Consider the following 144,179-nt stretch of genomic DNA (forward strand, 5'->3'; position numbering starts at 1 on the left):
CGACCAATTCAAAACACAGAACCCAGTGACACTTCATCCAGGCAACCTAAACATTCCACATGTCAGAGCCTGGAGTGCAGCAAACATTAACCCAGCACAGTGTTAGTCATTCAAGCCTAAAGAACTATTGAGAGAGTATAACACTCCCCCTCACCCTTCCAAGTTGGAGGCGAGGATTCTCCGATTGGATCCTAAGAGGGCGATTAGTTTCTATCTGGATAGAATGAAGGACTTGCAACAGGACAATCAGCTCTTTGTGGGCTATGTTGAACACATCTAGGGCAAGGCGGTGCACAAGTGCACTCTATCCAGGTGGATCATCTTGTGCATCAAGATCTGCTACGCTCTGGCTGGTAAGGAGCCTCCTGAAGACATTAGAGATCACTCCACCAGGGCTTAACCATCTGCTACTAACTTGTTTCGAGGTGTTCCTGTGTTGGACATCTGTAAGGCCGCAACTTATGCCTCCCTTCACATTTTCACAAAGCATTACTGCTAGGCCTGGGCAGTAAATTCCGTTCCGCTTGCGGAATGTGGGTAATTTTGCATTCCGTGGAGAACGCAAAATTGCCCAAAATTCTGTGTTACACGACTTCGCGAAAATTCTTGCTTGTTCGCGTTCTCAAATGCGTGTTCGCGAGATATTATCCCCCGAGCACGCAAATAGCGATTGCGAACTGTAAAAAAGCTTCTGATAGATACATCTGCCAGTGGATTCCTCACCTTGTGAATATCCCTTGCGTCAGCAACATTCGGAAATTCTTTTTGTAGCTTCGCGCCGACGTGGCTGACGTCATAGAGGCACAGCACTGCGCGCGACTCCGCTGACGTCACCGACACCATAATAGGCCCAGCCGGCGTGATGACATCAGTTCCCTTTTTTCTGCATCGTCGACGCTAACGGTTTTCAAGGGATCGTCTGTAGCTGTTACAGTAACTTTGTTACTCTGTGATTTTTATCTGTGTTTTATTGTCTTCTGTCGAGATGTCATCGAAGAAGATCGGATTTAAGGCTTGCGGTGAATGTGGCAAGACAATGTCAATCACTGACCCGCATGAGTGCTGCGTCTGGTGTCTGAGCTCCGACCATGACGTTGAGGAGTGCCAATCTTGCAAGAAAATGACACCAAAGGCCCTTCGAGAGAGGGAGACGAAGCTCCTCGTTGCAAAATTCAAAAGTAAGAAGGAGAAGAAAACTTCGAAGTCGCGAACTAGGTGTTCGAGGTCAAGATTTCGTTCGAGGTCACGATCGGAGTCGTCCTCTGCTCATGCTTCGAGGTCCTCGAGGAAGAAACACAAGAAGAGGAGCCATGAGTCAAGACATCATTCTGGAAAGGAGTCGAGTTCGAGATCGAAGTCGCAGGTTAAGCTGCTTCGGAAGGAGGTGGTGTCTTCGGCTTTGGAAGCACAGGTCTCTGAGGGTGAGGCTTCTTGTGTGGATTCGCCTGGCTCACCTAAGCAGGTAGTGAATCCATCTCCGGTTCCGTCCCATCCTTCAGGCCAGGAGGATGAAGGTGAAGTGGAGGAAGTTGGTGAAGTCAAGGCTCAATTGCCTGCGGGTCAGTCGACTCCGGTGCACCAGCCTGAAGAGGAGGTCGGGGCTCATATCCTGCATTTCCCGCTCCAGGTCAGGATCCGACGCAATTCCTCAATGCCATGTTCGGGGTCTACTCCAGGTTAATGTACCCATCTGGTGCACCTGTTGGTCCCACGGGTTCTATGGCGTTTAGTCTGGGTGTTCCCCAGGCTTATGCCCCTGCACCCTTCATGCCTTTCATGCCGGCTCCAGCACCGCATTGGCATTTTCCGACGCCGGCGAAGCCTTCGACGCCGAAGCCGTTGACGCCGAATCCATCAATGCCGATTCCTTCGACGCCGGTACTCTCGACTCCTATGCTGAATCCGGTTCGATCTCGAGTTAAACCGCCTCGCCCGACTTCAGGTACGACGCCGGCGCCGACTCCGGTGGAGTCGTTCATGGATCCGTCGGCTTCGTTTGTGAAGGAGAGGTCAAAGCGTGAGGCACAGAAGCTTCTGGAGGAACAGAGGTATCAGGATGAAGACGTGGAGGAAGGTGAGCTTCAGGAGTCTGAGGATCCTTTTGATGACCTGAGGGAGGCTAGTGGCCGGGAACTGTCTCCTGAGTGGGATTTGGCCTCTACATCTGATACACCTTCTAGAGATGTGACTCCTTACCATGTGGTAATAAAGAAGGTGGCAGATGTAGGTGAGTAGGGTCTGCTTTCCTATGGTCACCCCACTTTTTGCTTTTTGCTTCACTGGTTGTTGGATTAATGTGGCTGTGGGCCTGCTAATCAGACCCACAGCCCAGCTGTTCTCTCTCTAAATTCACTACAATGAACTTTAGGTACATTACCAATTGGATACTGGGTCACCTTATGAGCCCCTGTACAGTGTGCCATAGGTAACCATGGCATAGGTGCATCCAAGGCCTACCAGGGGCTGCAGCATATCTTTTGCCACTTCTGGCTGGCCACGCAAATCGACACAACTGGCTGATCACTCAGCTGGGGCAAGGTGGTGTAATCACCCCTTGCTTAGATATAGTATACCTATATCTAACCTTATGTCTGGACACATATACACCTATAAGTCACTCATATGGCAGGCCTTAACAATCCTGAAGGCAGAGTGCTTGGTTTTATGTGAGATGGTGCTCTAGCATGAGCTGAGCCTGTCTGCAGCTTTTGGAACCATGTCCTTTAGCTGTTCTAGGATATTGCCATGCCATATACTCTTAAGTGCATTATAATCCTGGCGGTTAGATGCTAACTATGGTTTGGCTTTATCGAAACATGTCGAGTAAGGTGTCATACGATTTGGAATACTACCCCCTCACCAGTCCTGGCGACGTGGGTAGCATTCCCCCTTCTAGAGGGAGAAGACATGTTGTTCTAACTATTCCTGGTTAAAGTTAACCAGAGCCTCAGCATCACAAAATGGATGCTGCTGCCACAGACACAAGTCTGACCTCCTGCTGCTGGGAGTCCTTCCAGTGAGGGAGGCTTGGACAATAGGTTTCCTGCCTTGGGAGGTACTAGCACCACCCCAGACAGGATTTTGTGTATTGGGACAGGGAGGGCTCAAAGGATTGAGACATGCCTGGGGCACACAAGGTGTCCCATGCATAGTCCAGTTCAAACCGGTGCTGGGGCTTTCCTGCCCCAGCTCTGGCGCAAAACTGGGAAGGGGTGTAACCGCCCCCTTCCCTGGTCCCATCCATAGGAGGGACCTAGCAGGTAATCCAGCCCCTCAGATCAGTATATAGGTAGGAGCTGAGTCACTAGGACTTTAGATTATCCTGACTGAAACTTTGAAACAAAACTCTGGACCTTCATCACTCTACTTTGGAAGAAGACGACTGAAGAATCTCCCTTGTGGTCAAGGAGTGACCACCCTGCACAAGCAGGCACCATCCAGTGATCGATGACTTGTTTTGCTGCCGCCTCCCGCCGGAGCTCAAGCCCAGAGCCTGACAAGAACTGGATTCCCAGATATACAACAGCCCGATCCACAGTCCCTGCAAAGCTGAGAGCTGTGGAGGCGACGTGAGACGTGGGACCGGCCATCTTGAAAAGTCTACGACCTGCTAACTGTGCACCCCGAGGTCCCCTCAAACCTGTGCATTGGGGTTTGAGAAGCCCCAGCCCGAGCAGCATCTGCACCAAAGATCAACCCTGCACACTCCACGGGTTCTGCGTGGGGCCCTTTTGCATTTTCCTGCTTGATGTGTCTGCCTGGTCACTTGCCCGTTAGCTAGTGGCCATCTTGGCGACGATCCCGAGAAACTATACCACTGGTCTGGTTGCTCCAGGTTGGCCCTTGCTTCCCTGAAAAGAAGCAGCCCCTCAGACCTTGCTGGTCTGAGTAAGAAGCCTACATTGATTCCTGCGTAGGTTGACTTTGCAAAGGCTTGTTCCCACCAGTCTTGAAGCCGACACCGCCGACAGTGAGAGTCTTTGTGGGACAGCTCGTGACTCCATCCTGGTTGTCGTCGATGACTCCTGGACCGTGTGGCTGCAGAGACAAGCTTCCCATCAGCAACTGATCGCATCCCGACTTCGCCTGGTCGATCCTGGTTCCACGCTGGTCACTGGCTAATGACCCAGACTCTGTCCCCTCTGCTTTCAGGTCCTCTACATCTTCGATCCACCCTTGGATCCACCCAGACTCTTCTCTTCTGGCCACCTGCAGCATCTTCACTCCAAGGCTCCATAGATCACCACGATGAAACCCGACACACTTTTAAAACTGTGCACCCGCTTCCTGTGGGTTAGGTAACGCGAGTACTACGGTGCTCCTGTAGAGGTTTACATCCCTAGTGTCCTAGTTTCAAGTGGTTACGTTCTATTCCAGTCGGAAGGCTCCTAAATATTTAACTTTATAACTTTTACGCACCCATTGACTTCAATGTGTACACTCGTGTGCTTTTAGACACTGCACACTCCTCCCATGGGCCTCCTGCTCCCTAACTATTGTTAGCTTAGTGTAGCCCCAGCGATTCCCAAGGCCCTAGGCCTTACCCTTGTTCATGTCATGGTACTTATACCACTTTTTTAATATATGGTTTGACGGGCCACCCCGCCCTATCCATAATTGTGCAACTTTTGTCTATTCTATTAAGTTACTTGTTTTTCGCTTGTGCTTCTGTGCTCATAAAGAGTTCAGGGGGTCGTTTAGAAATAAATACATATATATTTTCAATATATATCCTGTGTGGTGTCCTTTCATTTGGTATTAAAGGGATTTCATATGGTAAAACAGCTGGCTTCACATGCCCTCTTGAGTTTAGCCTAAGACTGCTTTGTCCATGCTACCCCTAGGCTAGCTGGTCTATTAGGTTGACTTTACAACCATCACCATAAGGGTTGTTTGGACTGGTGCAACGTGCTCACTAGAATAGTGAACATCATATACCAGGCCAACTTCTCACAGCAGACTTGTTAAAAATCACTCTGCCTACTGCTGAGTACGAGTCAAATATTCTGACGGAGGTCCTCCATTCACCTTCCTCTGTAATTGAACCAATGCTGCCATTCAATGATGCTTTGGCTGAACCAATCTATGAGGTGTGGAAGAAACCTCTGTCAGCCCCTACCATTTAAAGGGCAGATGCGAGGATATATAGGGTGGCTTCTAATGACCCTGACTTTTTATCTACACACCCCCTGCCTGAAAGTTTAGTTGTGCAGGCTGCCTGCTCTAAGAAGTCTGCGGGGGCTTTTCCGCAGGTTCCTGGAGAGAAAGAATCAAGAAAGCAGGAGCAGGCAGCTAAGAAAGTCTTATCCTCAGCCAGCATGGCATTAAAATCTACTAATGCGACTTGCCTGATGGGACGTTACGTACATGTCCTGATGGATTCTGTAAAACAGTAAGTGCCCAAGATTCCTAAAGGGGATAGAAAGGACTTTCAGGAGGTTATATCGGACACTCAGGGTGCAGCAAGGCAGGTAATCCAGAGTAGGCTCGATACAGCAGATTCGGTGGCGAGAGTCATGGGCTCTTCGGTGACCACTAAGAGAGCTGCGTGGTTAAAGTCGTCAGAGTTCTCTGCAGATGTACAGTCTGCCTTGATGGATTTGCCCTTTGATGGGTCTGGGCTGTTTGGGAAGAAGGCTGACGCTGCTTTGGAGCGTTTTAAAGACAGCAGAGCGACAGCAAAGTCGTTGGGCCTTCAGACAAGAGGCACATTTGGGAAGCGCTTCAGAGGATTTGGAAGGTCTTCCTATCGAGCCTACAACTAATCTCAACAACCACAGCAGCAGCAAAATACGCTGTACAAGTCTTATAGGGGCAGACAAAGAGCTCGTTCCAGAGGTCGTCAAGCCTCCTCCTCCTCTTCCTCTTCCCCTTCCCAGCCCCCTGCCAAAGCAGCAAAGCAGCCCTAGATCTGCCATTCCGGATCATGTGGGCCCAGTGGGGGGTCGGCTTACCTATTTCCTATGAGATTGGGAATTGATTACATCAGATCTTTGGGTTCTCAATCTCGTGGAAAATGGGTATGCTCTTCCTTTTCATGAGTTTCCCCCAAATGACCCTCCTTGCCAGGGTTTTTGTTCGGAGGACCACCTGCTTCTCCTGCTGTAAGAATTCCTGGCACTGTTCAGAAAAGGTGCGATAGAGGTGGTTTCGGAGCAGTGGAGGGGTCAGGGATGCTACTCCCGGTATTTCCTGATTCCCAAGAAGGATGGCAGACTTCGTCCGATCATGGACCTCAGGATTTTGAACCTCTATCTCAAACAGGAGATTGCGCAGGTTCTTCAGGCGCTGCTGGAAGAAGACTGGATGGTGTCGATCGATTTACAGGATGCGTATTTTCATATTCCTATCCTGAAGTCGCTCAGGAAGTATCTCTGTTTCACGGTTGGGTCGCAACACTACCAGTTTGCGGTCCTTCCGTTTGGTCTTACTACTGCGCCTCCAGTCTTCACCAAGGTGATGGCAGTAGTGGCTGCAAATCTCAGAAGGTCGGGGATACCTGTATTTCCGTATCTGGACGATTGGCTGATCAAGGCAGAATCTCCAGAGATAGTGCTCCATCATCTGCAAGAGACAACTCAGTTTTTGCACAGGTTGGGTTTTTCGATAAATGTACCCAAGTCTCACCTGGTGCCCTCCCAGCGCAACCTGTTCATAGGTGCGGTATTGGACACTACTGTGTGTTGTGCATTCCCTCCTCCTCAAAGGATTCACGACATACAGGAAATGAATGATTCCTTTATTTCACAGTGGAGCAGTTGTTCCGGACCTGAAGGTCCTTCGTCTGCTCGGTCTGATGGCTTCTTGCATTCTGTTGGTCAACCGTGCACGCTGGCACATGTGGGCGCTCCAGTGGTGCCTCCGCAGGCAGTGGTATCAGCACGATGGAGATCTTATGGAGTCAGTTAAGATCTCCAGGGAAACTGTGGCGAATCTTTCTTGGTGGAGCGTGGAAGGCAATCTGTCACAAGGAAAGCCTTTTCAACTACCTCCATCGGTGGCCACAGTGATAACAGATGCATCCACTCTAGGGTGGGGTGCTCATCTGGGGGATCTAGAGGTCAAGGGTCTTTGGTCTCCAGAGGAAAGGTTGCTCACATCAACCTTCTAGAGTTGTGGGCCATACTTTTAACGCTCAAGGCCTTCCTCCCTTCCCTTCATGGTCGGACAGTTCAAGTCCTGACGGACAACACCACCGCGATGTGGTATGTCAACAAGCAGGGATAAGTAGGGTCGCAGTGTCTCTGCAGAGAGGCTCTGCGTCTCTGGTCCTGGGTTCAGGACCATCAGATTTGTCTGAACGTACTTGCAGACAGTCTCAGTCGGCAGTTCTCGGCCGACCACAAGTGGAGGCTTCTCCCAGAGTTGGTTCGTTACGTCTTCCGGACGTGGGGAACACCTCAGGTGGACCTGTTTGCCCCTCACGAGAATGCCCACTGCCCGTCATTCTGCAGTCTCCAGTTTCCGATGCAAGGAGCACTGGGGGACGCGTTTCAGTTGAGTTAGGACTCGCAACTCCTTTATGCGCCAAGACTGGGCCCAAGTTATATTGATCGCCCCGGATTGACCAAGAAGGGTGTGGTACACAGATCTTCTCCACCTCTCCTCGTGCTTGCCGCTCCGTCTCCCTCACAGGGCAGATCTCCTCTCCCAGACAGAGGGGCAGGTTCTACACCTCCACCTCCAGGCCTTACACCTTCATGCCTGGAGATTGAAGGGGGCAATCTTAGTTCCTTTTCTCTTCCACACGATGTGGTGGATGTCATTTTGTCGGCCAGGCGTGACTCCACTAAGTCTATCTATTCTTATAGATGGTCTAAATTTGTTGCTCGGTGTGGGGAGAAGTCCATTGACCCTTTAAGGGCTTGTTTGTCCAATATACTTCAATTTGCACTTTCTTTGTTTTGCGGTGGCAACTATCAAAGGTTATTTATCAGCCTTATCAGCTTTCCTTTGTTTGCCGGACCAGCCCTATTTTTTTAAATCTCCTATTGTATTACGATTCATCAAGGGCCTTACGAATAAATTTCCTTCAACACCTTTTATTGTTCCTCAATGGGATTTGAACCTTGTGCTTACGTTTTTGATGGGTTCGCCTTTCGAACCATTGCACAAGTGTCCCATGAGACTTTTGTCTTTCAAGACTGTTTTTCTGGTGGCAATTACCTCGGCAAGGAGGGTAAGTGAACTTCATGCTCTTAGTTCAAAGCCCCTGTTTTTGTCCATTCATGCTGATCGAATGGTTCTCAGGACCAGGGCTGCTTTTCTGCCGAAGGTGGTAACTCCATTTCATCTGGGGCAGTCCCTTACCCTTCCTACCTTCTATACATCCCTCACCCTCCAAGGAGGAGGAAAGGCTTCACCGCTTGGACCCTAAGAGGGCGGTGATTTTTCTACCTGGACAGGACGAGTTCAGGTCGGATGACTAGCTGTTCGTTGATTTTGCTGGCTGCAAGAAGGGGAAGGCGGTGCACAAGCGCACGCTCTCGAAATGGATTGTTTTATGCATCAAGATCTGCTACTCCCTGGCGGGTAAGGAACCTCCAGAGGGTATAAGGGCTCATTCTACTAGAGCTAAGTCTTCAACATCTGCTCTTTCCAGAGGTGTACCTGTTGAGGATATTTGTAGAGCCGCGACTTGGGCCTCCCTCCGCACTTTCGCGAAGCATTACTGCTTGGATACCGAGGTGAGGAGGGACGGCCACTTTGCGCGCTCTGCTCTCCAAGATTTCCTGGAATAGGCGAGTGTACACCCTTCTCCGGGAGTGGGGACTGCTGTGGGACTCTATTCACAAAGTGAAGAATCCACTAGCAGATGTATCTATCAGAAGAACAAGTTACTTACCTTCGGTAATGCTTTTTCCGGTAGATACAGTATCTGCCTGTGGATTCCTCACTGACCCACCCGCCTTCCCGTTGTCCACTCTTCTATACCTGAGTTTATTGTCAAGGACAATAGTGGAGAAGTGTGGCTCAGTGGTTAGAGGCGGCAGACCCGGAAGCTGAGAGCGGCCGTGGACCAGGGTTCGATTCCCGACGCGGCAGGGTCTCGGGCTCAAAATTCCACGGACTCGATAATTCTCGCGCCGGTGCCTACTCAACTCACGGGGTCACACTCTGCGACTCTGGGCAATAGCTTGCTTAATCTCCACTACGGCCCCTCGCGGCGGGATGCCTGGCTTTCACCTTGTGGATACCCTGCAGGGGTATCTCACAGGGGAATACCAGGACGGGTTCCCTAAGCAAGCGCCCTGAGACCTTCGGGTGATTTGTGCGCTATATAAAATCAATTACATTACATTACATTACATTACATTACATTACATTACATTACATGTTTTATTTTAATTCCATTTCTGCATTTGCTTCACACTGTGTGTGTTATCTTGACATTTGTGTACTGTGTATATTGTGTATATATCTACTGTCATCGGTCCGTCCGTGTGCCTCGAAGGCACGGAAAAAAGGGGGGAACTGATGTATTCACGCCGGCGTGGGCCTATTATGGTGTCGGTGACGTCAGCAGAGTCGCGCGCGATGCCGTGCCTCTATGACGTCATCCACGTCGGCGCGAAGCTACAAATAGAATTTCCGAATGTTGCTGACGCAAGGGGATATTCACAAGGTGAGGAATCCACAGGCAGATACTGTATCTGCCAGAAAAAAGCGTTACCGAAGGTAAGTAACTTGTTCAACGCGAACAAGCAATTCCGCATGTTCACGGAATTTCTGCGTGCTTGCAGAGAATTTTTACCGTTTCGCTGAGATTTGCGTAACACGATTACGCAAATTCCGCCCACCCCTAATAACTGCTTAGATTCTGAAGTGTGGCAGGACAGCCATTTTGCACGTTTCTCTTTTGCATGACTTTTTGGTATAGCAGTGTGGACACCCTCCTCCGGGAGTGGGACTGCGGTGGGATTCTATTCATAGGGTGAGGAATGCACAGGCAGATGTATTCATCAGAAGAACAAGTTACTTACCTTCGGTAACGCTTTTTCTGGTGGATACAGTATCTGCCTGTGGATTCCTCACTGACCCACCCTCCTCCCGTTGTCCACCCTTTTATACCTTAAAAGAGGTATTGGTTAATATGGTTATTTCATATTGTCATTTTGTATTGCCCCTATTTGCCTTTGTGTAGGCTTTAAGGAAATGCTTGTTGTCTTTTGATTTCCTATTTCACTTTACACTGTGTGTATTTGTGTGAATACTGTGTACTCTGTATACATTGTCTCTATGGTCTGTCCGCCCGTTTGCCTCGGTGGCACGGAAAAAATTGGTGGAACTGACATCATCACACCAACATGGTCTTTCTATGGCTCCTGTGACGTCATGCCGAGCCTTATGCGGAGTCATGGCAGTGTGACGACCTTGTCGGCTTGGAGAGCTGGGGAAAAAAAGCAAACTTTTATAAAAAATAATTTTCCCCACAGCCTGCCTGTCATAGTGCCACATAGAATTTGAATTTTGGCAGGCAATTGTTGAAATTTTGGACTGGTGTAATTAATTGATGCAACTACAACAGTGTTTTGTCTTTGTTTTTGATTATAATATGTTTTTGTAAAATGTTTTTCATACAATTTTGATTCGCACAATATACTGAATGAAATATGTATTCCTCCTATGCATCAAGAGTAATGAGCAGTTGTTTGAAATGAAGCTGAATCAATACAAATATGAAAGTAAAGTACAAAGATTGTTTGCGTTGTATTTCGAATCTGCAGTATTAATTAGCAGTACTGAAATTGGTGGCCTGGTACCCCTTGTTTGAAAAAATGTATTAGACGTCCTGCCTGGCTACCAGAACGGATGAAACCCCTTTGGTTTAAACTTCCTGCTTAAGGTGGTCACTCCTTTCCATCTAGGGCAGTATATGACCTTATCTGCCTTCTATCCATCCCCTCACCCTTCCTAGGAGGAGGAGAGACTTCACCATCTGGAACCTAGGAGGGCTGTAAGCTTCTACCTGGACATAACCAGGGACCTAAGATTGGATGATCAGTAACCTCAGGTGTAGTGTGCATAGCGGGGCTACGCAGAGGTCCACAGAGTTGCAAATAAACTCCGTGGAGCTCCGCTCTGCTATGCTACGCCGCACGCCTCCACCCCCTATTAGGAAATAAGTTAACCTTAATTAAAAAGAAACTTAAAACCACTTACCTGTGTACCGCAGCGTCTCCGGCTGCCCTCCTCCTCTTCCTCGCCGTACCAGTAATGCTCGAAAAAACTGTGCAGGTGCGCACGCACCCGCTTGTGTATTTCTTGACAGATAATGCTTTTTCTGGTGGATACAGTATCTGCTTGTGGATTCCTCACTGACGCACCCTCCTTCCCGGTGTCTACTTGCTCATACCGAAAAACTTCTGACTGTTTGACATTGTTATTTTTCATACGGCATTTATATATCATACAGTTTGTTGCTAGGAAATGCTTTACTTTTTGGCTCTTCTTTTTTATGAATATATATATATATATGCAGGGTGGGCCCGCTTCAAGAAACAGGCGGAGGTCTCTCGGGGAAATTTCAGGCAATCTTTATTAAATCAGCTCAGCATAATGCATTTCGGCTACTCGCCTTCCTCAGATGCCGCTGAATGCAGGGAAATACTTCCACTCCCCGCTTTTGAATCGTCCAGCTTTGTTCCCATTGGCGGTAGTCCGCTTGACCGCAGGTCACGTGTAAGCAACTCCCTGCAGCCTGAAGACAAACTGCAGATCCCAGAATGCAGTATACCAGGTGTGTGTTGCAGGGAACGGAATGGCACTGTGGGTAAGCATTCCACTGGAAAAGCGGGGACTTTGGTGATCAGGAAGTCCTGCGAAAATTAAAACGGAGATGTCCTTCAGGTCCCCCTGATACGTTCTCCCCAACACAGCCAGTGTCCGTCGGGTCATGAGACAGCAAGGACAGTGCTTCTGTCCCTTCGTTCAGTAACGAACTGCACAGCAGAAACTCGAGCAGGACGTGCAGTGTCAGGTGGGCTCAGAAGCAATTCGATACCTCGAAGCAGGAAGCTGCGCCAACAGCGTGTGCCAGGAATGCTTCAGCCACTTGGTAGAACGGGGCCTCCAACGCGCCTCTGGCCAGCGCGAAATAATGCAGGGTGGGCCCGCTTCAAGAAACAGGCGGAGGTCTCTCGGGGAAATTTCAGGCAATCTTTATTAAATCAGCTCAGCAAATGCATTTCGCTACTCGCCTTCCTCAGATGCCGCTGAATGCAGGGAAATACTTCCACTCCCCGCTTTTGAATCGTCCAGCTTTGTTCCCATTGGCGGTAGTCCGCTTGACCGCAGGTCACGTGTAAGCAACTCCCTGCAGCCTGAAGACAAACTGCAGATCCCAGAATGCAGTATACCAGGTGTGTGTTGCAGGGAACGGAATGGCACTGTGGGTAAGCATTCCACTGGAAAAGCGGGGACTTTGGTGATCAGGAAGTCCTGCGAAAATTAAAACGGAGATGTCCTTCAGGTCCCCCTGATACGTTCTCCCCAACACAGCCAGTGTCCGTCGGGTCATGATATATATATATATATACTATATTTATTTTATTTGTGTATATATTTTGTATACTTGTATTATGTTGTCCATCCCCCCCATTAGTCTTGAGGGTCCACGCCGACGAGTTCTTCTTATGGCTCCGGTGACGTCATACAGAGTCATGATCGGAGCCATGCTATTGTTACGTTGTCGTCGACCTGGGAGAGCTAAAAATATAATTTCCGTGGAATGCTGCGCAGGGGTAATTCAAAAGGTGAGGAATCCACAGCCAGATACTGTATACACCAGAAAAAGTATTCCCGAAGGTAAGAAACCTTTTCTTCTCATCCTGAATCCACTTTTGGGTTCCACCGGACTCTTTCACATTCCTCACCAGCGGCATCTTCCTGAAATCCTCCACTGAGTTTGATGGCGGTTTCTGGCCTACTTCGCACCTATGCACCCGGCTTCCCTGCTGTAGGTATCCTGTTTCCTAGGGTATCCACTGGGGGGTGGCTCTCCAACCTTCTGTCTTCAATGGAGTTATTTCAGGGTCCACTGGGAAAGGTCCTTCTTCTTTAAAATTGCAACCACAATTTACCCTTTGACTTGAATTCAGCATGCGGTTGTGCTTCTACTCTGCATACTGCCTCCTTGAGGTTCCTAGGTACTTAAGTCAGGTAGTTCCTTGGGTCCTAAGCACTTCTACATCTTCTGGGTACAGTCTTGACTTGAGTTGTGGTTTGCAACCCACTATTTCAGTTTATGGTTTGGTCTCCCCTGGAAACCATTGTATTTATATCTCATGGTATGAGATAGTTTTATGTTAATGAGTGTCTTATAATAAATACATCTTTTTATAAATACACTCTGTGGTTCCTTTTCACTTGATCTATAAGATTACTTTCTGATAAAACAAGCTGCTTTTCACTCCTTCTGGACTAAGCCTGAAGACTGCTATTCACTACTACCACTTGGAGAGCTTTCTAAGGCTTTCTAAGGCTGTCTAAGACCACTAAAATCAACATAAGGGTTGTCTGGATTAGTGCAGGGTGCTACACTTACATAAGTGAGCACCATATACTAAGCCAGCCTCCTACAAAGAGGTTCTGTCTTTGCTACAGAAAGGTGGGATAGAGGTTTTTCTGAAGCAGAAAGGTGGTCAGGAATCTACTCCTGATATTTTCTGATCCCCAAACAGGACGGGCAGTGGGGCCAATCCTAGACCTCAGGACCTTGAATACCTCAAGCAAGAGAAATTCAAGATATCTGATAGAGACTCCTATCTGCAGATTCCTTTCCTTTGAATTTCCCAGGCGTCATGCTGGATCCGGTAACTTTTGCTGAGCAATACCCCTTGTGTGCGACGTCGGGCTGCTCAGTTGGGCTCCAACTGAAATCGCCTGCATCATTGTAGGAGAGTAAGATCTGCTTCTTATAGTTACCCCCACATTTGCTGATGTTTCACTGTTTTTCGACTTTAGTCTGGCTAGGGACCAGTTATCGAGGACCCCAGCCGAGCTACTTCCTCTCTAAAATGATTTCATGTACTTTAGGTACACTCCAGTTTGGTTACTGGGGTACCCTTATGAGTCCCTAGTATATGGTACACTAGGTACCAAGGGCATCGGTACCCAAAAGGCCTACCAGGGGCTGAAGCATGTATTTTGCCACCCCTGGGCAGCCTTTCAAGATGACACCACAGGTCTGCTACAGCAGCATGTGTATGGTGGTGTATGCACCCCTTACTTAGATATAGGTTCCCTATATCTACCTGAAATCACTGCACATATAAACCTATCGGTCACCCCTGTGGCAAGCCTTATCAATCCTGAAGGCAGGGTGCTCGGTTTTGTGTGAGAGGGTGCCCAATCATGAGCAGGGCTCCTCTGCAGCCTTCGGAAGCTGTTCTCCTGGGTTGTTCTGTGATGCAGCCAGACCATATACTCTTAAGTGCATTATAACCTCACAGTAAATGGTAACTTTGGAATGCCTGCAAGGAAATATGTTGTGTTTGGTTTAAAACACCTTGGAATCATAACCCTCCCTTTAGTCCTGGCGGCGGAGGTTTGATTCCACCCTTTTAGAGGGAGAAACATGGCCTCACTGATACACCCGGTACCAGCTTAACAGAACCCTGGCATCTCAAAATGGATGCTGCAGCAACAGACATGAGTCTAGTCTGCTGCTGCTGGACAAAACTCCGGTAGGGGAGGCCTGGACAATAGGTTTCCTATCAAAGTGAGGTGTCACCACCTCCCAGACAGGCTTTAGTGTATTCAGGCTGGGTGGGTGCACTTTAAGAGTGATTTGAAGTCGGCATTGGGGGCACATTTCGTGTCCCTGTGCATAGCCCAGTTCAAACCGGTTACAGGGTCTACCAGCCCCTGCTCTGGCGTGAAACTGGACAAAGGAAATGGGCGTGGCCACCCCTCTTTCCAAACCCTCCCATAGGTGGGTCACCCAGAGTTTGTCCCACAACTTCCTTGGGTATAAAGTAGGAGCCCCTGACTACAGGACTTTAGAGTTACCTGGAAAAAACTCTGATACTAAATCCTGAAACTTCGACGATCTACAAGGCGCTAGATGACTGAAGGATCTCCCTTGGAGTAAAGGAGTTACTCCCCTGCGTGGCTGGCACCAAAGACGCAGCTGGCCGGTTTGCATCTCCGAAGCTCCGTCTGGACTCCTTAGAATTTGCAACACAGGAGGTGGATTCCCAGACTTCCCAGAGGCCGACCCGAGTTTTCAGCAAAGCTGAGACCTGTAGCCCTTGTGGGTACCGTGGAACCCGAACCCCTGGACACGATGCACATTTGCAAGGGCACATGCTTCTCGTTGATCTTTGAGGCTGTGCATTGGGTTACTTGTATCCCAGACCCCGAGCAGCATTTCCACCGAAGATTGCCGGCCTACACTCCATGAGTGTTCTATGAGCCAGCCCTTTGTCTTTTCTCTTGAGGTACTTTTGCGATCCCTGTTCCATCGACTGGTGGGTCCTTGAGAAGGCAACTTTAATTTTCCTGGGGCTTCCCCGGTTGCACCAGATGTGCTCTGACTCTCCATCTCTTGGGGAGTCCCCTGGCCCTGGCTGGTTCACACAGAAGCATCTTTTCTCTTGCTGCGTGGGTTGCTGTTGCCAAGGCTTGTTGTGTTCAATCTGAGCACTCAACTTCCTTCGTGGGACAGCTCGAATCCAGCTCCTGGTTGTCTTTGACGCCTCCTGGTCCTTGTGGCTGCAGAGTGAAGCTTCACCTCTTCACACTTGAAGTACCTGACATCAGTGAGCATTCGTCTAACGTGCCCATGGTGACTGGCAAGTGACCCAGACTCTGTCCCCTCTGCTTTCAGGTTCTTCACATCTACGATCTAGGCTTGGATCACACCGGACACTTTTCTTCTCCACGGCAATAGCATTTTGCAACAGATCGCCATTGAAATCAACGACGAATCCCGACATCATTTGACACCTATGCATCCAGGAAGTCTCTGAGGCGAATTCGGACTGGTATGTGGAGCTTGGGGAGGCCAGTGGACTGGATACTTCTCCAGATACTGGCATGCTCTCTCCGCCAACAATGGCTACGGAGGAGGGGGCATCCTATGCCATGGTGGTCAAGAGTAAAATAAACAAAAACAAGTGCCAGTACTGAACACTATTTCCTTCTTACTAAATTACCAATGCAAGTCTGTCACAGGTTCCATGCAAAATCAATTTCAACAAGACTTTTTATTTTAAATTCTTTAGCTTATTTTACAATAAATATTTCCACATACAGATGAATAATCAATTAAACGAATACAATGAATACAAAAAAACTATTACTTCAGAGTTGCAAAACTACTCAAAAGACACCACAATCACTCAATTTACTCGTCCGCAGTGCCACGTCCCACAAAGGATTGTTGCAGAATCCTTTGCGGGACGTGACACTGTGGACGAGTTCGGTTAGCTATTTCCTATGCCGAACGCTGATTTATGAAGTGGACTCCCTCACGTTTGCCAAATTCATGTCAATAATTAGGGAAGTTGTTGGGATGCCTTCCAAACAACTGGATGCCACATTTTGAGATCGTAATTATTGATGGATATCATCGGAATTGTCATCGAATTTATTTCATAATTCATGCCGAAGTCGCAAGGATGATTAACTACACTAAAATACACATTTAGGATTGATCTACAAATTGAGCAGTCTTTCACTTTTTTTTCACAACCATTTTTATTGAAAGTCAGGCAAGCATAGATACAGTTCTCCACAATCAGGAGGACACTGTCCACAATAGACAAATAATAGAATGGCCAGAAGCCCTAAACTTTGAATCACCCCCCTCCCCATCCCCTGTCCCACCAACCCCCAATAAACATACCCCAACTCCCTGCCCCGGCTACCCACCCCTTATCCCACCCTAGCCCTGTGCACGTGTTCACAGTGTACCAAATACATAGGTAAGGCAATGCAGGCGTCAGACATCGACCTAGGTCCCAAGGTCCCCATCTGGAGGTAGCACATCATCTACGTCAACTGGGGGAGCCAGATCCAGCCCCCTGTAGTCTGCCCACCGCTTCCAGATTTTGTAATGTTTCCGGGGGCACCCCCTGGCCTCAAACACAGGTAATTCCAGCCCCATAAGAAAATCTAATCCCGCCTTCCAGGCACTGAGTGGGGGGGCACGGACACTCTTCCAGGCTCTCGCCAGATCCCGTTTAGCTACAGCCAACCCCAACCCCAGTAACAGGAGGTGGCGTTTGTAGATGTTGCCTCCCACGTTCTCCAGGACATGGAGGAGGCCAGCCTAGGCGTACGAGGAAGGTCCCACCCCAGCACTTCCGACAGACAGTTCCACACACCATTCCAAATCGGGTCAGACCCCCACAAGACCACACTGTATATAGTAGCGTTCCTCTTTCAACCCCACAACGCAAGCACTCCGGTGCGGCGATGAGACCCGCCCTCCACAACCTCTCCCTAGTGTAGTATGCCCTATGCAGGTATTTAAACTGTATAAATCTGAGGCGTACAGCTATAGCAGCCCCACGGGGGGACTCAAGGGCCTCCCTCCAATCATCCTCATCCAAGGGGCCGATATCAGTCTCCCAGGAGGCCTTCAGTGAAAGGCAAGAAGAAGAGCAGTGCGTAACCAGCGTTCTATATATTTGGGAAACTTTCTTATCACCCAGGTCACCCATGAAAAGTTTGGCCTCAACGGGGCTGAATTCGGGAAGCTGGTCCATCCCCACTAGGCTCGGGGCGAGTGCATGGCGGAACTGGTGGTATCTGAAAAATTGGGTCTTGGGCATATTAAATTCGGAGCTGAGGTCTTGGAAGGATTTGAGTGTAGTCCCGGTGAGGACATGGCCGAGTGAGGAGATCCCGATGGCATCCCAACCGCCAAAGCCCGACAGGGAGGCCAGTGCTGGAAGCTGTCCTTTATTCCACAGCGGAGTCTCAGCTGTCAGCCTGCCCCACCAACCCATGCGGCGCAGTGCCTGTCTCCATATCGCGAAGACCACCTGGGTGACCCGCGGCAGCACCCTCCGCCGCCTGGCCGAGTACAGTAGCGTATGTAGCGTGGCATCCCCCATCAGAAAGTGTTCTAATGCGTATGCCGGGTCACTGCGGTCACCATACCACCACTCATTGAGCACCAGGAGATGAGAGGCCTGGTAATAGGACAGAAGGTCAGAGGTAGCCAGACCTCCACAGTATGTAGATAGAAAGCATGTCCGCAGTGCCACCCTAGAGGCACTCCCAGCCCACAGAAAGCGGCCAAGTACTGAATTTACACGACGGAACCATTGCGGGTCGACCCTGTGCGGGTGGTTCTGTAGCTGGTAGAGGAGCCGTGGCAGGGCGACCATCTTAAAGATGGCAGATCTGCCATAGAAATTAAGGGGCATGCGTGACCAGGTCGTAACGTCCAACTGGACCTTATCCCACACCGGCAGCACGTTACATTCCCACGCCACCGTAGCAGAGTCCGACAGGAAGACGCCTAGGTATTTCAGACCACCGACTGCCACTTGTAGAGCCGAGGCCCATGGGTATGTCTCCGGCTCCTCACCCATACCCACAGGATCGATTTGCGTGGATTGAGGAAGAGTCCCGAAACCTCGCCAAACCCCTGCATCATGTCCAGTATGCGAGGGTCAGAGCGGGGGAGGTCGGTCATAAAGAAAAGGACATCATCCGCATACAAGGCAATGCGGTCTGAGAGCTCTGCCCCCCACACAAAGCCCCGATACTGTGCATCTTGGCGCACTCGTACGGCCAACGGCTCCATGGCCAGTGCGAAGAGGTAGGGGGAAATGGGGCACCCCTGACGGGTACCCCTGGCAATTGGGAACTTCTCAGAGATCGCTCCAGAGACTCGCACCGAAGCGGTGATGCCCGTATACAGCAGCTTCACATAGGAGATGAATACCGGCCCCAAGTTGAGGAGCAGCAGGAGGGCAAAGAGATAGGTCCAGCTGACCGAGTCAAACGCCCTGTCGATATCTGCGAGCAGCAACGCTGCCCGATCTCCGGTCGCCCCCACAGCGTCCATCGCAGCCTGTGCACGCCGAATGTTGTGTCTCGTCGCCCAGTGCGGCATAAAGCCCGCCTGATCCGGGTGGACCAGGTCTGCAATATGCGTGAGCAGGCGGTTCGCCAGTACCTTGGCCAGGAGTTTGTCCTCGAAGTTGATCAAGGAAATTGGGCGATAGGACTCATGGCGGTCGGGAGGCCTACCCGGTTTTTGGAAGACCACAATTTCGGCCTGACGCCAGTCTGATGGCAGGCTACCGCGTTCCCGCGCCAACTCCAACGCCCGCCTATAGTGCGGCCCAAGCTGCAAGTGGAATTTCTTATAGAACTCGCTGGGGAACCCGCTCGGTCCCGGCGCTTTGCCTACGTTAAGCTGACCCAGTGCATCACCCAGTTCCTCCGCTATCAAGGGGAGGTCCAAGGCCTCCCGCACTTCGTCCGAGACTGCGCGAGGGGGAACATCCGCGAGGAACCCATCGATTGCTTCGGGTGGAAGGCATTCCCGAGAGGCGTACTGCTCCGCATAATAGCGTGCAAAACTCACCGCAAGAGTCGCAGGGTCTGTTATCACGGTCCCCTCCCCGTCCGTGAGACCTGGTAGGGTGATCGGTTGCAGCGTTTGCTGACAGAGCCTATGGAGCATGGTGCAGGACTTGTCCCCCCATTGGTATACCCTGCTCCGCGTAGCCAGCCATGCTTGACGAGCCTCGTCCATCAACACCGAGGTGTAGGATTGCTGCGCCTGTAGAAGTAGTCGCAGCGCCATGTAATCACCCTCGCCCCGGCATCGTGTCTCTAGCACGTCCGCAGCTGTAACAATGCTCTCCTGTCGAGTACAACGGGCAGCAGCGCACCATGCAATGTCAATGCCTCTTATTGTGGGCTTCATGGCTTCCCACACCGTCACCGCGTCAACCCCTCCCGCCAAGTTGTCCTGCCAATAGTGGGCAATCGCACTGCGCACATGCTGGGTGTAGGCAGGTTGCTGTAAGTGCCATGAAGACATCCGCCACCGAAATGGCTGGCGCGCCTCGCGCAGGTCAATCTGTACCGTTACTGGGGAGTGATCAGACAGCCCCCCAAGGCCGGATCTCCGCCCGTTTCACCCTGTCAAGGAAGGCCCCCGGTACGAACACACAATCCAACCGTGAGAAGGAACCATGAACCGCTGACACATACGTGTATTCCCGTGCCCTGGCATGCAGATGTCTCCATGCATCCTCCCATCCTAGCCCATCAATCATCGCCTTCAGCCGCGTAGGAGAGGCCGCAGCCGCAACCCCCTGCGATCTCTGCCTGTCCAGACTCACATCACTACATCATTCCATTCTCCTCCAATCACCGCCATGAGCAGGGGATCTCGGTCCATAAGTCAAACAGTTTCTCCGCCAGGGACCATTGCAGCGGGGGGGGGCATACACACTGCCAAACACTACTGGTTCTGCTCCCATCCTCCCCTTCACAAACACAAACCGACCCTGAGGATCAAGCCATTGACGCTCGTGAGTATATGACAGCCGTCTGTGGACAAGAATGGCCACCCCCCTCGAGCCCCTGGAAAACCCTGCATGGAATACCCGGTGGAAGCCAAATCGCTGCAGACTCAACGCCTTAGTACCCAACATATGCGTTTCCTGGAGGAGCATCACATCAGCCAATTCCCTTTTACCCCAGCGCAGCACGGCCCCGCGCTTAATCTAGTCCAACATCCCCCGGACATTCCAGCTCACAATTCGCAAAGAGTCACTAGCAAGTACTGGTCCCGGGGTGTCAACCATGGTCTCGATGAACAAGTCTCTGCGACCTCCAGGGCCCGGCCCAGGTCTCCGACACCTCACAAGCAAAAATAGCAAGAATCACGTGCACCCCTTTCAGAACACCCACGTCCCCCCCTGCCCCCAGCAACCAGCCCTGGTCCCCCAACAGCCAAACTCCCAAGTCTCACCCCCCACCCCTATACCTCATGAAACACTGAAGTACCTGTCGCGGCATGGGGAGCTTCAGGCCCAGAACAGAGCGCCTAAAACCAGCCATACCAATGGATCCCAACTACTCCCCCCCAACCAACAGGGCACACCCTCAGAACCACCCCCCAACTCATGGAGGACCAGGCGGCCCACAAACAGTACCCCGAACCCCATTATATCAAGTATCAGGTTCACAAGGAGGGCGCAGCAGGCGGGCGCCAGCCCACCGAGGGCCCCCAATCCCCACCAAAACCCAGGTCATACTGCACCAGTCATCGTCCGCTCCATCACCAGAGCTGGGTACTCCATAGGGTCCATCAATAGACCAGGGTTAATTAACAGGAGCCAGAGCCATATGGTGGTCAGTTTTCTTTGCCAGATTGATCAGTGTCGGGCTGTGTGTCACCCAAAAGGGGATCTCGGGACAGGGACCTCCGTCTTGAGCGGGACTTCCGATGTCTTTTCCCTTTGCCGGCGGGGTCGTTCCTCTCCTGGGATGAACCACGTGAAGGTCCCGAGCTCAACCCCGGTTGGGCGTTCGGTCGGATCCTGATCGTCTCATCCGTCCACTTGAAGACGTCCTCTGGAGAGTCGAAGAAGTGGGTTTTGGAGTTGAAAATAACCCGGAGACGGGCCGGATACAGCAGTGAATACTGGAGTTTCAAGCCGCGCAATTTGGCCTTAGCCGCCAGGAAGGAGTGACGCTGCTGCTGGACCTGCTTGGTGTAGTCCGGGAAGATCATGATCCTGTGATTGTCAAATAGCAATGTCTCTTTGAGCCTTGCTTCCCGGAGTATGACATCCCTGTCATGAAAGTTCAGGATTTTGGCGATGACCGGGCGAGGCCGTTCCCCCATCGGTGGTTTCTGCGTCAGGGCTCTATGAGCGCGCCCCACTACGAAGCAGCGCGACAGGGTGTCCAGGGGAAGCCAGCTCTCCAACCACTGCATCATAAAGGCATCCATGGGTCCCTTGTCGCAATCCTCCGGAAAGCCGACGAAGCGCAGGTTATTTCGTCGCACTCGCCCTTCCGCGTCCTCCACACGAAGAGCCAGTCCCTTCTGGATCCTCTCCATTTCCGCCACTTTCTTTTTAAAGGCGCCAACGTCTCCCTCCACCTCCGCAACTCTGGTCTGGGTCTCCGTGATGCGGGTGACTGCGTTGCGGAGATCTTGGCGCAGTAGCATTACATCGGCACCCACCGCGCCAAACTTTGCATCCAACATGTCTCTGGACTGCGTGATGGCCGCCATCAGAGCCACGTTGTCCGGTCCGGCATTCTGGCCACCCCCGGCCGTCCCCGAGCCTCCACCCGGTCCGGTGAACTTATCGATGGGCCCCTGCTTGGCAGCACCCGTGCCACCCCCGCCTCTGGTCATGTCCTGGCAGTTGCGGCGGGTCGACTCACGTCTGTAATAGGCTGCTTAACACTGTACTCCGAGAGTAGCCGCCACTCGGGGTAGGCCTGGGGTATCGGAGTCCTGCCGGGCCCTGCGCCGCACCCACTCGCCACCACCACGTCAAACACCAGCAATCAAGTGCACCGGATGGTACACCGGGCCCCAGCAGCAAATGTAGCGGCTAGCTCAGCACCCTACCGTCACGGGGCCCTGCCGGTCCGCGCCAGCCACCTCCGCCATCCACAATCCACCGGGCACTTCACCGCCGCACAACGGCAGGCACAACTGGACCCCGGGGCCGTGGCAACTAGGCAAAGCCGCCCCCCCGGGCTGCACCAGCCACCAATTATGGCCCCAGAGGCAGGGGGGCGAGAAAGGCGCCAATGGGCCGCAGTCCGCTTCGCCGGCTCGGCGGGAACAGAAGGCCCAGGCAGTCCACTGGACCGGCTCCCCTCAGGGCCACAGCACAAGGCTCATTCCTGTCCACAGACCAGATGGGGTGCTCTCCTCCTCGCGCCGGTAACCCAGCGCCGGCTCCGCCACCACACTGTTCCCAGCAGTCCCGGGGGACCCAGCCGCCTCAGGGTTCGCGGAGTCCTCCCGCAGAGCCGCCTCCCCGCGGCCCCCAGCAATGTCCTCGGGTCCGCAAGCGGCAGGGGACTCCCTCGCTCCTCCTCCGGCGGCCTGGAACCAGCCGTCCAGGACCCGAGGGGCCCACCAGCAATCAGGCCGCCCGGCGCCCAGAGCCAGCAGGCAGGGCCAGGCAGAAATTGAGGCCCCGGCTCACCACGCGGCGAACAGGCCCGGCGGGCGCCGCCACCAACAGCTGCTCCAACCTGCGATCACGAGCCTCAGACACCGCACCAGAGGGTGACCCCCGCCTCCAGCAGTCCCCGCCGTCGCCGTACGGTGGATGAAGGGTTCGGGGCAAGGATAAATCAAGCCGTTAAGTTGCGGGCCGGCGGGAGCTCTACAGAGCCACGTCCTCCATCGTCGCCCTCGAAGCCACGCCCCCCCAGTCTTTCACTTTTGAAAAAGATTGTGATGGTCCTGAGGAGAACCCTGCCATTCATAAGGGTTCGAAACGCGTTGACCTAGCGATTTGTTTAGTCAAACAAACATATCTCAAATTAAGCTGTTATGCACTTTATGCTTTGGTAACTTTGTGGATGTTGTTGTGTATCCCTTTCCTCAATCCGGTAGTAAAGTGCGTTATTGTTTCGCTATGTGCATAGTGTTGCTCTTTGGGTTTTGCCTTTCTAAAAAACTGTGAATGAACAAGGCTTAACCCTCTGGTGTACTTGGTAAGTCTGTGAAGTGGGTTATGTGTCAGGAATGAATGTTGAAGGGATAAAAGAGTACATTGAGTGATTGTGGTGTCTTTTGAGTAGTTTCGCAACTGTGAAGTAATGTTTTTTTTGTATTCATTGTATTTGTTTAATTGATTATTCATCTGTATGTGGAAATATTTATTGTAAAATAAGCTAAAGAATTTAAAATAAAAAGTCTTGTTGAAATTGATTTTGCATGGAACCTGCATGGAACCTGTGACAGACTTGCACTAGTACAAGTAATTTAGTAAGAAGGAAATAGTGTTCAATACTGGCACTTGTTTTTGTTTATTCTATATTGACTCAGCCTTACAGAGTAGAGTCAAGGTCCTTAATTGTTCCTTGATGGTGGTTAAGAAGGCAGCTGAGGTCTTTGGACTGGATCTGCCCTCGGTACAGGTGAGGACTAATCTCAGGACTGAGGTGTTTCAACCTGGCGCTTCCACTTTAGAACCCTTGTTGCCCTTTAATGAAGCATTTATTAATGTCCTTCTGGGAACATGGGCCAAACCTGGCACAAGGGCTCCTGTGAATAGGACAATTGCACGCTGCCATCACCCAGCATGGGGCGACCCTAAGTTTCTCAGCCAACAACCAACCCCAGAGCGTCTGGTGGTGAAGGCCTCTACGTCCCAAGGTGCATTTCCTTCTGCCCCTCCGGACAGGGAATGCAAGAGGTTGGATGCATTTGGGAAGAAGTTTTTTTCTCCCTCCAACCTTGTTATGTTCTGTAATGTACCCAAATATAGGCCTGGGTAGTCACCTAATCCTTCACCTACATTTCCCTGCCATTTTATTATGTAACGGTTTTTGGTATTGACCTTTCACCTAGTTACGGTGCTGCATAACTGTTGTGGAGTTTTCTAAGAAAACCAGCATCATTTATTACGCATGAGGATTCTCAGAATCACAGCAGGATTACCATCTTCTGCATAATGACTATGTATAAGGGTCATCCCTTTTGTCATCCTTGGCCAACATGACACAACAAGGTAGAGCCCTTAACGGTTCCTTCTGGGTAAATATATACCGTATCTTTACTGAAGCAGGCAGAGGAGAAGGACTTCCATGCTGACACACTGACGCGAGACACTGAGGTTCCTGCACGCAGACACTTCACTTTGTAGTGGTCTGACATCCCTCGCAGAGTGTCCACCTCAAGACCAAGATGGGGCCACAGAGTCTCTCCCTTCAGGTAATAGGGCTGGTCTCAGCCTATGGGGATTCTTGGCTTTATAGTTACATACATACTAGGTACCTTTAGGTACATCTAGTTAAGGTTGCATTGTAGGAGTACACATTATTACTGTCATGAATTTATATGCCTGCCTGTATTAATTGTTTTAGCACTATGGTAGGAATCTACCATCTATTTACTCTATTGTTGCTTATAATCATTTATATCTGTTTCTGTCTTGTGGTTGTTTCATCACATCTATTTCTGATGGATACATTTGCCTGTGGATTCGTCACCTTTTAAATTACCCCTGTGCCAGCATTCCACCAAAAGTTTTTTCCTAGCTCTCTTACTTCGACGAGGACGTCACAATGACACGGCTCCGCTCGCGACTCCGTCTGACGTCATCGGAGCCACAAATAGACCTCGTCGGCGTACTGACGTCAGTTCCCTTTTTTCCGCGTCAACAATGCATAATAGTTTTCTGAGATGCTCCATTTTAACTTCATTAGTTACTTTGTTTTTGTTGTTTCCTTTGGAGTGGCAATGCGATGGCATAGAAGAAGTTGGGGTTTAAACCTTGTAGAGAATGCGGGGGTCATATGTCAATCCTGGACCCCGTTGAAGACTGTGGTGCCTCCCTACAAACCATGACATCGATGGTTGTACTAGCTGGCCAGCTGTCGAAAGATGAACCCAAAGGCCTTGAAAGAGCATGAGGCCAAGTTGTTCATGGCCAAGGCAACGAAGAAAAGAGGTAAAAAAAGATCGAAGTCGAAGTCGTTGACTTTTCATGCTTCAAAGTCGAAGAAGCACAAGAAGAAGAGGAGGCATGGTTCTCGACATCATTCGTCGAAAGGTAGGGCTTCGAGATCACCCTCACTGGCTCTGGACATCGTTCAAGAGATATCATGTGTGAGGCATATGAGCTGCAGATAGTACACTTTGCATAGATCGCGATCTGGTGTTGGGCTCTGATTCTTGCACCTTGTTGTTGTCTTGGAAGAAGTATTTTGTAGTCACAAGATAGGTCACAACACAAGATAGGTGACTCCTCCCTTGGATGATAGTGCGCATGGGCATCGATTCCATCTTCAGATTATTTTTTTCTGCCATCTGGTTCGGATGTAACTTCTGCGCACCAGTTCGGCAACATATTCTCCAAACCTTTTTGACACGCAAAACCGTCTTAGAATCGACGGTATTGTTTTCGAGCATGTGAGCTTTGACATGCTCCTCAAATATATTCGATTCTGGTTGTCGACGCTGGCCGCTGGGCCTATCAATGCCGTTCGGGCCTAGGCTCATGGAAAGGACGCCATTTAAAAAATCCCCCCAGTGTGGAGCAAAATTCTCACACAGTGAACACCACAAGGTCTGTAACCTGTGTCTCTCGCCTGAGCAGGGCGAGAACAATTGCCTGGCCTGCACCTCCTTTAGATCTAAAAAGACCATCCGTGATCGCCGGGTCCGACGACACATCATAAGGCAGTGAGCAGCTCCGGCACTGGTGGACATCTTCGATGAAGGCCCTGATGTTCCGGAAGAGGACTCTGAGGATCTGCTAATCATGTCCGAAGCAGACGACTCCGACTCAGACCATCCCATCACTCCAGGTCAACGAGTGAGTACTACTGCCCCTGCCCCAAGCCCTCCTTCAAAAAAGCTTTGCCTGCTGGCCCCAGTCGTGACGAAAAACAAGCTTCAAAAGCCCCACCCTTGGGTTCGGCTCCGAAGACAAAAGACAAGCCTTCCGGTAGCTTGGGACTGAGGAAATTGCATATTACTGTCCCACAGGCGCCTTCGGCACCGAAGCACGGAGCGCAACTTACTCCCAAAAAGACCTCGGCACCGACCACTCCCGTGCTAAAGGAAAAGGCATCGGATACGAAACCCAATCATTCGGAACCAAAAAAGATTTTGTCCTCCACATCAAAGCCGAAGGACCCAAAAACACCCTCCAAGACTCTGAAGCAGAAATCCAAACCTCGGTCGGACCCGAAAAAAATGACGCCTAAAGTGCCTACAGAAGAGGAAGAACTTTTTCGACCGGATCCTATGGATCCAAAGCAAAAAATACTCCATATAGACCCTAAAACAGGACCTGTGTCTACACAACAAAGGGAAATTGGACACCCCAGGCATTCCTGCAATGCCTGTAAAGAAGAAGGACTGTGCTACTTCACCTTTGCAACCCTCCTGTTCTTCCTGCTAAGCCTGTCTCTCCTCCCCACTCTCCTATGCTTCCACCAAACTCACTACTACCACCCGGTGATGATGATTTTGGGGATGGGGGACACAACACTGACCCTTTTGATAACCCTGATAATGATACAAACATACCACAGGATGATTGGGACAATTATGGTGACCCAGTAGATCCTCCAGACCTCCCTAATCCTCATGCATACCCAACAAAGCCATCTCCCCCAGATGACAATATTGGTTTGAACCAGCTGGTAAATAGGACAGCTCAATACCATGGTGTCCCTATGCATTCATACCCTGAAGAGGAGAATTTTCTACTAGGCACCATTGAACAGTCACGTAAGACTGCACAAACAGTGCCAATGTTAAAAGGTGTCATTAAACATGCCCCTGACATATTCAAAGACCCTGTTAGGACTAGAATCATAAATCCCAGGATTGACAAAAAATATAAACCCGCTCCCAGTGATCCCGCCTACATCAAAGGTCAGTTCCCTTTAAATTCCATAGTGGTAAATAACACTAGAAAACGTGCCAACTCTCAAACCTCCGGTACACGCAGCACCTCTGGACAAGAAGTCCAAATTATTAGATGCTTCTGGCAAATGAATAGCTGCCCAAGCTGCTAATAACTGGTGAATAGCCAACACACAAGCATTACTTGCTGGGTATGATAGGGCTCACTATGACCAACTAGAAACCCTATTGCAACATTTACCTGATCAATATCAGACAAAGGCTAATGATTTAATTCAGGTGGGGAAGTTAATAACTAATGCATCAATCAAATGTGCCCTTGATATAGGAGACACCACCTTTAGGGCCATTAACACTAGCGTGTTACTCAGACGACATGCATGGTTACGCATCTCTAGCTTCAAGCAGGAGGTACAAACAACTATCCTCAATCAGCAACAGCCTTTTGGAACGGCTGTAGACACCGCTCTTGAGAAAATGAAAAAGAACACAAAGACTGCTAAATCCATGGGAGCATTGCCGTCTCCATCCCCACGTGGTTCCTGTCTAAGCTCCTTCTATAGGGGAGCATCCAAAAACATCAATACAGACACTGCTTCATACAACAACACCACACAAACATCCCCCAACAGAGGATATTTTAGAGGTGGATACAGGGGAAACAACAACAAGGGAAGAGGTCGAGATAATAACAACACTTGCACCTCCCCTAGTTATAAGCAATGACGTACCTCCACTCCCTCCAGACCATTCCAATCCGGTCGGGGGCTGACTATCACAGTTCCTACCTGTCTGGAATTACATCACTACAGACAGATGGGTAAGACAAATTATCCAATGTGGTTACTGCCTGGAACCTACTGCTACTCCACCCAACATACCACCCAAAAAGCGCTCAATGTGCGAGGAACATCTAACACTCCTCAAACAAGAGGTTCTTTTACTGTTTCAAAAACATGCAATAGAACCTGTTCCCATACAACATCAGGGAACAGGGGTTTACTCCAAGGAATTTGCTAATCCCCAAAAAGGCCAATACTGGACCTCAGACCTCTCAATTTGTACATACAATCCGATCATTTTCACAAGATCACTCTTCAGCAGGTTCTTCCACTGCTTCAATAAGGCAACTTCCTTGCCATACTAGATCCCAACAACGCCTACTTCTACATTCCCATATACCCTGCTCACAAAAAATACCTCAGGTTCACAGTGGGCGGCCAGCACTATCAGTTCACGGTCCTTCCATTTGGGGTGACCACACCACCCAGCGTGTTCACAAAGTGCCTTGAAGTAGTAGCAGCACATTTGAGAAGACAGCAAATTCATGTGTTTCCAGACCTAGATGATTGGCTGATAAAAACCATCTCATACAACCAGTGTGTTCACCACACTTATCAAACAATTTAACTGTTACACAACTTGGGGTTCACACTGAACTACACCACGTCACACCTTCAACCCTCCCACATACATCAGTATCTAGGAGCCACAATAGACACTTGCAAAGATCTAGCATGTCCTAATCCAGCCAGGATAGCCAACATGCAAACCCTCATCAGCAAGTTTCAGCCCCAACACTCTCTCCCAGCACGGGTGTTTATACAGCTCATAGGAATGATTGCCTCTTGCATTTTCATCGTACCTCACGCACCCTTTACAAGATGTTTGGCACATCAGTGGAACCAGGCTCAAGGACAACTTACAGATCTGGTGTTGCTGGACAGCCGCACACATCACTCTCTGCAGTGGTGGAACACACAAAACCTGTCCAAAGGGCGGCAGTTCCTAGAGCCGGTTCCACAGATGGTACTAACAACAGACGCATCACTCACCGGCTGTGGCACCATCTCCTAAACCATACAATTCAGGGCAGGTGGACCACCCAACAAAAACTGCTCCACATCAATTACCTAGAACTACTAGCAATATTTCTAGCCTTAAAGTCATTCCAAGTACATCTTCTCAACAAGACTGTCTTAGTCCAGGCAGACAATATGAAAGCAATGTATTACATACAAAAGAATGGAGGAACACATTCTCTGCAACTCTCTCGCCTAGCGAAAAGCATATGCAGATGGGCTATTGCGCAAAACATTTATCTTCTGGCAGGACATCTCCCAGGAGTAAACAATCAGATAGCGGATCTGTTAAGTTGGCAGACTCAACAAATACAGGAATGGGAACCTTTATCCACAAGTTTTTCAACCTTTCTTCCAAATGTGGGGCCAACCAGACATAGATCTATTTGCCACACATGCAAAAGCAAAATGCCCAATCTTCGCCACCAGGTTCCCACACCCGCTCTCCAAGGGCAATGCAATATGGATGAGCTGGTCAGGCAGATATGCTTACGCTTTTTGGCCACTCCCACTCATTCCACTAGTAGTACGCAAACTCAAACAACAGTCTCCCAAAATTCTCCTAGTTGCTCCCATATGGGCACGGCAACCATGGTTCACAACACTACTCGAACTATCATTAGTCCCTCCTCAAAAATTACGGTTCTCTCCAAAGCTGCTGACGCAGAACCATGGAGAAATAAGACACCCAGATCCAAAAGCAACTGATCTAGCAATCTGGCTCCTGAAGTCTTAGAGTTCGGTTACCTGAACCTCACACCGAACTGTATGAATATAATTAAGGAAGCCAGACGCCCCACTACTAGAGCTTGCTATGCAGCCAAATGGAAAAGATTTGTTATTTACTAAAAAAACAACAACATTGACCCATTAGATGCTTCAATACAAAACATTATTTGCTATTTGCTCTATCTACAAAGATGCAATCTTGCATACGCATCAGTTAGATTACATCTGGCTGCCCTTGCCGCCTACCTACGAAACAGACAACATAGTTTCAAGTAACTGGTATCAAATCCTTCATGGAAGGCCTTAAAAGGATAATTCCACCCATACTTCCACCATCTCCGGTGTGGAACCTGAAAATTGTTCTTACTAGACTCATGGGTCCCCCATTTGAGCCTTTACATAAAGTCAAATTTCAATTCCTTACATGGAAAGTAGCGTTCCTTGTTGCAATCACATCTCTTAGGAGAGTAAGTGAGATCCAGGCTTTAACCATACAAGAACCATTTTAACAAATACATCCCAAAAAAGTGGTTCTTAGAACAAATCCAAAATTTCTTTCAAAAGTAATTTCTGCTTTGCATCTTAATCAATCAATAGAGTTACCTGTGTTTTTCCAAAACCCTGATTGAGTAGCAGAAAGAGCTCTTCACAAGCTCAACGTCAAAAGAGCTTCACTTTATTACATAGACAGAACTAAACCCTTTATGAAAACAAAACAACTGTTTGTATCTTTCTCTCCACCTCACAACAGCAAACCCCATCTCCAAAACAGGAAATGCCAGGTGGATAGTCAAATGTATTCAAATTTGCTACCAAAAAGTAAAACGCACTTTAACAATTCCCCCAGAGCACATTCAACATGCAAACAAGGGGCTTCCATGACATTCTTAGGGAACATTCCCCTTGATCACATTTGTAAGGCAACAATTTGATCTACTACACACACCTTCACCAAACACTAATGTGTTGACGTGCAGGCCAAGCAACAAGCTTCTGTGTGGCAAGCTGTTTGTAAAATACTTTTTCAAACTACTGCAACAAATACAGGTGACCACCGCTAGGGGAGCTACTGCTGTACAGTCTATGCAAAGTGTACTATCTGCAGCTCATATGCCTCGAACGGAAAATGCTACTTACCAGTATGCATCTGTTCTTGGCATGCAGAGCTGCAGAGTAGTACACGCCCACCCTCCTCCCCGGGACCTGTATTTGTTCCAGTTTTTATCTTAATTAAATACACTTACATGGACATCCATTCTATTTCTTGCAAACTCCGGGGCAGATTTACAAGCCCCTTGCGGCACTTTTGCATCACTTTTAACATGGGAAAAGTGACGCAAAAGTGGCCCCAGGGGCTTGAAAATCTGCCCCTCCATCTTTTCCCTTCATGGTGAAAAACAATCTGAAGATGGAGTCGATGCCCATGTGCACTATCTTCCAAGGGAGGAGTCACCTATCTCGTGACCACAAAAGACTTCTTCCAAGACAATACCAAGGTGCAAGCATCCGAGCCCAACATCAGATGGCGATCTATGCAAAGTGTACTACTCTGAAGCTCTACATGCCAAGAAAAGATGCATACTGGTAAGTAGCATTTTTCTTCTCTCTCGCCTTTTCCTTCTCCTCCAGTGACTCCGGCTCATTCTCTGATGCTGACAGGTTCTCTGCCGCGTTCACCAACACTGAAGGATATTACTGGACTGAGCTCTTCACTGGCGCCAAGGGATTCTATTGAACCGGTACCAGTGACTTCTCCTGTCTTGGGTCTGACGTCACCAGCACCTTCATGGCCTCAAGGGGGTTTAGGATGTGGCTCCTTACCCATCCTTTCCTGGGCCTGGTACGGATCCATTGTAGTTCCTCAACGCGGCTCGGCAAAGCAGTTAATTACTAAGCTGCCAGAGAATGATAGTGATTCAGAAAAGGGGGTGGTGATGAACAGAGTGTCTGAATTAAGCAGACCACTCTTACCCAGTCCAAAGATCAGGGCTTGATCCATCACCGTTTTTTAGCTCACTGCACCATCCCAGCTCAGAACTTGGCTATATGCAAATTAGTCTGACCCTGGCTCAGTGCATCATGGGAACAGGGCAGACCAAACTACCAAGCCAATTCTTATACTGGGAAGGAAACAAGCTACCGGGGACCGGTTTCTGGCATTTCAGCCGTCTTCGGCCCGGCTTGCTTGAATCCTGATGGTGCAATGAGCTAGGGACTCACATCTGAGTATACCCTTCCACGCTTATGGTGGACAAAAATGATTCAGAAAAGGGGGTGGTGATGAACAGAGTGTCTGAATTAAGCAGACCACTCTTACCCAGTCCAAAGATCAGGGCTTGATCCATGACCGTTTTTTAGCTCACTGCACCATCCCAGCTCAGAACTTGGCTATATGCAAATTAGTCTGACCCTGGCCCAGTGCATCATGGGAACAGGGCAGACCAAAATACCAAGCCAATTCTTATACTGGGAAGGAAACAAGCTACCGGGGACCGGTTTCTGGCATTTCAGCCGTCTTCGGCCCGGCTTGCTTGAATCCTGATGGTGCAATGAGCTAGGGACTCACATCTGAGTACACCCTTCCACGCTTATGGTGGACAAAAATGATTCAGAAAAGGGGGTGGTGATGAACAGAGTGTCTGAATTAAGCAGACCACTCTTACCCAGTCCAAAGATCAGGGCTTGATCCATCACCGTTTTTTAGCTCACTGCACCATCCCAGCTCAGAACTTGGCTATATGCAAATTAGTCTGACCCTGGCCCAGTGCATCATGGGAACAGGGCAGACCAAACTACCAAGCCAATTCTTATACTGGGAAGGAAACAAGCTACCGGGGACCGGTTTCTGGCATTTCAGCCGTCTTCGGCCCGGCTTGCTTGAATCCTGATGGTGCAATGAGCTAGGGACTCACATCTGAGTATACCCTTCCACGCTTATGGTGGACAAAAATGATTCAGAAAAGGGGGTGGTGATGAACAGAGTGTCTGAATTAAGCAGACCACTCTTACCCAGTCCAAAGATCAGGGCTTGATCGATCACCGTTTTTTAGCTCACTGCACCATCCCAGCTCAGAACTTGGCTATATGCAAATTAGTCTGACCCTGGCCCAGTGCATCATGGGAACAGGGCAGACCAAACTACCAAGCCAATTCTTATACTGGGAAGGAAACAAGCTACCGGGGACCGGTTTCTGGCATTTCAGCCGTCTTCGGCCCGGCTTGCTTGAATCCTGATGGTGCAATGAGCTAGGGACTCACATCTGAGTATACCCTTCCACGCTTATGGTGGACAAAAATGATTCAGAAAAGGGAGTGGTGATGAACAGAGTGTCTGAATTAAGCAGACCACTCTTACCCAGTCCAAAGATCAGGGCTTGATCCATCACCGTTTTTTAGCTCACTGCACCATCCCAGCTCAGAACTTGGCTATATGCAAATTAGTCTGACCCTGGCCCAGTGCATCATGGGAACAGGGCAGGCCAAACTACCAAGCCAATTCTTATACTGGGAAGGAAACAAGCTACCGGGGACCGGTTTCTGGCATTTCAGCCGTCTTCGGCCCGGCTTGCTTGAATCCTGATGGTGCAATGAGCTAGGGACTCACATCTGAGTATACCCTTCCACGCTTATGGTGGACAAAAATGATTCAGAAAAGGGGGTGGTGATGAACAGAGTGTCTGAATTAAGCAGACCACTCTTACCCAGTACAAAGATCAGGGCTTGATCCATCACCGTTTTTTAGCTCACTGCACCATCCCAGCTCAGAACTTGGCTATATGCAAATTAGTCTGACCCTGGCCCAGTGCATCATGGGAACAGGGCAGACCAAACTACCAAGCCAATTCTTATACTGGGAAGGAAACAAGCTACCGGGGACCGGTTTCTGGCATTTCAGCCGTCTTCGGTCCGGCTTGCTTGAATCCTGATGGTGTAATGAGCTAGGGACTCACATCTGAGTATACCCTTCCACGCTTATGGTGGACAAAAATTATTCAGAAAAGGGGGTGGTGATGACCAGAGTGTCTGAATTAAGCAGACCACTCTTACCCAGTCCAAAGATCAGGGCTTGATCCATCACCGTTTTTTAGCTCACTGCACCATCCCAGCTCAGAACTTGGCTATATGCAAATTAGTCTGACCCTGGCCCAGTGCATCATGGGAACAGGGCAGACCAAACTACCAAGCCAATTCTTATACTGGGAAGGAAACAAGCTACCGGAGTCCCTTTCTCACTGCACCATCAGGATTCAAGCAAGCCTGGCCGAAGACGGCTGAAATGCCAGAAACCGGTCCCCGGTAGCTTGTCTCCTTTCTGGTGAAGAATTGGCTTGGTAGTTTAGTCTGCCCTGTTCCCATGATGCACTGGGCCAGGGACAGACTGATTTGCATATAGCCAGGTTCTGAGCTGGGATGGTGCAGTGAGATAAATAACTGTGATGGATCAAGCCCTGATCTTTGGACTGGGTAAGAGTGGTCTGCTTAATTCAGACACTCTGTTCATCACCACCCCCTTTTCTGAATCGTTTTTGGCCACTATAGGTGTGGCAGGGTATACTCAGACATGAGTCCCTTTCTCACTGCACCATCAGGATTCAAGCAAGCCTGGCCGAAGACGGCTGAAATGCCAGAAACCGATCCCCGGTAGCTTGTCTCCTTTCTGGTGAAGAATTGGCTTGGTAGTTTAGTCTGCCCTGTTCCCATGATGCACTGGGCCAGGGACAGACTGATTTGCATATAGCCAGGTTCTGAGCTGGGATGGTGCAGTGAGATAAATAACGGTGATGGATCAAGCCCTGATCTTTGGACTGGGTAAGAGTGGCCTGCTTAATTCAGACACTCTGTTCATCACCACCCCCTTTTCTGAGCCAGAGAATGATAGGATATCTTTTCAGGGGTATACAACGTTTAGCACACATTTTTTACAACGCACTACCATTACAACGCAGGCATTACCACGCATACCATTACAACGCATTGCGCTGGGGGGCGCTCTAGGATAGGGAATAAGTTTAATTTTATATCCAACACCTTCCCTAGTGTCCACGGGGACTGGAGTTGGAATATAAAATTATATTTACCACTATTCAGCACCTCAAAGCGCTATGCGTTGTAACGGTATTCGTTGTAAATACCGCGTTGTAAAGGTATGCGTGGTAATAGTATGCGTGCTAACGTCATACATCCCTTTTCAGGAGATTGTGGCGGATACCCAAGCAGCAGCTCGTCAGGTTATATAGTGTGGATTGGACACTGATGATTCAGTGGCAATAGTGATGGGCTCTTCTGTTGCTACAAGAAGGCATGACTGGCTTAGGTCCTCAGGTTTCTCTCCTAAAATTCAAACTACTCTTCTTGATCTGCCCTTTGATGGTTCAAGGCTATTTCGGGGATTCAAGGCTGATTCTGCACTGCAGAGGTTTAGGTACAGTAGAGCCATGACTAAATCTTTAGGAATCCAATCCCAATCTAGAGGATTTGGTTGTAAAAGGTATTGTGGCTTTGGCAGGATGTCTTCCATTTGAGGCCTTCAATAAACCTCAGTTACAGCAGCAGCAGAACCTCCAGTACAAAACTTACAGAGGGAAGAACAGAGGTTGTTTGTGGGGTGCAGCCCGTGAACTCTCCTCCTCTTCCTCTTCTGCCTCTGCCACTAGTGTCTCTGGAAAGCAACTCTAGATCCTCCATCTTGGAGCATGCTGGTCCTGTAGGGGTCGGGTGTCCCATTTTCTACAAGATTGAAAATCTATACAATCAGACCTTTGGGTTATGAATCTTGTGGAAAATGGGTACGCCTTCTGGGAGTTTCCCCCTCCTTGCCCTTCTTACCAGGGCGGGTGTTCAGAGAACCATTTGTTGCTTCTACAGCAAGAGGTTCTTGAGGTATTGCAAAAAGGTGCGATAGCGGTGGTCCCGGAGAAGAAAAGAAGTCAGGGATGCTGCTCCCGGTATTTTCTGATTCTCAAAAAGGATGGCAGGTTAAGGCCTACTCTAGACCTCAGGGTCTTGAATTTTTACCTCAGACAAGAGAAATTCAAGATGTTGACCCTAGCTCAGGTTCTTTTGGCATTGCAGCAAGAAGACTAGATGGTGTTGATCTCTTTGCAGAATGCGTATTTTCACATCCCCATTCTGAAGTCGCATCGAAAGTATCTCTGTTTCACGGTAGGGTCTCAACACTACCAGTTTGCCTTCCTCCTGTTTGCACTTACTTCCGCACCGAAGTCTTCACGAATGTGATGGCGGTGGTGGCAGCTCATCTCAGAAATTCAGCACTTCCTGTTTTCCCTTACCTGGACGACTGGCTGCTCAAAGCAAAGTCACCGGAGATAGTGCTTAATCATTTGCAGATAACGTTTTGGGTTTTCGATAAATGGACCCGTCTCACCTGGTCCCCTCACAGCACAACCTGTTCATGGGGGCATTACTGGATACTACAGTGTGTCGACCAATTCCACCTCTGCAGAGGATTCTCGACATTCAGGAAATGACCCTTGTTTCACAATGAAGCGGTTGTTCCAGTCCTGAAAGTCCTAAGCCTGCTCGGTCTGTTCATTTCCTGCAATCTGTTGGCCAACCATGCACGCTGGCACATGAGGGCGCGCCAGTGGTGTCTCCGCCGGCAGTGGTATCAGCACAACAGGGATCTCAGGAAGTCAGTCAAGATCTCCAGAGACAAAGCAGCGGATCTGCCTTGGTGGAGTGTTCAAGGCAACCTGTCTGGAGGGAAGCCCTTTCCACTTCCTCCACCGATGGCCACAGTGATTATGGATGCCTCTACTCTAGGGTGAAGTGCTCATCTGGAGGATCTGACGGTCTAAGGTCTTTGGTCTCAAGAGGAAAGGTTGCTTCACGTTATCCTTCTGGAATTGCAGGCGATTCTTTTTAGCACTAAAAGCTTTCCTTCCATCCCTTTGCAGTCAGTCAGTTCAGATCCTGACAGACAACACTACTGCGATGTGGTACATCAACAAACAGGGAGGCGTAGGGTCGTATTGTCTCTGCAGAGAGATTCTGCGACTCTGGCCCTTAGTTCAGGGCCATCAGATTTGTGTGATTGCAAATAATCTGGCCGGTGTGCTGAATGTACGTGTGGACTGTCTCAGTTGGCCTTACTCGGCCGATCACGAGTGGTGGCTTCATCCAGATGTGGGGATTTCTTCGGTAAGACCTCTTTGCCGCTCACAAGAACGTGCACTGTCCATCGTTCTGCAGTCTCCAGTTTCCAATGCAGGGAGCTTTGGGGGACGTATTTCAGTTGGAATGGGGCTCACAGCTCCTTTACGCAGTTCCTTCTTTACCATTGATTGCTCGAGTTCTGAGGAAAATTCGCCAAGACCGGTCCCAAGTCATATAGATCACTCCGGATTAATCAAGAAGGGTGTGGTACAGAGATCTTTCTGATGGATACATCTGCCAGTGGATTCCTCACCTTGTGAATATCCCCCTGCGTCAGCAACATTCGGAAATTCTTTTGTAGCTCTACACGCATCGGTGCCTACTCCGACCAGGGATCACACTCGGCAACTCTGGGCATTAGCTTGCCTCATCTCCACAACGGCCCCACACAAACGCCGGGGATGCCTGGTTTCACCTTGGAGACCCCCAGGAGGGACTATCTCACAGGGAAAGCCAGGACGGGTTCCCCAGCGGTCTATAGCGCTACGAGGCCTCCGGGTAGCAGTGCGCTTTACAAGACACAACAATTTACAATTTACACGCCGATGTGGACGACGTCCCAGAAGCACGGAATCGCGCGCAGCTCTGCTGACGTCACCGACTCCATATTAGGCCTACGTCGGCGTGATGACATCAGTTCCCTTTTTACCGCGTCGTCGACGCTAATGGTTTTTCTAGGGATCCTCGGTAGCTCGTTTGTTACTCTGTTACTGTAGAGTATTTCCAGTGTTTTCTTGTATCATTTCAAGATGTCTTAGAAGAAAACTGGTTTCAAGCCCTGTGGAGAATGCGGAAAGATGATGTCTATTACTGATCCGCATGAAGATTGTGTGTGGTGCCTCTCATCTGACCACGACGTCCAAGGCTGTCCCATTTTCAAGAAGATGAACCCCAAGGCATTGCGAGAAAGGGAGGCAAAGCTTCTTGTGGCAAAGTTGAAAGGCAAGAAGGAGAAGAAAAGGTCATAGTCCCGTTCCAGATGTTCGAGGTACCAGTTGAGGTCGGCTTTGAGGTCGTCTTCGGGGCATGCTTCTCGATCCAAGAAGAAGCATAAGAAAAGGAAACACAGGTCTCGACGTCATTCAGAGAGAGAGTCGGATCCAAAGTCGAAGTCTCCAGGTCGTCGACATCGGAAGGATTATGTTTCTCCTTCTCCTGTACCGGAGCCGGAAGGTGAGCAATCGCCTGTTGGTTCACCGAAGCAGTCTCCGGCTCGAGAGTCAAATCCGTCCGCGATGTCGATTCATTCTCCACAGGAAGAGAAGGAAGAGGCTCCTTTGCCTAAGGTTTCTGTGACTCCGGTCCATCGTCCTGAAGTTCCAGTTGACCCGAATCCGGTGCCTCCTCAGGAGCAGACTGTGGGTTTGTACCCTCCTTTTCCAGGCCTGGGGAAAGACCCAACGCATTACTTAAATGCTATGTACGGGGTATTTTCAAGAGCCATGTACCCCTCTGGAGCACCGGTTGGTCCCATGGGTCCGATGGCTTTTAATCTGGTGTATGCTCCGGCGCCGTTCATGCCCTTTATGCCGGCACCGGCTTCATCTTGGCTTCTCTCGGCGCCGCCTTAGTCATCAACGCCGATTCCATCTTCTCCGGCGCTGGTTCCAATTCAATCTCGTACACTCCAGCCTGCTCCTTCGGCTCCGAGCTCGACGCCGGCACCGGCTCCATCGGAGTCGATTGTGGATCCACCGACTCCGAACCCGAAGATGAGGTCGAGAAGGGAAGCTCAGTGGCTTCTGGAGAAAGAGAGATATAGAGAAGATGAACTGCAGGAATCTGAAGATTTCTTTGATGATCTTAAGGAGGCTAGTGGTTTAGAACTACCTCCAGATTGGGAGATTTCCTCTGCTCCAGATGTTCCATCAAAAGATGTAGCACCATATCATTTAGTCATTAAAAAGGCGGCTGAGCTTTTAAATTTAAATCTGCCCACTGCGGAATTTAAATCAAACATTTTAATAGAAGTGCTTCACTCTCCCTTTACAGTAGTAGAACCTATGCTTCCTTTTAATGATGAATTAACAGAGCCAATCTTGGAGGTGTAAGCCTTTTTCGGCTCCAGCAGTTTCAAGGGCTGTCACAAGGAGATATAGGGTGGCTCCTGGAGGTCCGGACTTCTTTTCTTCCCATCCTTCTCCTGAAATCTTGGTGGTACAGGTGGCCTGCTCCAAAAAATCTACTGGTGCTCTCCCTCAAGTGCCTGGTGACAAAGAGTCTAAGAAACTAGATCATTCGGCTATAAAGCTTTTCTCTTCAGCAAGCATGGCTCTTAAGTCAACAAACGCCACTTGCCTTTTTGGCATTACATTCATGCTCTAATGGACTCTGTGAAACAGTTGGTTCCTAAGATTGCTCCATCATCTGCAGATTACAACACAGTTGTTGTACAGGTTGGGTTTCTCGATAAACGTGCACAAATCTCACCTGGTGCCCTCTCAGTGCAACCTGTTCATAGGTGTGTTGCTGGATACCACTGTGTGTCGGGCATTCCCTCCTCCACATGATTTTTCACATACAGGAAATGATTCCTTCAATTTACAACGGAGCAGTCGTTCCAGTCCTGAAGGTCCTTCGCCTGCTCGGTCTGATGGCTTCCTGCATACTGTTGGTCAATCATGCACGCTGGCACATGAGGGCACTCCATAGGCAGTGGTATCAGCAAAAAGGAGATCTCAGGGAGTCAATCAGGATCTCCAGAGAAACTGCAGCAGATCTGTCTTGGTGGAGCGTGGAATGCAATCCGTCTCAAGGAAAGCCTTTTCATTTGCCTCCGTTGGTAGCCACAGTGATAACAGATGCATCCACTCTAAGGTGGGGTGCTCATCTGGGGGATCTGGAGATCAAGGGTCTTTGGTCTCCAGATGAAAGGTTACTTCACATAAATCTTTTGGAGTTGCGGGCGATACGTTTGGCACTCAAGGCCTTCCTCCCTTCCCTTCGCGGTCAGTCGTTTCAAGTCCTAACAGACAACATGACCGTAATGTGGTATGTCAACAAGCAGGGAGGAGTGGAGTCGCATTGTCTTTGCAAAGAGGCTCTGCGACTTTGGTCCTGGGTTCAGGTCCATCAAATTTGTCTGATGGCAAATCATCTGGCCGGACTTCTGAACGTGCGGCCGATCACAAGTGGAGGCTTCATCCAGAGGTAGTTCTTCACGTCTTTCGGAAGTGGGGTTCTCCTCGGGTGGACTTGGTTGCCACTCACGCGAATGCTCACTGCCCGTCATTCTGAAGTCTCCAGTATCCGATGCAGGGGGCCTTGAGGGACGCATTTCAGATTAGTTGGGGCTCACAACTCCTTTATGCGTTTCCTCCCAAACCCCTGATTCCTCGGATTCTGAGGAAAATCCACCAAGACCGGGCCCAAGTCATATTGATCGTCCCGGATTGGCCAAGAAGGGTGTGGTACACAGATCTTCTCCACCTCTCCTCTTGCCCGCCGCTCTGTCTCCCTCTCAGGGCAGACCTCCTGTCTCAGATGGAGGGGCAAGTTCTACACCCCCACCTCCAGACCTTACACCTTCATGCTTGGAGATTGAACTGGGCAACCTGAATTCTTTTTCTCTCCCACATGAGTGGTGGATGTCATCTTATCAGCCAGGCGTAATTCCACCAAATCTATCTACTCTTATAGGTGGTCCAAATTTGTCTCTTGGTGTGGGGAGAAATCTATTGACCCTTTGAAGGCTCGGTTGTCTGACATTCTTCAGTTTGCGCTTTCTTTGGCTCAACGGTTATCTGTCGTTCTAATTTAAGTCTCCAATTGTTTTAAGGTTTTTAAAAGGCCTTACAAATAAATTTCCTCCAACCACTTTTATTGTACCTCAATGGGACTTAAACCTTGTCCTTACTTTCTTGATGGGATCACCTTTTGAGCCTTTTCACAGGTGTCCCTTGAAGTTGTTATCTTTTAAGATGGTCTTTCTGATTGCAATTACCTCGGCAAGGAGGGTAAGTGAGCTTCAAGCTCTGTGTTCGAAACCCCCATTCTTGGCCATTCATGCTGAAAGAATGGAACTCAGGACCAGGGCTGCTTTTCTGCCTTAGGTGGTGACTCCTTTCCATCTGGGGCAGTTTATTACCCTCCCTACCTTCTATCCTCCCCCTCACCCTTCCAAGGAGGAGGAGAGACTTCACCGTCTGGAGCCAAAGAGGGAGGTGAGCTTTTACCTGGACAGAACTAGAGAGTTCAGGATTGATGACCAACTCTTCGTGGGTTTCGTTGGCGCCAGAAGAGGCAAAGCAGTGCACAAGCGCACGCTGTCAAGATGGATTGTCTTTTGTATCAAGATATGCTACTCTCTGGCCGGTAAGGAACCTCCAGAGGGTTTGAGGGCTCATTCCACTAGAGCAAAGTCTACTAATTCTGCTTTGTCTAGAAGTGTTTCTGCAGAGGAAATTTGTAGAGCGGCAACTTGGGGCTCCCTCCACACTTACGCGAAGCATTACTGCTTGGATTCCGAGGTGAGGAGGGATGGTCATTTTGTGCGCTGTGTCCTTCAGCATTTCTTGGTATAGAAGGGTGGACACCCTCCTCTGGGAGTGTGGACTGCTGTGGGAATCTGTTCACAAGGTGAGGAATCCATCAGAAGAACAAGTTACTTACCTTCGGTAATGCTTTTTCTGGTGGATACAGTATCTGCCTGTGGGTTCCTCACATGCCCACCCGCCTCCCCGTTGTCCTCCCTTGTATACCTACGATAATGGCAATGTTATAATTTATATATGTTACTGTCAAAAGCAGTATGTTATTCTATTTGCTTAACTACATTGTCTTCACACTGTGTGTGTTACTTTGATTATTTGGTACTGTGTACACTGTGTGTATATCTACTGTTGTCGGTCCGTCCGTGTGCCTCGAAGGCACGGTAAAAAGGGCGGAACTGATGTCATCACGCCGACGTAGGCCTAATATGGAGTCGGTGACGTCAGCGTAGCCGCACGCGATGTTGTGCTTCTGTGACGTCGTCCACATCGGCGTGTAGAGCTACAAAAGAATTTCTGAATGTTGCTGACGCAGGGGGATAATCACAAGGTGGGGAATCCACAGGCAAATACTGTATCCACCAGAAAAAGCGTTATCGAAGGTAAGTAACATGTTCACTTCACCTCTCATTGCACCCTGCGCTCTGTCTCCCTCTCAGGGCAGACCTCCTCTTGCAGTTGCAGAGGCAGATTCTACACCCCCACCTCTAGAGCTTGCACCTTCATGCCTGGAGATTGAACGGGGCGAACTTAATTCTTTCTCTCTCCCACTGGATGTGGTGGATGTTATTCTATCATCCAGGAGCCTATCCATCAAATCTGTTTATTCCTCTAGGTGGTCCAGATTTGTTAGATGGTGTGGAGAGAGGTCTATTGATCCTATGAGCCTTTGAAAGCCCATTTGTCTAACATTCTAGAGTTTCCTCTTTCTATGGCCCAGTATAGGGATATTTGTCACCTTTGTCTGCTTTTCTGATTGCAGGATCAGTCGCCTTTATTTAAGTCCCCCATTGTTCTGAGGTTCATTGAGGGCCTTACTAATAGGTTTCCTCCCACTCCTTTCATTATGCCTCAGTGGGATTTAATTCTTGTTCTTAGATGCTTGATGGTTTTTCCTTTAAACCTCTTCATAGTTGTCCATTGAGGATTTTTTCTTTCAAAACAGTCTTTCAGATCGCTAGTACCTCGGATAGGAGGGTACGTGAGCTTCAGGCACTTAGTTTCAAACCTCTGTTTTTGACCATTCATGCAGAAAAGTTAGTTCCCGGGACCAGGGCTGCTTTCCTGTCTAAGGTGGTTACCCCTTTCCATCTTGGGCAATCCATTATCTTACCTACCTTCTATCCTCCCCCTCACCCTTTCAAGGAGGAAGAGAGACTTCATCGCTTGTATCCTAATAGGGCTATCTGAAAGAGACACGTTAGTGATAGATTCCTTACCTTAGAATATCCCCAGGCGTCAGACTGGATCCGGAATTTATTTAGCGCAGCAATACCCCTGCGCGTCGGTAGGCGTTGTCTGCGGCTCCGCGTCCGTCGTTGGCGTCGTTAGCGCTGGAATGACGTCGTTGGAGTACTTAGATGCCGCCCATGCGCGCTGATATCAGTTCTTCTTTTTTCTGCGCCAGCTAGCGCAGATCCGGAGAAGCTCTACCCCTAGTCATTTTTAGACTGAACTTTTTGATCTTTTTGATCATTTCTTTCCTTGAGTCCTCGACTCCATCGGTGCCGTTAGGGATGCCCGGGTTCAAACCCTGTTAGAAGTGCGACGACTGATGTCGGTTACGGACCCCCATCGCCGGTGCCTGAAGTGTTTAGGCCTCGACCACGACGACCGCACCTGCTCCGACTGCCGGGCCCTGACGTCTAAGGCTCGGCGGGAGCGGTCCCGCAAGCGGCTCGAGCTCTGGCAGTCGGCCCCGCACCGCTCCAGGTCCTTGTCCCGGTCCCACGGGAGGTCGAGGGACCGGTCGCAGGGTCGGAGTCATCGCAGCTCCGGGAGTGGACACTGGTCGTCGGCATCCAAGTCCTCAGGTAAGAGGCATGAGAGGTCGGAGAGACGTCATCGTTCCTCCGATCCACCCCGACGCTCGCACGATGCGGCCGGGGGCTCGGGCGACACCGCCCACGCGGCTCTGCGGGAGTCGCAAGCGTCGCCGCCTGCCCCACACCTTCGGGTCCCTGGGCACGGCGTGACGCCGGAGGAGATCGAGCGGCACCTCATGGCTATGAGATCCCTCACTCCTCATTCGGGTTCCGTGGCGCCTCCGGGCCCAACGGTCCCGGCTGGAGGCCCTAGCGGGTTGGGTGCTTCGGCCCAGACGCCGTCGGGTGCCTCGGCCCCGACGCCGCCGGCGACTTCGGTCCCGGCGCCGCAGGACCTCACCGGATCCGCTTCCGGATCCGGGTCATCGCCGGTCGACCTCACGAACTCACCGGCGCTGGCCCCACGGGTGTCGCCCCCGGCGCCCACTGTGGATGCCATACCCAATGTTCCCTACGGTCCTACTCTGGCGCCGGAACGGCGCCGCTGGGCGCCGCATCCGACGGCCTTTGGAGATTTTTATTTCCATGAGAAGGCCCCGTCTGTTGGACGCCCGGCCCCGGGCGACCCTTGCTTTTTGTCCACCCATCCCACCCCCGAGAGCCTGGTCATCCAGGCCTCCAATTCCCAGACCGCGTTCCTGTCGGCCCCGCCGGACCGGGAATCCAAGAGATATGTTGTTTAGAAAACAAGGGACCTCTATAGTTAAGCTAGCTATTACATAGGGAAATGAACCAGTGAGAGAAAGTTATAGCTAGAATTCGTTTTCTTAAAGACTTTGTTTCTAACTAAATACCCTTAAATGTCATAGATATAGACATATATTGAACAGACACTCTAACATATCATGATAGACGAAAAATACTTATATTGATCAAATTATTTATTTATTTATTTTATATAAAAACAGTTTCTTTTGCTTTTTTTACTTTTTTCAAAATTTTATAAATTTGTTATTAAAGTGAATCAGACATTGATTTGATTGTGTATTGAGATTCCAAATAATTCTTGCATATGAGTGAATTCAATTACAGACATAAACATATACAAATCCTCTGTGATAGACGAGAAACGTTGACTCAGGCAGTATGGCAGATGTCTACAACGCGTGTTTCGGCAAACATGCCTTCATCAGGTAGCCGTCCACTAATCTACAAAATACATAATATCAATATAACTTATACTGTAAGATTGCCTGTCAGTTTTAAACGGAAATGATACATACGGGTATTTCAATTGAAACCAATGTACTCTATACATATACTTATAACATACGTAACCTGATACATTACAGTATGGAGTCATCTTTTTGATAAACATTTCACTTGATAATATGAAGCTTCACATATAGATTAGTTAAAGGGAATTGGGGAAAGAGACAAATTCCTTACAAAAATATATACATCTATATATATACATAGTAGAAAAATACAAAAATACTAAAATATATATGATTATATATACATATTTACAGCAGAATCATAATTAAAAAATCTAGATATAATTGATTAATTTGTGTCTCATTCTACATAGAGGCCAGTAGGGAAATCAACATGACATTTCTAATTAATGAATACACCTATGGACTAAACAACTTGATTCGACCATGCACAAGTCTTTCTGAATAAGAGGCATTCTTACCAAGAACAGGATGAGGATTAAAGATATACTGTGGTTTCTGCTCCGTCAAGGTGTCACAATATGTATGACATATTCAATTTAAAAAACCAGGTCCCATTTGAGCCTTTGCTGTCACAGATCATCAGTTATTTCCACGTTACAAAACTTGGATTCGATTTTGTTTTTACCCCTCTTTTTTCTTCTCTTATCAGTTTAGTATTAATGAGGTACCTGCCAGTCTAGCAATTGTTTTTCTGTTATTTGTTTTTTAGGCAGTATTCCCTTCAGCCACATCTACAAATAAGGTTTTCTTCCCTACAGACAATAGCTTCTGGTTTTTAAATTTGAATATGTCATACATATTGTGACACCTTGACTGAGCAGAAACCACAGTATATCTTTACTCGCCTCAGACAGTCGTCAGCCACCTCCAGACTACGGCTGACCTCCTGCATTTGCTGGGGTTCTCCATCAACGTGCCGAAGTCGTACCTGTGTCCCTCTCAGAAGCTCCTCTTCATCGGAGCGGTTCTCGACTCGGCGCAGTTTCGGTTTTACCCTCCCGAACAGCGGGTTCGGGATAGACAGGCTCTGATTCCCATCTTTAAGACTTTATTCCGAGTCTCGTCAGGTTGACGCTGCGGCTTCTGGGGCTGATGGCCTCCTGCATCCTTCTGGTGCATCACGCTCGGTGGCGGATGCGGGCTCTGCAGTGGGTCCTGAAGTTTCAATGGGCTCAGAATCAGGGCAACCTGTCCGATCATGTCTTGATCTCGGAGGGCACTGCGAGATAACTGCAGTGGTGGCTCACGGACCTCGATTGGGTCAGTGGCAGATCCCTCTCCCTACCCCACCCGGAGCACGTGGTTGTGACGGATGCATCCCTCCAGGGCTGGGAAGGCCACATGGGAGAGGCGGAGATCAGAGGCCTCTGGTCTCCGGCGGAGTCCCGGCTCCATATCAACCTTTTGGAGCTGCAGGCGATTCGTCTAGCACTGAAGGCATTCCTCCCGTCTGATCGGGGGAGTGTAGTGCAGGTGTTCACGGACAACACCACCGCCATGTGGTACTGCAACAAACAGGGCGGGGTGGGGTCGTGGACCCTATGCAAGGAGGCTCTGCACCTCAGGCAGTGGCTGGAACATCAAGGCGTGACCCTGGTGGTTCAACACCTGGCAGGCTCTCTGAATGCCAGGGCGGACAAACTCAGCCGTCGGTGCATGATGGATCACGAATGGCGTCTGAACTCGGACGTGGTGCAAGGCCTCTTTCAGCAATGGGGAGAGCCTTGTTTAGATCTATTCGCCACAGAAGAGAACGCGCAATGTCATCAGTTCTGCGCGTTGGAATTTCCAAGGCGGCACTCGCTTGGAGCCGCTTTTCGTCGCGAGTGGAGTTGCGGTCTGTTATACGCCTTTCCGCCTATACCACTTCTGCCCAGAGTGCTGAAGAAGATCAGGCGCGACCGAGCCCAGGTTATCCTTGTGGCTCCGCACTGGGCACGAAGATTGTGGTATCCCGAGCTACTCAGCATGTCATTCGATCCCCCGATTCGTCTGCCTCTTTGGGAGGACCTTCTGTCGCAGCAGCAGGGGACAGTTCTGCACCCGAACCTGTCCAGTCTCCACCTACAAGCTTGGAGATTCAGCGGCGGCAGTTGAGGCCATTTGACTTGCCTCCCGAAGTCTCTGATATTATTCTGGCAGCCAGGCGTCCCTCCACAAAGTCGGTATATGCCTGCAGGTGGAACAGATTTGTGGCATGGTACACAGCAAAGGCTGTGGACCCACTCTCTGCACCCCTTTCTGAGGTTCTCCTCTTTCTTCTTTCCCTTGCCCAGCAGGGCTCTGCTCTGGGCACTCTTTCCGCCTTCTTACGGCTTCCTGATCAGCCTTCCTTATTCAAGTCCCCCATTGTAAATAGGTTTCTGAAGGGCATCACACACATGTTCCCTCCTGCTCCCTTCGTGATGCCCCAGTGGGACTTGAATCTTGTACTTACTTTCCTAATGTGTGCTCCCTGTGAGCCGCTCCATAACTGTCCTCTCCGTCTTCTTACTCTGAAGACTGCTTTCCTGGTTGCCATCACCTCTGCCAGGAGAGTGAGTGAGCTTCAGGCTCTTTCTTCTACTCCTCCTTTCCTCTCTGTTCATCCGGACAAGGTTGTGTTGTGGACAAGACCTTCCTTTCTGCCCAAGGTTGTCACGGCCTTCCACATCGGGCAGTCCATTACCTTGCCCACCTTCTTTCCGCCTCCGCATCCCTCAAAAGAGGAAGAGAGGCTCCACGGTCTGGACCCAAAATGTGCGCTCTCTTATTACCTAGATCGCACACGCCAGTTCCGGGTGGATGACCAACTCTTTGTTGGTTACTTGGGCGCGAAGAAGGGAAAGGCGGTACACAAGAGGACCATCTCGCGGTGGATCATCTTGTGTATCCAGGCATGTTACTCCATGGCCAAAAAGGAGCCCCCTGCTGGATTGCGGGCTCATTCCACTCGAGTCACGGCAACAACAACTGCCCTGGGCTGAGGAGTGCCCTTGCAGGACATTTGCCAGGCAGCTACGTGGGCCTCGCTGCACACGTTTGCAAGACACTACTGCCTGGACAGTCAAGTCCGGAGGGATGGCTTATTTGGCCGTTCCGTCCTTCAGGACTTTCTGGTGTGATTATTGGTTCGCAGACCCACCACCGGGGTTGGTATTGCTGGGGTATCAATTCTAAGGTAAGGAATCTATCACTAACGTGTCTCTTTCAGATGCACAAGTTACTACTTGTGTAACGATATATCTGTAAGAGACATTAGTTAGTGATGGATTCCTTACCGACCCACCCATCCTCCCCGTTCTGCGAACCGATATCTAGGGTTAAGGTCATCCCCTTTCAGGGCCCTAGTTTCATGGCACCAGTGTTGGTTCTATCATGGCTCTGCGTATCTGGCGCGGAAAAGCTGTGTATCAGTACTGACGTCAGCGCCCATGGGCGGCGTCTAAGTACTCCGACGATGTCATTTCGGCGCTAACGACACCGACGACGGACGCTGAGCCGCAGACGACGCCTACCGATGCGCAGGGGTATTGCTACGCAAAAAATATCCGGATCCAGTCTGACGCCTGGGGATATACTAAGGTAAGGAATCTATCACTAACTAATGTCTCTTACAGATATATCATTACACAAGTAGTAACTTGTGCGTCAGTTTCTATCTGGACAGAACCAAGGATCTGAGGCTGGACGATCAGCTCTTCATGGGCTACATTGGGAGAATGAAAGGCACGGCTGTGCACAAGCAGACTCTCTCCATGTGGATCATCTTGTGCATCAAGATCTGCTACGCCTTGGCCAAGAAGGAACCGCCTGAAGGTATCAGAGTTCATTCCACCAGAGCTAAGTCTTCTTCTTCTGCTTTGGTTAGAGGTGTTCCTGTTGTTGATATTTATAAGGCAGCAACATGGGCCTTCCTCCAAACCTTAGCAAAGCATTACTGCTTGGATTCTGAGGTTAAGAGGGACAGCCATTTTGCACGCTCTCTGCTTCAGGATTTTTTAGTATAGGTTGATGGACACCCTCCTCTAGGAGTGGGACTGTTGTGGGACTCAATTCAAAAGATGAGGAATCCACAGGCAGATGTATCCATCAGAAGAGCAAGTTACTTACCTTTGGTAACACTGTTGCTGGTTGATACAGTATCTGCCTGTGGATTCCTCACTGACCCACCCTCCTCCCCGTTATCCACCTTTGTAAACCAAAGGTTTTTTTACAATTATTTAACATGGTTGTTTTCCTGTGTACTTTAAATGCCTTTTTTCGTTTATAGGAAATGCTTAGTTTTTTTTGCTTTTCCTATGATTATTTATACTGTGTGTATTTTTATTATGTTGTATACTGTGTATACTTCAATTATGATGATGGTCCACCCGTTCGCCTCGGAGCCACAGAACAAATGGGTGGAACTGACGTCAGTACGCCAACAAGGTCTTTTTGTGGCTCTGATGACGTCCGGCGGATTTGCGAGTGGAGCTGTGTCTATGTGACATCCTCATTGACGTGGAAGAGCTAGTAAAAATGTTTCATTGGAATGCTGGCACAGGGGTAATTCAAAAGGTGAGGAATCCACAGGTAGATACTATATCCTCCAGAAAATGAATTACCAAAGGTAAGTAACTATTTCTTTAAACCAGAATGATGCTGGTTCAATAAATGCATATTGAAAACGTCTCCACCGTTTATTCTGTGTATTCCTCTGACACAAAGTGAGCACAAGTGACTGAGCGAAAAGTACTGTACTGTTTCCATGATCCCTGATGGGACAGAGTTGTCATGTTGGATAGTTGCCAGGAACTATTCTCTCCTTGGTAAGAGGAGTTTACAGTGGCACTGTGAGCTAGCTTGCATACAGGCGAACATACCTGGTGGGGGAGTCTGGAATCAGTCTGGACACCAATCCCACAGTCTATGTTGTGTAAACGTGCAGATCCTAAATAGGTTTATAGGAACTACACGACATGGTGCCACCAATGTTGGTTTGGTACTTATTTAATGGTCAAATCTGAGTAGTTCAGTCGTGCTTTTCTCAGAGACCCCTACTCACATTTAACCAGAGACGTCTGGAGTGGGAAGGGAAAGCTGAGTAGGCATATCCTATGTATTGGCTATAGTTTTATTCATGCTTGAAGGACAAATAGTTCCTATTGTGCATAAAACCTTATCTCAGTTTCCTTGAAACTTTTTCAACAATGGCTGACTAAGACATTGCTGTGCCAGCCACACAAGGACATTGAAGTTCTGCTCACCTACCAGGAGCACATAAACTGGTTTAAAGGCGCCCTCCTACACACAACAGAAAAAGTAAGACTCGGTCTGCTTGGTAGAGACGGAGTGACTTAGCCAGTTCTAGCAGCTTACACACCGCATCAAGACATTCACACTATGCCGGTGACAGACTTGTATCCACTACACAAAGAAATAATAAAACTTTACAGAAACCTGACACGGTTTGTGATGAGAACAGTCAGACTTCGGCCCACAAGGGCTACACCAGCAGGACAAATTCAGGGGTCTGCAACTAAAATTACTCCACAAACGCTAAATACAGTTATGGGTAAAATGCCCACTAGCAGTGAGCAAATGCCATTCTAGATAGCTCAGAAAATAACACAGTTAGAGGCAGTGTTTCCACACACAAACCTTAAAGAAAAGCACAGAATGCTAACAATCTGCTTGCCAATGGGGATAGCTCCCCAGATAGAGGACTGTACCTTTTCGGGTACAGTTTTTGCTGCCATACATACCAGAACTCATGGTATCCCTTCAATAGCAGTAATACTAGATGTAGTAAGACAACTACAAAATAAGTATAAAGCAGGACCTGGTCTGAACTTAGCGATTAAATTGTTAAGAAATTTTGCCCAGGTATCAACTATTACATTAGCAAACATAAAAGGGGAGGCAGCAGCAGTGGCAATTCGCCTACATCTGAGGGATTTCACTCCCTTACAACAGGAGCGTGAATTACCTAAACTTATCGAAGATACATATGCCAAATTAGGTAGAGATATTTTGGGAGCTAGAGCATCAAAACCTCAACTCATGGGTGAACCTGAAAAGGATAACACCAAGCAAGCACTGTATTCTTCCAAGAAGAAATGGGATAGTAAAAAACAAAAGAATAGTGAGAATAGGTCACAATCAAGGAGTGGGTCTCCTCAACAGGAGCCCTCTGAAAGGAGGTGCAACCTTAGGAATCAGGATAACATTAAGAAACCTGACAGGTATCAGGATACTGATACTCGTTCCTCTCGTTCCTTTCAGGGTACATCAAAAAACTCTGAGAGGGAAGGATGGTCAGAACGCAGATAAGAAGAACGGACAAAGTCCAGAGACACACATCGTACTTCGGATTACAATATCTAAAAAGAAGATAAACCAAAATCAAAACCTCATTTTAAAAAGAAGAAGGTAGCAGGTCTTAAAGTTAGACATGCCAAGGATACTGAAGGCTCAACGTCTGAACGGGGAATGGGTTCTGAGGGTGCTGGACAGTAAGAAGAAGTAACAATATCTCCCCAGAACCTGATGGAATTTCCGGTGACAGCGTAGTTGAATGAATATATCAGGATAAGACACCTGATACTAGGGTAAGTGTCCCGCACCCGTTATATGAAATAACTCCCCAAATAGAGGGGACAAACCCAGAAAATGTAAAGGTCTCTTTTTGTAGAACCTGACTTATGGCTAGGACATCCTTTTGACTGAAAACGATTGGCCATCTGAGATTGTTATAGATTGCCCAAAGGGAGAAATGGTAATTTTACCAGCTTTTCCCAACCTTGTTCCAGTATACTTAAAACATGTATACGCGCAGGAGTGGACGGTAGAACTTTCTCCAGCATTATATCAAAACCACGTTGGGTGGGATGCTGAGTCACCTCACCATGTAATCCCAGAAAAAATGACTCAAACTCCACAGAGACAGTACCCTACTAGACAAGAAAACGAAAAAACAAGAAATGGATATCTTAGATCAACATGAATATCAAGGTGTAATAGGGAATCGGACCTCTTCAATGAACAGTCCTTTGTTTCCCGTAATGAAGCCTGACAATTCATACAGTCTAGACTACAGACATCTAAACACATGCACAAAAACATTTGCAGTACAGAACCAATCATGGGCGAATTTTGCGAATCTGGCGTTCGGGAATTTGCGTATTTGCGAACTTGCAATCCGCAAAATCCGCGAATTCTCACGAATTTGCGGGTTTTTTTGTGTGTTCGCAAGGGTTTCTGCCAGTTCGCGAGGGTTTTGTACAAGTCTGCAATTGCGAACTTACTTGCCGGCTCGCAACGGTCGCGACAATGTTGTTTCTACGTCTGGTTCATCATCACAGGTTCCCAGCACCCTCTGTTTCACCACTGCCACCCTCTGTTTCACCCATGCCACCCTCTGGTACATCAATGACACACTCTGGTTCATCATCACTGTAGATTATGGGGCGGAAAAGCAAGCACAGCTGCCCTGCTTTAACTGACATGAATTAATTTGGGGTTGATTTATTAATGTGTCACTGTTTTAAAATTCCAGTCTGGCACCTGCTTCATTATCTGTAATTTGCTTTCTGTTGCAGTGCAATTTTTTTTTCCAGGACCTTTGTAGCCTACTTGTAGCTATTCTATGAGCCTGCTGTGAGGGTCAGAGCAGGGTCATACAATTGTTGCAACTAGCAACTGAACTCTGGAGGGGCCCCAGTCAGGAAGCACTACAGGGAATGGTTACTAATGATGAGTTTGAACTTTTGCACCTGTTTAGTGCTTTCAGTTTTGCAAAACTAATTTTTCTGCAATTTCGCGTGATTCGCGGGGCGCGAACGTGCGCAAGATCGAATTCGGAAGCCGCAAATTTGTGCGAATATGCAATTAGTTTTTTTGCGGCGTGTTAGTTCGCAAGGTTTTGTATGTTTTAGCTAGCCGCTTGTAGCGCAACGGCGCGAAGTTACCCTCACGGTCGTTCACGGGCGCGGCCATCTTGTTTGCATGACGTATTTCCGTTTCCGGGTGCGATGTGTAATCTCGCAAAGTGTGCGGCTCGCTAGTACAATTTCGCGTGTGTTCGTGAGGAAAATCTCGCGCGAACTTACCCACGCGGTCGTGAACGGGCGCGGCCATCTTGTTTCTCATTCATTGCGTGGTTCTGGGCATCCTTTTTCTATCCTCTCTGAATCTCTGCCATCCTTTGCTTGTTCGAAGTTTTTTTTATCTATTTTACTTATTATCTATCCCTCTATTTTTCTAGCTCTATATTTTTGTGTTTTCTGCTACTTTTGGTTAATTTTAAACTACTTTTTTAAACTCTTTTCTTTTCTTCTCTTCCCTATTCTATTTTCTTTATTATTTAGCTTCCTTTCTGCCCAGACCATGGTAAAGGGGTCCGGGAAGCATCCCGAGAAGGGGAAGGGTCCCGCACCCCATGCCCGGCTCCCGTGCGGGCGTTTGAGGGGGGAGCAGGTCGCTCCCCGGGAGATCTTCAGCCCGGAGGAGGTGGCCGCACTAGTTTATTATGTTCAGCACCGCCTCCCCAGGACCTTATGGCAGGCGGCAGGATCGCTAGCGGGTACGGGATCCAGGAGCGCCTGAAGCGGTGGGAGAAGGTGTGCCGGGCCATGTACCAACACTCTCGGGTCCGGCGCACCTACAACCAGGCCACCCACCGTTGGACGGATCTCATGGACCAGGACCGCGATCTGCTTGACCTGCTCGGCCTTGAGATCCCCGGGCTTGGTGAGTAGTAGTAGCTATTTCTTTACTATGTTTTCTCTTGCTTTGTGTGTTATTATCTTGCAAATTTTTGTTTTTTACCAAGAGCAATAATGCTGCTGATTACATTGTGGGTAAATTATATTTCAAAATCTTCTGTGCATTTCAGGTGCACTGCTCTCCTTCTCAGTAGCGCTGCTACTATGCTTATTTGTTTTCAATTTTGTGCTCATTTCATTGGCCTGTGAAATTATGCATGAGTGTAGTTTAAAGAACTGCCTAATGCTAGACACTAAGGGTCAGATTTTTAATTACCGGCGCATCCCTGCAAAGTAGCAGGCATGCACCAGTAATTGTGCGCCACGCCACCACCACCCTTGGTGCGCCGTATTTACAATGCGGCGCACCATGGGCCCAAAACGTCACCAAAGCTTTACGCATCTGTGCCGTAAAGGCGGCGCATTGCTGGAGTTGCGTCGCAACTATGGCGCAGCTCCAGCAATGCTCTGGGGTGCCCTATCTCCCCAATGCTGCGTCAAGCCGTATGTCTGCTTCAAGCAGGCGCAGGGTTTGAGTCACGCATCATTGTTCTCAAAGTGACTAATTGAAATCTTGTAGATTTCCCTCAGCCACTTTTAGGATGCGTTCCTGCGCAGGAACGCCCTCCCTTGCGCCGGAACGCCCCCTGATGGCGCAGGGCTTTACAAGGTGATGCATCTCCCATATGCGTCACGTTGTTAATATACGCCGCACCATGGCGCCCCTTTTGTTCTGCCGCTGCGTCACAAAAGTCACGCAACAATGGAGCAAAAGAGCCGCAAGGGGCTTCTAAATCCGCCCCTACAGACTCAAGTCCAGTCCTTCCTTTGTACACATGGCGATAAGAAGAAATAGTGGTGGTGGATTGATAGTTTGAGTATTTTAATGACTGGTTAATGTAGTAGGAAACTTTAGTGTTGTCGCTGATCTGCAATCACGATGGACTTTGTCTGTCACTTCGCGTGCTGCGGACTGCTGCCTGCCAGTCCTAGGCAAACCTTTTTAGTACTTTGTTTAGTGAGTTACATAAGAACTTTCCAAGTCGACGGTCCGCAAATCAAGCAATACTAATAACGTAGTAGACCACATGAGATCGGTCAATATATCCCGTTGAATAGTTGTCTATTTGCTATTTCGCCAAAATATTTTGTTATTGTTCTTTTGAAATGTTTGACTTGATTGACAAATATCATCCATGTTTTCTGGTCTTCCTTTTTTTCGTGTTGTACATCAGCTCCCCCCAGGGGCAAGAGGACACAGGAGGAGGAGGCTGCTGTTCGCCAGGATGCAGGCCAGGACCGGGCAGGCGAGGGCTCCTTTGCTGGCCCCGGTAAGTTTTAATTTTAATATAGAGTACCTATTTTTTCCTAGCCTTCCTCATTCGATTTTTTCTAAATCGTCTTTGATCTTCTTGTAGACTGGACCTAAATTCTTATCCTGCCTCGACTATGACTCCTTGTGGTATTACTAGATTATTCTTATTAGTCTGTCTGTGTAGCTAACTAAGATTGCACATTTGGCAATTCTATTGGACTCCCATTCTAGTCAGCAATAGCTCTATGCACTGAGTGCAGTTCTCTGGGATTGTCCATACTGTCATTTCAAGTCTTCTAAATGTTTATGCTTTGACAATTGCCAACAATAAAAAGGTGAATGACCATCAAGAAAGAATAAGATACTACTTTACTTTTGGTTTGGATAAGAGGACAACCCATTCTACTACTGTTGCAGGGACTAATCTGCACAAACAGAACTATGGACACTAAATAATGCATTGCTTAGCTTATCAATTATAATAGGCGCTGTTAGACTTTCCACATACCTCAGTGATAACAGACTTTGTAGTTGAACCCCCAATCTACTTACTGACTAGATAGTGTGGCAGAGTCATTTAGCTCCCAAAGTCACCGATGATTGATCCCCAATGATGATTAGATTATCCAACGAAGGACAAGAGTACGGAGCCAGAGTCAAGAAGTGTCAGAAGCACGGACTCATGCTTGCAAAAATTCCAAAACCTTTAGCTCAGCCACTCTATTCTGGACGACCAAAAACCACAGAGTCTATTTAAGTTTAAAAGCTTTATTAAAAGTAAACACATTTATTAAAATCAAGTTTGTCATAAAACTAAACGTTTAACTGAAAATGGAAAAGTGCTTAGTGCTGACGATTAATTGGACACATTTCTTGTGGTCGAGCCGAGCTCTCACCTGGTTTGAACTTGATCTTGCTCGTGTTGTTAGAAGTCAAGCTTCTGTCTGTTAGGAGAAAAAGTGGTGCGTGTTAAAAATAAAAAGCAAGCATTCATCAGTTGTGCCAAAAAGTGCAGCAAGACAACAGCCTTCCCTGGAAAAAGGGACATTTTTACTTTAGAGTAGACAGCCACAAATTATTACATTGTTTGCTGTTTTTTTAACATTTCTTTATTCCTAGACGAAATATTATATAGTAGTGAGTGGTGTATTCTAACATTCTTAAATGTACTTTGTAGGTGGAACATCTGGTGGCGGGGCCAGCGCGGAGGTGGTGGTGGTGGATGAGGGGAACACTTCTGGGGAGGATGCGGTGCAAGTGCCGGACGACACCAATGTGCCTGTGAGGGTTCACACGGTGGTGGCGGGCAGAGGTAAGCTATATATTCCTTACTTATTGAGATTGAAGACTGCAGAGTGTGCTATCTGGGGCTCTGGGAGGGGGAGGGGGCGCACCAGCAAGTGCAAGGAGCCTGCGCCCGCTATCTGCACGGGTGTATTATAAATCAACCAGGTAGTAGCCGCCTCTAAATGTACTTTGACTTAGCTGTGTAGTTTTTGGCGAGAAGAATCCCAATCAGATCTGAGATGAACTTGATGGATGGGATGAACGAAAAGCGAAAGAAGGGTGTAAGTAAGTGTGGAAGGACGAGAAATTTAATGATGACTGGCAAAGAAGAATGATATGTGTTTGCTTGGTCCCCGAGGTGGCTGGGAAGGAAAGAATATGGTATTTCTGTTGTTTTCCCTCTGAGGCGGAAGCCGGAGGAATCTTGTGCTCTCTTGCGCCCTATCAATTTGCTGACTCGAGATTGTTATTGAGCTAAATAATAACGATCTTTTTAAAACTTGTATAATATTTTAATGGTGTGCTTTTAATTTCCTGCCCCCACCTTGGTGCGAGACTACTTCGCCTGAGGCCAATCTGCACGGCATTTCACAGCGCCGCCGTTATCAGGCACTGGAAACCCCATTCGGCAACTTTAGGCGCCATCTTGGGAAGGGAAGGCTGGTGGGATAGTTCTGCGCCCCTCCCGCCCTCCCAGGATACTTAAGGGCGAGGCGTTCTCACTCCCCGAGGTTTCTGTTGTTTTCCCTCTGAGGTGGAAGCCTGAGGAATCTTGTGCTCTCTTGCGCCCTATCAATTTGCTGACTCGAGATTGTTATTGAGCTAAATAATAACGATCTTTTTAAAACTTGTATAATATTTTAATGGTGTGCTTTTAATTTCCTGCCCCCACCTTGGTGCGAGACCTCTTTGCCTGAGGCCAATTTGCACGGCATTTCACAGCGCCGCCGTTATCAGGCGCTGGGAACCCCATTCGGCAACTTTAGGCGCCATCTTGGGAAGGGAAGGCTGGCGGGATAGTTCTGCGCCCCTCCCACCCTCCTCCCACCCACCCAACCATGAATATAAACAATAGACCCGCCCGACCGAACAGCGGGCGGGCACAGCGGGTGCGCCGGCGGCGCGCCAAAGGCAAGCCCGTCTGCGCCCGTCCGCGCCTGGCCCGGGCCGAGAGCCACCCCCCCTGGTCTCCACCCTCTGCCCCCACGAGGCTTCTACTCAGCTACCCAGCTTCTTCAGCTGCGTCCCCTTATCCCTCATTCCTGCCTTATATTTGATCCATATCCCCTTGCCGGAAGTCCGGTCACACTATGTCCAGGCTGCAAAGCTTCCATACCCCCCGTTTTGAAACTACCCCCCTGTAACAAGAATAAATCCTTTAAATCTTACTCTTTTGCCCTCACCAATGTCCGCTCGCTCGGTAAACACCGACAGGACATATTCGAGCTGATAGAGGATTATAACTTGGACCTACTCTTTATGACAGAAACCTGGATGGACAATACGTCCGATCCTGATCTAGCGATTGCTGTTCCTAAAGGGTTTTCCACACATAGATTGGATAGACAACGGAAAAAAGGTGGTGGATTTGCCATCATCGCACGCGATGTATTCTCAGTAAGGATTAACACGATGACACTATCATCCTGTGAAGCCGTAGAATTTTCCATCAAGCTGACCCCATCTTACACCTTTAGAGGGATTTTCCTTTATCGTCCACCGGGGCCCAGGACTGAATTCATTTCGGACCTTAGGTCGATGCTGGAAGCATCTGCCCTCGACAGTTCCCTCACTGTTTTAGGTGATTTTAACTTTCACTTTGATAAACCGGAAAACCCAGACACCGCCACTTTCCTAGCAGATATGTCTACCTTCAGTCTCCAACTTCTGGTGAAGTCACCTACGCATGAAGGGGGCCATACATGGCATTTTTACTAATTTGGGGGGCTTGCAATTCACCCAAATTCTTCCCCTTATCTGGCCAGATCATCATGTTATCCTGGCATCATTGTCCTTTCATGACTCTAGTGCCGCCAAGTCACGCCCCAATCCCCGCCAACCGTACTTGGTGTGGGGTGATATCGATAGCTCCAGTTTGGAAACTCTTCTAACTGATTCCACCCCCCTGCTATCAACTGATCCTAATACCGCTACTACCCAATTCTACGAGTGGGTGGGCTCTGCGACCACCGAATTGGTCCAGGTCAAACAACGATCTCGCAACAGATCTGTCCCGTCGGCCCCTTGGTACTCAGAGGAGTTACGTACCCACAAACAACAGTGTAGGAACAAAGAGAGGCATTGGTGGAAAGATTATGCAGAAGAAGCTAAAACCAAGTACAAAGAATCGGTGGCTAAATATAAAACTTTAATTAGTGAAGCAAAGAAAAAGTACTACTGTGAGAAAATTGAATCAGCAAAAAACTCTAATAAAGCATTATATGAAACCACCAAACAGTTAGCTGGATATTCCCCCAACCTGACACCTCCCCCCTCCCAATCACTCTGCAACGATCTGTCTAATTTCTTCTTTAGTAAAGTTGAAGACATTTATCGGGTCTTCGCAAACAACACCAATATCTCCATTAAACCACCCGCACCTACACTGGTCCTACTTTCTCGCAGTTCGAAGATGTTTCCAGCTCCCAGATTCGGAACATCATATCATCTATTTAATCGGGCTCTGTTCTAGACCCATGTCCCCTGAAAGTTTTGCTCCCGATCATTGAAGTGGTTCTCCCGGTTATGATTGCAATCTGTAATGCTATGTTTAGTACAGGCGTTTATCCAGAGGTTCTAAAAAAGACCCTTATAAAACCTTTTCTCAAAAAAGCAAACCTCGATAAGGAAGAACTAAAAAGTTATCGTCCAATCGCTAGTCTCCCAGTCTTGGCGAAAATAGTTGAAAAAGCTATGAATCTTCAACTATCAACCTTCATCAAGGAACATAAGCTACTTGATGAATCTCAGTTCGGCTTTCGCCAATATCACGGAACGGAGACGGCCTTGGTTAAAGCGGCGAACGACATAAGATCCATCCGTGATGTTGGAGGAACAGCAGTCCTGATACTGCTTGACCTATCGGCGGCCTTCGACACGGTCGACCATGCTACCTTGATCGACCGTGTCGAAAGCATGGGTATCCAACATAACGTCAAGAAACTTCTTGCATCTTTTCTGGCGGACAGGTCCCAGGTGGTCACTATTGGATCCTTTCAATCACCCTCCTTGTCACTGCCATGTGGAGTCCCTCAAGGCTCATCCCTTAGTCCGACACTATTTAACATTTATGTGTCGGACCTTGCCAACGTCATTTGTGCACATGGGATGAGCCTTACATCCTACGCAGATGACACCCAGCTGGTCCTTGCCGTCAGGAATGATGGGCACAAAATAGCCAATAATTTTAATCAGGGCATGCTGGCAATAGGGAATTGGATGGCCTCCAATTGTCTGAAACTAAATTCGGACAAGTCGGAAGTGGTCATTTTTGGAAACTTGACCCCGGAATGGTCCTCCCTTTGGTGGCTGCTATCACTGGGCCATCCACCGGCTCCGGTCAGCAAGGTGAGGAATCTGGGAGTCATGCTCGACAATCGCCTCACTTTCCTCCCTCACGCAAACCAGATCTCCTCTTCGGCCTTCCACAAATTACGGCTCATCAAAAAAATCTTGCCATTTCTTCCAGAGAAAGCTGGAAAAACCCTGGTGAGCTCCTTGGTATTGTCTACATTAGATTACTGTAATGCTCTGTTTCTAAGTGCCCAAGAAAGAGTGCTACACAAAATGCAAATCATTCAAAACGCAGCCGCCAGGCTCCTTGGAAGAATCCCGAAACATCAATCTGCGTCAGAAACTATTAGAAAGTTGCAATGGCTTCCTGTAAGAAATAGAATCAAGTTCAAGACCCTGTGCATAGTGTATAAGGCTCTTCACAATGTCGGACCTGCCTTTTTTACTCAAAATCTCATCCTCTACAGTCCCTCCAGAACACTACGCTCCTCCAGTTCACACGAATTGGTGGTACCCCGTACCAAATCTGTCTCATGGGGAGACAGAAGATTCCTTGTAGCCGCACCTAAACTCTGGAACACCTTGCCACACTCGATTAAAACAAGTACCTCACTCTGGTCTTTTCGTAAGCAACTCAAGACCTGGATTTTTAATCTGTAAACTCTAGCTCCCCTTGTTGGTTAAACACTGCAGAGATTCTTTAGCGCCGAGATGCCCACGGGCCTTCGTCCGCGCTCTATAAATGGTTTTAATAAATAAATAAATAAATAAATAAATGGTGCATGGCTGGGTGAATGATGAAGCAAGGATGGGTGGAAGGAGAACAGCCTGGGTGGGTGAAACAGAAACTGTATGTGTGCATATACTTTGAATGGGTGGATGCCTGGATCATGGTACTATCTGACTCTTAGATAGCATATACTCTTAGATAGCATATGTGTATCTAGAGAGAGTAGACGGTCACTGGATGAAGTAAGTGTTACTTTGAAAAGCATGTAACACCGCACCGGCACGTCCGTTCCAGTGTATGAAAGGCAAGGAAAAGAAGTTGTAATTTTGTCCAAATACTACCATGAATAGTAGCAGTAGTTTGTATTGCAACTGAAAGCACAGCATGTATCCGGTTCTTACGGTGGACACTCCCTACCTCTCTTAATCACTTTAGTTTAGTAGTAGTAAGTCATTCATGTGTGGGTGTATCACTGTTCACTCAATAATAAGCAAAGCACCTAAAGTCATCCCATATGTAATCAAATACAGCCCATGTGAAGTGATAGATAATCAGATTATTTAGCTTCTCCATTTTCCTTTTCTAGTACTCATTTGCACTGTAGAGTGAAAGCTAAATTAATTAAGCAGTAGCCCTTTTAACAGAGTATTCTCAGTGCCACCCGTAATAGAAAAGTAAGAGCCTTACCACCTGCATGTACTGGACCGGTACAGTAACGCAAGTCTGTCTCACTCATCATGGTGTGCGTCTGTTTTTCTCGGGTGCAAGTTCACTGCGCTGGCATTATGCCGGCTTGCATTAGATAACGTACCAATTTTCCTAAACAAGAGAGAAGAAGAAGAAGAAGACTGGTGTACTGTCATAGTCGATTGTAATGGAAGTCCATAGTGTTCGTAGAATTTGTTCCTTAAAATCCCACTAATGTTAGAGCAAGGATGAAGAAGTGGGAGGTTAGATAGATACTGTCCTCAATAGTTATGTACTGTGCTTTCAATTTGCTACTTGTACTGTTTCACAACTTTCTGCTCAATCATTTTGTGTTAATCTTAAGGAGCATTGGTTACAGACTATGTCTTTCTTTCTTCATATAGTTGCTCCTTCCAAATCAAACAGACCATCAAGGAAGGAGCTGGCTCGAATGGCCCGGCAACAGAGGCTGGATGCCACTGTCGCCGAATATCGCTGGCTGGTGGCCCTGGAGGAGGAGGACACGCAGTCTACCGGTACAACATCCACTGGGACAGCTGCATCCTCCTCCGGGCCCCCACGGGCTGCCAGCCAGCGCAGTGCTCCAGCGGTACGGAGCCGGGCTACCAAAGCCAACCGCCACCGCTGAGCAGCAAAGACAGCAGCTGCCCCCCACAGGAGTCACAAGGCACGCCAGCACCGCTTATGCCTCAGAGTGTCCTACCTGGAGCAGGAGGTCCTAACGTATAAGACCTTGGTGGAGGGCCTCCGCTCCGACCATGCCACCCTCCGTAAGGAGTATGATGCCCTGGCCGCAAAAGTGAACAGCAGCCTGCCGTAGTGTCCCTTGCCCCTTTTTTAGAGACTTTTGGGGGGTGGGAATTGGGAGTTGGGTTGTTTTTGGGACTTTTGAAGGACAATCGTTGGGGTTAGGAAGGGTCTTGCGGGAGATTATTTTGTTAGGGCTACAAAAATATACTTTTTGAAACTTTATCTGAGCATACCTGTTTTTTACTGCCTCTTGAGTCTGGTGGGTGGGGGTTTAACAGAAAGTTTGTGTTCCTGAAACTTAAGTCTGTGTCATTTTCTTCCTTTAAGTGTAAATGGCTAAATGTTTTCAACACTAAGTGCCGCTCACAGAGTAAGTGAATTCAAGAGTGCTAGGACTTTAGTAGTACTACCGTCAATCTCTCGTCTCTCCTAATACTCCATTATAATACTACCTCCCACCAAACGCTTATCTTACCTGTAATTTGTGTTTGAAAGTAGGGCTAGGCCCAGGGCTGGCTCCACGGGAAATGGCGATTAAGGTTGGCAATCCTGGGCGGACGAAATGTCCTCATTGCGGTGGTACTAGTGGTGTGACACAGTGGCAGTATCATGCCTATGGAAAAAAAGAAAATGAAACCTGGCTTGTCCTTACTGTAGCATTACAACGGTACGATAGAGAATATAGCATGTGACAGTACACTAGAACAGTGCCACAATGTAGCCTAACAAATGGTAAAGTATTGAAAGCATAACTAGTACTTGCATTGAATTTCTTTGACATTGGCTACTACTACAAGAAATAGTACTGAAGCTGAGTAAGTCTAGAATATATCCTCGGATTCCTTCACCAGCCTGTTGCTATGACCTTATCCTCCCCAGCAAGTGTGTGGAATTATTGATGTCATTTAGTCACACATCAATCAAAACCACACAGCCCGGGGGAAGAGGGTTAGGGTTTGGAAAATGGATGGGAATGGGGGTTTCTTTTTGGGTAGGTTTTGTTGAGAGAAGAAAAAAGAAAGCACAGCATGGACAAACAATAATTGAAGATAAAGAAATCTTTGGGTACAAAGCTAACCATAAATCTTTTACGTGACATAAAGGAAGTGCATGCACTACTGCATGCATTGTTAGTGAAAAGTAAGTAGTACTTTCGACAACCGTGATGTGACAGTACAGGGCTGCAACGTTTTCACTTGCCTATCTCTGCACTCAGAGAAACACTTCTTACATTAAATTAGGTTTAAAAAATAGCCGAAGTAAAACCTATGGAATGGCTGTAGGGATCAATTTAGAAGCAGAGAGATCCAAGAAATGCAGTCACACTCATAGAAGAAAACAATGGATACTGTATCTGTATGTTGTTGTACTTGTCCTGTTGAATTTGGTAAGTAAGTTGCACGCATCAAACAATTCCTCTTATTAGCGGCACTCCTCCATTCCAGCTGACGCTTCGTCCATCAATGTTGGTGACCAGAAGACACCCTGTCCACTGCCTGCCTGGTGGATGCTGAATTGTGGCTCGCTAATGTGAAGCCTGACTCCATCCTTTTTTTCTGATTGCACAGACTGAAACCCGGCCTGTAATTATTGACGGAAAAACAGGAAGTGATATTAGAACACCACTGATAAATAAATATAAGGTATGTACGCTGTGTAGTGCAAAAAGTCACACTTTGAGTTTCCTAATAGACAGTACAATATTTTTGAAAGTGCGTACTCTGTCTGAGTCTCCTTTTGAAGGATAAATAAGTATGGGCAAATTAATTTAGCGGATCTTTCCCCTCAAGCTAGGTGTACTGTAAATTGTGTTTTAGAACAAAATTAGACCTTCCCAGCAGTGCTCCCACCCAGACCCTTACTAAAGCCAGTCGCAAAAATGTAGAAGACCCCCAATCAGATCTCAAAAAACGAGGCCCAGTAGAAAACTGGTGACAAAACGTACTTTGAAAGTAAAAGTAGGCCCAAATACCCCCTTAACCACCGTGGATTGTATTCAAACCACTTGCAAGCAAGCAAAAGTATCCATACCCAGCATCGCTCCAAGACTCGCAAACCCCCCCACCCAAACACATGCAATACAAATACTGCTAACCCTAACGAGCCCTAAGTTAAGAATAGTGGCAAAGGCTTCCTTTAACTATGCCAAATCCCCCCTTTCCCACCATGGATTTTCTTCAAATCACCTGCAACCAAAATTACACATTCCCACGAGTGCTCTGAGACCCCAGTTGCAAAAATCTAGAACACCCCGAAACACATGCAATCCTGCTGCTAGGGCTAACCCTAACGAACCCTAAGTTACAAAAAGTGCCAAAAGGCTTTTCCTTATGGATTTTGTCCAAACCACTTCTATCCGGTATTAGACCTTCCCTGGAATGCCCCAAGACCCGCCAACCCACCCGCAAAAAAGCACAACACCCCCAAACAGCCAAAAAGGAAAATCTCATACTTACAATATTTATCGGCCTTCGGTCCAAACGCGCTGTGCAGCTAGGTCATAACTCCCGTTTTCCACCACGGATTTCCTGAAAAGCAAGTGCAATCAAAATAAGACTGTCCCAGCAGTGCTCCCAGACCCCAAAACTCATCCACAAACACCCGGAACCCCCCCAAAGAGCAAACACGCTGTGCAGCTAGGTCATAACTCCCGTTTTCCACCACAGATTTCCTGAAAAGCAAATGCAATCAAGATTAGACTGTCCCAGCAGTGCTCCCAGACCCCAAAACTCACCCACAAACACCCGGAACCCCCCCAAAGAGCTTCCCAGCAATGGCCCCAGAGCCGTTAACCCAGGCAAAAACTAGTAGAAGACCCCCAAACAACCAAAAAGCAAAAGTACAAAAATGGGGACTTAGTCATTTTCTTGCCAATTTCCAAAATCACTCCGCGCGCGCTCTGCAGCTAGGCCCTAACTCCCCTCTGCCACCATGGATTTGCTTCAAACCTCTTGCAATCTAAAGTATCCATAGCCAGTAGTGCTTCCAGACCCCAAAACCCACCCACAAGCACCAGGAAGCCCCCCAAACAGGCCCCCGAAAACGCTACATTGAGCAAAATGTCAGAAATAGCAAAAAAAAAATCTGCATGGATTTTGTCCAAACCACTTCTATCCAGTATTAGACCTTCCCAGCAATGCCCCAAGACCCGCCAACCCACCCGCAAAAAAGCACAACAACCCCAAACAGCCAAAAAGGAAAATCTCATAACAATATTTATCGGCCTTCGGTCCAAACGCGCTGTGCAGCTAGGTCATAACTCCCGTTTTCCACCACGGATTTCCTGAAAAGCAAGTGCAATCAAAATAAGACTGTCCCAGCAGTGCTCCCAGACCCCAAAACTCATCCACAAACACCCGGAACCCCCCCAAAGAGCACCTCAAATGCAAGCAAGTCAGCAAAAACGCAAAAAAATGTTCGCCTCCGATTTGGTCCAAACCACTTTTATCCGGTATTAGAGCTTCCCAGCAATGGCCCCAGAGCCGTCAACCCAGGCGAAAACTAGTAGAAGACCCCCAAACAGCCAAAAAGCAAAAGTACAAAAATGGGGACTTAGTCATTTTCTTGGCAATTTCCGAAATCACTCCGCGAGCGCTCTGCAGCTAGGCCCTAACTCCCCTCTGCCACCATGGATTTGCTTCAAACCTCTTGCAATCTAAAGTATCCATAGCCAGCAGTGCTCCCAGACCCCGAAACCCACCCACAAACAGCAGGAAGGCCCCGAAAACACTACATTGAGCAAAATGTCAGAAATAGCAAAAACAAAATCTGCATGGATTTTGTCCAAACCACTTCTATCCGGTATTAGACCTTGACAGGAATGCCCCAAGACCCACCAACCCACCCGCAAAAAAGCACAACACCCCCAAACAGCCAAAAAGGAAAATCTCATACTTACAATATTTATCGGCCTTCGGTCCAAACGCGCTGTGCAGCTAGGTCATAACTCCCGTTTTCCACCACAGATTTCCTGAAAAGCAAATGCAATCAAGATTAGACTGTCCCAGCAGTGCTCCCAGACCCCAAAACTCACCCACAAACACCCGGAACCCCCCCAAAGAGCTTCCCAGCAATGGCCCCAGAGCCGTTAACCCAGGCAAAAACTAGTAGAAGACCCCCAAACAGCCAAAAAGCAAAAGTACAAAAATGGGGACTTAGTCATTTTCTTGGCAATTTCCAAAATCACTCCGCGCGCGCTCTGCAGCTAGGCCCTAACTCCCCTCTGCCACCATGGATTTGCTTCAAACCTCTTGCAATCTAAAGTATCCATAGCCAGCAGTGCTTCCAGACCCCAAAACCCACCCACAAGCACCAGGAAGCCCCCCAAACAGGCCCCCGAAAACACTACATTGAGCAAAATGTCAGAAATAGCAAAAAAAAAATCTGCATGGATTTTGTCCAAACCACTTCTATCCGGTATTTGACCTTCCCAGCAATGCCCCAAGACCCGCCAACCCACCCGCAAAAAAGCACAACACCCCCAAACAGCCAAAAAGGAAAATCTCATAACAATATTTATCGGCCTTCGGTCCAAACGCGCTGTGCAGCTAGGTCATAACTCCCGTTTTCCACCACGGATTTCCTGAAAAGCAAGTGCAATCAAAATAAGACTGTCCCAGCAGTGCTCCCAGACCCCAAAACTCATCCACAAACACCCGGAACCCCCCCAAAGAGCACCTCAAACGCAAGCAAGTCAGCAAAAACGCAAAAAAATGTTCGCCTCCGATTTGGTCCAAACCACTTTTATCCGGTATTAGAGCTTCCCAGCAATGGCCCCAGAGCCGTCAACCCAGGCGAAAACTAGTAGAAGACCCCCAAACAGCCAAAAAGCAAAAGTACAAAAATGGGGACTTAGTCATTTTCTTGGCAATTTCCGAAATCACTCCGCGAGCGCTCTGCAGCTAGGCCCTAACTCCCCTCTGCCACCATGGATTTGCTTCAAACCTCTTGCAATCTAAAGTATCCATAGCCAGCAGTGCTCCCAGACCCCGAAACCCACCCACAAACAGCAGGAAGGCCCCGAAAACACTACATTGAGCAAAATGTCAGAAATAGCAAAAACAAAATCTGCATGGATTTTGTCCAAACCACTTCTATCCGGTATTAGACCTTGACAGGAATGCCCCAAGACCCGCCAACCCACCCGCAAAAAAGCACAACACCCCCAAACAGCCAAAAAGGAAAATCTCATACTTACAATATTTATCGGCCTTCGGTCCAAACGCGCTGTGCAGCTAGGTCATAACTCCCGTTTTCCACCACGGATTTCCTGAAAAGCAAGTGCAATCAAAATAAGACTGTCCCAGCAGTGCTCCCAGACCCCAAAACTCATCCACAAACACCCGGAACCCCCCCAAAGAGCACCTCAAACGCAAGCAAGTCAGCAAAAACGCAAAAAAATGTTCGCCTCCGATTTGGTCCAAACCACTTTTATCCGGTATTAGAGCTTCCCAGCAATGGCCCCAGAGCCGTCAACCCAGGCGAAAACTAGTAGAAGACCCCCAAACAGCCAAAAAGCAAAAGTACAAAAATGGGGACTTAGTCATTTTCTTGGCAATTTCCGAAATCACTCCGCGAGCGCTCTGCAGCTAGGCCCTAACTCCCCTCTGCCACCATGGATTTGCTTCAAACCTCTTGCAATCTAAAGTATCCATAGCCAGCAGTGCTCACAGACCCCGAAACCCACCCACAAACAGCAGGAAGGCCCCGAAAACACTACATTGAGCAAAATGTCAGAAATAGCAAAAACAAAATCTGCATGGATTTTGTCCAAACCACTTCTATCCGGTATTAGACCTTGACAGGAATGCCCCAAGACCCGCCAACCCACCCGCAAAAAAGCACAACACTCCCAAACAGCCAAAAAGGAAAATCTCATACTTACAATATTTATCGGCCTTCGGTCCAAACGCGCTGTGCAGCTAGGTCATAACTCCCGTTTTCCACCACAGATTTCCTGAAAAGCAAATGCAATCAAGATTAGACTGTCCCAGCAGTGCTCCCAGACCCCAAAACTCACCCACAAACACCCGGAACCCCCCCAAAGAGCTTCCCAGCAATGGCCCCAGAGCCGTTAACCCAGGCAAAAACTAGTAGAAGACCCCCAAACAGCCAAAAAGCAAAAGTACAAAAATGGGGACTTAGTCATTTTCTTGGCAATTTCCAAAATCACTCCGCGCGCACTCTGCAGCTAGGCCCTAACTCCCCTCTGCCACCATGGATTTGCTTCAAACCTCTTGCAATCTAAAGTATCCATAGCCAGCAGTGCTTCCAAACCCCAAAACCCACCCACAAGCACCAGGAAGCCCCCCAAACAGGCCCCCGAAAACGCTACATTGAGCAAAATGTCAGAAATAGCAACAAAAAAAATCTGCATGGATTTTGTCCAAACCACTTCTATCCGGTATTAGACCTTCCCAGCAATGCCCCAAGACCCACCAACCCACCCGCAAAAAAGCACAACACCCCCAAACAGCCAAAAAGGAAAATCTCATAACAATATTTATCGGCCTTTGGTCCAAACGCGCTGTGCAGCTAGGTCATAACTCCCGTTTTCCACCACGGATTTCCTGAAAAGCATATGAAATCAAAATAAGACTGTCCCAGCAGTGCTCCCAGACCCCAAAACTCACCCACAAACACCCGGAACCCCCCAAAGAGCACCTCAGACGCAAGCGAGTCAGCAAAAATGCAAAAAAATGTTCGCCTCCGATTTGGTCCAAACCACTTTTATCCGGTATTAGAGCTTCCCAGCAATGGCCCCAGAGCCGTCAACCCAGGCGAAAACTAGTAGAAGACCTTCAAACAGACAAAAAGCAAAAGTACAAAAATGGGGACTTAGTCATTTTCTTGGCAATTTCCAAAATCACTCTGCGCGCGCTCTGCAGCTAGGCCCTAACTCCCCTCTGCCACCATGGATTTGCTTCAAACCTCTTGCAATCTAAAGTATCCATAGCCAGCAGTGCTCCCAGACCCCGAAACCCACCCACAAACACCAGGAAGCCCCTCAAACAGGCCCCCAAAAACGCTACATTGAGCAAAATGTCCGAAACAGCAAAAAAAAACATCTGCATGGATTTTGTCCAAACCACTTCTATCCGGTATTAGACCTTCCCAGCAATGCCCCAAGACCCGCCAACCCACTCGCAAAAAAGCACAACACCCCCAAACAGCCAAAAAGGAAAAGCTCATACTTACAATATTTATCGGTCTTCCGTCCAAACGCTCTATGCAGCTAGGTCATAACTCCCGTTTTCCACCACGGATTTCCTGAAAAGCATATGCAATCAAAATTAGACTGTCCCAGCAGTGCTCCCAGACCCCAAAACTCACCCAAAAACACCCAGAACCCCCCCAAAGAGCACCTCAAAGGCAAGCAAGTCAGCAAAAACGCAAAAAAATGTTCGCCTCCGATTTGGTCCAAACCACTTTTATCCGGTATTAGAGCTTCCCAGCAATGTCCCCAGAGCCGTCAACTCACCCGCAAAGAAGTAGAACACCCCCACAAGTGCAGAGGCTTTCTTCATTGGGCGTAATCCAGCCCTCTGCTTTGAGGGAAATAGGAGTCTGGAGGAAGAGGATAGAGGAGCATGTTCTTGTGAACTTGTGAACCTGAGGAATGCAGACAGCGTCACCTTCAAATCAATAAGCAAACAAGTGAAGACAGTTCGGCTGATGGGCTTGTTTTTGTGATTAGGTGATTAAAGTTTAAATTATATTAACTGTGCAAAACAAAGAAAGACAGACTCACAGGAATAAAAGTTAATAAGGACGAAAAAGAAAGTTATTGATTCATTGTCTCATTTTCAGGACACGGTGTCAGGGAATAAGAATAAGGGTTCGTCATCATACTCTGTGAATTTAGGCAGGATGAGGTCAGTGTCACCTAACAGAGAAGAAATTCCCTCATCTACGTTGCTGTCCTCCTCGTCTTCATCCAGCGTGATTTCTCGTACTTTGTAATCTGGTGGTGTGAGGTGCTGATTCATCTTGATCATTGTTAACCTCTCCACATTTTTGGGCGAGAGGCGGCTCCGTTTGGAAGTTACAATACCACCAGCAGCACTGAAAACACGTTCAGAAGACACACTTGTGAGTAGGCAAGAAAAGTAGTTTATAGCCAGGTTGGAGAGCTGTGCCCACAATTCTTTTTTCCCATGCCAATACGCCAATGGGTCAGCATTAACATGGACCTCTGTTGAGTCATTCAGATAATCCTGCACCATCGACTCAAGGTCCTCCAAGGTTCCTCCACTTTGCTTACTTTTTGCTGTGCCCTTTTGAGAACGAAACCCAAGCCGAGTTAGCCAATCCTCTTCTGCATCCAATGTTACTGTTGTGTCTGTTGCAGATGATCCGGTTGCCGGTGTCTTTAACGGCTGAGAGGTCACTTGTGCCACAGCCACAGGTGCAGAAGTGGATTCTTTTGACTGGGGATGGCCTGCTAATGCTGATGTACTGCCTTTTCCTTCAATTTGCTGCCGTTCTCTTTCAAAACTCTTGGCTGACAAGGCTAGCCAACGTTTGTACTTTGTAACATTTTCATCATCAAAAGGAAAGAATGCTCGGCCTGCCAGCGCCTTTTTGTAGCGTGGATCCAGAATAGTAGCACAAATGTAATGCTGTTCTGAGTGGATCATTTTAAGACATTCATCACCACGTAGGCGCTCTAATAATTTCTCCGCCAAAACAAAAGCGTCTTGCTTTTTTTCATCTTTTTGAAACATAGAAGACACTGCCTCCAGTTGGTGCTCCAGCATGCGCAACAATGGGATAGCTTTTCCCAAATTACAGTCCTCCTTGCTGACTGCACGCGTGAAGACCTCAAAAGGACGAAGCATGTCTGTCAGGCTTTTAACTAGGTTCCATTGCACCGCATCTAGCCTCAGGTCCTTCTGAGCTGTACCCAGTGTTAAGAAATAGTGATCGAGTACCGTATACTGCTCATACAGACGCTCAAGCATGTAGAAGGTTGAGTTCCAACGTGTTGCCACCTCCTGGATGAGTGCTTTCACTGGCATTCGACGTTCATGTAGCAGGCTCCTCAGATGCTTCCGGGCCTTAAAAAATGGCTGAAATGGTTGCACATTCTTCGGCAGGAGGCCACTAACTCGCACGCTAGACTGTCTTCATCTCTCAAGAATTTTTTAACAACCAGGTTTATACAGTGCGCCAAACACGGCACTCTGAAATATTGACCCAGCTCCATGGCCCTAACTACATTAGCACCATTATCCGTGGAAACATAACCAATCTGGCATTTTTTTGGGGACAGCCAGTGAAAGACCTTTGTGTTAAACTCATGTGACGTTTCTCCAAGCCAAACATGGCTAGTGTTGCATGTTTCCGAGCAGCTTTAAAAACTTGGTCCGGGTCAACACCTGTGTTTAGCTTTGCTTTAACCCCTGAAAAAGAGACCCAGTGTGCAGTGAAGCACATGTAATCAGCGCCTGCGCCACTGGTCCACATGTCTGTTGTCAGATGTATAGTGTGAACAGCACTCTTCTGCAAAGCTGCCCCAATCACCTCCAGCACATCTTCATGTAGTGCTGGAACCGCAACTCTGGCAAAATAGAACCGGCTAGGAACCTTCCATTTAGGGCAGAGCGCTGCCACTAATTCTAGAAAACCAATCCCTTCCACAAAAGAAAAAGGGAGAAAGTCCAGAGCTAGCATTTTAGCCAGCTTAGTGTTATACAGACGCGTCAGTGGGTGGTTGCGTTCATATGGCGCTTCTGTAAACAACATGGTTCTAATGTTGCCCTGGACCAAGCATTTACGGGATGATGATGATGATGACTTCTTTGACCCAGTTACGCTCGCTGATGAACTTTTTCGCATTGGTGTCTCACTCTCCCCCACACTCTTAGTGTGGCTCACATGGGGTGTGCTGATGACAGGTGTACTGGGTGTTAGTGAAGTGTTTGACACGTCTTCTTCCTCCTCGTCATCATCAGATCAAACATCAACGTTTTCTTGACTTGCAATTTGGGCTTCCTTGATCTCCTTTAGGTGCGCAAACCATTGGACAGCGTGCTGTCTCTCAAGATGACCTCTCTGGCCTCCGGTACCATAGTTGGTACCAAACTTACCACGACTAACTGAAGTTTTCCTTTTTTGGGCAAACACTAAAGAAGTCCCAAACTGCAGACTTGAAATGTCTTTGGGGGCTGGAGGAGACGGCGATACTGGTGGTGGTGGTCCTGCTGCTAATGCCAGATGAAGTGGAGGATGTGGATTGCCGAACTTTAGTACGTTTTTCACTTTCACCACCACTAATTGAGGTCGAGGTGGATGGAGGTCCCTTCTGGCGAGGAAGAAATATGGAAGCGGTACGTGTTGGTGTACTAGTTAACTCCAATGATTGTGGTGTTTCCATTGCCTCCTCGTCGACAACATCATCACGCTCAGCAGCTTCTCGGGCTAGGGTCAAAATGTCTGTTTGCTGCATGCCCGCTGGGGCTGCAGTGACCTTTATGATGACTGGGTTGTCGTCGTGAGAGTCTTCATCAGCAGCAGTATCCGCCACTTCTTGTTGAGCCTCATCACACTCCATAACTATGAGACTTTGGACGCGCTTCCTTTTATGCTTAACTACCTTTGTCAGATCATGGTGTGCCTCACTCTCAGACGGCAGTGGTGCTGGTTCCCAATTTTGATCCGTATCATCAGAAGGAGGTGTGCTTGAAGAAGATGTAGACACCACCCTTGATCTTTTCCTTGCTAGGAATGAGGAAGACAATGAATGATCAGGAGGAGTGGCTTCCTCAAATGATACCTCGGCTTGATTGTCGATTTCCTGATGTGCCCCTACTTCTGGAGGAACAACTATTGTGGGCACTTGTGACCCTCCATGCACCTCTGCTTGCGCATCTCCTTGCGCTGCCTCTCCTTCCACAAGTACTTGGGCTTGTACTTCCAAATGTGGTTGTTGTTGCGGCTGTGGTTGTTCAACACTCGTCAGATGAGTTACAACAACCTGTGTTGATTGAGCGACATTGCTGCTACTTTCTTGTGATGAGCCAACATCACTGGTCGATGGTGATTGAACAACTAGACTAAGTGCCTCTGAAGCACTCAAGGGCTTGGACTTGGCGTGGTGGTGGTGGTGGCACTGAGCCCAATGGAGCGGGGGTGCTGCTCCCAGCTTGGTCCCCAGCAGATCCCGCTGCTGCTGCAGGCGTACTTTTTTTTTTACTGCCAAAACATGTGGCGGGCGGCACACCAGTCTCCTTGGTAACTTGCTTCTTCTGCTCCTTACTGGCAACTTTCTTGCTAGAGGAGCTACGGGGAACTTTTTTGGGGGCCATCTTCTTCAGAGGTCAGAACAGCAGGCCGCAGTTGCAAAAGTTGCAGAGTTGTCTGTGGCCAGACGTGACGTCGCGTGACGTTATGCTGCACACACACAGGGCTGCAGGACTTCTTCCTGGCACTGGTGGTTCTCTTGAGTCTTGTGCACCTAAAAGCAATGGAAGACAGAGGAACATCAGTTCAGTTATACACCCCAAAAAATCGAAAAACACAGAAAAATCAGCACAATCCCATGCCCTCCATGATGTTTAAATTCAAGACACCCCACAGAAAGACTAGGCCCATGCACCACTCACTACCCCTGGTGAAAAGGCCACAACAACAGCCCAAAAAAACGAAAATCACAGAAAAATCAGCACAATCCCAAGCCCTCCATGATGTTTAAATTCAAGACACCCCACAGAAAGACTAGGCCCATGCACCACTCACTACCCCTGGGCATAAAGGTTGAAAGCTAGGCAAAATGGTTGCAGACCTAAGAACACTGCCTGCATTCAAAATGGCCCCCTGCCTCCCAGCACATGGCCAGTGCCTGCCTGTAGCAGCACTCAAAATGGCCCCCACCCACATGGCCTGTCCCCATAAACACCCCAAAAAATTGAAAAACACAGAAAAATCAGCACAATCCCATGCCATCCATGCCCTTCATGATGTTTAGATTCAAGACACCCCACAGAAAGACTAGGCCCATGCACCACTCACTACCCCTGGTGAAAAGGCCACAACAACAGCCCAAAAAAACGAAAATCACAGAAAAATCAGCACAATCCCAAGCCCTCCATGATGTTTAAATCCAAGACACCCCACAGAAAGACTAGGCCCATGCACCACTCACTACCCCTGGGCATAACGGTTGAAAGCTAGGCAAAATGGTTGCAGACCTAAGAACACTGCCTTCATTCAAAATGGCCCCCTTCCTCCCAGCAAATGGCCAGGGCCTGCCTGTAGCAGCATTCAAAATGGCCCCCACCCACATGGCCTGTCCCCGAGAACACCCCCAAAAAATCGGAAAAACACAGAAAAATCAGCACAATCCCATGCCATCCATGATCTCCATGATGTTTAAATTCAAGACACCCCACAGAAAGACTAGGCCCATGCACCACTCACTACCCCTGGTGAAAAGGCCACAACAACAGCCCAAAAAAACGAAAATCACAGAAAAATCAGCACAATCCCAAGCCATCCAGGCCCTCCATGATGTTTTTATTAAAGAGACCCCACAGAAAGACTCAGTCCACCCACCACTGAGTACCCCTGGGCAACAGGCCACAACAACAGCCCAAAAATCTAAAATTCCAAAATTGTAGTTGCAGCAACTGTAATGCCCCAAACAAACTTACTTGTGAAATTTCTAATCCAAAAGTGATCCAAAGAAAGTCAAAAAGGCCTCAAATTTAAATATCCAGCAGCATCCACAAAAAGTAATCCTTCCAGGTGAAGAATCCGAATGAAAGTGACCAGCACATGAAGAAAGCACTGGGAGGAGCCTGCTGGACAGGAACTGGAAGTTGGAGACTGTGGGGCACTTCCTTCCTCCCACCAGCCCCCCAAAAATGGACTTCTTGCAAAACAAAGTGCAGGCAAATGTCAACCTGAGGAGGTATTCTGGTAAAAATCATCATTTTCAGAAGGTTTATGCTGCTTGCTGGTGGATTTCTTGTGCAGACTTTCAAATTTTGTAATTTCGCGAGTTTAAGATTGTTGCTGCTCGCCACATCTACGTGTTCGCAATTGCAAACTCTCGCGATGCGTGCTGTGCAAGGTGGCAAGCCGCGATTACGTAATCGCGGTCGCCAAACTCCCGCGAGATCCCGCAGCAAGATCCAAAATGATAGAGCTTCTCAACGCAGAGGAGGTCAGGTTTCTCATTGCGAGTGGTCGCGTATGCTAGCGACTGCTCGTGATGAGAAACTACCAGTCCGCGTTGAGAAAGCTGCCGCTCGAGTAAAAATCTACTCAAGCGGCAGTTAAAGACAGCTCGCACTGTGCAAGATGCCGTTTTCACTGAGCAATCATCGCGAACAGCGCACTACACAGTTGGAATAGAGCAACAGTAGCTCGCATAGTGCGAAGTGCACTTCGCGTAGCTACGCGTAGCGCTACTTCGCAAACTATGCCCAGGGTTAATCATTTGACCAGAGTGAGCAACATCATTTTGGGGTTCCCCTCTGAGGGCTACAAATCAACTTTAAAATTTGAAAATAGCCCACCTCAATGTCCTATTTTTGGATATGAGCTTTCAAGTGAAGGGAAAAGCCTAGTAGCACATTTTTAGAAAAGTGTGTGCTGCTCCAAAATCTCTGAAAAACTTACAATCCATATTGGAATTCCTAAATTTTGGCAGAACATACATTTTGGATTACACAGAAAAAGTAAAAACCTTTTAGGATTTAATCAGACCTCATTTTTCAATTAGACATTGGGTACAGGAACACATAGATATCCTTTGTTCCTTACAAGCTGACATGATAGCTTCCAAACACCTACACACACGTGTAAACACCACAAATTTGGTGATCCGTTTAATTGCGGGTCAATCAGGGTACACTTACCTAACCTTCAATGAAGGCGAAACAGTACCCATAGCATCCAAATCACACTTGTACTCAAACTCTGAAATGCACTTTACTTCTTCAGGAAAAATTCTGTCAGCAGTACAGAAAGCTGTAGTGAGAGAAAAAGCACTGGCTCAGGGGAAACGAATAATTGTCGTAACCTGAGTACCCGGTTTAGAGGCTGTTACTAAACCTTGCGTCCTGAACGCAAAAGGGATAAATCCACGATGGATACAATGGACTAACTCTCTCACTGCAACAGATGTAGACTACAAATTTGATTCTACATTAAAAAGCAACATTCTTGTAATATGAACAAAAATATATCCTTTCCAGAATAAAATTATACCTCTATATCAGTATGAATATATTATTTACATTGACAGTTCTGCTCAGCCTGCCATCAATAGTTCTTTTTGCCTTTGTTACCCCGAGTAGGACGGGTATGCTCACACGTGAGTCTCCTGCTCTGCATGCCACTGGAATCAAGCTATCCTGGCTGAAGAGGCGTGAAACCCTGAAACCGGTCGAAGGATGTTTGTTTCCAGTCCAGGGAGGACCTGGCCTGGCAGTTCGGCTGGACTGTTCCCATTGGGTGCAGGGTTAAGGCTGATTTGCATATGGCTGGGTCCAAACTGGAATGGCATGATGAGGAAAAAAATTATGGATTTAGGCCCAGATCTCTGTACTGGAGTGAGTGTATGACATTGTTCTGCATTCTGTCCATCAATAGTTCTTTTTGCATTTGTCAACCCGTGTGGGATAGGTATGCTCAGACGTGAGTCATGTGCTCTCCATGCCACTGGAAACAAGCTATCTTGGCTAAAGAGGGGTTAAACCCCGAAACCGGTCCTATGATGCTTATTTCCAGTCCAGGGAGGACCTGGCCTGGCAGTTCGGGCTGGACTGTTCCAATTGGGTGCAGGGTCAAGGCTGATTTGTATATCGCTGGGTCCAAACTAGAATGGCATGGTTAGCATAAAATTATGGATGTAGGCCCAGACCTCTGTACTGGGGTGAGTGTATGACATTGTTCTGCATTCTGTCCATCAATAGTTCTTTTTGCATTTGTCACCCGAGTGGGACTGGTATGCTCAGAAGTGAGTCCCATGCTCTCCATGCCACTGGAATCAGGCTATCCTGGCTGAAGAGGGGTGAAACCCAGAATCTGGTCCTAGGATGCTTCTTTCCAGTCCAGGGAGGACCTGGCCTGGCAGTTCGGGTTGGACAGTTCCCATTGGGCACGGGGGAAAAGCTGATTTGCATATGGCTGGGTCCAAACTGGATTGGCATGATGAGCAAAAAAATGATGGATTTAGAGCCAGATCTCTTTACTGGAGTGAGTGTATGACATTGTTCTGCATTCTGTCCATCAAGAGTTTTTTTTGCATTTGTCACCCTAAGTGGGACGGGTATGCTCAGACGTAGGTCCTGTGCTTTCCATACCACTGGAATCAAGCTAAACTGGCTGGAGAGGGGTAAAACCCCCAAACCGGTCCTATGATGCTTATTTCCAGTCCAGGGAGGATCTGGCCTGGCAGTTCGGGCTAGACTGTTCCCATTGGGCACAGGGTCAAGGCTGATTTGCATATGGCTTGGTCCAAACTGGAATGGCACGGTGAGCAAAAAAACTGTGGATTTAGGCCCAGATCTCTATACTCCAGTGACTGTATGACATTGTTCTGCATTCTGTCCATCAATAGTTCGTTTTGCATTTGTCACCCCGAGTGGGATGGGTATGCTCAGATGTGATTCTCGTGCTCTCCATGCCACTGGATTCAAGCTATCCTGGCTGAAGAAGGGTGAAACCCCGAAACTGGTCCTAGGATGCTTATTTGCAGTCCAGGGAGGACCTGGCCTGGCAGTTCGGGCTGGACTGTTTCCATTGGGTGCAGGGTCAAGGCTGATTTGCATATCGCTGGGTCCAAACTGGAATGGCATGGTAAGCATAAAAACTATGGATTTAGGCCCAGATCTCTGTACTGGGGTAAGTGTATGACATTGTTCGGCATTCTGTCCATCAAAAGTTCTTTTTGCATTTGTCACCCCGAGTGGGACGGATATTCTCAGACGTGAGTCCCGTGCTCTCCATGCCACCGGAATCAAGCTATCCTGGCTGAAGAGGGGTGAAACCCAGAAACTGGTCCTAGGATGCTTATTTGCAGTCCAGGGAGGACCTGGCCTGGCAGTTCGGGCTGGACAGTTACCATTGGGCGCAGGCTCAAGGCTGATTTGCATATGGCTGGGTCCAAACTGGAATGGCATGATGAGCAAAAAAATATGAATTTAGGCCCAGATCTCTGTACTGGAGTGAGTCTATGACATTGTTCTGCTTTCTGTCCATCAATAGTTCTTTTTGCATTTGTCAACCCGAGTGGGACGGGTATGCTCAGACGTGGGTCCTGTGCTCTCCATGCCACTGGAATCAAGCTAAACTGGCTGGAGAGGGGTGAAACCCCAAAACTGGTCCTAGGATGCTTGTTTCTAGTCCAGGGAGGACCTGGCCCTGCAGTTTGGGCTGGACTGTCCCCATTGGGCACAGGGTCAAGGCTGATTTGCAAATGGCTGGGTCCAAACTGGAATGGCATGGTGAGCAGAAAGTGATGGATTTAGGCCCAGATCTCTGTACTGGGTTGAGTGTATGACATTGTTTGGTCCTGTCCATCAATAGTTCTTTTTGCTATAGGAAGTAAACAGCAATACAGCACAGTTTGTGCGATTGTAAAATGATGTATGCGGTACAGCAAGTTCCATTCTAGCAGTACGAAGACCCAGTCTCTAGGAGACTGCACGGCTCAGCTGGCATAATTGAAATCACTATTACTGGCACTAATACAAACAAATTGGGATTTCCCCACACTTATAGTGTGAAATTTGTTTACTGTGTCCAGTCTTACAATGAATATCTTCACTACTGGGGTTAGAATGGTTTTAAGGACTCAAAAGGTTGCACAATAATTTACGAAAAGCTTCGGAAACAAGTGGCAGAGTTGAAAAAAGACTTGCCAAGAGCTCATGTGATACACACACTGGATCATGAACGTGATGGTGTTCATGTTGAATGGAATTCATTGGCTGAGGAAACCGCCAAGTCGACAGTGCAAACTGCTTCCATAGCTGCAATCACTCATTCTAGCACAAGCATAGACAGAAGCACAATGGTAGCTGTCATTGCTTCATGCAAAAAGAGCACAGCCTTACCAAAAGGTTTTCCACTCAAGTACTCCTACAAGTTAGATGCAAATAATTTCTGTATGCTCAAATTACAGGAGTGGGAGATAGAGTTATACCAAACATGGATCACAGATTAGGTTGGATTCTAGCTGCACACGAGGGTCTGCGTTCTGCACATGCTGGCAAGAAAGAGAAGAGATTTGTCTCAATTGATCTGATCAAACCACACTATATGGCTGATCCTGAATAGCAGGCCATGTGGCTCCTGGGTAGCCACTGCTCGCCTCTCACTACCATACAGGAAATTCAGACAGAAAGACTGATAACATTTGAAGAATCTTCAATTCAAAGCAATTGAGTTCCCAACAATGAAATGGAACTCGTTCCTATTGAAATTTAACAACACAATTCAAATGAAACGCAGAGATCAATTCAGCCTACCACCGACATCTACGTCAATATACCTCTACAGGCGACATGGGCCAGTTCAACAAAACCTGCTGTGCTACCAAGCACAGATCAAACTGCATCTGGCTATTTCATCGATTTCAACACTTTTTCTATGGATCCAAGTGAACCTGAGTCACCGCCAGCTCCAGTTTCCTGCAAAAAACAACTTCATGATTTTGACATTTTTCTGAAAAAGACATACCTAGTGTCACCATGGCTATAGCTAGGGATAATAACAGGAATGCTGTTCCTACTATTTTGGATAGGTATAGTGACTGTCTTTTTCTTGATCGTAAATGGACACTATCTCTCAGAACACTCTGCTGTGTCAAAAGTGAACTTCGTGCTGAAACCTCATATGTCATCTCATCGTGAACAGAGACCTGTCCTATGTGAACCTTAAAACGGGTCCAATACCTGATGGAATAGTTTGGGACAGCGTTATATATGATGTAGTAGGTCCCACTGAACTTTTGTGAAAATATCACATGTATTCAACATTTCTTGAAATGATATCATTACCTCCAGTACATACTCTGACATTTGGGATTTTGAAACTGATAATAATATGTCTGATTCAGAATTGTCTGCAGTGTTTACGAAAAATGAAATGTTTGATGACTCTTCTGAATATATTGCAATGTACTGTTATCAACACTATGGTCATCAATTTTTGCATAAAACGAGTACAGCACCTAATGATTTCACATACCACCAATGGGAACATTGCCCAACCTCACTGAAAGGTAGTTCACAAATGTTTGCACAAAAGTTTGCTTATTTTTCTGGATTCAATACATCAGATCCATGCTCTTATTATTATAAGCGTGCACCTACATCTGCAAAGAAAAGTATGCTCACTAACACAAAACAGATAAACTCTGCATCCTTTATTGCCCAACTGTCTGAACAGGGTTTCGGCTTATGGAAAGACACTATAGACTTTAAGTCAGTCTGGGGGACTAAAGGATGGCAGGTTCAGGGAACGAAAGAACTATTTAGAGCATGCCTCATACCAAAGCAAATTATTTTCTTGAACAACACTTCTCCTATAGATATAATGGAACAGAATATGTCCATCTTACAACACAATCACAGTTACGTTCTATTGTGCCATTAAGCTGGACTTTACAATCATTGCGTTCTAGTTATGTGCCCTGGTGATATATCAACAGTACATTTCTGTTCTCTGCATATAATTTGACTGAAGAGCAAACAACAATGGCACAAAGGGATGCGAAATATACAATGCAGCACATTTAAAAATTAGACCAATTACCTTTTATTGTGGCAAAGTCACCGTCCACAGAATTGTTAATTCATGGCCATATAACATTGCCAGTAACAACTTTCCAGTTTCAATATTGCCAAGAACACCACCAGATAGGTAGATATGAAGCAATCGATAGGGAATTCATCCATGAATCTTGGGAATTACTGTATGGATTTAGATGCAGGAATGGGGACAATGAAGTGTTTCTAAGTGGTACATACTACGAGAATTCTTTGAGTGAATCTCTCATTTGCTAGGACATTATGCTTCACTGGGCCTTTAATGGTTTAGTCGCCAACTTATCCTGTCATTTGAAAGGTTCCCCAGCTGCCATGATTAATCCGGTGTTCAGGCTGCTCTCAAATGGGAGATATTTGAAGTTGAATGATCAATGTTGTTGTGGGATGCTTCCAGGGATTGCATATCTAGTCACTGTAAGTTCCAGGATTACTTTTTGTATGCAATTATTGTTTACGACGACCCACACAGTCAGGGAGGGGCCGTATGGTCCCAGTTGAATGTTTCCTTTATACAGTTTGATACTCTGAACTGAATGAATGCCATGCTCAGCCTGAGAGACTTTTGAACGCCAGGTTGCAAGGTCCTCAGCTGAGATACAGGCACTGCTACAAACAAATTGCCCTTTCCATTTCAGAGAAATGGTACAATGTATCTTTAACATGTCTGATACAAATGGTATAGTACACCTATTTCAGGCCAAAGGTTCTGGACTGTTAAGCACCTTTCACACAGTCTTTGGAAGCATTATTGAAGGGTTTCCACTAATCCTACTACTGGTAGTAGTAATCCTGATTTACATTTTTCTGCTTCGCAATGGATGTCCCAGTCTCCAAGGAAATGGAAAAAAAGCTCTTGGAGCGACTTTACAGTGATCTCATGATACTCAATCTTGGCACACTTCGCCTTTGGGAGCTAAGCGAGTCTTGTTCCAATCATTCTGACCAGTCTGGATTGTTGTGTTTTGCCTGTTCTCCGCTGCTTGTGTGACAAGAACTTGTGTTGGATCTCTGTGTAACACTTCCATCAATTGGACCTCTGGGCGTAGATGTATTACTGGACCCGCTAATGATCCATGTACTGCAGTGTCCTCAGTATATTCACATGTCGATGTTGGCATTCTTAGAGCCGCTACCGGATGCTTCAGCTCCTGTTGGAATGGATTTCCGCTCCCCTACCGGCACACGGGCTTTGAATGTTTCAACTGCTTCCTCAGCATCAGCTGTGGGAACTGAAGAAGATCATCTTTGCTCGATAGACCTGATCTGTGAGGGGTTACAGAGACTGTCGTCTGTGAAGGCAAACAGCTGTGATGTTGCATCTACCACACAGGACACATTTGGCTCTCCATGTGCTGAGAAGAAGAATTCTGCCTTTTTCCAAAACAACCAAAATTCGAATTTTAAACAACATTTTTTCTCTTCTCAAATGCTTTAATTCACTCAAGCCATTTATACTAACATATTTTAAAGGACTTTTAAAGTTTTTGTAATTTTTATTAAACCTTTTTATAAGTTGTTACTATGAACATTTAAAAGAATGTGTTATGACTGAAAGGACATTCCTTCCTTAGAGTATATAGGATATCGTCTGGTCGGATGAGGAGTGGGTTTTGTTTTCAGTAAAGGACCCAATATAAGGTGGGTAGTCACCTAACCATTCACCTACATTTCACTGCAATTGTACTACATACCGGTTTTTGGTATTGACCTTTTACCTAGTAAAAGTGGCTCATAAATGTTGAGGGGTTTTCCAAGAAAACTATCCTCATTTATTATGCATGAGGATTCTCAGAATCACAGCAGGATTAACATTTCGTGCTTAATAACTATGTATAAGGGTCATGCCTTTCGTCATCCTCGGCCAACATGACACAGCAAGGAAGAGCCCCTGAGGGTACCCTTTTGGGTATATATCCACCATATCTTTGCTGGAGTAGCCAGAGGAGAAAGACTTCCATGTTGACACACTGACGCAAGATGCAGAGGTTCCTGCCTGTAGACACTCTAGCTCGAAGTGGTCTGACATCCCTCGCAGAGTGTCCACTCCGAGACCAAGACGGGGTCTCAAATTCTCTCACTTCAGGAAATGGGGTTGGCCTCAGCCTAGGGGTAGTTTTGGCTCTACACCTATGTACATGTTAGGTACACTTATGTACATCTAGTTAGGGTTGCATCGTAGGAGTACGCATTATTACTGTCATGTATTTATATACCTGCCTGTATTGATTGTTTTAGCACTATGGTAGGAATCTACCATCCATTTACTCTATTGGTGCTTATAATCATTTATGTCTGTTTCTGTCTTATGGTTGTTTCAGTACACCTATTTTACACTCGAATGACTCTGGTTCAATAAATGCTTATTGAAAACTTCCCCACTGTTTATTTTATGTATATTTCTGAGACAAAGTGAGTATGAGACACTAAGCAAAAAGAACTGTACTGTTTTCATGATCCTGATGGGATAGAGTTATCATGTTTGACAGTTGCCAAGAACTATTCTCTCCTTGTTAAGAGGAGTTTTCAGTGGCACTGTGAGCTAACTGGTATACAGGTGAACATACCCGGTGGGGGTGTCTGGAATCAGTCTGGACACCAATCTCACTGTCTATGTTGTCTAAACGTGCAGATCCTAAATTAGTTTATAGGAACTACATGGCACCTGGTATTTCAGTCGGTGAATACCACATGCTTATTGGGTCGTCTCTCCCATTCCCTTTTGGAGACAGTTGTGCAAGTGCTGCAACAAGTCCCGGAGGAGACCCGGGCTGTGCACTCCCAAACTTTCAAGGATGGGAGAGATGCAGCAAATTTTACCATAAGGTGTGACCTATATACGACCAATTCGCTGTGTAGGTCAATTTCAATGACAGTGGCCTTGAGGCGCCACTCCTAGCTTCATACAACTGGCTTTTGATGCATACTTCTGCCTGTGGATTCCTCATCTTTTGAATTATCCTTGCGCCAGCGTTGTACGGAAACTTTTTTCATAGCTCTCCCACGTCAGCGAGGACGTCACAATAGCACAGCTCTGCTCGCGACTCTGTTTGAAGTCACCAGAGCCATAAGAAGGCCTCGCCGGTGTCCTGACATTAGTTCCCTTTTTCCGTGCTGTCGACGCATAACCGTTTTTCTGGGACTCTCCAGTCCCTTAGGGAAATCACTTTATTATAGTTTCTGTCTTTAGTATAGCAGGAAAATGGCTGCACACAGGAAGTCAAGGTTCAAGTCTTGTAGGGAGTGTGGGTGTTTTATGTCCATCACCGATCCCCATGAAGATTACCTGTGGTGCCTGTTGTCGGATCACAACATCGAGGGATGTTAATCTTGTCAGTGGATGAATAGGAAGGCATTAAAGGTGTGAGAAGCGAAGCTATTTATGACCTGGACGAGAAAGCAGAAGAGAGCTGCAAGAGATCCAAGTCGAAGTCGATGACCCCTCACACCTCAAGGCCATCGAAGAAGCACAAAAAGAAGTGTTGGCATGGGTCCTGACATCGGTCTTCCAAAGGCAAGCCTTCAATGTCGGCTTCTCCAAGCAAATGTCATATCATGGGAAAGATGGTATCTCGCCTTCTCCCTCTCCTTCTCCACAGGTATCTCCGGTCCCTTTTCTGGTGCCGAGTGATTCGCCGGCACCTAGAGAGTTGTCTCCAGCTCCTCTGGCTTTGCCTACCCTGGTGTCACCGGCACCACAGCCGCAAACCACCATCCATCCTCAGTCGGATCCAGAACAGGCAGCTCCTGATCCTTACCCTCCTTTACGGGTCCGGGTGCGGATCCATCGCATTTTCTCAATGCAATGTTTTGCATATTTGCCAAAGCAGCTCACCCATCCAGATTGGGAGCTTCCTTCTCCAAAAGCAATGCCTTCCCAGGATGTGGCTCCTTATCATGCTGTCATCAGGAATGCTACTGACCTGTTGGATCTGCAATTTCCCACAACTGAGGTTAGATCGAATATTCTGACTGAAGTTTTGCACTCTCCGTCTTCAGTTGTTGAGCCTTTACTACCGTTTAATGAGGCATTAACGAAGCCGATTCTTGGACTGTGGAAGAAGCCCTGGTCCTCCCAGCAGTTTGAAGAGCTGTGGCAAGATGCTATAAACCTGCTTCGGGGGATCCGGCTTTTCTAACCTCCCACCCTTATCCGGAGAGATTGGTGGTTCAAGTGTCATGTTCATCTAAACAGTCAGCATGATCCTTCCCCACCACGTCGGAGGATAGGGACTCCAGAAAGCTGGAGCAGTCAGACAAAAAGGTGTTCTCCTTCGCAAGTATGGCTTTAAAATCTACTAACGTCACATGCTTGCTGGGAAGATATATCCACGCTTTGATTGACTCAGACAAAGAGGTGGCTCCTAAACTGCCTGATGATGTACGAGGGCATTTTTTGCCGGTATTGACTGATACTCCGGATGCAGCTCGTGTAGTGTAGTTCCTATTTTCCCTATAGGCCCTGCGCATTGGAATAACATAAACAGCAGTGTAGACGTAGAAGTGCAGTCTTCCAGGTCTCTACTGACTATGCTAAACTTAATTGGGTTTGTACCAACTAGCTCAGAGGTCACTGGAAACTTTCTTGACTGAATAGGGAGTGATCAGCTCCCCTTGGCTCAGACAAGAAGGTATTCAGTTTTCCAACAACCGCATAAACATGACAACTTTGCTCCTTAGAATAAGAGTCAATCTCTAGAGTTGTGTGAAACAATAGACAGCTATTTCACTCAGTCAGTTGTGCAGATTACTTTCACCAAGATGCAGAGAAATAGAGAGACGGGCGTTTTCAATAAAAAGGTATTATTTATTGAACAGCCTTTCTTCTCATGCAAGAGAAATGAATTGCCACGATTATACGTGGGAGGGAGTAAGTAAGTAGCAGTTTAAGTTAAGTTGGTTTTGCCAAGAGTTTGCTGCAAGAATTCTCTCTAAGGATTTAGTCAACACTGTACCTCTGGAATAGAATGTTGGAGGTCTTGTATCTCCTCTCAGGACTCAATATCCCAGTTACCCGCAAGGGTAGGCTGGAAACGCCGGGGCTGGATTTTCTCGGCAGGAGAAAAGACAGCGTCTTTCTCAGCTCGTCAAGGAGGAGGAGGGGCAGCGTCCGTGGGCTTCTCGCATCTGCTGGGCTCTGCAAGGGACAGCTGTTCTGCTCCTGTATTCTCTACCACCACCGCTGTGTTTGCTTAAGGCAACGTTGGTATTATTTATACCTGGAAGGTGCCTTGTTTGACGTAAGTTTTTGGACATAAGACGTCAATAAAGATGTCACTAAGAACCGGTCGTTCTTACAGTGCTCATTAGAGTTCTATTACTAATCAAAACATAGCAAGCGGGGCTTTCCCAGGTTGTTGGGGGTTTTATCTGTTGAAAGAACTCGGTGTGTAATCTAGGAATCTTAGATAGTGGCTTCTGCTGTGTCATATACTGTAATGAGCTGCAGAGGCGAGGTTCTGAAATATGGCTCTGATCGTTTATGCCAGAGACGAGTTTCTGAAATATGGCTCTGATCGTTTATGCCATTATAGGGGTATGGATGGATTATAGCCGTATTGGGGCATAAGGTCACAATATTGATCGGGGTCCTAGATTAGAACACGACACCCACTCCACGAATTTATGTCCATCAAATTACTAAAAACTAAAGCAATAAGATGCGTGTGTAATACTTCCCACCCCAAAATACATATTTGCATTTGAAATGGCGTATTTGAAATACATGAAAATATTGGTACTGTACGTCTTTAAGCATAGAAATCATTCAAAAATTATAGCATATGTAATCAGTTGAACGATTTTGCGAAAAAATTACACATGAAATATCTCTTTATACAGAAAAGAAGGGCGAGATTAGTTCATCACATATAAATGCATTTGCTGTAAAATGTGCTAGAGGCTGAGGTAAAGTTATTATGTCTCTAGATCTACCTAAAAATAGAAGTTCTGTTCTTTATGAATAGTTCTACTTTAAGCAAAGGTTTTTGTGCCAGAAAAAAGGTAAATATTTTGAAAAAGTGTTCAATTCAAAAAAGAAATTTCATGGTGAACGTGGGAATAGAGTTCCAAACGCTTTTCAGCAGTTTTTGTTGATCAAAACTAAAGGCCGAATTCAGAGTTCATGGGAACGCTGTGCGCCGGAATGTATTTCCAAAATTCATTGTTGTTGTTCAGGGGAGAACATCATATCAGACAGGCTCTTAAAGAATAGGTCTACATATTCAGGTGACAGTTCGACCAAGTTCGATAATGCTGCAGCTTGACAGGTGAGAGAATGATTGCTATCATCGATGTTTGGATCAGCAATGCTCACAGAAGGCCGTACCTGGGTGATGTTGCTTTCTTGTATCGCTTCACTGCCGCCACCTAGTCGTAGCACAGGAGTCTCAACGAATGCCGTCATCAGGATTGGTAACCACTGGGGACAATACGATGCGTGACCCGTTACAGGACTTAGCAAAGTATCGATATCCATTGGTACTGCTGATGGTAGTGCAAGACAGGTGTCTAACACGCATACTTCTCCGCATAGCATACATCGAAGCACAGGTAAGATGCAGGTCTGCCATATAGGTCTGAATGAAAGAAACCAGGTCATGTTCAGATCTCTCATCCTGGCCAATCCAAGGACTCTAGTTATGCGGTCCCGGTAGCGTACTGCTAGGATCGTTTCTTCCATCCTTGCCGGAGTCATGTCTGCATTTTGGCTTGCCATATCGGAGCAGGAGGGTCAAAAATAAAATGCCTGCTACAAGTCCCAAAATCAGGGGAATGCCGCCAAAGACTGAATAGACAAAATTAGGAATAATTCCTAGGATTGCTTTGAATGGTGTTAACAGTCCCGAAAAAATGGTCTTAAATACGCCTGGGATGCCTACGGCACTTGACATATTTAGAATTTGGCTAAGCATTTCTGTGAAATGCACGGGGCAATTTGTTGATAAAAGGTCATGTATCTCCGAAGCTGTCCTTGCAACTTGGAGATCATACGTCTCTTTTGATGACGTTATGGGCACTGTTGTCTGCAAAAGCACAGACTTCATTTTGCTTAAAGTATCAATTCGTATAGAAGAGACATTCAAACGAGGCCAAATGGGAGTCTCGGAGTCTCCAGGGCCGTTTGGAAACAATGCTTGCATACAGCAAGTGACCATGGAAGTTACGCTTACGAGATATGCTTTCCCTGGCAGCAAGCCACAAAATCTGTGATCCGTTATTTGAATGTAACTCCCGTTAGAGAGTTGCTTAAAGAAAGGCTCTATCTGTGTTGCAGGTGTGACATGTTGGTGGCATGAAAGGTTGTTTGAAGTTCCTTCACAGGCCCCGTGTAAATGAATACCCTGGCACAAAAGTATAACGCTTAGTTAATGTTTGCAATTTTCACCACTAAGAAATACATTTTTGTTGCTGTCACTATAGCATGTGTGTGTATATGGTAATTTCTATGCTGACTTAATGTACCCTTTACCCAATCGTTCATACTGGCTAGTCGGTATATATTCAAGGCAATTTTTAAATTGAAAAGTTGTTATCGGAATTGTGATAATCCCGTGTATTATCCATTCAATGACAGGTCTTTCTGACATTGTCAATGGTAATCTCTCAAGTTTTTCGATGCTCAGGATTGTATAGTCTGCTCCTTTCTGTGCCAAGCTGATTTGTTTATCAGTAAGGTTAAAGATGGAAATCAATGACGTTGTGTTGATTAAATGCCATGGCACATAGCCTGAACGAAGATTTTGCAGCGTTTAGCCTAGCTGTACAATAGAACGCAATTGCGACTGGCCATGCTGTAACATTAGCAAGTCTTTATCTATTATATCGATGGCAGATGATACAATACTGTCCAGTGAATATATTCTGGAAGACAGAGTCATTAACCCATTGTCCACAACAGAAAGTGATTTTTCCAAATGAATACGATCAATTTCTCGTATTTTTTCAGCTGTTTCAATTTGTGTTACTTTCCAAGCCTCGTTGTATGCCGCGTAGATGCTGGCGCTATGAAGCGTTTCTGATGCTGTTTGCGTGGTCCCAGAATGAAATCACGCAAGTCAGCACCATCTTTAAGTAAAGTTAAGTGTTGCTTAATTTCTGCCAGTGTGGATGTTTCTAGCCATTCAAGGCACAGCTTCCCTACACTGTATGCTGTTACTATCCCTGGATGTTGTCTCTGGGAGTATCTAGGGTCTTGTCTGGTCATTGTTAACCCCTGTGTTTTGTTCAGGAATCTATCTTGACAGTTATTCGTGTCAGTAGGCCAGATTAACCACTTTTTCCAATCAGGATGTGTTCTGTTTAAATGTAAAATTTTTGATACGTCTATTTCAACTTCTGTTGTTGCATTATCAGGTATTGGCTTTGGAATAGACGGTTTGTTAAGGTCTTTAATCTTAGCTAGACCAAGACAGGTTGTTTGGTGAATTGTGTCATTTAAGAACATTATTTGTTCTGGGATCATGCAGGCTCGAAATAATGCTTCTAGGCCTTGTACCTGCCAATCTTTTGTACCCCAGATGGTTTTTGTTTCAATGTTATTTTTCCAAAAATCAAAACCAAATGTCATCATTTTTTCAAAAAATGCTTCTGAATATATCAATTTAGTATTTGTCAGCATAGTTTTCAACCCTGTTTTATCCAACAGTTTATAATAAAACGTTTCTGCATCACTGGTATTTAACCCTGAGAAGTACTGGAATTTCACATAGAATGTTTTCAAACTGCTTTTAGATGGAGTAGCACAATGTTCCCATTGGTTATATTTAAAAACATTTCTAGGTTGTGCAGATTTATGTAAGTAATAGTCTCCGTAATGTGAGAAGCAGTACATCTGTTCATAATTAGACGAACCTTGTAAATAATCATGTTCTGTAAATCTTGCTGACAACACTAAATCAGACATCATATTATTTATACTTTCAAAATCCCAATCATCAGAAAATGTACTTGGTTTTACAAAGTCACCTAATGAAACCTTGAACTGGTGAGGATATTTCAGGATTTCGACCGGGCCGTATACTTCATAGTCAGTCTTGTCCCACACTACCCCGCCGGGGATTGGAATGGCTGTGACATTTACTGATGATAGTCCTCTTTTCTTCACGTGAGATGATTTGTGAGGATTTAGAACTAAGTTGATGTTCTGACTTGCTGTGTCCATTGAACTATATTTCCCCTCAATGAATTTTCCCAAACAAAGTATCATGATGAGCCAAAGCAGGAGGAAAAATACACCTAGCCCAAACCAGAACTCTAACCATGGAGAAATAAGATATGTTTCCTTGAGTTGATGAAAGAGTTCTGTTGCTTTTTCCTTAAAAGTCTTTGTTTCTGGTCTCACTTCAGGGTCGTTTTGATCTTCAGAAAAGGTATCAAAGTTGATGAAGTAGCCAGAGGCAGTTCTGTCAATTGTTGGAATTCGTTTCTCAATTTGTGAATGAATGAATGAATGAATTTGGAATTTGTATAGCGCATGGCTGCCCGGAAGCGTCCCAGCGCTGTGATTGCAGACAAACAACTGAGGATAGAGGCTGAGAGAGAAGGGAAAGGTTATTGTGGAAAGAGGTGAGTTTTGAGAAGCTTTTGGAATTTCATATGATTAGGTTCAGACCGGAGTTGAATTGGGAGAGAGTTCCAGAGGATTGCGGCGACCACCGAGAAGCGGCGTCCACCAGTCCGAGCTCTTTTAGTTCGGTGGACCGTGGCCATGTTGCCTTGTGCTGATCGTAAGGGTCTGTTAGGTGTGTATGGGTAGAGCATAGATTTCAGCATTGGAGGTCCTTGGTTTTGCATGGCTTTATGAGTGGGACATAGGGACTTGAATTTGACCCTTTCGCGGATCGGCAACCAGTGCAGTGCTTTAAGGGCAGGCTTGGCTGAAACTCTGCGAGGGGTGCCAGTGAGTATCCGTGCAGCGGCATTTTGTGTTCGCTGCAGGACATTGAGCGTCGCTTCAGGGGTACCCAAAAAAAGGGCATTGCAATAGTCCAATCTAGATAGTATTAGACCTTGCATGAGCATTTTTTGGGAGGTTGCGGGGAGTAATGGAAGAGCCTTCCTAGTTGATCGGAGTAGACCAACACAGGTGCTGGCTGTTTTTTTGGCTTGTGTTGTCATGGAAAGATTCTGTTCCAGCCAGAAGCCTAGACTTTTAATTTCAGTTTTAGGCTGGGGGATGGGTCCTAGGCATGAAGGCCACATAGCGATGGGGAGGGATGGTGATCGGTTTCCCAGGAGCATAAGCTCGGTCTTTGAGCCATTGAGCTTAAGCCTTGAGTTGGATATCCAGGTATGTATACCTTCTAGGCAGTCATGGAGGTTTTTGATTTTTTCTTCCTCGAGTGAAAAAGATACGATCATTTGGGTGTCATCAGCGTAGGTGACGGCTTTTATCCCAAATGGGGTGACCACATCCTCCAGGGGGGCCATATATGTATTAAACAGTGTAGGGCTCAGTGGAGGGAAAGGATATCTGAAAGGATGTTTCCTTCATAAACCTGGAAGGTACGGTTTTCTAAGAAGGAGGAGAGCCAGCATAGTGCTGTGCTTCTCACTCCTAGTTCCGATAGTCGCTGTATTAGGATCTTGTGGTCCACCGTATCAAATGCAGCGCTTAGATCCAGGAGGATCAGTAAAACCGATCCCCCTGAATCCAAGATGCATCTAGCCTCCTCTACCACTTTCAGGAGGGCTGTCTCGGTCCCCTGGCCTGGCCGGAAGCCTGTTTGTGAGGGTCGAAGAAGATTATTGGATTTGAGGAAGGCTGACAATTGCTGGTTAACTGCCTTCTCTGCGATTTTGCTCAAGCCAGGCAGGAGAGAGATCTGTCGAAGGTTGGATAGGTCTGATGGGTCATGTCCTGGTTTCTTCTGTAATGCCTTGACCATGGCATGCTTCCAGCTGGGGGGGACCACTCCTTGGCCCAGCGAGGTATTAATTAGGTTAGTGGCCAGGTGGGATATGGTAGGTACGACTTGTTTTAGGATTCGAATAGGAGCAGGGTCGTTGGGGGAGCCACTTTTCAGGTCTGAAAGGGCTTTCAAAAAGTCATCGTTAGACAGTTGGTTAAAGCTGTCGAGGGTTGGTCTGGGGGTAGGGGGAGGGGGGCAGCAGGGGGATTGCTGTCTGATTTGGGCGGGAGTGACTCCAAAATGTTGGTGATCTTGTTTTGGAAGAAGCCCGCTATTTGGTTGCATCTGGCAACTGAGGGTTGTTGAAAAGAGGGGGGGGTGGGTATTTTACGAAGTTCTTTGACTATTTTGTAGGTCTCTTGGGATGAGCTAGATGCAGCTTTGATTTTTTTGTCAAAGAATGAAACTTGGGCTGCTTTCCGTGCTGCTTTGTAGATCCTCATTGCAGTTCTATACTCTTCCTTGATAAGGGGGTCCCAGTTTTTTCTCCACTTTCTTTCATGGATTTTACAAAGTTTTCGAAGGTTCCTGAGTTCTTGTGAGAACCAAGGCGACTTAAAGGAGTTATTTTTCTTTTTTAGATCTTGTTTCGGGGCGATTATGTCCAGGGTGGAAGTGAGCCAGCTGGTAAAGTTTTCATCTGCTTTTACCGGGTCAGGGAGTGGCAGAGGAGCAGAGCGAATAAGCTCCTGTGACCATTGTTCAAATGATATTTTAGACCATAGTCTATCGTTTTCTCTGGGGATTGGTTTGTGGGCCTTTTTTGCTTGAATTTGCCAGATGAATGAGAGGAGAAAATGGTCAGTCCAAGGGAGGGGGATCACAGGTCGAACCTCAGTTTTAGGGAGATTAGTGAAGAGAGGGTCCAAAAGATGACCTTTGATGTGCGTAGCCTCTGAGTTAATTAAATGAAGATCGAGTGCTTTTAATTGTGAGGTGAGATCCACAGCCGTTTTGTCTGTGTAATCCTCGAAATGTAAGTTTAAATCACCTAGCACGATGAAGTTGGGGGATAAGATGCAGGAGGAAGTAGTGGACTCAAGCAGTGAGTTAACAAAATTTCCTGGACTGCCGGGTGGACGATATATCAGAGTGCCAGTAAGTGAATTGTTGGGGGTTATCTGAAGGGAGAAATGGGTGCTTTCGCAATCCTCTATCTCTCCTTCTTGTAGCCTACATACAAAGGAGTTTTTGTGGACATTGCTAGTCCACCTCCTTTTCCCTCCTTTCTGTTTTGATATTGTATAAGATAGTCCTGGGGGAGCATGTTGACAATGTCCGCTTCGGAGTGGGATGTTAGCCAGGTTTCCGTGAGGAATAGAATATCTAGTTTTGAGTCTTCGATCAGTATTTTGATCTCTATGGCGTGTTTAGGGGCTGATCTGCAGTTCAGCAGAGCTAGGCTGATACCATTGGCGGACTGGTGGGTGGATGTTTCTGCAGACTCCTAATGGGGCTTGGGAGATGGTGGGCCTCCAAGGGAGGGAGCTGCCGTGCAGAATTGAAGGAGGTAGTCACGTGAGTGTCTGATCCGGGGACTATGAGAAACGGACATAGTGAATGGCCCTGTGCCCGGCCTGGCCCGGACGGGCCCAGACGGGCTTGCCTCCGGCGCACCATCGGCGCGCCCGCTGCGCCTGCCCGCTGCACGGACGGGGAGGAGGCTCCATTTTATAGTGGATTGGGCCCAAATCGCCCAGCCACTAGAGCGCTGTCCAGGCCCCAATTAAAGATGGCGACCGTGGATTCCTTGCCTCGACGGGATTGTTTGTTGGGCTGATAGCCTCGAAATGGACTAGTGCCTTTTTAGTCTTAGGTCCAGTCAAAAGCGAGATACAAGCGGTCGATTGGGAGATTTTTGAAAAATAATTTCTAAAGTGACACAGAACACAAAATACACAGTAAAAGCGGTGATACAACAATTTTAAAAGCGCTAGTGCTGGTATAAAGTGCAGTGCGTTTAAAAGCTTAAAATAACAATTATTCTGTTATGGAGCTGTAAAACCTCCCGGCTTCTGCCTCAGGAGTAAGTAGCAATCGAGCTAAAGAAGGGACTAAGGTTGGCTCTTTTATAGTGGATTGGGCCCAAATCGCCCAGCCACTAGAGCGCTGTCCAGGCCCCAATTAAAGATGGCAGCCGTGGATTCCTTGCCTCCAGGGGATTGTTTGTTGGGCTGATAGCCTCGAAATGGACTAGTGCCTTTTTAGTCTTAGGTCCAGTCAAAAGCGGGATACAAGCGGTCGATTGGGAGATTTTTGAAAAATAATTTCTAAAGTGACACAGAACACAAAATACACAGTAAAAGCGGTGATACAACAATTTTAAAAGCGCTAGTGCTGGTATAAAGTGCAGTGCGTTTAAAAGCTTAAAATAACAATTATTCTGTTATGGAGCTGTAAAACCTCCCGGCTTCCGCCTCAGGAGTAATTAGCAATCGGTCTTTCGGTAGCACATTCTGATGCCACATCATTGTAGACTGGTGTTTCATGACGAACTGTTTCAATCTGTGTTTCAAGAGGCACGAGTTCCATGGCATTATTGCATAGTCCCTCTCTGTTCACTGCAGGTTTATCAAATGTGATTAGTCTTTCAGTTTGAACCTCTTGGATTGTTGCAAATTTGGGTATTCTGTTATTTCTTGGGAGTCCACTTGGCCTACTGTTGATTATAGGCCACATGATTGTGGTTTTAACAGGTCGATTGATACAACTCGGTTCTCCTTTTTACCAGCAAGAGGCGGTAGTACTACTGATCTTGTTCCGTTGATTGCCAAGACAGGTACTGCTTTTCTGTAAGAAGGCCCAAATTCCTTCTTCACCGCTATTTTCTCTCTGACTAGATCCCCAATCTTTGGAATCCAGACAGTTCTTGCTGGGACAGGTGGTGTGTCTTCAGTGGTAGTTGGCTGTTGCTTTAACTTTATGTTGCTTAAGGATTTTCTTGTTTCATTCAAACCCTGTAAAACAGCCAAACGATCTTTGATGTCAAAGTCTTTATTCTTATCTTTTACCACTGAAGCCTGACTATCGAGGTCCTGAACATGCATTCTAGTTCCGAACAATAGTTTGTACGGCCTAAAACCTTGTAGAGAATTTCTTGGCAAATTATTTATACTAAGTTGGACACTTATTAAATGTTTGACCCACCCATCACCCGAACCTAATACCTTCGCTGTTATAGATTGCTTTATGTCTCGGTTTTTTCTTTCCACTACACTGTTCCGCTCAGGGTGTGATGGACAAGAGTATCGCAACCCAATGCCCATACTGGCCATGGCCTCCTTATAAGCTCGAGAGCTGAAAGCAGGACCCTGGTCAGAATGGAACATGGCAATTGCGTATGTGCCGATAAAGACTCGCAGATCTTTTATAACAGTTTTGGCGTCAGCCGAGCGCTGGGGCAACATTTTTAAGAGAATGTAGTCTAAAACAATTAATAGGACGCTGGTTTGCATATAGACAGCATTACCCTGTCTATAAACGGTAACTGGGCAACAGGCTGGACCGGTTCATTACTGCGATCCCTGTCACAGTCGGGACAGTTCTTTACATATATTTGATGTTGCACGCTCATCCCCGGCCACCAGTATACTGATTGTAATTCAGTCAGAGATTCCTTCATCTGTATGTGCCTTGGACCTTCACCCATGTGTGCGTCTGCTATTAATAACTTTCTCCGGTTCATGTTTGGAATTACCCTATCCCCACTCCAGGGATTCGAGCAAAAGGAACAGAGTTTGCATCAATTACGTATGCATAATTGAGTGGATAGTGCTGCACAGTCGCCTTTTAAGGACGTTTTTACTGCCAGCATGGTTTTCCCGTCTATGTATTTTTCTGAACGCTTTTTTGTGGCTACGGAAGCCGGTTTAGTTGCTTCCGCTATGGCTGTATTAGCCAATGAATTCCCTGCAACGTGAACACCATCACGTTGATGACTCAGAGTGTGTATCACGTGAGTCTTTTGTAGTTCTTTCTGTAAAAGAACTACCTGTTTCGAAAGCATTTTATGCTTGATTGTGGCTCCTGTGTCATCTTTGAAATCATTTTGAATCCAGCTCTGCAACTTATTATTGTAAGAGTTGACGCAAAAATGCGAATCGCACACGATTAGTGTCGGGAATTCACGTTCTGCATTTTCAAGCGCCATCTTTAAAGATCTGATTTCAGCTCGCTGAGCCGAACAGTTTCTCACTGATTCAGTTTTTGTTATTTTCGGTCTGAATTTACCGCACAGCCAGCGACCTTAACAATCGCGCAGGCTGCGTCGTAGGATTTATTTTCTACGTTGTAATGCTGTACAAATCTGTCTGTGTAGATTATACAGGAGTATTGTTGTAGAGGAAGAATTTCGATTGGCAGAGGATATTCTTGTTCATAAGTTAAATCATTCCGTTTTTTCATGTGCGGGCGAAATAGTATTTCACATCTTCCGCGCCAAGAGAATTTACATACTGTATCCATTTCGGATCCAGTGACACTGTAAGCAGGTTTACTGGGCTGAATAGCACCTCGAAGGCGGATTCCGCTGTGAGGACAATGATCCTTTTGCCGTGTGCTAGTTCTCGTTCATTCGTTATTGCAGTTTGTACTGCTTTCACAGAATTTTCTGTGAGACTGAATGTTTTTTTCTGCTTGTGTGTACAAGTGAGATTTTTAAGGTATTGGTACCGTTTCTCCCTCATTAGAGGTTAGATACGTGAATCTGCATCTTCCTGGGATGACTCGGATTACAAGATAGCGTGTATTGTCACGTGTATCTAATTTTGTTTTTGCTAACATGTCTGTTTGAAGTGATCTCAAAATTTCTGTGTGTTTTTGAGTCCAGTTGATTGGTTTAAAATCAGGTTTAATTAGTTCGTAGAGAGGTTTAACACTCTTCGCATAATTTAGAATGTAAGTTCTTCCGAAATTCAGGAAGCCTTGAATCGATTGTAAGTTCTTCAGCGTTTTTGGTGCTTGGAGTACAGCGCACTTCTCTAAGAAGTTGTCTGCTAGGCTTTTCCCTTCACTTGATAATTCGTATCCTAAAAATAATACTGTCAGATGAGTAATTCGAGACTTTTTAAAGTTGAATTTTTAACCCTCTGCTGCGAACCCAAGTATTATGGTGTTCACCCTTTTCAAGTGAGTCTCCAAGTCGTCGTCTGTGAGATAGATGTCATCGACATAAGATAATGCCTCATCATCATATATTTGTAGTAACTCTGTTACTCTGGCTGAGAATAGTCCTGGGCTGTTCTTGAATCCCTGTGGGAGCCTACAGAAATGTTTCTGTGACCCCATTACTGAGAAAGCGGTCAAGTATCTGCTTTCTGGTGCAATATTTTGACAAAAGAAACCATTAGATATGTCTAATGTCGTTTTATATTTTTTGCAAACTATGTTATTCATTAGTGCAGCACTATGCAAATTTTGTACTGCAAATGTTTTGCAACATGAGTTAAGGTGTCTGTAGTCCAAGACTAGACGATATGAATCGTCCGGTTTGGAGACAGGAAACAAAGGATTGTTTATTTGAGAGGTGCATGTTTCAATCACCCCCTGGTATTCAAGTTAATCTAAAATCTCCCTGACCTGTTTGTTAGCTTCTTGCTTAATTGGATACTGCCTTTGTGCAGTCGGTTGACTTTTTAACTGGATTTTGTGAGGAGGAGAGTTCTCATCCCATCCTACATGATTTTTATATAATGCTGGTGCCTGGGCTACTGCCCATTTCCTTGCATATATATATTTAGTGTGAATCGGAATGTGATTCGAGAAGGCAGGCATAATAATTTCTTCGCCACGAGGGCACTCCCTGACAAACTCCGGGGGCCAATCTTTTTTCAGCTAACAGGATGTCATAGCCTTTTGAGAGTTTGTCCCAAAATAGACCCCTTATTTTCCTAGTCTTATCTCCCTCTATACGCAGTGTTATTTTGTATATCTTATGAGGTTCGCTAACTCTGGTGTCGGCAGTTTCTACTTGAATGTATTCATTCGTGTCCACTGTCTCCAGATGACTCATCAGGATCTTGCGAGCTATGGTGATTTCTGCTGCACTGTCTAGCATTGTCTGTGGCCACTCCCCGTTTTTCAGCTGTGTCCTCAGTATTCTCGGCATGTTCGATTACTCTAATACTGGCTACCTTCTTTCTTGGAAATTGTGATTTTTTATTTTGAGCTGGTTCCTTGTCTTTGGACTTGGTGTGCTCTCCTGGGTCTGACCGTCCTCTTCTTTCTGATTTCTGCGAAAAAGATTGAGAGGGACGTGTATCAATACTTTGATATCTATCAGGCTTCTTCAAGTTATCCTATTTCTAAGGTTATATCTTTTCTCAGAGGGCTCCCTCTGGGGAGACTGGTGTTCTCGAGTTCTTTCCCTCCGTCGAGGAGACCTTCCTCTGGACTGGAAAACTTTTTCCTTGGGAGTGGATTGTTTATTTCCATCCCAGCTCTTTTTAGGAGTGTTTGAATTATTTTTAATAAATAATTTTTCAGGATTTTCGAGTAGTTGGGGTTTCACTGGTTTCCCACCCAAGCTGTCTCTACCTAATTCTTCATAACATTTTTCGATAATTCTGGCAAGCTCAATTGGTTGATCTGTTATATCTGTTTCCTTCAGCTTCTGGCGGATCGCCACAGATGCTGCTTCTCCTTTTATATTGGCTAGTAATATAGCCGAGACCTGCTTGAAGTCTTTCAGTAATTTCATACCAAGAGTTAAAGCAGTTTCTGGACCGTATTCATTCTGAATCTGTTTTAGCACATCTGGTATTACCGCCATTGATGGAACACCATGTGTTTTTGTGTAAATGGAAGCAAAGACTGTACCCCAAGTGTCACAGTCCTCCACATGTGGTGCGACCCCCATTGGAAGGCAGATGGTCAGAATTCTGTGTTTCTCAATAGGGGTAGTATAGAAATACTGCCTCTATTTGAGTAATTTTCTGTGCTAACCAGAAAGGAATTTGTTCCCGTTTTATGGGTGTTTTACCAAGACATGATTGTATGTTCTGTGGTGTAATTTTATTTATGTTCCCCTGATGAGGAGTCAGCTGTGGGACATTAACAGCTGTTTGGACTGTTGCTGTCCGCATTACATATTGGACTAATTGTCTATGTATTTTAATAAATGTTTTTAGCTGTGCTAAAAGTTCTTCTTTCGACATTTTTGCAATGTCCGGATGTGGTGTGTAGCTGGCTAGAACCGGCCACGTTGCTCCTGGTCTACCTAGTAGACCGATCCTGGTAATATGATCATTATGTGTTAGGGCGCCTTTAAACCAGAGCAGATGCTCTTGGTATTTGAATGGGATTTCAATCTCCTCAAAAAGAGCGTACTCTTCCGGTGGATCCTCTATTTTGTAATACTGGAACTCGTGTGTTGCAGCGTTTGCCGCTGGAAATTTAATCCAAGAATAGAATACCTCTGTCTGCCGATATTCGTGTGCCTCTATCACGAAGACGACTGTGCCACCTTGTGTGGTCAGTTCATTTTCTATAAGTTTTAACGTTATAGTTTTTCTTATGTTGACCGGGATGATTATCGCACCCGGTTCATTAATTTCATCGGGAACCTGCTGAGTCGCATTTAATGCGGCTCCAGTGGTTCCGTTCTCTTCTTCTGACATTTTACTGTCAGGAAGGTCTTTTGTTGCAGATCAGGTTTCAAGGACAACAAAGATTAGGTGCACAATATTTTGTAACACTGTATCCTTCAACGTTGAATAAACCAGAGCTTTACATAGGAATCTCTTCCTACTAAGTTCGGGCGGATTTTAACCTTTCACCCACTCCAGACGTCTATTGGAGTATTTACGGTAGAAAGGGTCTGTGTGAAAAAGCACGACTGAGTTACTCTAACGTCTTGCGTTAGTTTTATCGCCTTACCAAACGTTGGGCGCCATGTAGTGTAGTTCCTATTTTCCTTATAGGCCCTGCGCATTAGAATAACATAAACAGCATTGTAGACGTAGAAGTGCGGTCTTCCAGGTCTCTACTGACTATGCTAAACTTAATTGGGTTTGTACCAACTAGCTCAGAGGTCACTGGAAACTTTCTTGACTGAATAGGGAGTGATCAGCTCCCCTGGCTCAGACAAGAAGGGATTCAGTTTTCCAACAACCGCATAAACATGACAACTTTGCTCCTTAGAATAAGAGTCAATCTCTGGAGTCGTGTGAAACAATAGACAACTATTTCACTCAGTCAGTTGTGCAGATTACTTTCACTAAGATGCAGAGAAATAGAGAGACGGGCGTTTTCAATAAAAAGGTATTATTTATTGCACAGTCTTTCTTCTCATGCAAGAGAAATGAATTGCCACAATTGCAAGACTTGTTCTTATAAAAAGTGCGTACAGTAAAAGGAGGATTGCGAAATAATACTGTAAAAGCATTGATATGGTTTCTTAGCCATACAATGGTTTAAAATGAATAAAATATATACATTCATATTTAGCTAACGTACTCAACTGGTGCTTCCAACTACGCCTACCCCAGTGTACCTGACCTAAGCCTAATACGTTGGAGGGAGTAAGTAAGTAGCAGTTTAAGTTAAGTTGGTTTTGCCAAGAGTTTGCGGAAAGAATTCTCTATAAGGGTTTAGTCAACACTGTACCTCTGGAATAGAATGTTGGAGGTCTTGTATCTCCTCTCAGGACTCGATATCCCAGTTACCCGCAAGGGTAGGCTGGAAACGCCGGGGCTGGATTTTCTCGGCAGGAGAAAAGACAGCGTCTTTCTCAGCGCGTCAAGGAGGAGGAGGGGCAGCGTCCGTGGGCTTCTCGCATCTGCTGGGCTCTGCAAGGGACAGCTGTTCTGCTCCTGTATTCTCTACCACCACCGCTGTGTTTGCTTAAGGCAACGTTGGTATTATTTATACCTGGAAGGTGCCTTGTTTGACGTAAGTTTTTGGACATAAGACGTCAATAAAGATGTCACTAAGAACCGGTCGTTCTTACAGTGCTCATTAGAGTTCTATTACTAATCAAAACATAGCAAGCGGGGCTTTCCCAGGTTGCTGGGGGTTTTATCTGTTGAAAGAACTTGGTGTGTAATCTAGGAATCTTAGATAGTGGCTTCTGCTGTGTCATATACTGTAATGAGCTGCAGAGGCGAGGTTCTGAAATATGGCTCTGATCGTTTATGCCAGAGACGAGTTTCTGAAATATGGCTCTGATCATTTATGCCATTATAGGGGTATGGATGGATTATAGCCGTATTGGGGCATAAGGTCACAATATTGATGGGGGTCCTAGATTAGAACACAACACTCGTCAAGCAGTTCGGTCAGGTCTGGCTACAGCGGACTCAATCGCCAGTGTGATGGGCCCCTCAGTGGCTACCAGGAGGCATGCCTGGTTGAGAGGTACAGGGTTTTCTCCAGATATGCAGCCACTCTCCTTGATCTTCCTTTCGATGGATCCAGGCTCTTTCAGACAAAGGCGGATTCTACTCTGCAGCATTTCAAGGACAGCAGGGTTACTGTGAGATCACTGGGCCTGCAGTCCCAGCCCAGGGGCTTTGGTTACAGGGTGTTTCGTGGTTTTGGAAAGGCAGCTTCATTTTGAGGCTGTCAGCAACAACAGCAGCAGTAGCAGAACCCCTGTACAAAATGACCAGAGGGAAGGGAAGAGGCCGCTTGCAGGGAGCTGCTCGGCAACAGTCCTCCACCTCTCCTGTTCCTCCCACCAGTTCCTCAGGAAAGCAGCTCTAGATCCCCCATCTTGGAGCACGTTGGTCTTGTAGGAGGTTGGGTTTCTCATTTTCTGCAAAATTGGAAATGTGTTACATCAGATCTTTGGATTTTGATGGTCAATTGAGGCCGATAACAGACCCCAGGGTCTTGAACTTTTACCTCAAGCAGGAAAAGTTCAAAATGTTGACCCTGGCTCAGGTTCTTCTGGGGCCACAGCAGGAAGACTGGAGGGTGTTGATCGACTTGCAGGATGTGTATTATCATTTTCCTGTCCTGAGGTCACATCAGAAGTATCGCTGTTTTACGATGGAATCTTAATAGTACCAGTTTGCGGTCCTTCCGTTCGGGCTTACGTCCGCAGCACGATCTTCACGAAGGTGATGGTGGTAGCAGCTCATCTCAGAAGGTCGGTCCCTATTTTCCCCTATATGGACGACTGGCTACTCAAAGCAAGGTCGCCAGAGTTGTTGATGCTTCATTTGCAAATATTGGCTCGTCTGTTGTTTGACTTGGGTTTTTCGATAAATGTAGCCAATTCTCCCCTGTTGCCCTCTCAATGCAACCTGTCCATAGGAGCAGTACTAGACACTACTGTGTGTCGAGCTTTTCCACCTCCGCAGAGGAATCTCAACATTCAGGAATTGATTTCTTTGTTTCACGATGGAGCGGTTGTTCGAGTCCTGGAGGTCCTACAACTGCTCGGTCTGTTTGCTTCCTGCTAACTGTTGGTCGACCATGCATACTGGCACATGAGGGTACTCCGGTGGTGCCTATGAAGGCAGTGGTATCAGCACAATGGAAATCTCGGGAAGATGGTTAGAATTTCCAGAGGCACTGCAGTGGAGTTGTCTTGGTGGAGTATTTCAGACAACCTGTCTCAGGGGAAGCCTTTTCCACCTTCTTCACCGGTGGCCACAGTGATTACAGATGACTCCACTCTAGGGTGTGGTGCACACCTGGGGGATCTGGAGGTCAAGGGTCTTTGGTCTCTAGAGGAAAGGTAACTACACATCAACCTTCTGGAACTGCTGGCAATACATTTGGTTCTCAAGGCCTTCCTTCCCTCCCTTCATGGTTGGTCAGTTCAATTCCTGATGGACAACTAAACCGTGATGTGGTACATCTACAAGCAGGGAGGGGTAGGGTTGTCTTGTCTCTGTGGGGAGGCTCTGCAGCTTTGGTCTTGGGTTCAGGACCACCTGATTTGCGTAATAGCAAATCTGGCCGGGGTGCTGAACGTGTGTGCGGACAGGCTCAGTCTGCAGTTCTCAGCCGACCATGAGTGAAGGCTTCACCCGGAGGTGGTTTGCCGCATCTTCAAGTTGTGGGGTCTCCTCCGGTGGACCTGTTTGCCACTCTCAAGAACCCACACTGTCTGTCATCATGCAGTCTCCAATATCCGATTCTGGGAGCATTGGGGATTGCATTTCAACCGGATTGGAGCTTTTGGCTTCTTTACGCGTTTCCTACAATACCCTTGATTCCTCAGGTTCTAAGGAAGATTCGCCAAGAGTGGGCCCAAGTCATATTGACCACCCCGAATTGGCCAGGAAGGGTGTGGTACACAGACCTTCTTCACCTCCCACCACATCCTCTGCTCCATCTCCCTGTCAAGGCAGACCTACTCACAGTCGCAGGGGCAGGTTATACACCCCAACCTCCAGAACCTGCACCTTCATGCCTGGAGATTGAACGGGGCAACCTTAGCTCTTTCTCTCTCCCACCGGATGGGGTGGATGTTATTTTGTCTTCCAGGAGACAATCCACCAAATCTGTTTATTCCTCTAGGTGGTCCAAATTTGTGAAATGATGAGGGGAGAGAGATCCATTTATCCTCTGAAAGCCCATTTATCTGATATACTTAATTTTTCACTTTCTTTGGCCCATCAAGGTTGTGCTGTGGTGACAGTTAAGGGCTACTTGTAAGCTTTGTCGGCCTTCCTCTGTTTGCCGTACCAGCCATTTTTTTTAGTCCCCATTGTCATGAGGTTAGTTAAGGGCCTCATGAATAGATGTCCTACTCCCTTTATAATACCTCAGTGGGATTTGAATTTGGTACTTACATTTCAGATGGTGTCTCCCTTTGAGCCTCTTCATAGCTGCCCCTTGAGGCTGCTTTTGTTTTTAAGAATATTTATTCTAGTGACTATGACCGCAGCCAAGAGGGTGAGTGAGCTACAGTCTCTTAGCTCCAAGCCTCGATTTACCTCATTTAATGGGGATAAGATGGTTCTAAGGAACAGAGCTACTTTCCTGCCTAAGGTGGCTATTCCCTTCCATCTAGGGAAGTCTATCAATTTACCAACTTTCTATACTACCCCTCACCCTTCCAAGGAGGAGGAGAGGCTTTACCGCCTGGACCCTAAGAGGGCATTCAGCTTCTACCTGGATAGTACCAGGGACTTGAGGTTGGACCACCAGCTCTTTGTTGGCTATATGTGAAAGATGAAAGGCAAAGCCGTCCATGAGAGAATGCTGTCCAGGTGGATTATCTTGTGTATAAAGATATGCTACGCTTTGGCCAAGAAGGAACCGCCTGAAGGTATCAGAGCTCATTCTACTAGAGCTAAGTATTCTACATCTGCTTTCACTAGGGGTGTCCCTCTAGTGGACTTTTGTAAAGCTGCAACATGGGCCTCCCTCCACACTTTCTCTAAGCATTATTGCTTAGATTCTGAGGTGAGGAGGGATGGCCATTTTGCTCGGTCAGTGCTGTAGGACTTTTTAGTATGAGTGGGTGGACACCCTCCTCCAGGAGCAGGACTGCTGTGGGAATTAATGCAAAAGTTGAGGAATCCACAGGCAGATGTATCCATCAGAAGAACAAGTTACTTACCTTCAGTAATGCTTTTTCTGGTGGATACAGTATCTGCCTCTGGATTCCTCACTGACCCACCCTCCTTCCCATTGTCCACCTACTTATACCAAAAAGATGTTTGTTGTATGACATTGTGTTTTTCTATGTCAATTGATTGCTATACAGTTGTTGTTAGGAAATGCTTTGGTTTTAGCTTCTCTGCTTTACCTATACACTGTGTATATGTGTGTATATATATTGTGTTTTGTGTATACTTGCATTATGTTGCTAGTCCACCTGTTTGCCTCGAGCGCATGGAAAAAATGGGTGGACCTGATGTCAGGGCGCCGACGAGGAATTCCTTTGGCTCCGATTGCGTCATACAAAGTTGCGAGCAGAGTCGTGCTATTGTGACGTTCTCATCGACGTGGGAGAGCTAGGAAAATGTTTCCGTGGAATGCTGCCTCAAGTGTTAATTCAAAAGGTGCGGAATCCACAGGCAGATACTATATCCATGAGAAAAAGTGTTACTGAAAGTAAGTAACTTGTTTGTTAGCTCAGATAAGTATTACTGATGAAATTCACAGTTTTTTTTACGAGTGAAATCTGAGCCTAACTATAACTCTATGAAAAGTGTGGCATGAGGAAACAAAGGGGGCCCTACAGGGCCCCCGTTGCCTCAAAGGCTGGGGATGCATGCAGGGGGCACACAGTGTGCCCCTGTCTGCTTGCACCCATGGACTTAATAGTCCATGCCGTGTGGGAACGCACATTGGCTGTCCCATGGTGATGCCTTTCTAATGCCTTTCTAAGGCTTTCCTTTGAGCCTTTGAAAGGCAGCGCCATGGTTCAACTGCATGGTCCAGCTGCTGCTGGACCACCCCCCAGATTATAACTTGTAATCCAGTAGGCAGGCAGCAGTGGAGTTTGGCAGTGTGGGAGAGGGGTGGTGGAATACCACCCACTCCCACCCAACCAAACTCATAATCAGTCCCTCTGTCTGACCACAGATTCTTCTCTTTCCCTTCTTCCTCTAAGTTCTGAGAGTGGAATTTTAGAGTACTAAAAAGTTCAGAGTTTAGATTTCACACACTGTCATTGTTCCATTTTGTTAAGGGTGATTTTGTTAAGGGTGATCTATATCTAAGGGTGAGGAAGAGTTCAATGATACGCTGACATAATCACCTTGGAGTGGCACCTATACGGATCTGCGTCACTAAATCTGAAGGCAGAATAAGATCTCCATGTCGTGCTTGGGCACCTCCTGCTTTCTGTAGCAATTGCTATGTAAAAATTCTGGATCGAATATAGTGTCTGGAGAATTTAAAAGGTGAGCAACCTTTGGCTAGATAGATTATCCCCTAGAAAGAGCATAACTGAAGGTAAGTAGTTTAAATGATCCTAAGTCTTGGAACAGTGTTTCAGCACAGCATGTGCTTTTGAGAGTGCATGCCTTCGGCTATTTCAAGTTTTTCCACAAGCTATCCATTTAAAGTAGATAACATGAAAACCAGCACTCAAGCATACGTAGGTTATTTTGTGATGAATTTGCTGAATATTTATTTTGCCTTCATAGTTGCACGAAATTGCTTATAAATTTCTCCTAGTAGAACATCGATAACATCAATAATCTTCTGCTCTGCACTTTCCAGCCAACCCTCCAATCAGCCAAGTTAGAATCAAAGGAGGATGAAGTAAGGTATGACTCGTGTGTTACGCATGGTAAGATTCAACATCATATTATTACTATATTAGAATTCATTAGATGACTTCTCATAGATGAACCATAGAATCGTTGGAAGAGTTTGGGGATTAGGTGTACCATGAATCATTTTCTGGAGCTGTTTTGATGATCTGGGTATTTGTTGAAATGAAAAGAATGTTAAACTAGCATTTGCAATGCAATAGGTCTCACATTCACTCGAGTTTGAGCTATTGGCATTGTAAATGACAGTGCCTTTTATTTATGTTTTGGGTTTTAAAACATAAATAAAAGGCATTGTCCTTTACAATACTAATAGCTAAAATTCTCGCAAATGCAAGATCTATTGCATTGCAATAAAGGGCCTTCTCAACCGCTAGTTAGATTGTAAATATTAGAGGAAGAGACCAGCCTGCAACGTCTTCAATGTAGTGATAAATAGTGCTGTGAAGATGATGTGTAAGTGTTGTAAACTACACAGACACAAAGTGTGGAGGAGGGTGGGTGCACACTGCCTCACATCCCAGTGCTCAGTTTGCCCCAATGCTTCATAGTAAATGCAGTACATGATAACACTTCAGTGTCAGGCTTTAGTTTCTGATAGGTACATCTGCCAGTGGATTGCTCACCTTGTGAATATCCCCCTGCGTCAGCAACGTTCGGAAAATTCTTTTGTAGCATGCCGGCTTGGACGAGGTCACAGGAGCACGGCATCGCGCACGACTCCGACTGACTTCACTGACTCCTTATTAGACATGATAACACTTCGGTGTTATGCATGCGCAGTTCCAAGAAGACGGCGAGCTGGACATGGAAGATGACCCCGCGATAAGGTAAGTTCTTATTTAAATCTTATTTTAGGCTGAAAGTCATTTAATATTGCAGGCGGATGGACGGCGGGCGTGCCTCGCGTAACGGAAATATGCGGAGAGGCACAGAGATTGGTGTAATCTCCGTGCCTCTCCGCGTAAGTCCCTTACGAGACTTCCGCCCACCCCTAGTATTGGTGGTGGTGTAATTGGTGGTGGTGGTATTGGTGTTGGTGGTATTAGTGGTGGTGGTGATATTGGTGGTGGTATTTGTATTGTTGGTGCTGATGGTATTGGTGGTGGTGGTATTTGTGGTGGTGGTTTTGGTGGTGGTGGTGATATTGGTGATATTGGTGGTGGTGGTATTGGTGATGGTATTGGTGGTAGTGGTATTCGTGGTAGTGGCAGTGGTGGTATTGGTGGAGGTAGTTGTACTAGTGGTGGTATTGGTGGTGTTGATGGTGGTGGTGGTATTGGTGGTGATGTTATTGGTGGTGGTGGTGTTGTTTATGAAACAGGCTTTTGAAAACCACCCTTCTTGGGGTTTTGGGACAGATGACATGTAACAAGATGTGCTGTTGTCAGCTTCAGCCCATTAGCACAGGATTATGTGCTACCTGGAATTCACATGACTTAATTTGCTAATGATTTCTTAATCGATTTTTCTTGGGGGGGGGGGCGTTGAAACAGACATGAGATAATGCCAGGTTAAAGTGATTAAAAGCAGGCACCCGTGTAATGGGGGTGCCTGTGCTGCTTAAAAAAACACTGCGGTTTCAGCTGAAGCAGCGCAAGTCCTCCCTGCAGTAAGAGAAACTCAATAAAGTAAATAGTGCTTACAGACTAAATAACAGGTCCCGTGTAACGGCTAAAGTAAAAGGGTCAGTCACCATGGGAGGGTACAAATGAAGACAAGTCCGTACAAAGGAGGGACTAACAAGCCTATTAACAAATCTGAAGGCAGCATTTACGAAAGACAATGACAAGCCAATGAAAAATATGGGAGGAGAGTGGGCAGGGCTTCTCTCCCATACTCTACTCCTTTTGATTACCCTTGTCCCCCCCACTCTTCTGCTGGGGACCCTGTCCACCCTTGGCTGGGGTACTTACCACCCCCTTGTGGACCCTGGTGCCAGTCCAGCGGTCTGCCTCCTTAGCAGGCTCACTGGGATCAGTTAACTTGCTGTCTAAAAGATGCTGGCGCAGCTCTGGAACACATAGACTACTCAACTGCTCCCAACTAATCAAGTGACACAACCCCACATAATCAGTTACTTTGCTGCCCTTTATCCAACCTTCCAGTGCACGTGTGTACATAATCACACACTCCACCCAGGTACTAGAATCAAGTTTCTTGAAGTTCCTAAACTTCTGGCGGTACTGTTCTGGAGTAAGCCCATACCTGAGGCATAAAGCCTCCTTCATAGCGGGGTAGGTTAAGGTACTTGCTGCTTCTAAGGGTGCCAGGACATCCCTCCCAGAGGCCTCAAAATGCTTCCACAAACCTGCCCCCCAACTCTTCTCAGGCACTTCATTCATCTTCAAGGCAAGCTCATAGGATCTAAACGATGCATAGATATCCTCACCCCTCTGATAATTCTGCACCAAATCTTTGGGTATGTATACCTTACCCGCCTGCACTGGCTGTGCGCTGCCACCATTAGAACTGGACTCCACTTGTTTAGCTTTAAGGTCCAGCTCCCTCAGACTCAACTCATGAGCCAACTGGAGTTTCTTCTCCTCCAAAGCGAGAGCATTTCTTCTCTCCTCTGAATTCTTCTCACTGTCAAGGCGTAACCTTCTCTCTTCTGCTTGAGCCTTGAGTTTAAAAAGCTCAATCTCATGGGCCCTAGCCCTCTGATTTTCCTCCAGCTCCTCTGGAGAAAGGCCCCTACTGGAATGGTTGCTGCCAGCCCTAGAAGCTGGCATAGTCACGGGTAAAACACTTGATACTGGTAGGGCAGATGCACAGCTGGTTTGATAAGTTCAATAAGTTTCTCAATTTTCCAGGTGCTCCGTAAGTAACGTCAAGCATCCCACGACGTTAATTACAATGTATTACAACTGGGAGGTCAGTGGACCACTGGTCCCATCTTTATGTGCACACTGTCTCTCCTCTATAGAAACAGAGGATTCACACACCGCTTTGAATATTTGCTGATTTTTTATTCATCAAATGATTAATAAACGGTCTCCATATCATATGTTTGATATTCGTTTTTTTGTTCCTTTTCAACGAGTAACACAATCCTTTATACAGATCCAATTATGATTATCAAGTTAGCTCGATTCAACTCTGAAAGATATTGTCTGAGTCCGCACGATGCTTTCTGTTCATGTACGTCGGTCAGGATAATCATGACACTGTCCTTTCCCTGATGAAGGGCCGAACAATAGGCCCGAAATGCATTGGATCTGTATAAAGGATTGTGTTACATGTTGAAAAAGAACAAAAAAACGAATATCAAACATATGATATGGAGACCGTTTATTAATCATTTGATGAATAAAAAATCAGCAAATATTCAAAACGGTGTGTGAATCCTCTGTTTCTATAAAGGAGAGACAGTGTGCACATAAGGATGGGACCAGTGGTCCACTGGCCTCACAGTTGTAATACATAGTCACAGGTAAATCACTGGATCAATAGCATTCTCCTGTGTACCTCCCTCTCCAGTAACCTCCTCAGACTCAACATGTTTGGCCTCCCACCAGGCCCTTAGAGCTTTCTGTAGCTCTTCCTTATTTGCGCTGCCCTTCCCTGGGCATCTAAGCTGCTTGCAGAACTGCTTCAGTTGCTCCTTTTTGTATGTGAGCAACTCCTGAATTTCAAATTGCAATTCCACCTCTTCGCCTACTTCATTCTGAGACATGATGCTTCCTAGGCTTTCCAAAAATAGGTTTCACCAAAAAGAAAAAAAAATTAGGTGCAATCTGTGGCTGCTAAACTAGACTAGTGGTGAACGCAAAATCACTGCAGGTCAAGTGCAAACACTAGTTCAAAATCCCACCGCTGCCACCAATGTTAAAACTGGGGGTCTCTAATGGGCAGAGGTAGTACCTTTGACCAAGTAGGGACCCTTACTTCAAGTCAGGGTGAAGGGATACACACTGTAGATAACCCCTGCTCACCCCCTAGGTAGCTTGGCACGAGTAGACAGGCTTCTCCCCAAGGCAATGTGTACAATATTTGCACTTACACACACAGTAATTCTACAACACACCACAAACTGAGACCACACAGGTAGGTATATGAAAATATATCTTTTATCTATTTTAGCAGGAAAAACGGTCACTTACAGGATAATTGCACTTAATAGTAATGGTTGCACTTAATCTTAATGGTTGCACTTAGTTCGCTAGGAAGTTCTTTACTTAAAAACAGTCTCAAGTCTCCAAAGCTATCACAGGAATAATTCAGCAGGGCTGTAGGGCCAAAGTCAGCTCTTTGCTAACTCTAGCGGTATTTAATCCGGTTCACCTCACCGTTGCGCTCCCTCTGAAGCCTCAGTGTAGGAGGAGCCTCAAGGACAGACCCGGCCGGTCCCGTCAGCTCTCCCGCCCGCTCTCGACAATCCAACGAGCGGCGGGGAGCTAGTGCGGCACTTCTCTTCTGGGACGGCAGGCCGGGGGCGCTGAACACACTCGCTGCTCCCTCGGCGGGGACGGGTCACGCAGATGACTCGGGCAGAAGGTTCTTCTCTCGTCAAGGGATGCTCAGAGGACGCGGGCCAATCCGGTTGCGGCCCTCACGGCGAGCCTCTGCAGACACCTGGGAGTCAGCCAATGGCAGTGCGGCTCCTCGGACGAGCCCCTAGTGACGCGCTAGCCTCAAACCAATGGCTGCGCGGCTCGGGTGATGACGCGGTGGCACTGGGGCCAATCCCAGCACGGGGTTAGTGAGGGAGCTCGACTCTCTCGACCAATGAGAGAGCAGCGGGCTCGATCTTTGCTTCGGTAGCACCGGTAAGGTACGGCGAGATCGCAGGTGATTTACGGCCCCTGGCAGTGGAGAATTTTAGCAGCAACAAGGTTTTTGAGGGCGCTGATCACGGCAAGGCCACCCTCACGGTCACCAATGCTGTTTAGGGCAGAATTCACAAGGGGAGGCACCACGCACCTCCGCCCCTCGCAAACCGCGTGCTGATGAGCACACCGATCTTAAGCCCACAAGCAGCAGTTGACAAACTCACACGCCAGGCAAACTCAGCACGGTCTTTGCAGCTTAGTTCAGTTTCTAGGGAACCTTTTAACCCTGGGTTCCAGGACAGGAGGCCAGCTCTTCTCAGGCCCTTGGAGATTCTTGCAGAGACACAGCACACAGCAAAGTCTTGGTAGTTTCACGCAGGTAGGGGCACAGCACACAGCAAAGCCCTTCTTCTATCCTTCAGATGGACAGCAGAACAGGTCAGCCTTTAGAGCACACAGCAAGGCCGTCTTCCTTCAGTTCCTTCAGCGGTCCAATCCAATCAATATGACAATTTCCATAGGTAGCACTTACACTCTGGCCCTGGACAGCAGTGGCAGAGTGTCCAAATCATCTAAACCAGCAAAACGAAATCCAGAACAGCATCAAAAATACAGGAGGCGGAGGCAAAAAGATAGGGGAAAACCACTCCAAGGGTGTCAGGTCTAACAAAGGGTCTTACTAATAAGTTCCCTCCTACTCCTTTTGTTGTTCATCATTGGGATTTGAATCTTGTTTTAACCTATTTGATGGGTTCTCCCTTCGAACCCTTGCGCAAGTGTCCCATGAGGCTTCTATCTTTTAAAACGGTCTTCTTGGATGCAATTACCTCGGCAAGGAGGGTGAATGAGCTTCAAGCCCTTAGTTCCAAGCCCCCATTCTTGACTATTCATGCTGAAAGAATGTTATTCAGGACCAGGGCTGCTTTTCTCCCTAAGGTGGTAACTCCCTTCCATCTAGGACAATCCATTACCCTTCCTACCTTCTATCCTCCCCCTCACCCTTCCAAGGAGGAGGAGAGGCTTCATTGCTTGGACCCTAAGAGAGCAGTCAGTTTCTATCTCAATAGGACTAAAGACTATCGTATGGATGATCATCTCTTCGTGGGATTTGCTGGCTGCAAAAAGGGCAGAGTGGTGCACAAGCACACACTTTCCAGATGGATAATCCTGTGCATCAAGATTTGCTACTCTCTGGCGGGTAAGGACCCTCCTGAGGGTATCAGAGCTCATTCAACTAGAGCAAAGTCTGCAACATCTGCTTTGTCTAGAGGTGTTCCTGTTGAAGACATTTGCAGAGCCGCGACTTGGGCCTCCCTCTACACTTTCGCGAAGCACTACTGATTAGATACCGAGGTGAGGAGGGACAGCCACTTCGCGTGCTCTGTCCTCTAGGATTTTCTGGTAGAGTGGACACCCTCCTCCGGGAGTGGAGACTGCTGTGGGACTCTATTCACAAGGTGAGGAATCCACAAGGCAGATGTATATATCAGAAGAACACGTTACTTATCTTCGGTAACGCTTTTTCTGGTAGATACAGTATCTGCCTGTGTATTCCTTATTGACCCACCCGCCTCCCTGTTGTCCGCTCTGCTATACCTGTATTTATGTATTCATATGCATGTTTATGATTGTATTTATATTCGGTTTTCAAACCTTTGCTACACCCTGTGTGTGTGCAGTTTTTGGATTATATGTACTGTGTACAGTGTATATGTATATATCTTCTGTCATTGGTCCGTCCGGGTGCCTCGAAGGCATGGAAAAAAGTGCGGAACTGATGTAATCACGCCGATGTAGGCCTAATAAGGAGTCGGTGACGTCAGACGGAGTCGCGCGCGATGCCGTGCTCCTATGACGTTGTCCTTACCGGCATGCTACAAAGAATTTTCCGAACGTTGCTGGCGCAGGGGGATATTCACAAGGTGAGGAATCCACAGGCAGATACTGTATCTACCAGAAAAAGCGTTACCGAAGGTAAGTAACTTGTTAGTTTTTAAAATACCCCATACACACCAAAAGGGTCCTTGGTGTCATGCTTCATCATAGGGGTCTTCGCACCCTTTTAAGGAGCGCGGCGTGCTACTAACCAGCGAATACGCGGGAGCACTTGATTTTTTTTTTTTTTTAAATATATTTTTATTGCAGGAATCAGTAAATTTGTACAAAGCGACCAGCGTTATAAATGCAATCAAAATTAGCAGTATACATCCTTCCGTCCCCTAGCAGGATGAACCATTACACAGCCATTCAGCCCACAACCCGAGGGTCGGGCGGCGATACCAATTGGGGGCTCAACAGGAAGTCGGAGCTGGTCCGGATGATCCACTATCCGTCATCTGCTTTTCTAAACCATCCTACAAAAAAACCAAAAGAAAGCCCCCCCTCAAAACACTATGAACTAAAACCAAAACCCCCCCCAACCCCGCCATCAGTGCATGGTAATAGCCGTAATAGGATCTGTGAGAGGACCCATGAGGAAAGCAACAGACATGTAAAGTGCAATCGTCTATCGGGACTCGGGGTGAGCTGCATCTTCACTTTCGGAATCGCTGGGAGCGCAATAATCCCTGAGGGCCATCACTAATGTCTCCCATTCTAGCACCGCCTCCTGCGCCTTCTCGTTGCGTTGTCTCCTAGCTAACTGGTACCGCAGCGTGCTTTCCCCGCCGCCCATTTCAAGAGTTCGCTGTGCCATCGGGCCCCCGTTGGACCAACCCGTGCCTTCCAATTCCTGGTTAGCTCTCGTTTAGCAAGGAGAAGCCCCAAATCAATGAATTTACTAGTGATTTTATTTTTGGGGGTATGTGGGAACCAATGCAGGAGCCCCACTGCCGCATCAACCGATAAGGATCTCCCCGTTACCTCCTCCAGGGTATCCCCCACTTCCTGCCAGTAGGAGGACAGCCCCGGGCAGGACCACAACATATGAAGAAGGTCTGCATCAGGCGCCCGGCATCTGGGGCAGTCTGCGGAGTCCATGGCAAAATATTGTCGGATCTTCGCCGGGGTCAAGTATGCCCTATGGAGTACGTAGTAGTGGACCAATTGAAATCCGGCGTGGCGCGTGCCCTTCCAGGCCCGTCTCATGAGTTGGGACCAGGTCGTCTCCGGGATCTCCTTCCCTATGTCTTCCTCCCAACGGGTTCTTAAAATAGCAAGGGGGGCCAACCCCTCAGTGAGCAGTCTGCCGTATAGGCAAGTGACCGCCTTAACAGTCCCCGCGGACATCATAACGTACTGGCACACCGGAGTCCCATTCCAGGCTGTCAAAAGCCTTCTCCAAATCTACCGAGAGGACTACCGGGCACGAGGCGTCCACGAGCGGTTCTCCCAGCAAGCGGAACAGCCTACGGATGTTCATGGTCGTGTTTCGCTTGGGGATGAATCCGGCCTGGTCCTCATGCACCAGAGAGCTCATATGACCCAGCAATCTCGATGCCAAGATGCCGCTCAGTATTTTATAGTCGACCGTCAACATTGACAAAGGACGGTAGGACGCCGGATCGGACGAGTCCCTTCCCGGCTTAAGGAGGGGAACCACTAAGGCCTCACACATCGAGCCAGGGAGCCGACCAAGCCGCTTCGCCTCTCTGTAAACGATCAGCAACCTCGGTGCCAGGAGATCAGCATAAGCGGCATAAAATTCAACCGGAAGGCCATCCAGACCCGGGGTCTTATTCCTCGCCATCTTTTTAATGGCGCTGCGAATCTCACCCAGTTCAATTACGGAACCTAGGGCTTTCGCTACGTCAGGTTCCACCATTGGGAGCACTAGGGGTCGCAGGTATTCATCAAGCTGGTCGGGGTCTCTGGCAGAGCGACTGCGGTACAAATGTTCATAGTAGTGCAGGTAACATCTCAGAATCTCAGGCTGAGTGTGCACTTCGGTCCCGTACGCATGGACGTCGTCAGAGAGGTCTGGCGCGTAGGATTAGCTAGCCACGCCAGCAATGCGCTCGATCTATCCCCCTCTGCGAGGGACCTAACAGTATAGGCCTTATAATCGAAACAGCGTAGCCGTTCGACCTCCGCCGCTACCGCCTCCTTCGCCGCTGCCGTGCGTTCCTGGAGTTCCGGGCGCCGGGACGACGGAGTTCCAACTCACGGAGCTTCCGATCTGCCAATTCTAAGTCATCAAGGATGATTCACCTCATGCCCACCTTCCTGGAGATGCAGAAGCCCCTGACCACCACCTTAAAAGCGTCCCACTCTAGCGCCCTTGAACCCGCGGTGCCCCCGTTGGATGAGAAGTATTCCGAGATCTTGTCTTCTAGGTCCGCTTTGAATACAATGTCCTCTAAGAGTTCAGGACGCAACTTCCAGGTGGGGACCGCTGGCACCCCCGGAAACCAGCGAAGGTCCAGCAGGAGAGGATTATGATCTGAGATGGTCCTGGTCAAATATTCAGACCGGACCGCCGCTGAAACCAAGTCCATCGAGCCCAGAAAAACGTCTAGACGGACGTGTAACTCGTGCAAGCCTGAGAAGTAGGAATAGTCCCTAGTGTCGGGGTGCTGCGCCCTCCAGATATCCGTCAGACCCCAGTGCGTCTGCCAGTCCCTCCTACCTTTAGCCACACGGCGAACCGGAGAGTCAGGGAGGGGGGGATGTGAGCGGTCATTCTCCACATCTACCACTGAATTGAAATCCCCGCCGAGCAGGAGGGGCCCGGAAAAGAAGTGGGCTAACAAGCCCGACAACCTGGAAAGGAAGGCAAGCTGGTCCACATTGGGTGCATAAACACAGCAAACGTTTAGGTCCCTCCCCCCTAGAGTGCCCGAAATGGCCACGTATCGACCCTCCGGATCCACCACCGACTTCGTGACCTGAAAAGGAACCCCAGCCCTGATCCAAATTAGCGCCCCCCTAGCATACGCGGAGTACGAGGTCTAAAAGACCTGCCCCCTCCACCTACGCTGTAGCGCCGCCCCTTCCGCCTTGTTAAGATGGGTTTCCTGCAGCAGCGCCATTTGCACTCCTCTACGCACTAAATAAGCGTGGACTTTGTGACGCCTAGACATAGTGTGAAGCCCCCGTACATTCCAAGTAATGCATTTCACATTAGCAACATCAGCCATTGTCCCATATTGTTCGTGCAAAGTCCCCCCATCCGGGCCCCAACAAAGAAAGAGCAACAGTCAGCCCAGCACTGATGGCGGCCATTTTCCCCAACCAAAACTCAACAACCCCGGTTCGACCCAACCCCTTGCCCACCCTCCCCAGAACAGGACCCAAATAGTTCCATCTAGACCCCATCCAAACCATATCCCCAACAAACCCTCTGTCCCCGACTAATCCTGCAGTCGCCACCGCAGGAAGGCCTTAAGGGCCAGGTGCGGGCTGGGCGTCGGCAATGGGCCCTCGATGCTCGGGCAATCGAGACTAAAGTGAGCCCAAAACAATAAGAGGAAACCCTCAAGGCACAGGCAGGGCACCCCATCTCCACTTCCCCGGGAGTTATGAGTAATCGCCTACCCCCGCCATCCCCGCTGCGGGCCCCCACCCAAATGGACGCGGCTCACCCCGTCAACCCTGTCCATCCAGAAGGTCCTCAACCGAGTTCGGAGTGATCACCGGGGTGTGGACACTGTCGGTCACCGATTCCTCCGAGTCCGTTGGCACCCCCACGTCATCAAGGTCCGCTTCCTCTTCTATGGTACCATCTCGTGAGCCATATAGCGCAGACAACACCTGCAACACTCCCTTCCGCTCCGTCGACGTCTCCGCAGTCGAGGGTCCGCCTGACCGGCCACGGCGACTCTGAATCCTTTTGGACCGCCGTCACTGTCCAGGCCCCCCTGCTAGTTGAGATGAGGAGCCAAAGCCATCCTTTCCGGCTCTATAAAGTTCTAGCCAGTTACAGACATCCTTCGGGGAATCAAAAAACTGAGTCTTGTCATCGACAATGATGCGGAGCCTTGCAGGGAACAGGAGCGAGTATTGGATGCCCTCGCTCAGGAGCTCGCGCTTGACCGCCAGGAATGAGAACCGCCTGCGCTGGGTGTCATAGGTGTAGTCCGGGAAGATATTCACCTGGCTGTTCGCCACCTTGAAGGGGCCATTATGTCTGGCGGCATTAAGGATGTGATCTCTGTCCCGAAAGTGCAATAACCGTGCCACCACCGGTCGCGGGGCTCGGCCCTGTTGCGGCGGCCTCGCTGGGACTCTGTGCGCTCGCTCCAGGGTGTAGAAGGAGGATAGACCCTCCGGAGCCACCGTGTCCCGTAGCCAGGCTTCTAAGTAGGCCACCATGTCGCCATCTTCGATCTTTTCCGGCAGGCCCACCACTCGAATGTTATTTCGCCTGTTGCGACCTTCCGCGTCTTCCGCTCGCCGTTCCAGGGCATCAATCCGGGATAGGGCATCCTTCATCGTCGCGGCTAGGGTTCTCTGTGCTGGCTCCAAGGTTTTTACCGAGCCCTCCACTTCCTTGACCCTATCCGAGAGCTTGCCGTGGTCCGCTCTAAGGAGGCCCAGACTCGTCGCCACCTGGGCAATGTCCTGCTGGAGGGCCGAGCGTGTGGTCGCGATCGCCTCCAGGACCCGGTCAAATTGTTGCTGCAATGGCGCTCCACCCGAACTCTCCGGGTCCCCACGTTCTTCTTTGTCCGGGGCCTCCGAGTCTGAGGCGGCTGGGGTGGTCCCCTTGGCTCCCCTCGGTTTTCCCATGGCGCAGGAGTCACACGGTGGAGAGCCAGTCAGAGGTGCCACCAAGTGCGGGTGTCGGCTATGTCTCTCTCGGCTAGTGGCCTTCTCCAGGGCCTGTTGGACCTCCACAGCTTCGGGCCGCGCCACCACCGCGTCGTCGGAGGGCACTGAGGAGGAGGCGGGGACAATCGGCGCCAGGTCGGGCAGGCCCGTTTGGCCGATGAGGATCTGGAACGAGGGTCTCCAACACCACCGGAGACTTTGTGGCGCCAAGGCGCCGTGCTGCCCATGGAAGTCAGTCACTCGGGGGGATGCAGCCAGGGGATCGGCACCGCAGCCAGGGCCGCCAGGCGTCCGTGAGTCGAGGTCCACTATAGTGTGGGCATCCGATCATCCAGGAGCAATCACCGCAGTCAAAGTCCGATCAGAGCGACACTCAGACCATCACATCACAGAAAGATGAAAAGGTGGAGGGTGCGCTGTAGATAACGACGCTCCTGCAGATTAAAGGTCCCGACCAAGGGGACAAAGAAGTCCGGGCGCCATGTTGAACCGCACTCCGCGGGACCGCAAACTTCGACTTTCTGTCGGATCAACTCATGTTCGAGTTGCACCAGGTGCCTCGGTAGGACCCAATCAGCCTGATCGACGGTTTGCGGGGACTAGGGTGCCCCACGGCCTCCGATCTGCAGGATAATTACGGGCTCAGACCCGGAGCCGAGCTCTCAGGCGACCATCGCCATCGGCGTCCAAGCCACGCCCCCCCATACGCGGGAGCACTTGATGTGACCGACTCCGTGGATTTGTCTCAAATCCACGGAGCAGCGGAGGGGACGTTCGGGTGAGATATTGTCCTCCCATTTAGTGCTCGATTAAAGCACAGAGTCTCCTACATTTTGCTCATTGATGGCTCATGAGGCCTGAAACCACTGGTTTGCAAAAGGAGATCAAGATAGTATCTTGACCAAATATCGAGCTGATTAGGCTTACTTCAGATAAAACATACACATAGCATTCCCTATGTGTTGACAGTACTTTTCTGTCTGATTGTGAGCAGAGTAGGAATCTGTGTACCCGTCCTGATGAAGAAGTATCCAACTTCGAAACATGTTGAAACAGACATATAGGAGGCTTTTTGTACATTGATACATTATAATCGTCCACCTCACGTCTTTTAACAATACCAGCAGGGGGTTTATTAACATTCTTTCTAATCCTACCTGCCAGGTACTTTTTAGCATTCCCTCATTATTCACTTCTGACCCTACCACTCACTTCCACTCTCTCTCACACACTAAACATAGAGATCACATCAAGTGCTCATGCGTATTTGCCGTTTAGTAGCACACCACGCTCCGTAGAGGGGTGCGAAGACCCCTATGATGAAGCATGACACCAAGGGCCCTTTTGGTGTGTGAGGGGTATTTTAAAAACACAATGTGCTTCTCACCAAAGTAGGAACGACATTAATAGTAAGATTGTCAATTGGGTTCCACTATATACCTTGTGGGTGGATTCCCTATGTTTATAAAACATTGGAATCAGAGTCAACATTGTACATCCTGTGATAAACACGGAGCTGACACAAAGAAATAGGTGTGTAAAGAGTGTTTATTTACAGAGATTATTTGTGACAGACAAGAGGGGTTTAAGAAAATGATGCAAAGTGAATCAGTGAGTTGTCAGTGATGGTAGACAAGACAATAGAGTAGTTACCACATTGATGGGGTGACACAGTCCCACAGACAGCTGCCATCAACATGGCAGTGTAGTTAAGGATAGTCAACAAAGTCACTGTCGAAGTGAAGAGAGGTGCCATCATGGGTGGCTCTTTTACTTGGGTGTGGCTGGTGCTTTGCCACATGGCCCTCCCGTAGGGTTTCTCGGATGGCCCCTTTTCGTTTTCCAGGGGGGCCTCTGCTGCCGACTCAGCGGTGTCTGAGGAGTCATCCTGTTCCAGCTCACCCCTCTCTGTGGCCGCAGCTAACGTGGTGGGAGTAACGTCCAGCGGGCCACTGGAGGGAGGTTCAGCTGTCCTTTGATCTGCATGTCTGTCCCTCTGAACACCCACAAGCTGGCGCATGAGGTCCACTATTTGGCCCATACGTGTATCCATGGACATCAGCAGCATATGGAGCTCACGCACTTTCTCAAACACCTGGCCCATATGTCCCTGTGTTTGTTCATATGCCCCAAGGACTCGGGCGATGTTGACCAGGGCTTCGGCACCAGTGTCCTGTCAATTTTGTCCCGCAGTTGCCCTCCCACCTGCCCTGCTGTCCCGGACCTGTGGCGTTGCCACTCAACGCACCTGCAGACTCTCCCTGCCCTCCTCAGATTGTTGGGTGGTGTTGGTATCCTCTGAGGCAGGGAGAGTGTTGCAGACAGCACTGGGGGTGGGGGTGGTGGTTGACACCGCACAGGTCGTTACAGCAGGAGTGAGTGCTGTTGTTGTTGCTGAGGTGGTGTTGGTGGGGACAGTGGGGGCCAGGGACGTGGTGCGCCCTGGCCGTCCTGATGGGCCAAGCTCCTTCTCCGCATCCGAGAAACTGAGGGAGTCTGAATCCAAGGGTCCATGTTCCAGGGGGGGAGACTTATTCTGCAGGTCGGTGTTCTCTTCTGCTGCAGTCAATTGTTGATCTCCAGTTGGACAGAGGTGAAATGGTCATTGAAGTGCACCCCACAAGCTTGGTGTTAGATGTTTGGATGTTACATGTGATACACCACACAATTTACATTGATATCACTTTGTTTGGCTGCACGGTAATGAGCATCATGACATGATGTTGAGGAACATACATTACTTGCCCATGGTGTGCCAGGTCAATAGATACCATGCTCCACGTACAGATTATGTGATTACAAGGACATGTCGTCATCTAATGACTAACAGCACGACAACTTTGTGTGAGGCTTTTTTTTGGTTACTCTGCATGGAAGACATTACATCTGAGCAAGGACTTGCCATTGTAATATTATGCATACCTTTCTCATAGCATGTACTTAACTTTCTTTTACCAACTGATCATGCATGTTTTGTGTTCCTATGGGCCTTGTTGCTCTGCCCCCATGGCACTTACACACTTTAATTTCTGTGGCAGTTACATATGTTTTTCTGTCTGCACACTGGAAGTGCCTATTGGATATATGCCACGTTGGATGACATGTGAGGCCTGGTTTTGTCATATGGATCCATGCTTTTTTAGAGGAATGGCTGGGTGCATACACTGTCCACCTACCTGTTCTGGGACTCAGTTGAGGTGAATTGCTGCCACATGGTTGTGGGTGGGGGGAGTGCTCCATCCTGCTGAGCTGTGAGACAAGGGGTCCTGGCAGGAGTTGTGGTGCAGGCTTCCCACCCATGAACACCCTTCCCTGTTAAGATGACTACATACCTGTGAGTTTGAAGAGAGCACTGCAATAGCTGCCTCATGGTTGAGGGTGTGGAGAGTGCTCCATCCTGCTGGCCTTTGGAACAGGGTGCCTGGTGGGCGTTGTAGTGCAGTCTTCCCACCCACACACCCCACTCCCTGTTAAGATGGCTACCTACCTGTTAGGTGAAGGTGAGCAATGCAATGGCTGCCAAATGGTTGTGGGTGGGGGGAGTGTTCCATCCTGCTCAGCTCAGGGACTAGGGTGCCTCGTGGGAATTGTAGTGCAGGCTTCCTACCCACAAACACCCCTACCTGTTAAGATGGCTACCTACCTGTGAGTTTGAAGAGAGCACTGCAATAGCTGCCACATGGCTGGGGGTGTGGAGGGTGCTCCCTCCTGCTGCCCTTTGGGACTGGGTGCCTAGTGGGAGTTGTAGTGCAGTCTTCCTACCCACAACCCTCCTCCCTGTTAAGATGGCTACCTACCATTAGGTGAAGGGGAGCAATGCAATGGCTGCCACATGGTTGTGGGTGGAACAGTGCTCCATCCTGCTGGGCTGTGGGAAAAGGGGGCCTGGTGGGAGTTGGAGTGCAGGCTCTCCACCCATAAACACCCTCCCTGTTAAGATGGCTACCTACCTGTGCATTTGAAGAGAGCACTGCAATAGCTACCACATGGTTGGGGGCGTGGGGAGTGCTCCATCCTGCTGGGCTTTGGGACAGGGGACCTTGTATGAGTTGTAGTGCAGTATTCCCATCCACCCCTCCCTGTTAAGATAACTACCTACCAGTTAGGTGAACGTGAACAATGCAATGGCTGACACATGAGGGTGGGTGTATGGTGGTGTGTTACATCTTGCTCAGCTTTGGGACTGGGGTACCTGGTGGGAGTTGCAGTGCTGGCTGCCTGTGAACATGAGCCCATGGTAATTTGGGGTGTATCAGAGTGAGTAATGCTGGATCTGTGAAACATGTTTTGGGGAGAGTGTGGTGCACATGTATGCTTTGAGCCTAGGAGGTGTCGCTTAGTAGTTGTACAAGACAAGATCCAAAGAACAATTGAGGAAGTGTAGAGGTAGTGGTGATAGAATCACCCTCCAAAACGATATGAAAAAACAATGAGATTCTATCAATGTGAAGTGATCGAAATATTTTTATGTATATTTTCAACTTTGCAGTGAAGGGAAGTGGGAGCGGCTCTCTTCGCGAGTGGCAGAAGAGAGCACTATGTGCTTTTAAAATACCCCTCACACACTAAGAATCCCTTAGTATCATGCTTCATCATAGGGGTCTTCCCATCCCTCTACGGGGCGGGGCGTGCTACGACCTACGAGCTACGCGGGAGCACTGATATTAATGATATTAATGACGATAGGCGATGTGTGGTGTAGGACAGTGATAAGTGATAGGAGTGCAGAGACCTAAATACGTGAATGTAAAAAAAAATTAAAAATCCCCTGGCTAATGGAAAAAATTGATTTAATGACTTCCCTAGCTGGGAACAGTAAAAAGGGGGTTTGAGAGGTAGAACAGAATACGTAGACTAGGTAGTTAACATATTCTGTTCTACCTCTCAAACCCCTTTTTACTGTTCACATAGTGCTCTCTTTCTGCCACTCGCGAAGAGAGCCGCTCCCACTTCCCTTCACTGCAAAGTTGAAAATATACATAAAAATATTTTAATCGTTGTACAAGATAATACATAACAGTGTAATGGTAGACATTTGTTGGTACTTACCAGCCTCCACTCACCTGTGTGTTCCTGTGAGACTCTCTGGATGCAGTGTGGCAAGCACATTCTCCTCCCCTTCGGTGAATGTTCGTGATGGAATGGGAGGGCCACCGCCAGTCATCTGAGCCAGCTTAATGTTCTTGTTGTTCCTCAATTTCACCTTGCTCTTGGGGTCATTCCACCACTTCCTGATCTCCTTCTTGGAGCGGGGACGGTCCCTAAAGCATTGACTTTGTTGACTATCCTTTCCCACATTTGCTTTTTTCTGGCTTGTGGTGTCTGTTGGACCAGGCTTCCAAACAAATAGGTTCTACTCTGATTACCTCATCTACCTTCACTGACAACTAATTGTCAGTGAATCTGGGCATTTTCTTCTGTGACATGGTGTGCAAATGTGCAATTGTGAAGGTGGTGGTGGTGATGTGTGTAGTGTGTGTGTGTGCTGTGCTTATGAGATGTGTGGTGATTTGCCTCTCCTTTGTGCTGTGGGGTTGGTTCCTTCAGTAGCGGAGTTGTGCAAAGCATTCTGGTCAGGGGCTGGTTTTATACTCAGCTATGTGGGTGGGTCAAAATGGAGTATTCCTGTCAGGTGTGTTGTGTGGCTTGACCTGGGATTTTTATTTTTACCTGCCATGAGGATGTGTCATTGGGTTGTTTTTGGTGTTTTTTGTGGCAGAGCCAGGTTGATGGCCACACTTGGTAGCCTTGTGGTGTGTTTGTCTGTCGACCGCCAATTCTATGTCGGAGCGACCCTTCCGCCAGCTCTCCCATTCATCTATTGTTGCGATCGTGGCGGTTGGAAACAGCGGATCATTCCGCTATCACCGCAATGGTATAATTTGATGTGCAGTCATTCCGCTGGCCATGCGGCGGTTTTGGATCTTTCCGCAACAAGTCCAGATGCTGCGGATGGATTTTCACCTGCTCTGCACACTCCCGGTGGTCTTTTGTGGTGGTCTTTTGTAGAATACGTCTGCCGCTGTCGGAATTTTCTGGCGGTTCATCATAATCTGACCGCCGCTTTTCCTGCGGTGCATGCGGGTGGGTAATCTCCGCATGAAGTCACTTGAGCCATAAGAGATCCTCGTCGGCGTGATGACGTCAGTTCCCTTTTTTCCGTGCCGTTGACGCGTAACAGTTTTCTGGCTCTCTCCATTTTGTCAAGCTACTTTGTTGTTATTCTATCTTAAACTGTTGCAGTTAGATGTCGTCTTGGAGGAACTTTACTACTACTAGGAGTCCTAAAGTTAGGAGTCCTAACTTTACTACTCCTAAACTGAGAAAATCCTATTTTTAAGACTTTCGGTATTCACAGAAGGCATTTAGGAGTCCTAACTTTACTACTCCTAAACTGAGAAAAATCCTAACTTTAAGACTTTTGGTATTCACAGAAGGCATTTAGGATTCCTAAAGTTAGGATTCCTAACTTCTGTAAATACCAAAATGAGTAAGTGCCTTCTGTGAATACCAAAATGAGTAAGTGCCTTCTGTGAATACCAAAATGGTAGTAAGTTTAGGATTTTGTCTTAAGTTAGTTCTGTGAATCGGGCCCTGGGATCCCAGTGTTCCCTTATCTGGACGATTGGCTGCTCAAAGCAGAGTCGCCAGAGATGGTGCTTCATCATCTGCATGTAACAACTTGGCTGTTGTTCAACTTGGGTTTTTCAATAAATGTGCCCAAATCTTACCTGGTGCCCTCTCAGCGCAACCTGTTCATAGGGGCGGTACTGGATACTACTACATTCGGAAAATTATTTTGTAGCACACCGGCGTCGACGCATCGCGAGCGACTCCGACTGACATCACTGACTCCTTATTAGACCTACGTCGGCGTGATGACATCAGTTCCCTTTTTTCCGCATTGTTGACACTAACGGTTTCGAGGGATCATCTGTTGAATTGATAGTAACTTTGTTACTATTGTGAGTTTATGTATCTCTTCGGTGTTGCTGTCTTCTGTCGTGATGTCGTAGAAGAAGACTGGGTTTAAGCCGTGTGATTCATTCGGAAAGATGATGTCCATTACGGATCCGCATGGTGACTGCCTATGGTGTCTGGGTTCGGATCACAACGTCCAGGGTTGTCAATCCTGTTTGAAGATGAACCCAAAGGCTCTTTGAGAATGTGAGGCAAAACATCTTGTTGCCAAATTGAAGGGTAAAGATGCCAGGAAGAATTCGAGGTCAAGATCGAGATGCCCGAAGTCAAAGTCGAAGTCGAGGTTGATGTCCCGGTCGAGGTCAGCTTCGAAGTCGACTTCTGGACATGCTTCTAGATCATCAAAGAAAAAGCATAAGAGAAGGAAGCATAGTTCAAGGCACTATTCCGGAAAGGAGTCAGATTCGCAAACGAAGTCGTCTTCTAGAAGGCATCGTAAGGACATGGTATCTCCTTCTCCAGTTCGAAATCCTGAAGGTGAGTCCTCGCGTTTGGAGTCACAGGAGCATTCTCCGGCTCTGGTGTCGAATCCGTCTCCGGATCCGTCTCAGTCTTCGGGACATGAGGAAGAAGAAGAAGCTCCTGTTCCTCAGGGTTCGACGACTCCGGTTCACCAACCCGAGGAACAAGAGGAGTCTATTCCGGTGCAGCCTCCTCGGGAGCAGCCGGTGGGTTTGTATCCTCCTTTTCTCGGTCCAGGACAGGACCCTTCGCATTTTTTAAACACCATGTATGGTGTTTAATGCGAGAGCCATGTACCCCTCTGGAGCACCGGCTGGTCCCATGGGTCCTTTTGCATACAATTTGGGAGTTCCCCAAGCCTATGCTCCGGCGCCGTTCTTCCCATTTATGCCAGCTCCAGCTCCCCCTTGGCATCTCTCGGCGCCGCCGAAGTCATCAACGCCGTTTACGGCTTCACCGGCTCCGGAACGACCTCGAGATCCAGCTCAAACTTCGACGCCGGCTCCAGCTCCATGTTCGACGCCGGCTCCGGCTCCTTCGGAGTTGATACCGGATCCGACGACGTTGGTTCGAATGGAGTGGTCGAGGCATAAAGCGCAGCGCCTTTTGGAGGAGAAGAGTTATGGGGAAGCTGAAATTGAAGAAGGAGAGCTTCAATGTCAGGAGGATTATTTTGACGATCTAAGAGATGCAAGTGGTCTAGAACTGTCTCCTGATTGGGATTTGGCCACAGTGTCTGATGCTCCTTCTAAAGATGTGGCTCCCTACCATGTGGTAATTAAAAAGGCTGCAGATCTGTTAAATTTGACTTTGCCGTCTGCAGAGTATAAGTTGAACATTCTGACTGAAGTCCTACATTCTCCTTCATCTGTGGTTGAGCCTATACTTCCTTTTACTGAGGCTCTAACGGATCCCATCTTGGAGGTATGAAATAGACCACTTACGGCTCCTGCAGTTTCTAAGGCTGTTGCAAGGCGTTATAGAGTGGATCCTGGCGACCCTGAATTTTTGTCTACTCATCCCTTACCGGAGAGTTTGGTAGTGCAAGCTGCCTGCTCTAAAAGATCTCCAGGTGCTTTTTCCCAGCTACCTGGTGATAAGGATTCAAAAAGCAGGACCAAAATGCAAAGAAAAGTGTTTTCGTCAGGCAGTATGGCCCTAAAATCTACAAATGCCACTTGTTTGCTGGGTCGGTATATCCATGCTTTGATGGATACTGTTAAACAGTTGTCTCCTAAGCTTCCTGAGGAGGACAGAATTTTTTTTAATGAAGTGGTGTCTGACATGCAAGCTGCTGCTCGGCAGGTCATACAGAGTGGTAAGGACACAGCGGATTTAGTGGCTAGAGTCATGGGGTATTCGATTGCCACCAGAAGAGCTGCCTGGCTGAAGACTTCCGAGTTCTCTGCGGATGTTAAGGCTGCTTTAATGGATTTGCCCTTTGATGGCTCAGGCCTTTTCTGTAAAAAAGCTGATGCTGCATTGGAAAGATTCAAAGACAGCAGGGCAACGGCCAGGTCTTTGGGTTTGCAGACTAGAGGCTCTGGGCCCGATTCACAAAACTAACTTAAGACAAAATCCTAAACTTACTACTTTTGGTATTCCCAGATGTTAGGATTTTGTCTTAAGTTTGTCTTAAGACAGACTTAAGACAGACTTAAGTTAGGATTTGGTCTTAAGTCTGTCTTAAGTCTGTCTTAAGACAAACTTAAGACAAAATCCTAACTTCTGCGAATACCAAAAGTAGTACGTTTAGGATTTGGTCTTAAGATAGTTCTGTGAATCGGGCCCTCTGTGAGCAACAGATACAGGGGATTCGGAAGATCTTCTTTTTGTCCCTATAAGCAGACGCAGCAGCAGCAAAATCCTTTGTACAAGTCATACAGGGGCAGACAAAGAGCTCCTCATCGTGGACATCAGGCCTCCTCCTCCTCCACTTCCTCCTCTTCTACCCACCCCCTCCGACAACAGCAAAGCAGCCCTAGATCCGCCGTTCCGGATCATGTGGGTCCTGTGGGGGGCCGGCTTACCTTTTTACGAGAATGGGAAATGATTACATCAGATCTTTGGGTTCTCAATCTTGTAGAGATTGGGTATACTCTTCCTTTTTGGGAATTTCCCCCAAATTACCCACCTTGCCAAGGCTTTTGCGCGGAGGACCACCTGCTGCTCCTGCAGGAAGAAGTCCTGGCACTGTTCAGAAAGGGTGCGATAGAGGTGGTTCCGGAGCAGGAAAGGGGTCAGGGGTGGAAGGATGGAAGACTTCAACCAATCCTGTATCTCAGGATCTTGTACCTTTTCCTGAAACAGGAGAAGTTCAAGATGCTCACCCTTGCGCAGGTTCTTCAAGCGCTGCTGGAAGAAGACTGGATGGTGTTGATCGACTTACAGGATGCTTATTTCCATATTCCTATCCTGAAGTCGCACAGAAAGTATCTCCATTTCACGGTGGGTTCGCAACACTACCATTTTGCGGTCCTTCCGTTTGGACTTACTACTGCGCCTCGAGTCTTTACCAAGGTGATGGCTGTGGTGGCTGCACATCTCAGAAGGTCACGGATTCAAGTATTCCCTCATCTGGACGATTGGCTGATCAAAGCGGAATCTCCAGAGAAAGTGCTCCACCATCTGCAAGACACAACTCAGTTGTTGGGTTTTTCGATAAATGTACCCAAATCTCAACTGGTGCCCTCCCAGCGCAACCTGTTCATAGGTGCGGTACTGGACACAACTGTGTGTCGGGCATTCCCTCCTCAAAGGATTCTCGACATACAGGAAATTATTCCTTTATTTCACAATGGAGCGGTCGTTCCAGTCCTGAAGGTTCTTCGCCTGCTCGGTCTGATGGCTTCTTGCATTCTGTTAATCAACCATGTACGCTGGCATAAGAGGGCACTCCAGTGGTGCCTCCGCAGGCAGTGGTATCAGCACAACGGAGATCTCAGGGAGTCTGTGAGGATCTCGAGAGAAACTTCAGCGGACCTGTCTTGGTGGTGTGTGGAAGGCAATCTGTCTCAAGGGAAGCCTTTTCAAGTTCCTCCTTCGGTGGCCACAGTGATAACGGATGCATCCACTCTAGGGTGGGGTGCTCATCTGGGGGACCTGGAGGTCGAGGGTCTTTGATCTCCAGGGGAAAGTTTAATTCACATCAACCTTCTGGAATTGTGGGCGATACGTTTAGCGCTCAAGGCCTTCCTTCCTTCCCTTCACGGTCAGTCGGTTCAGGTCCTAGGGGACAACACGACCGCGATGTGGTATGTCAACAAGCAGGGAGGAGTGGGGTCGCAGTGTCCCTGCAGAGAAACTCTGCTTCTCTGGTCCTGGGTTGAGGACCATCAGATTTGTCTGGTGGCAAATCAGCTGGCCGGGGTTATGAATGTACGTGCAGACAGTCTCAGTCGGCAGTTCTTGGCCGACCACGAGTGGAGACATCATCCAGAGGTGGTTCGGCACGTCTTTCGGATGTGGGGAACTCCTCAGGTGGACCTGTTCGCCACTCACAAGAACGCTCACTGCCCATTACTCTGCAGCCTCCAGAATCCAATGCAGAGAGCATTGGGGGATGCGTTTCAGTTGAGTAGGGTCTCTCTACTCCTTTACGTGTTTCCTCCCATACACTTGATTCGTCGGGTTCTGAGGAAGATTCGCCAAGACCGGGCCCAAGTTATATTGGTCGCCCCGGATTGGCCAAGAAGGGTGTGGTACACAGTTCTTCTCCACCTCTCCTCGTGCCCTCTGCTCCGTCTCCCTCTCAGGGCAGACCTCCTCTCTCAGATGGAGGGGCAGGTTCTACACCCCCACCTCCAGACCTTACATCTTCATGCCTGGAGATTGAACGGGGCAACCTGAATTCCTTTTCTCTCCCACATGAGGTGGATGTCATTTTATCGGACAGGCATGATTCTACCAAATCTATTTATTCTTATAGATGGACTAAACTTGTTTCTTGGTGTGGAGAGAAATCCATTGACCATTTGAAGGCTAATTTGTCGGATATTCTTCAATTTGCACTTTCTTTGGCGCAGCAGGGTTTTGCTGTTGCTAAGGTCAAGGGTTATCTTTCGGCTTTGTCGGCTTTTCTCTGTCTGCCGGATCAGCCTTCCTTGTTTAAATCTCCTGTGGTCTTGAGATTTTTAAAGGGTCTCATGAATAATTTTCCTCCTACTCCCTTTATTGTGCCTCAATAGGACTTGAACCTCGTGCTTACTTTTTTAATGGGTTCACCTTTTGAACCTTTACACAGGTGTCCCTTGAGACTGTTGTCTTTTAAAACGGTCTTCCTAATTGCGATTACCTCGGCAAGGAGGGTAAGTGAGCTTTAAGCTCTTAGTTCAAAGCCCTCTTTCTTGACCATTCATGCTGAACGAATGGTACTCAAGACCAGGGCTGCTTTTCTGCCTAAGGTGGTAACTCCTTTCCATCTGGGATAATCTATTACCCTTCCTACCTTCTATCCTATCCCTCACCCTTCCAAGGAGGAGGAGAGACTTCATCGCCTGGACCCTAAGAGGGCGGTGAGCTTCTACCTGGACAGAACTAGAGAGTTCATAGTGGATGACCAGCTCTTCGTTGGTTTTGTTGGTGCCAGTAGAGGCAAGGCAGTGCACAAGCGCACACTGTCGAGATGGATTTCTTGTGTATCAAGATTTGCTACTCTCTGGCGGGTAAGGAACCTACTGAAGGTTTAAGAGCTCATTCCACTAGAGCAAGATCTGCTACATCTGCTTTGTCTAGGGGTGTTCCTGTAGAGGACATTTGTAGAGCGGCTACTTGGGCTTCCCTCCACACTTTCGCAAAGCATTACTGCTTGGATTCCGAAGTGTCTACACACTGAGGGCCCGATTCACAGAATGAACTTAAGACTCAATCCTAAACTTACTACTATTTTGGTATTCACAGAATGCACTTACTACTTTTGGTATTACCACAATGAACTTACTACTTTTGGTATTCACAGAAGTTAGGATTTTGTCTTAAGTTCGACTTAAGACAGACTTAAGACAGTCTTAAGACAAAATTCTAACTTAAGTCTGTCTTAAGTCTGTCTTGAGTTTGTCTTAAGACAAACTTAAGACAAAATCCTAACTTCTGTGAATACCAAAAGTAGTAAGTTAATTCTGTGAATACTAAAAGTAGTAAGTGCATTCTGTGAATACCAAAATAGTAGTAAGTTCATTCTGTGAATCGGGCCCTATGTGTGTTATTTTGGATAATGTGTACTGTGTACACTGTATATGTATATATCTACTGTCATTGGTCCGCCCGGGTGCCTCGAAGGCACGGAAAAAAGGTGGAACTGATGTCATCACGCCGACGTAGGTCTAATAAGGAGTCAGTGACGTCAGTCTGAGTCGCGCGCGATGCCGTGCTCCTATGACGTCGTCCACACCGGCGTGCTACAAAAGAATTTTCCGAACGTTGCTGACGCAAGGGGATATTCACAAGGTGAGGAATCCACAGGCAGATACTGTATCCACCATAAAAAGCGTTGCCGAAGGTAAGTAACTTGTTCTTCCGGTCCTGAAGGTCTGTTGCCTACTCGGTCTGTTCGCTTCCTGCATACTGTTGGTCAGTCATGGGCGCTGGCACATGAGGGCACTCCAGTGGTGCCTCCCAGGCAGTGGTATCAACATAACGGGGATCTCAGGGAGTCAGTCAGGAATTCCAGAGAAGCTGCAGTGGAGCTGACTTGGTGGAGTATGCAGGGCAGCCTGACTCAAGGGAAGCCCTTTCATTCTCCTCTTCCAGCAGCTACAGTGATCACGGATGCCTCCACTCTGAGTTGGGGTGCTCATCTGAAGGATCTGGAGGTCAAAGGTCTTTGGTCTCCAGAGCAAAGGTTGCTTCACTTCAACCTTCTGGAATTGCGGGCCATATGTTTGGCACTAAAGGCTTTCCTTCCTTCCCTTCGCGGTCAGTCGGTTCAGGTCCTGACGGACAACACTACGGCGATGTGGTACATCAACAAGCAGGGTGTAGGGTTGTACCGTCTCTGCCGAGATGCTCTGCGACTCTGGTTCTGGGCACAGAACCATCAGATTTGTGTGTTTGCAAATCATCTGGCCGGTGTGCTAAATGTTTGTGCGGACAGTCTCAGTTGGCGTTACTCAGCTGATCACGCGTGGAGGCTTCATCCAGAGGTGGTCCATCACATCTTCCAGATGTAGGGGACTCCTCGGTTGGACCTGTTTGCCACTCACGAGAACGCGCTCTGCCCGTTGTTCTTCAGTCTTTAGTGTCCTGTGCAGGGAGCGTTGGGGGACGCGTTTCAATTGAATTGGAGCTTGCAACTCCTTTACGTGTTTCCTCGCATGCTCTTGATTCCTCGGGTTCTCAGAAAGATTCGCCAAAACCTGGCCCAAGTCATATTGATTGCCCCGGATTGGCCAAGAAGAATGTGGTACACAGATCTACTTCACCTTTCTTCACAACCGTCGCTCCGTTGCCTTCTCAGGGCAGACCTCCTCTCGCAGTCGCAGGGGCTGGGTCTACACCCCCACCTCCAGGGCCTGCACATTCATGCCTGGAAATTGAATAGGGCAACCTAAGTTCTTTCTCTTGCCCGCCATATGTAGTGGATGTTATCTTATCGTCCAGGTGACACTCCACTAAGCCTATTTATTCTTATAGAGGGTCTAGATTTGTTTAATTGTGTGGAGAGAGATGCATTGATCCTTTAAAGGCTCACTTGTCAGATGTTCTTCAGTTTTCACTATTCTTGGCTCAGCAGGGTTGTGCTGTGGCCACTGTTAAAGGATATTTGTCAGCTCTATGGGCCTTTCTTTGTTTACCGGATCGCTAATAGGTTTCCACTACACCTTTTGTTATGCTTCAATGAGATTCAAATCTTGTTTTAACATTCTTGTTGGGTTCCCCTTTTGCACCCTTACATAGTTGTCCTTTGAGACTCTGGTCTTTTAAAACAGTCTTTCTTGTGGCTATTACTTCAGCAGGGAGGGTGAGTGAGCTTCCAGCTCTTAGTTCAAAAACCCGTTTTTAACCATACATGCTGAAAGGATGGTCCTTAGGACCAGGGCTGCTTTTCTGCCTAAGATAGTTACTCCCTTCCATCTAGGGCAGTCCATTACTCTTCCTGTGTTCTATCCTCCCCTCACCCTTCCAAGGAGGAGGAGAGACTTCCCCGCCTGGATCCTATAAGAGCGGTGAGCTTTTAGTTGGACACGTCGAAGGACTTACGAGTAGACGATCAGCTCTTTGTGGGTTACGTTGGACGCATGAAGGGCAAGGCTGTGCACAAGTGCACTCTATCCATGTGGATCATCTTGTGTATCAAGATCTGCTACACCTTGGCTGGTAAGGAGCCTCCTGAAGGTATTAGGGATAATTCTACCAGAGCCAAGTCGTCAACTTCTGCTTTGGCCAGAGGTGTACCTGTAGTAGACATTTGTAAGGCAGCGACATGGTCCTCCCTCCACACTTTCGCAAAGCATTATTGCTTAGACTCCGAAATGAGGAGGGAGGGCCGCTTTGCACGCTCTGTCCTACAGGGCTTTTTGGTATTGAAGGGTAGACACCCTCCCCCAGGAGTGGGACTGCTGTTGAATCTATTCATAAGGTGAGGAATCCACAGGCAGATGTACCCATCAGAAGAACAATTTACTTACCTTCGGTAACGCTTTTTCTGGTGGATACAGAATCTGCCTGTGGGTTACTCACTGACCCAATCTCCTTCCGATGTCCACCCTTATATACCTTAAAGGTGTTTTTGTTTAACATGTTTGTTTAATATTTGGTGCTTCTGTTTTGCATTGTGTGATATATAGGAAATGCTTTTGCTCTTTGTCTTTCCTTTTGAATTTACACTATGTGTAGTTGTTGAATAGTGTGTACTGTGTATACTTTGAATATGTTGTCGGTCAACCCTTTCACCTCTGAAGCACGGAAAAAATGGGTGGAACTGAGGTCATCAAACGGACGAGTCTCTCTTATGGCTCCGGTGACGTCATGTGGAGTTGCGAGTGGAGCTTTGGCATTGTGACGTCCTCATCGGCGTAGAGAGCTAGGAAACATTTCCGAAGAGTTCTGGTGCAGGGGATATTCATAAGGTGAGGAATCCACAGGCAGATACTGTATCCACCAGAAAAACCGTTACCGAAGGTAAGTAACTTGTTCTTATGAAACAATTCCAAGCGCAGTTAGACATTTTAGCAACGGATCACGTCTTGCAGGGATCACTGACAGAATATCGAGGGACAAAATATCAACCTGCCAAAATATCGAGGAAAAAATATAGAACGCCAGAATGTCGAATTCCTATCTACAAACAGGTAAATACAAAAATATCGAATCCAAAACATCGTTGTAAATAATATAGTTTGTGAAAATATCGATTCTGAAAGAAACAAGTTAGATTCTTTACCTTAGAATATCCCCAGGCGTCAGACTGGATCCGGAAAGTTTTCATTTTTTGGCCTATTTTTGGCTATTCTTTTCGAGTCGATATCGACTCCTAGTGCCGGTAGGGATGCTCGGGTTCAAGCCGTGAGACGACTGTCACCGCCTGATGTCGGTGACCTACCCCCACTGCCGGTGTCTCTACAGCCTCAGGCCAACCACGGCGACAAGTCGTGACCTGACTGCCGGGGGCCTTGACCTTGAAAGCTAGGTGGAAGCGGTCCTGTAAGCTGCTCGAGATCCGGCAGTTGGCTCCGTGCCGCTCGAGGTCCCGGTCGAGGAGGAAGTCGAGGGACCAGTCGCGGAGCAGATGCCAGTGACGCCAATCGAGTCACCACCACTCGTCGGGCTCAAAGTCCTCTGGTAAGTCGAGGAAGAGGAAGTCGAAGAGGCATCATCGCTCTTCTGACTCCCCTCCCCGGTCGCACAACGCGGCTGAGGGTTTGGTGACACCACCCGCATGGCTCCGTCGGAGCAGCTGGCATCGCATCCAGTCCCATACCCTCCGGTCCCAGGACTGCATGCGAAGCCGGAGGAGATATGTGACTTGCTCTTTGGCCATGAGGACTCACTTCCCTCCTGGCGCCGTCGGGGCTTCTGGCCCGGCGCCATTGTCGACTTTGGTCCCGATGCCGCAGGGCCCAGGGGAATCCAGGCCTAGATCCTGGTCGACCTAACGGCTCCTCCGCCTGCGCCGACCCCATTGGTGTCACTCCCGGTGCCGTCTTCAGACGCCGCTGCCTCCGGTTTCAGCCCCGGTCCGTGTCTGTCATCGGAGCTGCGCTGCTGGGCGTCGTCTCCGGCGTCGGTGGGTGAGCAATTCACCTATGACCCGGCTCTGTCATTTTTGTCTGTTTTTCAGGACACGGATAAAGGGGAGGTCCGGGATTCATCTCTCCTCCCTCCGTGGCTACAGAGGAGGGTGCCTCTTATGGTGTGGTGTTGCGCAGGGCAGTCAAGGCCTTGGCTCTTGGGCTCCCTGCGGCAGCCATGAGGACTAATCTCCTCCACAAGGTGCTTCAGCCACCAGTAAGCTCTTCGGAGCCTATGCTGCCGTTTAATGAAGCCCTCAAGGTCGTTCTGATGGGCACCTGGTCCAAGCCCTCCACAGTGCCCCCTTGTGGATCGGAACGTGGCCTGATGCCACCGCGCGGCTTCAGGTGACCCCCACTTTCTGTCGTTCACCCCACCCCAGTATCCGGAGGAGGCCCAGGCGTGGCTCACCCGGCACTTGCCGAGGGGCGGGATGCAGCATGCCACTTAATCAGATGTAGACTGGATACCACAGACTCGCTGGGCAGAGCGATTTCCACGACGGTGGCGAACCGCCGCCACGCCTGGCTGAGGTCCACTAATTTCTCGGGGGATGTCCCGGCCATGCTCATGGACATGCCCTTTGATGGCCGTCGCCTTTTTGGCGACAAAGCAGACAGTGCGCTTGAGCGTTTCAAGGAACCCAGGGCTACAGCCAAGTCCTTGGGCCTGTCGGGCCAGCGCCAGCAGACTGCTTCTTTTCGTCCCTTTCATGGCCAAGGAAGAGACGCCCCCACACGTTCGTACAGCCACAGGCCCCAGAAGTGGAGAAGTGTGGCTCAGGGGTTAGAGGCGGCAGACCCGGAAGCTGAGATCGGCCCTGGACCAGGGTTCAATTCCCCACCTCGACGGGGGTTGGGCTCAATAATTCCACAGACTCGATAATTCTCGCTCCGGTGCCTACTCGACTCACGGGTTCACACTCTGCGACTCTGGGCAATAGCTTGCTTAATCTCCACAACGGCCCCTCGCGGCGGGATGCCTGGCTTTCACCTTGTGGATACCCTGCCAGGGGTTATCTCACAGGGGAATACCAGGACGGGTTCCCTAAGCAAGCGCTTAGATGCCTGCGATGTGGGTGATTTGCGCTATATAAATACATGTACATTTACATTTACATTTACAGAACCAGCCTCAATGCGGACGTGGTAACCGCCGTGGCCGTGCTGGGGGACAATGGCAAGGTCAGTCCACATCCACTCCCACAGCATCTGCCTCAAAGCCTTCCTAGTCCAAGCTTTCAGGCCCATTTGATGCCAGTGGGGGGCACGGTCCGCCATCACCTCCTCCACTGGTGTTCCATCACGTCGGACAGGTAGGTGCTGCAAATCGTGCGAAGGGGCTGCTCCCTCCCCTTTGAGGCAACCCCTCTAGCCATGCCACCACAGTACCACCGCATGTCAGGGAATTACTTGCAACTTCTGCAGGAGGAAGTTATGGCCCTCTTGGCCAAGGGGGCCATCAAGCACGTTCCTGGGCCAGAAGTAGGATGTGGCTGCCACTCCCACTACTTTCTGATACCCAAGAAGGGCAAAGGAGGCCTACGCCCTATTTTGGACCTCCGGAGCGCCAACGGCTTCCTCTGGAAGGAGAAGTTCAAGATGCTGACTTTGGCTCAGGTCCTGGCTGCCCTAGACCCTGGAGACTGGATGGCAGCATTGGACTTGCGGGAAGCGTATTTCTACATCCCGTCCTGCTGGCCCACCAGCGCTACCTGCTGTTCATGGTAGGCAACAAGCACTTTCAGTTTACTGTGCTCCCCTTCGGCCTCACCAGTGCCCCTCGGTGGTTCACGAAAGTGATGGCAGTTGTTGCAGCTCATCTGCGCAGATCAGGGGTTTAAGTCTTGCCCCAGACAGGCTTGCCCCAGACAGTCGTCTCCCACCTCCAGACTACGGCCGACCTGCACTCGCTGGGGTTCTCCATCAACGTGCCTAAGTCACACCTGTGCCCTTCTCAGAAGCTACTTTTCATTGGAGCGGTTCTGGAATCGGTGCAGTTTCGGGTTTATCCTCCCGAGCAGCGGGTCTGGGATATTCAGGCTCTTATTCCGATCTTTCAGCCTTTATCCTGAGTTTCAGTCAGGTTGACGCTGTGACTCCTGATGGCCTCCTGCATCCTATTGGTGCATCACGCCAGGTGGCGAAAGCGGGCTCTGCAGTGGGACCTGAAGTTTCAGTGGGCACAGCATTAGGGCAACCTGTCCGACCATGTCCTGATCTCGGAGGGCACTGTGAGTCAGTTGCAGTGGCGGCTCACGAACCGCGATTGGGTCAGCTGCAGATCTCTCTCCCTTCCCCAACCTGAGCACGTAGTAGTGACGGATGCGTCCCTTCTGGAATGGAGAAGCCACATGGGAGAGGTGGAGATCAGAGGCCTTTGGTCTCCGGCGGAGTCCCGGCTCCATATCAACCTTCTGGAGCTGCAGGCGATCTGACTTGCACTGAAGGCATTCCTTCCCTCTGCCCGGGGAAGTGTAGTGCAGGTGTTCACGGACAACACCACCGCCATGTGGTACTGCAACAAACAGGGCGGGGTGGGGACGTGGAACTTTTGTCAGGAGGCTCCCCGCCTCTGGACATGGCTGGAACACCAGGGCGTCACCCTGGTGGTTCAACACCTGGCAGGTTCCCTGAATGCCAGGGCAGACGAACTCAGCCACCGGTGCATGATTTATTTATTTAGGAAGTTTTATATAGTGTGAAGGGCTTTGTGGGTGAGGCAGGCTGTTCTACAGTTCGCCCATGACCGGAAGCTGTTTTGTCCTGCTTTTTTAAGTTTGGACGCCGGATATTCGGGTTTGCCTGTGTGAAGGGCTTTGTGGGTGAGGCAGGCTGTTCTACAGTTCACCCATAATTCAATTGGTAACCACTTGAGGTCTTTTAGTGCTGGAGAAATATGGTTGAATTTCTTAATTCCAGTGACCATTCTGGCAGCCGCATTGAGGGTTGTTTTCAGAGGACCAAGATGTGTTTTGGCTATTCCAGAGGGGATTGCATTTCCATAGTCAAGTCTTGACAGCAACAATGCTTGAGTGGCTTGTTTGAGATCGTTGTATGGAATGAAAGGTTTTATTTTGTTTAGTAGCTTCAAGTTAAGTAAGGTGCTCTTTGCTGAGATCTTGATGTGTTTGGTCAGGTCAAGTTTGGAGTCGAGCGTGATGCCTAGGGATTTGATTGAGTCAGCTAAGGGTGACGTTCCCATTGAGCGCATCAATGTCTTTTAGCCACTCGATCATTTATGGATTTTCTTCTTTGTTCGAGATAAGGAGTAGTTCAGTTTTGTCCTGATTCAACTTTAGGTGGTTGTTTAACAGCCAACGTTGCACTTCCTTTTGTTTTTTATTGAGTCTGTGAATGTCATTGGCAGAGGAGATTTCCAGATAGATTTGGGTATCATCCGCACAGAGGTGGAAGGGGATGTTTGCTTTTCTGAGTAACAAGGAGAGGGGTTCCATGTAAATGTTGAAGAGTTGAGGGGAGAGCACTGAGCCCTGGGGCACTCCCCTCTTGACTGGGTGAAGATCGAACTCGAAGCTTCTGATTTTTATTCTTTGGGAGCGGTTGTGGAGGAATGAGGACAACCAGTTAAGAATATGATCCACTGTGTTGAATGCCGCTGATAGGTCGAGGAGAATGAGTAGGCAGCATTGGTCTGAGTCCAGTGAATTGTGTATGTCATCAATTATGTTGAGGATTGCGGTATCCGTGTTGCACCCTTTCCTGAATCCTGACTGATGAGAGTCGAGGAGGTTGGTGTTATCCAAGTGCTGTGTTAGTTGTTTGAGTACACATCTTTCTAGGATTTTGGAAAGGAGAGGGTGGTTGGAGACGGGTCTAAAGTTGTTTAAGTCATTTATGTCCAGGCCTGTTTTTTTAGCAATGGAGTGATTTTTTCCCACTTTCAGGCAGTCTGGGACGATTCCGGTTTTTAGGGAGCTGTTAATAATGCTGCACCACAGTGGGGCTAGGGAGAGTTTCAGTTTTTTGGTAAGTTGAGCAGGAAGGGGGTCTAGGGTGTGAGATGAGGTTTTAGAAGTGGAGATAAGTTTGACTATCTCCTCTTCTAGAATGGGCTGGAAGAGTGACCAGGGTTTAGTAATGGGTGGGGGAGCGTTACCCAGCACCCCCCCCCCCATGTTGCTATAGGGAGGGGGAGAACCGTTAGTGACCAGACCAGAGAGCTCTCGATCTTAAAGATCTTATCATTGAAGGAGTTGGCGAAGTTGTCACAGCGTTCTTCGGAGGCCTGACCCAGGGAGGAATCCGGTATGGAAGTTTGCTGTCTGATAATACTGAAGGGCTCCTGGGGTCTGTTTTTTGCGCTATCCATAGCAGAGCTAGATAGATTTGAGTTTGTCTCGATGGAGGATAGTCGGCACGCTCCTCCATCATCTTTCTGCAGCTCTTAGTTGTCTCCTTTCTTCATTAGTGTCAGAGTCGATCCAAGATCTGGACGGAATGGCTCAGTTTTTTCTTTGTTCCAACGGAGCTAGTTGGTCAAGAAGGGTTACCATATTCGTGTTATAGAGCGAGGTGAGGTCGGTTGTGGATAGAGCTTTGTCACTGGGTTGGAGCAGCTTGAGCCTATCTTCCATGACGTCCACGGGAATCTGGGAGAGATTTCTGGACCATCTGGGGGGGTCTCGGACGTGGCGCTGGGTCTCTTTCAGCAGTGGAGAGAGCCTTGGTTAGATCTATTCGCCACCGAAGAGATGTGCAATGTCATCAGTTCTGCGCGTTGGAATTTCCAAGGCGGCACTCGCTCGGAGACGCTTTTCGTCGCGAGTGGAGTTGCGGTCTGTTGTACGCCTTTCCGCCTGTACCACTTCTGCCCAAAATGCTGAAGAAGATCGGGCAAGACCCGGCCCAAGTCAGCTCTGGACTGGGCACGAATATACTGGTATCCCGAGCTACTCATCATGTCAGTCGATCCCCCTATTCGTCTGCCTCTTCAGGAGGACCTTTTGTCGCAGCAGCAGGGGATGGTCCTCCACTCGAACCTGTCCAGTCTCCACCTACATGCGTGGAGATTGAGCGGCGACAGTTGAGGCCATTTGACTTGCCTCCTGAAGTCTGTGATGTGATTCTGGCAGCCAGGCGTCCCTCCACAAAAACGGTATACGCCTGCAGGTGGAACAAATTTGTTGCATGGTGCACTCATGACTCACTGCATGGAGAAAAAGACAGACGCTTGCTGCTCGACCCTGAAGTGATCGATACAACCTCTACCTCCAAATTTCTTCACCGGCGGGTGAAGAAATCTACAGCATTTACTGCACAAGATTCCGCCTTTGACGGATCCACTGCTAAGGGTGTCGGCTGACGCCTTCCCTGCCCAGACGATTGTTAAAAAGCAGGAAAACCTTCAAACCTTAAGGTTGTCACCTGTTGTTTGTCCTGATGAAGACCCGATACGGTTGCCAGAAAGCCTGCACCTTTTACTAGGGTTGAAACGTCGACGTTGTGTTACCTATCTGTCCATACTAAGTTTCAACCAAAAAAGAAAAAATATAATGTTTGTTGGAACTATTGATTTCAAATTATGGATGATACATATGTATAACTTTATATGTTATTGTGTCACCACACAGTCATCACTTGTCACTGTCACTCACTTGAGCACCTTATTGTAATTGTGATACCTATGTTATTAATGTTTTGGACAACCCGAGTTGAGTTCTGTCTATGATTAACACATGCCTGATTTTCGAAAATAAGAAAAAATTTGCGAAAATCAAAACTTTGGTGTGTATGTTTTCTCCTTTTCATTTTCAAAAGGTTATGTTGTCTCTCCCTTTCCAAACAATTTAAAAAGTATTTCCAAGAATATTATTGTGAAATATATAAGAAAGGGCTATATATAAATAATTGAATCTGACACGGAAATTTGTGTATTCCCAACAGAACCATTGTTTTTGTATATATCTTAGAACCCAGGTTCTGAGGGTCACTGGGCCACCCCATTAGATTTAATGGTGGTGCACAGCAAAGGCTGTGGATCCACTCTCTGCCCCCCTTTCAGAGGTTCTCCTCTTCCTTCTTTCTCTTGCCCAGCAGGGCTCAGCAATGGGCACTATCAAGGGCTACCTTTTGGCAATTTCAGCCTTCTTAAGGCTTCCTGATCAGCCTTCTCTTTTTTTCAAGTCCCCTGTTGTAAATAGATTCTTGAAAGGCATCACACTCATGTTTCCTACTGTTCCCTTTGTGATGCCTCAGTGGGACTTGAATCTTGTTCTAACGTATCTGATGTGCGCTCAGCTTTGAGCCACTTCATAACTGTCCTCTCAGTCTTCTGACTCTTAAAACTGCATTCCTGGTTGCCATCACCTCTGCCAGGAGAGTGAGTGAGCTCCAGGCTCTATCTTCTAAACCTCCTTTCCTCTCTGTCCACCTGGACAAGGTGGTTCTGAGGACCCGTCCTTCTTTCCTGCCCAAGTTGGTTACAGCCTTTCATATCGGTCAGTCCATCACCTTGCCCACCTTCTTTCCGCCTCCGCATCCTTCCAAGGAGGAAGAGAGGCTCCACTGTCTAGACGCAAAACATGTGCTCTCGTTCTATCTACATCGCACACACCATCTCTTTGTTGGTTACGTTGACGCTAAGAAGGGGCGTACGGTGCACAAACGGACAATCTCTCGGTGAGTTGTGTTATGCATCAAGGTCTGTTATTACATGGCGAAAAAGGAGCCTCCTGTTGAGCTCAGAGCCTATTCCACTCGGGCCACGGCGGCTACTACTGCCCTTGGTTGGGGAGTCCCCTTGCAGGACATCTGTCAGGCAGCTATGTGGGCCTCGCTGCACACGTTCGCTAAACACTACTGCCTGGACAGCCAAGTCCGGAGAGATGGCTTTTTCGGCCGTTCCGTTCTCCAGGACTTTCTGGTGTGATCTCGGTTTGCTGACCCACCACCGGGGTTGGTATTGCTGGGGTATCTATTCTAAGGTAAGGAATCTAACACTAACCTGTTTCTTTCAGATGCACAAGTCACTTATCTTCTGTAACAATATATCTGTAAAAAAAAGTAGTTAGTGTTAGATTCCTTACTGCCCCACCCATCCTCCCCGTTCTGCAAACCGATAGCTAGGGTTAAGGTCATCCCTTTGAGGGCCCTAGTTTCATGGCACCAGTGTTGGTTTCTTGCATTGCTCTGCATTTCTGGCACGTAAAGCTATGTACAGAACTGACGTCAGCGCGCAAGGACAGCGTCTAAGTACTCCAACGACGTCATCACGGCGATCACGGCGCTGACGACGGACGCGGAGCCGCAGACGACTCCTTCAAACGCGCAAGGGTACTGCTGACAAAAACTTTCCGGATCCAGTCTGACGCCTCGGGATATTCTAAGGTAAGGTAACTACTGTTTCTTACAGATATATAGTTACCGTTAAATGTCTTAAAAGTAATGTAAAATTAATTATATAATAATTATACTTAACTAAAACATACATAAAAATATGTAAATAACCTTAAAATTAATAATTAATTCAAGAAAAAAAAAAATTCTACATGCATTTTTGGTTTTTTAAAACATTTATATATCTTAACTTAATATTATAAAAATTATTCAATGGGCCCGATTCACAGAATAAACTTAAAACTCAATCCTCAACTTACTACTATTTTGGTATTCACAGAATGCACTTACTACTTTTGGCATTTGCAGAATGCACTTACTACTCACCGGAGCATTCACCGGCTCCGATGTCGAAACCCTCTCCGGCGCAGCCTCGATCTCCATTTCGAGAGGAAGAAGAGGCTCCTTACCAGAGGGTTTGACGACTCCGCCTCATGAACCCGAGGAAGAGGAGAGGAATCCGGTACCTCCTCGAGGGCAACCTGTGGGTCCATACCCACCTTTTCCAGGCCCAGGTCAAGACCCTACACAGTTTTTAAATGCGATGTATGGAGTCTATTCGAGAGCTATGTACCCCTCTGGTGCACCTGCGGGTCCCATGGGTCCGATGGCATACAACTTGGGAGTTCCTCAGTCTTATGCTCCAGCTCCTTTATGCCATTTATGCCGGTGTCGACTCCGCCATGGCATTTCTCGGCGCCGCTGAGGTCTTCGACGCCGATACGTTTGTCACCGGCGCCGGCCCAACCTCGAGAGCATTGGCCTATGCATCCGGATCCGACCTAGTCGCCGGCTCCATCGGAGCCGATCGCGGATCCGCCGGCGCCGCTCTTGAAGGAGAGGTCGAGGCGTGATGCTCAGCGTCTTCTGGATGAACAAAGGTGTAGAGAGGCTGAGGTTGAAGAAGGTGAGCTGCAGGATGATTACTTTGATGACCTGAGGGAGGCTAGCGGATTGGAACTTTCGCCAGACTGTGAGTTATCCTCTGTCTCGGATGCCCCTTCAAAGGATAATGCACCATACCATGTGGTCATAAAAAAGGCAGCAGAACTTTTGAATTTAACTCTGCCTACTGCTGAGTTCAAGTCTAATTTGTTAACTGAAGTCCTCCATTCTCTGTCTTCTGTTGTGGAACCTATGCTTCCATTCAATGAAGCATTGACGGTACCTATTTTGGAAGTATGGAATAGACCTCTCTCGGCTCCTGCTGTTGCAAAAGGTGTGGCACGGAGGTACAGGGTGGCGCCTGGTGACCCAGACTTTTTATCATCGCACCCTTTACCAGAGAGCTTGGTAAAACAGGCAGCCTGTTCGAAGAAATTTGTGGGGGCTTTCCCTCAGGTGCCTGGGGACAAAGTGTCAAAAAAGCAGGACCAAATTGCTAAGAAAGTGTTTTCGTTGGCGAGTATGGCTCTTAAGTCTATGAATGCCACAGGACGGCTCCACACTCTGCTTCTCCCACAGGCGAGGATCCTGATAGATGCCCCACTGCTTCTGCGCACAGAGCTTACCTATTGGAAAAAAGCCATTCACTACACACGTAGCTGCCTCCCCTACTCTGACACTACACCACTACTTGGGTTGAATCTCTGACAGAATATCGAGAGCCAGGATATCGACAGACAAAATATCGATGCTGGAATATCAAAGGCAAGTATATCGACACCCTATCTACAACATGGTAAGTACAAAAATATCAAAACTTAAATATCGATGTTAAAAATATCGTAATTAAAAATATCGGGTTTTTTTTAAATAAAAAAAGAAATATAAAGTAAATGATACTTTAATATAATTTAAACTTATGTAAAAATATTTTAGAATGTTTAAAATTAATAAATAATGCATATTTAATGTTAAACATTTAATTAAAATTAAACATACACTATGGAATATATATTTAATTAATTATAATATTTATTATTTTTTTAATTAATTTAAAAATAATAACAAATACTATAAGTTACAAATATATCAACACTCATAAAATAATAAAGTAAATAATAATAAATATTTATATTTAATACATAAAAACTACTAACTATAATTTCAATATTAAAAAAATTAATTAAACAACATTATGTAACAAAATAAAAATAATATATAATACATAAATAAATATAAATTATATTGGATAGCGTAAGGCTAAAAATTACTATTCAAACTCCATAGGGTGCAACAGTAGGGAAAATGTTGGATAGCAGATAGGTAAAAATTACTATTCCCACTCCAATGAGTGCACGATTAGAGAAAGCGTTGGATAGCGTAAGGGTAAAAATTACTATTCCAACTCCAGTGGGTGCAACAGTAGGGAAAGTGTTGGATAGCAGGTTGGTAAAAAAATGTATTCCGACTCCAATGAGTGCAACAGTAGGAAAGCGTTGGATAGTGTAGGGGGTAAAATTACTATTCCCACTCCAGAGAGTGCAACAGTAGGGAAATCGTTGGATAGCGGGTGGGTAAAAATTAGTATTCCCACTCCAGTGAGTGCAACAGTAGGGAAAGCGTTGGATAGCGTACGGGTAAAAATTACTATTGCCACTCCAGTGGGTGCAACAGTAGGGAAAGTGTTGGATTGCGGGTAGGTAAAAAAATGTATTCCCACTCCAATGAGTGCAACATTAGGGAAAGCGTTAGATAGCGTAAGGGTAAAAATTACTATTCCAACTCCAAAGGGTGCAACAGTAGGGAAAGCATTGG

This window comes from Lissotriton vulgaris, chromosome 1_1 (assembly GCF_964263255.1).
Source record: "Lissotriton vulgaris chromosome 1_1, aLisVul1.2, whole genome shotgun sequence".
Classification (NCBI taxonomy): Eukaryota; Metazoa; Chordata; class Amphibia; order Caudata; family Salamandridae; genus Lissotriton; species Lissotriton vulgaris.